This window comes from Peromyscus maniculatus, chromosome 4 (assembly GCF_049852395.1).
Source record: "Peromyscus maniculatus bairdii isolate BWxNUB_F1_BW_parent chromosome 4, HU_Pman_BW_mat_3.1, whole genome shotgun sequence".
In the NCBI taxonomy this organism is placed as follows: Eukaryota; Metazoa; Chordata; class Mammalia; order Rodentia; family Cricetidae; genus Peromyscus; species Peromyscus maniculatus.
The window spans coordinates 153342188-153485196 of NC_134855.1; the positions used below are offsets into that span (position 1 = coordinate 153342188).

At 50.3% G+C, this 143009-nt stretch overlaps 2 protein-coding genes and 1 long non-coding RNA gene across 4 annotated transcripts; 1 reads left to right on the top strand and 2 right to left on the bottom strand.

Moving 5' to 3' along the window:
• Positions 1 to 10683: 10683 nt before the first annotated feature.
• On the top strand, positions 10684 to 26810 carry LOC143273085 (uncharacterized). Its single transcript, XR_013050971.1, has 3 exons — positions 10684 to 11217; positions 25503 to 25655; positions 26733 to 26810. It is a non-coding gene; the product is annotated as an uncharacterized LOC143273085 (long non-coding RNA).
• On the bottom strand, positions 15148 to 26306 carry Zbp1 (Z-DNA binding protein 1). Of its 2 annotated transcripts, XM_076571284.1 has the most exons (8): positions 25837 to 26306; positions 23963 to 24199; positions 22794 to 22982; positions 20789 to 20956; positions 19148 to 19351; positions 18029 to 18244; positions 16751 to 16924; positions 15148 to 16189 (listed from the first exon to the last, which is right to left on the bottom strand). In XM_076571284.1, exons 1-7 carry the CDS (start codon positions 25868 to 25870, stop codon positions 16752 to 16754), a joined length of 1221 nt encoding a protein of 406 aa, XP_076427399.1. In that variant the 5' UTR covers positions 25871 to 26306; the 3' UTR covers positions 15148 to 16189; position 16751. The 2 variants fall into 2 exon arrangements, with proteins under 2 accessions (XP_076427399.1, XP_042132827.2); XM_042276893.2 differs by having other exon boundaries at positions 15148 to 16924; positions 25837 to 26305.
• An 8075-nt stretch (positions 26811 to 34885) lies between the features above and the next one.
• Pmepa1 (prostate transmembrane protein, androgen induced 1) lies at positions 34886 to 87111 on the bottom strand. The gene is made up of 4 exons (XM_076571286.1): positions 86864 to 87111; positions 43016 to 43170; positions 36559 to 36609; positions 34886 to 36339 (listed from the first exon to the last, which is right to left on the bottom strand). The coding sequence occupies exons 1-4, from the start codon at positions 86958 to 86960 to the stop codon at positions 35818 to 35820; spliced, it is 825 nt and encodes a 274-aa protein (XP_076427401.1). The 5' UTR covers positions 86961 to 87111; the 3' UTR covers positions 34886 to 35817.
• Between the last annotated feature and the right edge of the window lie 55898 nt (positions 87112 to 143009).

The window sequence follows — 143009 nt, forward strand, 5'->3', positions numbered from 1 at the left end:
GTAACAACAGCATAACAGGAATCAACAGTTAATGATCGTTGATATCTCTCAACATCAATGGTCCTAATTCCCCAATAAAAAGACACAGGCTAACAGAATAGATATGAAAACAGGATCCATCCTTCTGCTGCATACAAGAAACAAGACTCAACATCACGAGTAGACATTACCTCAGAGTAAAGGGTTGCAAAAAGATATCTGAAGCAAATTGACCCAAGAAGCATGCTGATATGGCCATTTTAATGTCTAACAAAATAGACTTCAAACAAAAAATCAAATTAAAAGAGATGGGAAGGACACCACGTACTCATCAAAGGAAAAATACACCGAGATGACATTTCGGTTCTTAACATCTATGCCCCAAACACAAGGGCACCCAAGTTTGTAAAAGAAACATTATTGCAGCTTAAATCACATACATATTGACCTTCACACTCTGATAGTGGGAGATTTCAAATAACCAATAGACTCTCACCAGTAGACAGGTCATCCAGACAAAAACTAAATCATCAACTAAATGGAGCTAACAGATATTTACAGAACATTTCACCCAAAGAACATACATTCTTCTCTGTACCTCATGAAACTTTCTCCAAAACTGACCATATACTTGAACATAAAGCAAGTCTCAAGAGATACAAGAAAATTGAAATAAGTCCTTGCATCCTATCAGACCACCATGGATTAAAGCTGGATTTCAACAGCAACAGAAATCTTACAAACTCATAGAAACCAAACAACTCTCTACTGAATGAAAAAAACTGGACAAGACAGAAATAAGAAAGAAATGAAAGACTTTCTAGAATTCAACGCAAAAGAAGCACAACATACCCAGACTTATGGCACACAATGAAAATAGTTCTAAGATGCACGTTCATAGCACTAAGTGTTTACATAAAAAACTGGAGAGATGTTAGTAAGTTAGCAGCACACCTTGAAGAGCTAGAACAAAAAGGAAAAAGAATCACACCCAAGAGGAGTAGATGGCAAGAAATAATCAACCACAGAGCTAAAATCGGTAGAACAGAAACAAAGAGAAAATACAAAGAAGCAATGAAACAAAGAGCTGGTTCTTTGAGAAAATCAGTAAGTTAGACAAACTCTTATCCAAATTAACTAAAAGGCAGGGAGAGAATATTGAAATTAACAAATCAGAAATGAAAAAAGGGACGTAATAGCAGATACTGAGGAAATCCAGAAAATCATAAGGACGTACTTTAGAAAAACTTGTACTCCACCAAATTGGAAAATCTAAAAGAAATGGATCATTTTCTCCATAGGTACAACCTACCAAAGTTAAATTAAGATCAGATAAAAAATTTAAACATATCTATAATCCCTAGAGAAATAGAAGTAGTCATTAAAAGTCTCACAACCAAAACAATTCCAGGGCCAGATTTTTGTTTTGTTTTTGTGCAGAATTCTACCAGACTTTCAATGAAGAGTTAATGCCAATACTCCTCAAATTATCCCACAAATTGGAAACAGAAGGAACATTGTCCAACTTATTTTATGAAGCCCCAGTTACCCTGAAACCCAAACCACATAAAAACCCAACAAAGAAACAGAATTACAGACCAATTTTTCGTATGAACATAGATACAAAAATACTCAGTAAACTACTTGCAAGCAGAATCTAAGAACACATCAAAAGATCATCTACCATGATCAAGTAGGCTTCATCCCAGAAATGCAGTGATGCTTCAATATGCAAAAATCAATAAATGTGATCCACCATATAAATAAATTGAAAAAAAAAAACTTCATATGATCATCTCATTAGATGCAGAAAAGGCCTTTGACAAAATGTACACCCTTTCATGACAAAAGTCCTGGAGAGACTGGGGATATAAGGGACATGCCTCAACATAATAAAGGTGATTTACAGTAAGCCAATAGCCAACATAAAATTAAATGGAAAAAAACTCAAAGCAATTCCACTAAAATCAGGAACAAGACAAAGTTGTCCATTCTCTTCATATCTATTCTAAATAGTACTTGAAGTCTAGAGCAACAAGACAACTGAAGGGGATCAAGGGGATACAAATTGGAAAGGAAGAAGTTGAAGTCTGTTTATTTGCAGATGATATGATAGTATATATAGTGTCCCTATAATTTCCACCAGGGAACTCCTAAGCTGATAAACACTTTCAGCAAAGTAGCTGGATACAAACTAACTCACAAAAATCAGTAGCCCTCCTACATACAAATGACAAATGGGAGCTGGAGAGATGTCTCAGAGGTTAAGAGCACTGGCTGCTCTCCCAGAGGTCCTGAGTTCAATTCCCAGCAACCACATGGTGGCTCACAACCATCTGTAATGAGATCTGGTGCCCTCTTCTGGTCTGTAGTCATACATGCTGTATACATAATAAATAAATAATCTTTAAAAAAATGACAAATGGACTGAGGAAAAAAATCAAGGAAACAACACATTTCACAATAGCCTTAAATAATATAAAATATCTTGGGATAACTCTAACCAAGCAAAAAACTTGTGTGACAAGAACTTCAAGTCTTTGAAGAAAGAAACTGAAGAAGAAGACATTAGAAGTTGGAAAGATCTCCATGCTCACGGATAGTAGAGTTAACATAGTAAAAATGGCCATCCTATCAAAAGCAATTTACAGATCCAATGAAATCACCATCAAGATTCCAAAACAATTCTTATCAAACTTGAAAAGACAATTCTTACCTTCATATGGAGGAAAAAACCCCCAAACAAGCCCAGGATACTTAAAACAATCCTGAGTAATAAAAGAACTGATGGAGGCCTCACCATTCCCAATTTCAAGTTGTACTACAGAGCTATAGTAATGAAAAACAGCATGATATTGTCATAAAAACAGACATGTTGATCAATGGAATTGAATTGAAGACCAAGACATAAATCCACACACCCATGGACACTTGATCTTTGATAAAGAAGCCAGAAATAGACACTGGAAAAAAGATAGCATCTTCAACAAATGGTGCTGGTCAAACTGGTTGTTTGCATGTAGAGGAATTCAAATAGGTCCATACTTATCACCCTGCACAACAACTCAACTCTAATGGATCAAAGGCCTCACAAAACCAGATATACTGAACCTGATAGAAGAGTGTCTTAGTTAAGGTTTTATTGCTGTGAAGAGACATCATGACCACAGCAACTCTTATAAAGGAAAACACATAATTGGAGCTAGCTTACAGTTCAGAGGTTTAGTCCATTGTTATCATGGCAGGAAGCGTGGTGGCATGTGACAGACATGATGCTGGAGAGGAGCTGAGAGTCCTACATCTGAATCCACAGGCAGCAAGAAGAGACAATGACATACTGGCCATGTTTGAGTGTCTGAGACTTCAAAGCCTGCCCTCAGTGACACACTCCCTCCAACAAAGCCACACCTAATCCAGCAAGGTCAAATCTCCTAATAGTGCCACTCCATGTGACCCTATGGGGCCATTTTCTTTCAAACCTCCACAAAGAGAAAGTGGGGAATAACCTTGAACTCATTGGCACACGAAAGACTTTCTGAACAGGACACCAATATTTGTAGGCACTAAGACCAACAATTAATAAATGGAAATGCATGAAACTGAAAAGCTTTTGGAAGGCAAAGGACACCACCATTTGGACAAAGCAGCAGCCTACTGAATCGTGATCATAATTAGCCTTATCAATAAAAACCCAGAGTGGGAAAGGATTGTTACCAATTCCACATCTGATAGAACACTAGTATCTAAAATACATAAAAAACCTCAAGAAATTAGATATCAAAAAACTAAATAATCCAATTAAAAATGGGGTACAGATCTAAAAATAGAAACCTAAATGACTGAGAAACACTTAAAGAAATGTTCAATATCTGTAGCCATCAGGGTAATTCAAATCAAAATTAGTTTGAGATTCCATCTTACACCTTTTAGAATGACCTAAGACCAATAACACAAATGACAGCTCTTGCTGATGGTGATGTGGGGGTAAGGGTACACTCTTCCATTGCTAATGGGTGTGTTAACTTGTATAGCCACCATGGAAATCAGTACGGCAGTTTCTCAAAAAGATAGGAATCGATCTACCTCAAGATCAGCTATAGCACTCTGGGGCATATACCCAAAAGATGCTTCATCCTACCACAAGGACACTTGCTCAACCATGTTCATTGCTGCTGTATTCATAATAGCCAGAAATAGAAGAATGGACAAAGAAAATGTGGTACATCTACACAATGGATTATTACTCAGCTGTTGAAAAACGACCTCATGAAATTTGCAGCCAAATGGATGGAACTAGAAAAAAAATCATCCTGAGTGAGGTAATCACTTATATGTAGATATTAGCCATTACATAAATGACAACCAAGTTATAAGCCATAGACCCAGAGAGGTTAGTTATAGAGGAAGGGACTATGGAGGACACATGGATTTCCATAGGAGGAAAAAATAGAATAGATTTTAGGGGTGGACTGCTGTGGGATGGTCTTTCTGTATGCTGTGAATATGTGTTGCTACCATTGATTAAAAAAGAAGCTGCTCTGGCCTATGGCAAGACAGGTTATATCCAGGTGGGAAATCCGAAGAAAGATACAGAGGGAAGAAGAGTGGAGTCAGGGCAGATGCCAGCCCGCTGCCCAAGGAGCAACATGCCAGCAGACCAGTAATGCTGGCCACGTAGCAATACATAGATTAATAGAAATGGATTAATTTAAGATTAAAGAGCTAGCTAGAAAGAAGCCTGAGCCATAGACTAAACAGTTTGTAATTAATAGGAAGCCTCTGACTGGTTATTTGGGTACTGGTGGGCGGGAAAGATTTATCCAGCTACAGTGGACTAGTGGAGTAGGAAGGGGAGGATCAGGTGGGGAGGGGGAGGGGAAATGGAGAGAGACAGCTAGAGTTGAGGGTGCAGTGGAAACTTCCTAAAATATATGAAAGGGATCCAGATGAAGTCTCCAGATAACGAGGGAGACAGAGTCCCAACTGGCCATCTCTTGTCACCAAATGAAGCTTCCAACACTGTGACAGGGTAACATCCAATTGGGTTGTTGGCCATACGAATCCCATGGAATTCCCAAATAGCTCAGGCTATTGCCAATACGATAGGTTGCTCTCCACAACTGACAGCAAGGCCCCATTGCTGAAGACAACATCCACACAACTGATTGAACATGGAGAGGCTGAGCTGGTGCCTACAAAGAACCTTTACCCCCATGTTCTAGTGTCTTTGGTATGGGAATGTAACTCTGCAGCTACCAAAAGAGAGACATAAACAGCAACCTAGGCACAAAACCTTTGACCTACAATCTGACCTACCTGAACATTGTGCTAGGGCAATGGCGGCACAACATTGTGGGGGTTACCAACCAATGTCTGATGTGACTTAAGGCCCATTCTACGAGATGGAACTCATACCCAACACTCCTTGGATGACCAAGAATCAGAGACTAGATATCCCAGAGACCTGGGGTAAAGCCAAATACTACTGATCTAAAAAAAAGGAAACCATAAAATGACTCCTAATGACATTCTGCTATGCTCACAGATGAGTGCCTGATTTAGCCATCATTAGAGAAACTTCCTCCTGCAGCAGATGGGAACAAAGAGATTACACAGTGAGAAAGATCTTGAAACACACAGCTTTAAATGGGATGTCTTCATCAAATCCCTCCCCTCAGACCCCTCAGGAGAGGTGTAAAGAATGTAAGAGCCAGAGGGGATGGAGGACACCATGGGAACAAGGCCCTCTGCATCAACTGAGCAAAGCTCACATGAACTCACAGAGACTGAGGCAGCAAGCACAGGGCCTGCATAGGTCCTCTGCCTGTGTATTATGGCTTTCAGTTTAGTATTTTTATGGGACTCCTGAGTGTGTGAATGAGTGGGTCTCTGATTCTTGTGCTTATAGTAGAATATTGTTTTAAGGTATGTTACTTTTGTTTACTTTGCATTTGTTTAACTCTGTGAAGTTGGGCTACTGTGCCTGTCTAAAACACCTGATGGTCTAATAAAGAACTGAACAGCTAATAGCAAGGCAGGAGAAAGGATAGGCAGGGCTGGCAGGCAGAGAGAATATATAGAGAAATATGGGAGGAGGAAAGAAAGAAGTCGCCAGAGAAGGAGGAGGACACTGGGGTCGGCCACTCAGCTATTCAACTAGCTATTTACAGAGGTAAGAGAATGGGAAAAGCCCAAAGGCAAAAGATAGATGGGATAATTTAAGTTAAGAAAAGTTGGCTAGAAACAAGCCAAACTAAGGGTGGGCGTTGGTAAGTAAGAATAAGCCTGTGTGTATGTGTGTGTGTGTGTGTGTGTGTGTGTGTGTGTGTGTGTGTGTGTGTGTGTGTGTGTGATTTATTTGGGAGTTGTGTGGGGCGGGCCCCACAAAAGAGCCAAAAAACAAATAACAATGTGTGCTTCTCTGGGGCTCCTTTCCTTCTGTTGGCTTGCCTCGTCCAACCTCAGTGTGGTGGTTTTTGTTTTATCTTACTGTATTTTGTTTTGTTAAAAATAAACACATACACAAAAACAACAACAAAAAATAAATCTTGGTTTCCATTTTCCTGTTGAAAAATGGAGAAAGCTTCTGCCTTAGTTGGCTTTCTGTTGTTGTGATAAAGACCATGACATCCAACAATCTAAGGCGGAACTGGTTATTTCAGTTCACAGGTAACAATCCATCACCCGGGGAAGCTGAAGCAGGAACTTAAGGCAGGAGCTGAAGCAGAGGCCATGGAGGGGTGCTGGCTGTTCCGCCATGGCTTGCTCAGCCTGCTTTCCTGTACACTGCAGGCCCACCCGCCCAGGCGAGATCCTCTCACATCAATCATCCATTAAGAGAATGACCCCCAGGCTCTCCTACAGGCCGGTCCGTGGAGGCAACTCCTCAGTGGAGGGTCACCCTTCCCAGGTGACTCTCGTTTGTGTTAAGTTGACAGAAAATGGCCCGCACAGCTTCCGTTACACATTCACCCTGTCCAGCTGCTTTTCTGTCTTCCCACATGGCCCCTTCCTTCTCTTCCAGGTTCTTCCTGGGACAGGAGCACAGGAGAACAGCCCTCAGAAAGCACCGGGACCCACTTCCATCCTAGTCTCCAGGGCGCTGCAGGAAGACAGAGAAGGAAAGTATGTGACACCATGTGTCTTTGGAGCCATCCTGTACCATTTGAATTCCAGAGCATTCCTGTGTGTGATCATTTTTGCTTCTCTAAAGTTTTTTTTTAATGATGATTTACTTTTTTATGTGTATGGGTGTTTTGCTTGCATGTGTGTCTGTGGTGATATATTGTGTACCCTAATAAAATTTGCCTGAAGATCAGAGGACAGAACAAGCCACAAGATTAAACACAGAGGCCAGGCACTGGTGGCAAACACCAATTCTAGCACTCAGGAGGCAGAGATCCGTCTAGATCTCTGTGAGTTCAAAGCCACCCTGGACTACAGGAGATTGACTCAGTCTAGGAGAGAAACAGAGCCAGGCAGTGGTGACACACACCTTTAATCCCAGTACTTGGGAAGCACACACACCATTAATGGCTGGGTGGAGAAAGGTATATAGGGCATGAGGAGACAGGAACTAAAGGCTTTTTCAGGCTGAGGAGTCCTAGAGGTAAGACATGGCACTGGCTTGTTCCTTTGTCTCTCAAATCTTTCAGCATTTACCCCAATATCTGGTTCTGGGTTTGTTTGTTTTTATTAAAACAGACCTACTAGAATTTGTACAACATATGTCTGTGCATCATGTGCATGCCTGGTGCCTGCAGAGATCAGAAGAAGTCACAGGATCCCCTGGAACTGGTGTTACAATGGTTCTTACTCGTCATGTGGGGGCTGGGTACCAGACCCCAGCTCTTCACAAACGCACCAGTGTGCTTAATCACCAAACCATCTCTCCAGCCCCCGACTCTTCCTTATCTCTGATTTTGGGGTTCCCCCAACTAGTGGCCACTGGCTCAAGAGCAGAGAGACTTCTCTAAGAGAAACACAGTTGGAAACTGTCCCACCGAGGGTCCTGATTGGTTAAGTAGGAGTCACATGCTGATCTTTGAACCAATCAGAGGGTCGAGTTTTTCCCTCTAGAGATTCATAGTTTCCTGTTTGGGGAAATAAAACAGCTTTTAAAATGTAATTCACACTTTCCACTTTTGTGCTTGAGCACTTAGAAATCCAAGTCCTTAGTGACTTCACACACGCACGCTCCCGCCCCCACCTCACCCATTGTTATCCACCTTAGAAGTAAAGCTTTACCAGCTGTCCTAGTTTCATTTCTGTTACCATGACAAAATACCCTGAAGGTAATTTAGGAGGAAAGGGGTCTTACTCAGTCTGAAATTCCAGATTACAGCCTACCATTGTGGGGAAGTCAAGGCAGGCACCAGAAGCAGCTAGCGACACCACATCCACAGTCAAGAACAGAGGGAAATGGAGGCGTGCACGTTTGCTTGGCTGCCCGTGAGGTTCCCCCACTCTTACACGGTTCAACATGCTTAGGGAATGGCACCGCCCACAGTGGGCTGCGTTTCCTCTCATCAATTAACTTATCAAGACAGTCCCCTACAGACATGCTCCCGAGCCAACCTGACCTAATTTCTCATTGGGACAGACCTTTTGTAAGCCATGTCTCCCAGTCCTTATGTCTTCCTAAAAATGTTTCCTCTTCTGCACTGTGACACGCAGGCTCTCACCCTTGTCTCCCAGGCATCCCGTGCCAGGCTGACCGCCTGTTCCAAGGTGGTACCTTCTGTTCACTGCACTCTCTGTCTCCGTCCTTCCTCTTTCTAATATCTTCTTTGCTTCTGCCCTTCACATTTCGAGCTTTTCTGAAAATGCCCTTTTAAGGAAATAGTCCAAGTGGAGTAGGGTTTTCTGCAGTTTCTCTGCACTGTGTACACCGCCCAAGGTAAAACTGCAGTTGAGTACCAGAGCGTGTGCCTAGCACGCACAAGCGCCAGCATGGAAAATAAACCCTCCCTCAAATGCCAGGTTGGTCATCACAAACCCCCAGAGTTCTGCAGAGGATACAGAGGAGGAAGTTCTGGTGTGGGACAAGGGTCAGAGACCGAGGGAGGGCCACAGTCACAGGAAGCTATTCTCTGAGCTCCTACGTCTCAGCACATGCTGTTTCTGTAAGGTCTCTGTCCCTCCCACGCAGCCAGCCTCCAGCCCTGAGCCCTGGATCCACAGGGATGCTTCAGCCGAGCCTGAATCTTTGCCGCTCCTTAGAGTGCCTCCAATTCCTCACTGCGTTCAAGTGAAGATGTTTTCCCTTTCCTTTAGCAAAGTCTTGCTGTATTCTGAGGGTTTCTAGAAGCATCCCCAGCTGTGGCGGGAATGGACCCTGGTTTCTGCCAGCCTAAAATTGCTTCCCTCTTCCCAGGAAACACTTCATAGGAAACTTCGCCTCATACACCACCAGGGAGTGAATTTGGCTCCACTGTAACCTTTCATTGTTCTGAACTCTGATTGGGTCAAGGGCAAGCATGTGACCTGTTCCCAACCAATCCGAATCCTCTGCAGGACATTTTCTTAGTATTTTTCCACTTGAAGTCTCTGCTAACTGGTGTGTGGCTCTGCTGTAGGTGGCTGGCAGCCCCGCAGAAAGCCAGATGTTGAGGACAAAGGCTGAACATATAGGTTGAGTGCCTGGATACAGCCATTCCTAAAGCCCAGTGTCCTGTGATCTCTGGGGTATTTGATTATATATTCCCCTTTTTGTTGACACCTGAGTAAATGAACATGATCCTGGTTCCCTTCCCTACGCTCAGCTTCCAGTGTTAGCTGCTGGCCTGCTGAAAACATGGATGAAGGGCCCCTTGAACAACTGGAATGCGAAGCCATTGCAGGGTGAGTGGCTCACACATCCCCCATCCTCCATCCAAAGGCCAAGTTCACTCCTCACCCTGAGGTGGGGTGGGTGGGGGAGGGCAGACGGGCTGGAGAGCTGAGGGCGGAGGACGGGCTGACTCAATCACTTCTTGCTTTTAATGGAGCCTCGTTAATTTCCTCCCCTGAGAGATGGCTTCGGCCTTCACCTCCAGCCTCCATTAGCCGAGCAGCGCTTTGTCAGCGCATTTATGACAAATTAATTGCAGAGGGGAAACCGCGCTGGGCAGCAAGGACTCTGCTTGGACAGGCTCAGGAGCTGCCGTTTCTTCCCCATCAACATCGGGCCTGCTTAACTATGGACCTCAGGTCCGGCTGTCAGCGTGGTGCAGAAGGAAGATGCCCGGGAGAGCCAGCCACCCCGGCTCTTAGCTTGCATTGACAATGGTATAGCCCAGGGCAACATGCTCTGGAGACTGCAAGACACCTCTGTGACCAAGAAGACTGTGCCATGGCACAGGATCCTGGCTGACATCAAACCCCACTGCCCAGCTGCCAGGGACCATATTTGCCCGTCAGCTAAGACTTGTGCAAACAACCTGGCCCTGACTCCTTCTCCCACCAGTTTTCCATCTCCATTTCCTTTGTTCTGGGCTTCCTTTCATCCCAAAGTGACCCTGTCATCTCTGTTGCCTTACACTAAGCTTCATGCTCTAGTCAGGCTGTGTCCCCCACAAGGCACGGTTTACATCCCAGACTTCCTTCCTCACCTGACCTCAGAGACCAGAATCTAGAGTCCTCAGCTGCAAAGCCCGGCTCTGGGGCCCAGGCGCTGCCGGCCTGTGTTCCACACTTCCGTTATCCACTGCCACGACCCCTGTGTTCCACACTTCCGTTATCCACTGCCACGACCCCTGCTGAGGTGCGCCACTGACATCCTCCTCCCCCTTGCCATGCTTCCCTCTCTGTACCCCAGGGCCAGTGCAGGCTTTAGACCAGCATGCCAAGGCCCCAAAAGACGGAGAGTGAGGAAACCAGGCCACGAGCCATGGAAGTCCCCACGCAGGTGACTGCTGCTGAGGCTCTTGCCTGCCCAGCAACTTGTTCCTCAATGCTTCAGAGAGCTGCCCTTTGCCCTTTGCCCATGCCTGCCCTCCACCCTCCCACAGCCTCAGCTTCTGTTACTGTAGTGGCTCTCTGGCTCCGGGGTAGTCTCTAACACAGTACAGAGAGAAGCAGAGTGAAGAGGGGGGAGGTTCAGTTCTCATCACCCAGAGCACCTGGATGCACATCTTCCTGAAGCGGGACCGAAGCCTGGAACACGCTACAGAAGCAGCGGCTCGTGCCTTGTTGAGCAGACGCACATGTGGCAGCTTTCTCTCATCAACAAACAAGCCAGTCTGGTTATCTATAGAGGTGAGTGGCAAGCCCAGCTGGGGAGAGTGGGCAGAATTGAGATGGAAGATAGAGGAGAGTGTGTAGGGTGGGTGGGGGCTGGAGAGAGCAGGCAGGGGGTGGGTGGGGGCTGGAAGAGAGCATGCAGGGTGGGTAGAGGCTGGGAGAGAGCATGCAGGGTGGGTGGAGGCTGGGAGAGAGCATGCAGGGTGGGTGGAGGCTGAGGGAGAGCATGCAGGGTGGGTGGAGGCTGGAAGAGAGCATGCAGGGTGGGTGGAGGCTGAGGGAGAGCATGCAGGGTGGGTGGAGGCTGGGGGAGAGCATGCAGGGGGTGGGTAGAGGCTGGGAGAGAGCATGCAGGGGGTGGGTGTGGGCTGGGGGAGAGCATGCAGGGGGTGGGTGGAGGCTGGGGGAGAGCATGCAGGGGGTGAGTGGAGGCTGGGGGAGAGCATGCAGGGGGTGGGTAGAGGCTGAAGGAGAGCATGCAGGGGGTGGGTAGAGGCTGGGAGAGAGCATGCAGGGGGTGGGTGGAGGCTGGGGGAGAGCATGCAGGGGGTGGGTGGAGGCTGGGGGAGAGCATGCAGGGGGTGGGTGGAGGCTGGGGGAGAGCATGCAGGGGGTAGGTAGAGGCTGGAGGAGAGCATGCAGGGGGTGGGTGGAGGCTGGGGGAGAGCATGCAGGGGGTGGGTAGAGGCTGGGAGAGAGCATGCAGGGGGTGGGTGTGGGCTGGGAGAGAGCATGCAGAGGGTGGGTGGGGGCTGGGGGAGAGCATGCAGGGGGTGGGTGGGGGCTGGGAGAGAGCATGCAGGGGGTGGGTGGGGGCTGGAAGAGAGCATGCAGGGTGGGTGGGGGCTGGAAGAGAGCATGCAGGGTGGGTGGGGGCTGGGGGAGAGCATGCAGGGGGTGGGTGGGGGCTGGGGGAGAGCATGCAGGGGGTGGGTGGAGGCTGGGGGAGAGCATGCAGGGGGTGGGTAGAGGCTGGGGGAGAGCATACAGGGGGTGGGTGCAGGCTGGGGGAGAGCATGCAGGGGGTGGGTGGAGGCTGGGGGAGAGCATGCAGGGGGTGGGTGGAGGCTGGAGGAGAGCATGCAGGGGGTGGGTGGGGGCTGGAGGAGAGCATGCAGGGGGTGGGTGGAGGCTGGAGGAGAGCATGCAGGGGGTGGGTGGAGGCTGGAGGAGAGCATGCAGGGGGTGGGTGCAGGCTGGGGGAGAGCATGCAGGGGGTGGGTGGGGGCTGGGGGAGAGCATGCAGGGGGTGGGTAGAGGCTGGGGGAGAGCATGCAGGGTGGGTGGGGGCTGGAGGAGAGCATGCAGGGGGTGGGTAGAGGCTGGGGGAGAGCATGCAGGGGGTGGGTAGAGGCTGGGGGAGAGCATGCAGGGGGTGGGTGGGGGCTGGGGGAGAGCATGCAGGGGGTGGGTAGAGGCTGGGGGAGAGCATGCAGGGGGTGGGTGGGGGCTGGGGGAGAGCATGCAGGGGGTGGGTAGAGGCTGGAGGAGAGCATGCAGGGGGTGGGTGGAGGCTGGGGGAGAGCATGCAGGGGGTGGGTGGGGGCTGGGGGAGAGCATGCAGGGGGTGGGTGGGGGCTGGGGGAGAGCATGCAGGGGGTGGGTGGGGGCTGGGGGAGAGCATGCAGGGGGTGGGTGCAGGCTGGGGGGAGGCATGCAGGGGGTGGGTGGAGGCTGGGGGAGAGCATGCAGGGGGTGGGTAGAGGCTGGGAGAGAGCATGCAGGGGGTGGGTGCAGGCTGGGGGAGAGCATGCAGGGTGGGTGGGGGCTGGAAGAGAGCATGCAGGGTGGGTGGGGGCTGGGGGAGAGCATGCAGGGGGTGGGTGGAGGCTGGAGGAGAGCATGCAGGGGGTGGGTAGAGGCTGGGGGAGAGCATGCAGGGGGTGGGTGGGGGCTGGGGGAGAGCATGCAGGGAAGGTGAAAGCAGGATAGTGCATGGGGTGGATGAAGGTGTCCTGGAGGCTTCACAGGCCCTGGGTGTGTCTGAGCTTAGAAGCTTCTGGTGAGCAGTAGAGGTCCTGGGTGTGTGGGAGAGACAGAGACGAGAGGACACGCTGCACGGGATGTCCCAGCGTCAGCACTAGGGGACTTGGGTTTTCTAACAGACAAGTGAAGTATCTCTGCTTCAGGAACGGGAACCAGGAACAGACACCACATCCCAGCACTCCCTGAGTGTTGTGTGGATGCAGATCTGCCTAAAGCCCTCCTGGCTGGGCTGGGGAGGACAGCAAGGCTCCCTCTGAGACCCTGTGCTGAGCTGCACCCCTCTATCCAGATAGATGTGGCCCAGGGCCAAGGCTTCTAAGTATGGCATCCTCTACCTCACAGGGGAGGCAGAGCAAAGGGCGAGAATGAGTGTGGCACTCGGCTCCTCTCTGGAGCAGCCTTCCTGGCCGGCTGACTCTTCCTCTTCGGCCTCCATCTTCAAAGCGACACTGGCTCTCCTCAGGCACTCAGAGCCCCAAGGTGGTGGAGTGTGTCCCAGGGACCGAGTTCCGTCTCCCCCCTCCCAAGCATCTGATGATCACTTCACCACAGCCATGTCTGGCACAGTGTAAGCAATCTCTGCCTGCTGACTGGCCAAGGCCAGTTGATTGACACATGGGCCAGCTAATCACTCCCACAGGGCCAAGGATGAAGGAGCAGGACCAGTTTGCTCTTAGGAAGTTCGGCTACAAGAGGGAAGGTTCTAGGAAGGTCAGATGGACTTGGTAGACCTTGAGAGAGAAGAGGGTGTGCCAACAGCCCTTCCCACTCAGGCTGTTATCACCAAACACCCTGGGCTGGATGGTTTATAATGGCAAGACAGTTGCTTGCAGTGTGTGAATCCGGGAGCGCTAAGGTCACACTGGCAGGTTTGGGGTCTAGTGAGGCACTCACCTCAAAAAGTGATGCCATAGTGGGAGGAGAGAGGGGACTGGAAAGCCCCTCAGCTTTGCCTAAGGATGTGGTTCTCAACATGTGGGTCGCGACCCTTCTGGGGGTCCCATATCAGATATTTACGTTATGGTTTGGAACACTACAACATTACAGTTTGAAATAGCAATGAAGTAATTTTATGGTTGGGGGTCACCACAGCATGAGGAACTGTATCAAATGGTGGCAGCATTAAGTAGATTGAGAACCACTGGTGTAGGGCACTAATCTGGTGTTGGGTCCTAGCCTCTCAGTGGGCTTGCCCTCTGGACTCGGTTTCAGCAGAGGCTCCGGAGGAACACAAATGTTTGGATCACAGCAAACTGCCGTGGTGGAAAACATCTCGGCTCAGGAGCCGATGAAGAGAGCTGCTGGGCTGTGGGCTGCTTGCGCACACCCCAGCTGCCCATATCCTGGAGGCACACACCAGGGGCCGGAGCCACTCTTTGTCCATTTGTCCTGGCCAGCCTGACCTCAAAGACTGGCAGTGCTGGCCACATCAGCAAATGTGTTATTCAGCTGGGTGGATGGGACAAATACCCAAGAGATTTCATACTGAAAGGAGGAAAATGGTCTGCGGGCAGTCAAGCTGGCCTGGCATGCATGAAGCCCGGTATACACGGAACATGGTAGCACATGCCTGTAATCCCACTACTGGAAGGTGAAGGCAGGAGGATCAGAAGTTCAAAGACATGCTTGGCTACGTAGGGAGTTCAAGGCCAGCCTGGGATATATAAGACCCTGTCCCAAACCAAAAACAACCAGTATGTTCCCTTTAGGTCTGGTTTAATCCAAATAAATGTTTAAAAACTTTTAAGCGAAAGGTTTATTTTCTTCTTCTTTCTCCTTCTCTTCTTTTTTGAGACATGGTCTCTCTACATAACCCTGGTTGGCCTGGAAATTGCTATGTAGACCAGGCTGGTCTTGAACTCACAGAGATGTACTTACCTCTGCCTCCCAGGTGCTGGGATTAAAGGCATGCATTATCTCCTGGTATACATACATACACACACACACATACATGAAACATGTATTTTACTTTTTATTTATGTCTCTCTCTGTGTATATGCACATACATCTAGGTGCCTGTGGAGGACAGATGAGGGCATTGGATCCCCTGGAACTGGAGTTACGGGCCATTGTGAGTCACCTGCCGTGTGTGCTAGGAACCAAACACAGGTCCTCTGCAAGAGCAGCAGGTGCTCTTAACCACTGAGCCATCTCTCCTAATTTAAAAAGAGTTTTAAATTTTTTTTTGTTGGGGTGGGAGGTTGTGGGGCACTGTGCTCCAGGCACACCTCTGGAGGTCAGAGGACAGCTGGCATACCTGTGTTTTCTCCTTCCATGGTGTGGTTCTGGGAATTCCAACCTGGGTCATGGGCTGAGCCATCTCACCTGCCCCTGGTTTAATTCTTGAACTCAGTTTTCTGAGTGACTTAGATGCTCTCTAGTCAAATGAAACACTAGCTGTGGGAGGTGCTGACTTTACGTTTTCTTTTCATCTCGGGCGTTTATGCACTGTATGTGGTGCTGGGTTTGGAGGTACACTTTTGTACATACATACAGCCCTCCCTCCCCGTTTCCTCTGTCCTCCCGTCTGTCCCTTTCATCCCCTGCTGGCTTTACCTCTACTTTGATGTCACATCCACGTGTGCGATTCTACAAATCTATGCAAAATCTGGGAGCCACAAATGAGAGAAAACATGATTTTTTTTCCTGGAATGGCTTCATTCACTTAGCATGGTGGTCTCTGGTTACACCCACTTTCCAGCACATGACACATTCTCATTTTTTTATGTGACTGTGCGCACACTCCGAATTCCCTCTATTGACAGACAGCAAGGTTGGTTTCATTTCTCAACTGCTGTGAACAGAGCATAGTCAACAGGGATGTGCAGATATCTGTGTGCTGTGTTGACTTGTCCCTTGTGGTGAACACCCAGAAGTGGTAGAGCTGGCTCACATGATTGATTGATTGATTGATTGATCGATCTTGAGGCAGGAAAGGTTGGTTTGGTTCATGGTGGCAATGGTGTCAGCCCATGGTCCCATGGCTCCATTGCTTTCTGGTCTGTGGCAAGGCAGAGGAGGGACGCTTACCTCAGGGCAGGCAGGAAGAAGAGATGGATAGAGAGACAGGAAGGGGCTTGGCCCAGGCTGTGGCTGTGGCTTCGTGGGTAGAGCACTTGTGTACATGCAAGAAATTCCATCCTTAGCTTCTCATAAACTGGATGTGGTGGTACCCACCCGTTATCCCAGTGCTCAGGAAGTGGAGGTGAGCAGATCAGAAGTTCAAGGTCACCCTTAGCTACATAGTGACTCACAGCCAGTCTGGACTACAAGAGACCCTGATGTCTTCAGGGACTCCTTTCCTTCATCCTCCTAAAGTCTCTACTCCCTCCCAGTGATGTCATCAGACAGCAAATCCTTCTAGAGACCGGTGTATGGATGATCTCAGGGCCCTCAGGATCCTGTCGCTTCATAACGATCAGTCTCAGCCTGGGACCAGGCTGTCAATACCTGTCAGTACATCACATCCAAATCACAAAAAGTCTAGTCCAAGCCCTGTGTGCGGCCACAGGAAGCCCACCAAGGCCGCTTGCCTGTGCCTTCTCCACCTGTCTTCTCTCACGTCACTCCTGAGTCTGGCAGCTCCCTGTGTCGGAGATTCCGTCTGCCCTAAGCACAGTTTCTGTGGTCTGGGGGCCACTGTCTCCCAGAGTCATAGTTCCCAGCTCAGAGGTGAGCAGCGTGGAGTTGCTGGTGTGGGAGAAGCTTCCACGCGGCATGGCTTTGGAACTTGAGTCTGGAGGGAGGGAGGAACGGACAGTGAAGGAGCAAGTGAGGGCTCAGGTCACTGTGCTGTTTAGTTCACGGGGGCTGCAGGTATCCCCAGACCCCTCCGGAGTCTGTGCCCCCCAACCACTGTGGTGGGTTTCTGCCCCCCCCCCCCCCCCGTGCTCTATGGCTTTGTTCCCAACAGTCCTCAGGGGGACTTAAGCTCCCACCACCACATACATTTATTTGTTTGTTTCTTTGGGGGGGCATCAGATGACAATGGATGGGAATTGGTTCTCTCCTTCAATCATGTGGGTCCTGGGCATCCAACTCAGGTCTTCAGACTTGGCAGTAAATGCCCTTACCCACTGAGCCATCTCGCTGGCCCAGGGAAACTTCAATACTATGTCACATGCCTCTGTTCACACTCTCCAGGACTCTCCAGTTCATTTCAGATAAGATGGAGACACTTGACACACGCCTTCAGGCTCTGAGAGGTCCGGCAGGCACCCCCCAAGGCTTTGGCTCCTGGACGTCGATCTCTCTTGTTTCTCAAACTCCTGCGCCTTGTACAGCTCTCACTTCCCACTTCAGGGCCTTGGCACCTGCCCAGTCTACACTTGCAGATCCCTCCGGGACTGTGTCTGTTGGCAGGTCCCTGTTGATTACCTGCTTCAGTTCTCTGACAAGCCCCCCTGACTGTAGGACTCAGCCTCTCCTCTCTGGGAGCAGCCATGACTTGTCCATCCTAAAGGGCTCCTTGCCTGGGCCTGGTGACTGTGACCCACAGCTATGGCCTGTTCTCGCTGCGTGAGCCATATGACGCTCCACCACCAGGATGGGGAAGACGGTCCACTTGACATCCAGACATCCTGGTCCGTTTGTGCTGATTCTAACTATCCACTCGTGGGACTGCTCATGTACGATTCTCTTACTCCAAACCCCAGAATTCTCTGCTTCTGTCCTGCCCAAAGCCCTCTGTGGCTCCTCCTTACCCTGATGTAAATACCTGCATCCTCCCTGCAGCCTGGAGTCCCAGACCACTGTGTCCTTGTTCCAGCCCATTGCCTGATGGTTGACCGCAGGATGACTGTATGAGGCGGGCACTCCCACCTTCTGTGCCCAGGCTCACCTGTGTCTTCTTTTGGCTCCTTGCTGTCTCCAGACTCCGTGACTCCACCCTCTGACGTAGTGTGGATGGTCATCTTGTTGCTGTTGCCGATGGTGGCATCCTCCAGCTGGCAGGATTTGATGTGGACTCTCTGGGCGGTGTTCCCCTCAGGGTGAGCGCCTGGCTCAGGTGTTTGCATGGTGAATGAAGTTCCTTGGTCAGCAGTGGTGGCTGAGACTGCGAGTTAACCGAAGAGAAAAGGCGGGAGAAGCGTTGTACAGGGACCTGGTCCTGACATCAAACCTGTCCGTCCCACCCTCAGGGCTGGCTCTCACCAGTGACCTTGCAGATCTGGCCCATAGCCTTTGCCCAGCCACCTCACCTCCACGTCCTGGCGAATGTCCTCGCTGGCCTGCCCCCGAGCTCACCAAAACCACTCTGGCCTCAGCATCTTCTCCTGGGTCTCTGGGGCCCTCCCTCTTGTCTGTGGCCAGATCCCAGGTAGCCGTCAAGGACGTATTATCCTGCTAGAGTTCATTCCTTTCTTCCCCCGTCTCACCTCAGCATCCACTGGACCCTGGTGTCTCCTCTTCACTTTCACTCAAAAGTCAGAAAATGTCCGCGCTCAGCTTTCCCATCGCCTACCTGTAGGCTCCCTGCACTCCCAGAAACTGCCACAGAAGGCCACCACAGAGCCCTGTTTGCTGGCCCCCTGCTGGGCCCTGCCTCACTGTTCTCTGTGGAGATGCTCCTCTCTGGTTCTGTTGGTCCTCCTGAGACCTCTGGTCATCTAAGAATCTACAGTTCCTGGCTGGCCTCTGGCCAGGTCCTCGAGTCACTGTGCCATTCCCTGATGGCCTCTTTCTCCATTTCCCCAGGCCGCTACCCAGGCTCCAGCCTGCCCCTGTGACCTTGCTTCCTCCCATTCAACCTTCACTGCAGGTGATGACTGAGACTTGCTGCACACCGGTGCCGGGAGACTGGGGACCCTGAGTGCCAGATCTAAAAGCTCAACACGCTATTCAGTGGTATCCCTCCCATGGGTCAGGGTAGAACAAATTTCCCATCATGCTTCTTTTCTCACAAAGAGTCTGGCTTCAGGTCCTTTCTGAATATGTGGGGTGGTGGAGGCCGTGATACCTGGGGGGCTGCCAGTAAAGCTATAAGCGGAGTGTTCCACTGGCTCCCTCGGGACGCTCATTTCGTTGCCGTGGCCCAGCTGCACACGTCGGAGCATGGACTTCTCCATGTGGATGTGCTGATCTCCCCAGGCACCAGGTCGGGGGTCCTGAGAAGAGGGGTCTTCTGATACAGGTAGTGGGAGAGGATGGTGGGGCCTGGGACCTGGGAAGGGCAGAGCATTAAGGATTTGCCAGAGGTGACTCCAGATTGTTCTGTCCCAAGGCTGGGGGACCCAGTGGCAGCTGGAGTTGGGCAGTCTGCAGCATTCGCAGCTAAGCCTACAGTATTGTTGGGGTACCTGCAGATCTAGGGAGCACATGCCACCTGCCTCCTGGCTCTCCTCAACCTTTGACTCCCATCAAAAGAAAGTCCCTTGTGTGGGAACAAGTCCTCCACGCCTCTTGACAAGACAGTTCGGGTCTTTGCCCTGCCTTTATTTCCTTAATGCTCATTTTCAGACTCACTTTTTTTTCCCCCCGAGACAGGGTTTCTCTGTGTAGTTTTGGTGCCTATCCTGGATCTTGCTCTGCAGACCTGGCTCTGCCTCTCAAGTGCTGGGATTAAAGGTGTGCACCACCACCGCCCGGCTTAGACTAACTTTTTATGATTTTCAAATTAAAGGAATGCTAAAACTTTCAAACTCATTTAAGTTTGAAAAAATGGTGAGCCACTTAACATCCATAAGTAAAATAGCCAGATATGATGGTTGTCAGAACTAGGAGCATCATGGTTGGGGAAACTGAGGCCTGGGGTAGAACAGATTTCTCCCAAGGGCATGGGGAGAATCTGGGTTTGGAGCTGATGCTCTTGTGCCTGGGTAACAGGGCTGGAGTGTGAGGTGGCCCCACACCCTCTAAGCTGCAATGCCTATTAGAGAGGAACCCCTCGCTGGACAGCACCAACCTTTGTCAAAACCAGGTTGCCAAGACTGGGGGATGGCTGGGAATGGGTGAGAGCATTGCCATGCAAGCATGAGGGCCTGAGTTTGGATCTAAGCACCCGCATGAAGAATCAGGCATGGCCACAGGCACCTGTACTTCTGGTGCTGGATGACACTGAGACAGGGGGATCGCTGGGGCTTACTGGCTGCAAGGCTTGCTCTAGGTTCAGTGTGACACCCTGTCTGGGGGCAATACGGTGGGAATGACAGAACAGGACACCTGACGTCCTCCTCTGGTTCTGAATGGACTTCAGCAAACACACACACACACACACACACACACACACACACACACACACACACACGGGGGGGGGAGGTGGAGAGAGAGAGGAGACTACTGAGTGATCCAAATTTTTCATGGCAACAGTTAGAGAGAGAGAAATATGTTCAGAGCAGAGAATGGAAGTTGCCCGCTCACCATGTCTCACCTGCTGAGAGAGGGGGCTGAATTGTCCTCACAGAGACGGATTGGATCTCATTGAGAAGGGAAAAATAAAGGGGGTGTAGGTGAGGTGTGATCCAGGCTTCTCATTCTGAGAAAAGCCATGCCTGTCCATGCAGATGAGGAGGTTGCTCTTTCTCCTTGAAGGACCAAGCCCCCCTCACCTTCTCCCCCCACTCAGGCACAGCAGGTGTCCCGGCCAGGCCCCTCCTCTTACCCCTTTGATCACAGTCTATCTGTCTTAGCATGGCATTCCCATGCCCGATCTGGATGGCTTCTGAATTGGCGATGGAGATGTGGTTGTTGGTTCCCTGTTGGTAGATCATGTTGATTGGATTCTGCTGGTAAATAATCGCAGTGGACTCTTGTCTCACTCCAGAATGAGCTACAGAAAAATATTCCGTTGAGTTTCTTTGTTTCAAGGACACAGGGGCTCTTGTATGAATAGCACTATACTTCCCTGGGGACTTGCCGCAGCATGAATCAGACCCCATCCTAGGGGCCCAAGAAAGAAGGTGCCAGGTAAGACTCAGGAGCTCCCTGGAGCTGGCCACAGCCTGCCTTCCCTGTGTCTCATGGATACCATGGTACCTCAGATGGAGCCGCTCCTGAAATCCCTGCAGCAGGTGCCTTACCTGTGTGTCTGCTGCCAGAGCCTTCCAGAGCCTTCCATGCTGAGCCCCAGGCTCCTCTCACTCCAGCAATGGCCAGAAGAGGCCACACGTTTTGTTGGGCCCTATTGACATTATTAAAGACTTAGCTATGTCCCCATGTTTAAAATCTGGCTGCCGTCCATACTGTCACTCTTCTTCAATAGCTGAGGGGGGTGGGCAGGCCGGCCCACACCAGCCGAGCCCAGCTACCTGCTCTGTGTGCTCCACAGGCCTGCTCAGGTTGGAGGACTGTGAGCCTCTGTGAATTCCTTTCTCCACAAATGAAAGTCGCTGAGCATGGTGACAGACACCTGTAACCCCAGTGCTCGGGAGGTGGAAGCAGGAAGATCAGGAGTTCAGGGGCATCTCAGCTACACGAAATTGTCTCATAAAAGAAAGAAAAAAATTAAACCATATCTTCTGCCCATGTTTGTGTAGAGACAAGCACACTCGGGCTGGGGCATTCTAGACATGCATTCATAAAATGTACATTTCTTTATCTGACTTTAAAAGACACTGCCAGGTGTAGTGGTACATGCCTTTAATCCCAAAATCTCTGTGAGTCTGAGTTCAGCTTAGTTTACGTGGTGAGTTCCAGGATAGTTCTACTATGCAAGCCCAGCCCAACACTCACTTTAAAACAACTTTATCCACTTATTTATCAATTTAGGTTTTATATGATTTTTTTTTTTAGTTCAGACTAGCCTTGAACTTGTAACTCTCTTCCCTCTGCCTCCTGAGTGCTGGGCTAAGAGCTCGGCATCATCATGCTTGGACAAAGTGCCCACAGAGAGTCGTTACCAAATTCAGGTTGGCCCCTGTGTCTAGGCTGGGTAAGTCCAGTGTGTCCCTCCCTCCAGACTCTGCACCTGCTACCTTCAGAGCCCTGCAGAGCCCGCTCCACTGAGCCCCAGGCTCCTGGTCCCTCAGCAGTGACTAGAAGAAGCCTCATATCGTTTGTTGGGTCCCACTGACTTTATTAACGATTTGGATGTGTCCCTGGGTTTAAAATCTGGCCGCCATCCTCATTATCAGGCTACCTCCAATAGCCAGAAACCCTATGGCACCATGAGTGAGGCCAAGGCCAGCAGCTAGGTGGCCCTCCCTCTTTAAGCCTGCCCACATCCCTCCCTGCTGGAACCCCTCTCAAAAGAGGATCAGTAAAACATGATCCTAAGGCTGGAGAGGTTGCTAAGTGGTTAGAGCATTGGCTGCTCTTCCAGAGAGCGTAGCACTCAGTAGGCACATGGCAGCTCACAGCCATCTGTTACTCCATTTCCAGCCAGGAGACCCAATTCCCTCTTCTGGCCTCTGCAGGCACCGCATGCCTGTGGTGCATATACATACATGAAGGCAAACACATAAAATAAAATACATAAATCACAAAACAAAGCAAAAGAATCTGACCCTGGACCATCCAATCCTTACCCTTGACTTTTTCAGCCTGACCCTAGATGACACAATCCTGATCCTTGACCTTCCTAACCTGAACTTTGAATTTCCCAACCTGACCCTAGACCATCCACCTCTGACCCCCAACCTCCCCAAACTGACTTTGACCTCTCATACCTAGTTCTTGACTTTTCTGACTTGGGCCATAAATCATCCATGTCTGCCCATCATAGCTCAGAAGGTGTCTATCTCTCATCTTGTACAGGTGTGGGTTCACTTCTTTGGCCGTCTTCATTCCCAGAGCCTTGGCGATATGCAAGGCCTTTTGAGGCCCATTGTCCTTGAGGAAACTGAAGACTCTTTCATCTGCAAGGGGAGGGGCAGGTGCTTAGTAGAAAGAGGGCCCTGTGTTTGCTGTGTCCACCACACCAGCTATAGCCTGGGATACTTATGGAGTCCAGGGGCATGGTCCTGTTCTGTGAGAGGCACATGGTCATACTGAGTGCAGTGGTCATCTGGAGACCAGATGTGTGAATGAGGCTCTCACTCTAGAGGCTGGCTCAGGCTGGCACAGGTGTGTCAGCATCTGGAAGATAAACCACTTCTTGGCTGTTTAGAGCCTTTGGCTTCTAATGGTGAGTCTGGCCTCTGAGACTCTTGCAGAGCCTCAGTGGGAGACATGATCCCAAACACCCACTCCCCTTGTGCCCCTGAGAACGGTTTGGGGAGGCCTATGGTGTGCACTGAACTGAAGGCCGGGGCTCTTTGCAGCTGTGCCTGTATCTTGTTAGGGTCTTGGGGCTGGAGGAAAAAAGATGTACCCGTTGGAGACAGGAGACGCTCCGCTCCACGGAGCACAGGGAACACTTCCACAGGAAGGCTAGGAGATAGGACATTAGGCTGGGATCCTAGGGTTTCCCATGTGCTTGGGTCACAGCTGCTGGCTGCCAAAGGGTGGGGTCTTGAGCCTGCTTCCTTTCCTGTCTCCAGCTATGGGAGTGAGTCAAGCCAAGGTGGCCTTGGGTACAGCAACAGTGCTTGGAACTGTGGGCCCTCTCTGCTCAACGGTTATCAAAGTCACCTGAGGGCTCTGAGGGCATCCTTGCCATCAGCACTCACAGTCACTGTGACAGCTGCCTGGACTCTGTCTTTGCTATTGCCAGTGTCTATTACATACTTACCATGCACAAGCCCTAGGCTCTACATTAGCTCCTTTGGCAAGAAGCAATCAAGAGACCAAGAGAGGACGGCAGAGCTCAGATTTGAAGCCAAGCCTGAACCTGGACTTGCCCATTGCCAAGACAGCTCTTGAAAGGAGTCTGCTGTGGCCCTAAATGACAGATTACCGAGGCTAGGATGGGCAGTGAGGTCCTTGGGGACTGCAGGAACCTCATCTCCAGGAGCATCCCCGCCTAAGCACCATGTTGCAGGACCTTCTAAGGATACTTTGCCCTCCTCCTTCAGGTGGTAAAGGATTTTGTTGAGTGTTTTCTTGGGCACGTGGTACTTCTTTACCAGCTGGGCAATCTTCACAGGGCTCCCGGCTTCACTCAGCACCTGAAGGATCTTTTGCTCTAGATTTTCTTGGGCGGGGGACAAAGAGAAGAGCTGAGTCAAGCCATGTCCCCATGGGAGGCTAGCATCCAAGCTCCAGAGACAAGAGAGATCTGAGAGCCCAGAGCAGAGGAGGCACCCATGACCCAGGCCAAGCAGACAGCATTGAGGGCATCACTCAGAGGCAAGAGTGTCAGTTAGAGTGGACCCCGGCCCCACAGCTGGATGGTTATATGGCAGAGGGGTGCATAGGCTGTCCTGTGTACTGGTGTGGAACCCTAGACAGGTAGGAACCCTCAGCTCTCAGATGATGGAGCAGGAGGGAGAGCAAGCCTGGACCAGAAGCCCCTCCATGGTGCCTGATGCCTCTCCCAGCCTGCCTAGGGAGTTCCTTTCTCTCCAGCTCGGCACCCACGTGGATAGCATGGGTATTCCCAGGTCAGGAGCCCAATGGACATGGGTCTCCCTTCCTGCCTGGTGGATTACACTTCTGAAAACCCAGCTTAGATATTTCCCACTTCTTTTTCTCCCCTACCCTGCCTCAGTGCCATCTTCCTGATGACACTACTCATCTCCCAGGTGACCACCAACTCCAGAAGGGTTCCCTCCAGCACTCTCTACCTAGAGGTCAGATGGACCTCTGCTGTCTACCCAGACTCCTTTGTGCCTGACCCCAGGGATCACCCAAGTTCCACCTCATGCTCCGTTTGGCTCCTTCTGTCTGCCTGCTCATCCATGTGCCTGTTTTTACCTCCCTTTTTTCCTCATGAGACAAAGTCTCACCACATAGCTCAGGCTGGCCAGAAACTCACAGCAATCCTCCTGCCTCAGCAATGCCCCCTGGGATTATAGGAATGAGCTTTCATTCCTGGCTTGGCTTTGCCTTGTCTTGCAAAACCTTTTCTCTGCTGGGGTGTGTGTCCTGCAGTGGGCTCTCCTGCCCTCCCTTCCCCCACTGGCCCCTAAGGGCACATGGGCAGAGCTTTCTCCAAAGGGTGAGCTTGAAGGGCTGGATGGAGGTGACTGGATGGCAAGGGTACTATTCGGAAGCCACAGGGGCCAGGTGAGGGTTAGTTCCTGGTCTTCTCTGCCTGGCCCTGAACCTGCCACCTGGCCTGGCCCCTCCCTGAAACCTTTTGAGCAACAACCTCTAGCATGGTGTGAGGATTGAAAGAAGTGATTTTGGGGGCTGGAGAGATGACTCGGGAGGTTAAGAGCACGGACTGGCGTGCAGGCACACATGCAGGCAGAACACTGTATACGTAATAAATTAACAATTTTTTTAAGTTTCAAAACAAGGAAGAAAAGCAGTAAAGTAAATCCTGCCCACAGGTGCCCAGCCCCACAGCCTCGCCCAGCACAGCTCGGCACCCGGGAGAAGAGCATGAACACAGAATCGGAGCCAAACTTCTTGTCAAAACAAAGTCACCTCTCAGAGTTCAGCGCCCGAAGCCTGTCACAGGCCTTAGTGCCCTCTTCTATGAGGTGAGAGCTACCACTTCTGCCTGAGGGCTGTTATGAACCAGGTCAGGGGTCAAAGCATGATGTGAGGGATCTAGGGCACAGGATCCTTGAAGCAAGCTGGCTTCCTGGGATGCCCTCTTCCTGAGCTCAGATGTCCCCAGAGTGCCAACGCTGCTCAGGGGAGGGAAGAGGCCCAGCTTACCTCCTGTACTCAGGTCAGCAGCAGCTTCCGCCATGCTCAGAGCAACCTCAGGGCACCTTTGAGGCTGGGGGTGCCAGGTTCCTACACTGTGGCCAGGCCTGAGGCGGAGTCCACAGGAACAGAATGGCTTCTGGGACCTGCAGACACCATCTGTTTCTACCCCGGAAACAAGCACCTGTCTGGGTCCATCCTCCCAGCTTTCTGGGGAAATCGAAAATGAAACTTTGGTGTGGTTCTCGAAAGAAATATTGAAATCAGGGTAGAAGAGCAAGTTGGAGCTGAATTATGTGACATGGAAGAGAGGAGTGTTGGCCTCTGGGGGAGGAGTCTTGGACTTCCACTCAGAGAGCAAGACCTTGAAGAGAGTCCCATGAGAGCCCCCGTAAGGGTGAAGACAGTGACCTAGGAAAAGGCGACTGTGAGTCCCCTACTTGCCCACAGGGCAGAGCTAGTACTGTCTACCCACACACCTTCTAGAAAAAGAGTCCCCCACTTTCATAAATTCTCAGAAGAACTGTTCCTTGAACAGTTCAGACACTACTCTGTTCCAATTACAGGTGAAGGGATCGAGCTCACAGAGATGGTCTTGTGTCCACAACTCAAACTACAATATCCCTGAATCTGGGTCCCAGCCGCAGGAGGGAGGCGGGATGCAGCGGGCAGAACCTTGGCACCCCTGTGCACAGGGCAGGACAGGAACAGTAAACAGAGACCAGAAGGAGGCATGGACGTGCCTGCAAAATGTCTGCAAAGCAAGCAGTAGGCGGCAGGTCCCCAGCCAGCCTCACCTTACAGAATCACTGGACAGGCCATGACCAGGCCAGTTCCACAGCCAATTTCAGGGGCCTGTGCATGGGGAAACTTTAAAATTTCCAAGTGATTTTTATGACTTCCAGGGGGCAAACCAGAGCCTGAAGAAGCAGCCAAGGAAAACAGCAAACTGCACTGCCCGTTGCGGCCCCAAATAAATAAGGTCATCTTTTAAATGCTCTCAGATGGGCCTGTTGAGAGACATCACTTAGACTCCCTGGAGGGGCTATTTGGATACCGACCACCAGGTGGCGTCTGCTCATCAACCAGCCCTTGCCCGTGTGTGTGTGTGTGTGTGTGTGGGGGGGGGGGGGTCTTGCTCGGTCCCTGGCCAGGGCGGCCCTGGCCTTAGAGCACTGGGTTTTAGGACATGCCTGCCCTCCTGGTCTCTTTCGTCAGCATCCTTTATTTCCCTGTGTTAGCTGTCCTAAAGGGCAGAACCTAGGCCAGTGGCTCTCAACCTTCCTAATGCTGCGACCTTTACTACAGTTCCTCATGCTGTGTGACCCCCAACCATAAAATTATTTTCGTTGCTACTTCATAGCTGTAATTTTGCTACTTTTATGAACTGTAATGTAAATATCTGTGTTTTCTGCTGGTCTTAGGCCACCCTGTGAAATGGTTGATTGACCCCAAGGGGTTGCAACCCGCATGTTGAGAAACGCTGCCCTAGGTGGGTTTTTCTGTTTGTTTTTGTTTTTGTCCAGTCCTAGGAGTCAGCTCCCCACTGGGCCTCGTTCCCTCAGCTCTGCCCCTGCTTGGTGAGGGTCTCTGCTGACACTTCTGGTATGCAGCAGACTTGGCAGGGACTTAGGGTTACCTGTTTTGTCCAGGACTCATACATGCTGACAATGTGTGGATGGCCCCTCCCTTCCTGTCTCTGAGGTCCTCATCATGAAGTCACACCATGCCTCATTGTGCTTCTCAGAGGATCCATAGTGGGGTGGGGTGGGAAGCCCAGGAAAAGGGATGAGCCAGGACCTGCCCCTCGGTTGCTCTGGGCATCTGAGCCTCGGTTCCTTTAACTAGAAACACAGAGATAACAAGCAAGAAAAGGCATGCTAACCCACGCCATGCATGTGCTCACAAAATTTGCATGAGCAAAAAATAGATTTGGTGCCTCTCCACAGCCGGACTGCAGGCTCCAGACAAAGGCGAATGCTCTTGCACAGGGAACAGGAGAGGGAATGAAGCCTAGGTCCTTGGGCGCTCCAGCCTTCCTGGCATTCCACCAAGGCAGAACCTGACACTGGAGCTCCGTCACAAACACCTCAGCATTCACTAATCTTTTTTCTCTTTAATTGCTGAGACAGAGTTCCACTCCGTAGCCAAGCCTGACTTCGGATTCTCGATCCTCCTACAGTCACCTCTAGAGTGCCAAGACTGCATCATAATGCCTACTGGAAGTCACTTCTTCCTCTTCTTCCTACTTCTCCTCCTCTTCTTCTTCTTTTAGTCCCCCCACCTCCCTGAGACAGGATTTCTCTGTGTAGCCCTGGCTGTCCTGGAACTCACTCTGCAGAACAGGCTGGCTTCAGACTCACAGAGATCCACCTGCCTCCGCCTCCTGATTGCTGGGATTAAAGGCATGTGCAGCTGTCGCCTGGCCAGAATTCTTACTTCTAAAGATTTGGATTATCTTGTATTCTTTTTCTTTGTTTAAGAAAAAATTTAAGTTAATTTCCCACACTTGGATGACCCCTAGCCTCCACAGCAGCAGACTAGGCAGATGCACCTTTCTTTTTTGTGTATGCAACAGGTGGCAGGCACCCCAGGTTTGGTGCAGTCACCCAGCTTCTTTTTAAACTGTGGCTCTGCCACCTGGAACTTCTGTGCTTGGGTTTGTCTTAAGTCTTAGAAGGGCTGCTGGAGTCCACCTATCACATGTGCACTCCTTCGCACAGGAAAGAGTCAAGGGCAGGTGTCCTAGGCAGCTTCAGCTGTCAACTGAATGCAGTTACCTGAGGGAGTGTCAGCTGGGGGTCTGCCCAGTTCTGATTGGCTGTGGACATGTCTGTGAGAAAGCATCATGACTGATGATTGATGGGAGAGGACCCAGACCACTGTGGGCGGCATCATACCTAGGCTGGTTGTCCTGGGCGGTGTATAAAAAGCTGGTTGAGCATGTGTCAAGAAACAGCGCCTTCTGTGGTCTCTGCTTCAGGTTCTACTCTCACTTCTCTCTGGGAGGGCTGTGAAGTGTGAGCCCAAACAAACCTCTCCTCTCTGTTGTTTGTTTGTATTGTTTTTGTCAGAATGTTTACCACAGTAGCAGAACTAAACAAATACAGCAGACACCCTCTTTAAAGAACACATCTTGCAGGCCCCACACACATTCCACTTATATCCTAACAGACAGCACTTAGTCATATGGTCCTGACGTCCACAGAATGCTGGGAAAGGTGGTCTGTATTCTGGATCACCGTGTGTCCAGATAAAACTGGGGTCACGCTGCTTCAGATTACAACAATGTCTATACAACAGATATTGGCAGAGGCCTAGGTGTCCTTGCCAATTCAAGGTTCTTCCTCAAAGTCAGGGCAAGGACATGTCCCTTTATGTCTGCATCAAGGCCATCCTCTGCCACACCAGGCAGTTCCCAGCCTCTTTCTCTAGCGGATGCTACACTGAGTGATGAAGCTGCATTCACAGCTCTGCATTCTCAGAGCCTCTGGTGGGGTTCAAGGCCAATGGGAGAGGGAGGAAGGGAGGGAGGGAGGGAGGGAGGGAGGGAGGGAGGGAGGGAGGGAGGGAGGGAGGGAGGGAGGTGCTTCCTCCTCCAGGCTAGGAAGGGCTCAGAGATGGAAGATGACATGCTAAGCTGGTCTCTTTTTTATCCTGGAGAGCACACTCCTTCCAAATGGCTTGTGTTTTTCTAGAAACTATTAGAAATCCCCGCCCAAAGCAGGGGATAATTACATGCTACCGATCTCAAGTCTTCAGGTTTTGTGATCTCTCTTTTAAAAGAGATATATTTTTACCACATATTGTATTGGCAAAACCCATCTCGTTCCCTCCCCATAACCAGACTCTGGTAAAGAAGGAAGGCTATGAGCTAGGTTTGATCAGAGACCAGATGTGGCTGGTGACTGCAAGGGGATCACCAGCTGTCTCTGGTCCTTGCCTAGAGCAAAGTAAAAAGATCTTCTATGGCAGGTGTGTTGGGGTGACAAGCCCCTCTTCAAGTCCCTGGGGTGTGGGTCCTATAAGAGAGCAATCAGTGGGCCTCAGTGTCTCCCTCCATCCACTGGAGTTGGGCAGCCTTGGGCATCTCCACTTCTTGGCCCTGGGCCTTGAACAAAACCCCCCTCTTTATGGGTCTGTTTTCCCTTTGACAGTGGGATCCCACAGTTCTTAACCTGGACTGGCTGCATCAGAGGTCCCTTCCGAGAGCTAAGGATGTCATGCAGACCTTCTTGTCACTGTTCTCAGCTGTCTCTCTGTGTTGACAAAGACATATTTGTCTGGTTATTTACCAGTTTAGACCATAAACTGGTCATTTACCAGTTTAGACAGCTGGTTTGTGTCAGTGGTGTGTGACGCCCTGGGGTTGGAGACCAGGCTCCCACTCAGGCTCTCAGAGAAACAATTTCCCTGGGAGTCACACAAGGGCTGGAGAAGGCCTCTTCCTTGTGAGCTAGGAACAGGGAAAGGTGGCCTAGCTTGACTGTAGGGATAGCCCATCTGAAGGAGGCGGGCCAGAGGACAGGGAAGGTGGCCATGGGCCAGCCGTAGTGTCTGGGGGAGGCTTTATCCCCTCCCTCCCACTGATCAGCGTTTTAGGTTCCCTTCTCCACATTTCCCACACCCAAACAACTAACTGCCCTGGGCTCGATTCACACCTGACTTTGAATTTTATAGTTGCAACATTATGCTTTACTTATTTTTATTTTTTGTTTTGTTTTGAGACTAGGTCTCTCTCTTCTCCGGTCTGGCCTCAGCTTTGCAGCAAATCTTCTGCCAGAGCCTCCAGAGCACTGGGATTACAGGCCAGGCTGGACCTTCTGGTGGTGTGTGTGCACCGAGTGCCAGGTGTCCTCCTCTAGAATTCTCCACCTTATTTTTGAGACATGGTCTGTCACCGACTTCGGCACTCACTGATTTGGCCAGGCTGGCTGGCCAGCAAGCTCCAGGATCTCCAGATTCTGCCGGCCCCAGCGCTGGAGTACTGGAGCTGCCAATATGAGTCGCCACACCTGGCTTTCGTGTGGGTTCTGGGGATTTGCACTCAGGACCTTATGCTTGTATGGCAGGCACTTTACTGTTGAGCCATCTCCCCAGGCCCTAATAGACTTAAACAGACAAAAAAATTATTTTCCAGATTATATGCCCACAAGAAATTCACTTAGTCAAAGCTGGCCACAGTCTTCTCGCCAAGTATCACGCTTGGGAATGCTTACTGGGTGAGACTATTTCACTATAAATTCTCTTCAACTTTAGTGAAGTATCATGAAATTTTCATGACAACTAAATGGAACGATTAATGAATTTGACATGATGCTCGGGTTTCCAGACAGTTAATTAAACATTTACTATGGTATTTTTTTCCTCGCCATAGTTTGAGGCCCAAACTCCTCCCTCTCTTTCCCACTACCAGACTCTCACCTGTGGGTGCTGTGGGTACTCCATGCTAAGTTGCTAACTTGGGCACTTAGTAGGCACACAGCCAGTACTGACTGCCCTTGGCTAGGTCCCGGCCCTGCCTTAGTGTTTGCGGCTCTCTCTATGAATGATCCAGAGGCTCAAGGGGCACCTGGTTCCGAGGTACTGATCGGGGTGGCCGATGTGGGGGGGGGGACATGTGGGGTGCCGTGAGTGGTGGGGGAGCACACTCTTTAGGCTCCTTCCTAGGTTCTGTAGAATGCTCGAGTACCACTGCCAGGAAGCTTGCATTGACAGTGGGTGGCCCAGTGCCCCTGGTCCAGCAGGTGGCCATGGCAGTTCCCAAAGAACTGAAATGTTCACACAAGCTTAGGTAACCCTAAGTTAGGTAACTGCAGTCACCCCTAGGGCTCCCAGCTCCATATTAACTGATGGTTTTAAAAACCCTGGACCTTAACATTTGTGTACTATGTAGTGTGTGTGTGTGTGTGTGTGTGTGTGTGTGTGTGTATGTGTACGTGCGTGTGTGCGTGTGTGTGTGTGTGTGTGTGTGTGTGTGTGTGTGTGTGTGTGTGTGTGTGATAAAACCACCTTGGAGCTCTTTTAGGGAGCCTGTGTGCCCACCCACCAGCATCCAACAGCCTATGTTGAGCCTAGCACCCAGAGGTGAGGCGCCCATGTGCCGCTGGGACCCTTCTCTGCTCCACGTTTGGGCACTGAGGGCCAGGAGGGCTTGGGGTCCAGCACTCCTGGGTATAGCTTACCCCACCGGCCACATTGCGATCAGCCCGAGGTTGGGCTTCCCCTGCAAACAGCTTGCAATTCCCTTCCGAGGTCAGGGGTGATAGTCCACCTCTCGCACACAGCCTGTGTCTCAGAATTCACAGACCTTACCTGAGCTCTCCTCAGGTAATGAGTGATTGTTTCCCAAGAAGGTAGAAACATTAATATTCAGGGCAACTCTTTAACCCCACCAGCCCCCCTTTTATTGGGCCACTTCTGGGAACAAGGGTTTCCTCTGACATGTCCCCCACCCCACCCCCACCTCATCTGAAACAGAGGCTGAACAAACTGTTTAAGGGTCCCCAGCAGCTACAGTAGCCTCTGTCTTCACTCCATGGGTCCTGGGTTTTGCAGAGAAAGGGGGTGGGCGGGGAGAGCTACACAGCACCCCCTGCCCTCCAAAAAGGGAGAAAATTCACTCTCCAAAGAACTGTAAAATTTATTTCGTATTGCGGCTTTTTAGAACGCCATCATTGGCACCAGAGATATAGATACACAAAGAACAGCTTCTCAGGCCTGGGTACAGTCTCCCACAGTGGTGAGTGCCAGGCATGGAGGAGAAATCCCAGGTGTTGACCAGGAACAGAAGGGGGCGCAGGGGGGTGGGTGGGGGAGTATGGCTGCAAAGGAGGGCATCCCAAAGCCAAGCGGCCGTGCAGCAGGACAGTGTGCGTGTGTGTGTGTGTGTGTGTGTGTGTGTGTGTGTGTGTGTGTGTGTGTGTGTGTGACACAGGTGGTGTGGGCCGCTGGACTGCGGTGCAGTGGCATTTCCGGCTCTGAAGTCCAGAGCGCAAATCAGCACACTTCTCTCACTCTTACAATAGTCTACGGCTCTGGGAACCGAGGGGCACATGGAAGTGTCACGAAGGTCACAGGAATGACCAAGAACGGAGAAGGGGTCTGGTTTCTGCCCGGCCCTGATTCCTGTTACAGGTTGGGTATGGAGTCGTGTCTTAAGTTTTTGCTAAAACAACAGGCTTCTGAAAAGGCAGCAGGCAAAGTCATGCAGATCCAAGCTCTGCCATGCTGTCCCACAGCCCTGGGCTCTGCAGGGGAAATGATTTCTCTGGAGTAAGTGCTTGAGACAGGAATGTGGGGCAGAGGGAGTCAAGGGCTGTCACTTTCTCAGAGCCTCGTGGAGCAGCAGACCCCCTTCTCCCAAGCCAACCAGGTCGGTCCCTCTCTAGCCAGCCACTTTCTGGGACCCGCCTAACTTCCCACGGGAAGACCAGCATCTAGAGAGCGCCCAGGGCCCAGCGCCCAGGCTTCCGCAGCCAGCAGCCTGCATGCTTGCTGCTTTTGCATGAGTTTGCATGTGTCCTAACTTTGACAAGCTCCTCTTCAAGCTCCTACAACCCACATCCAAGGGACCCCATTTTTCAGTTCGGGGTTGTTATCAAAGGGGGGTGGGCCTGCCCTTAAGCCAGATGGGCCCAGCAAGCTTCTGCAACAACCTATACCAAGAAGCAGGCCAGTCAGTTTTGCTCTAGAGGACAGTGGGCACATTTCAGCCTGGCTTTCAGCTGAAGCCACATACGCGAATGAGGCTCACATGTGTAGATGTCCCACGCGGACGAAACCGCATGCAGTATTCCACAAGAAGGCTGCAGGAACAGTACGGGGCCTCACCAAGCAGGGCACATCCACCGTGCGGAAGGGGAGGGGAGGGAAGGATGAGGCCAGTTGGGCTCCGCCAGTAGACCTTGATGGCCCTGTGAATGAGACACCGTACAGGAGTGCCCCCACCCTGAGCCCAGAGGGAGATGCTTCCTCTGTAAGGCATCAGACATTATGCACACAGGGCAACATGGGAACTTGGTGACAACAGAATTTCATATCTCTATGTGACATTTCAAAGAATCCTCTTTGAGAGAAGAGCCAGTTTTAGGTCAATCCCTCCTGGAGAAGCTGGTCTCAACACTGACAGGTATGGGGTTTTTCTGCCAGGCAGGTCTGCAGAGCTTTGGGTTCAGCGTTCAGCAAGGCATGGTGGGGGTACCCTATATTTTAAAAATGTGTATAAACAGGTGTGGTAGCCTGAACTCCAAAAGATTTTCAAGTAATAAAAAGTGTGGTATATAAATTATTGCCTCTCATCTCTTGTTTACACCTCTGTGAACGGGAAGGGTGTAGGATGGGAAGGAATGAATTCCTGCAGCGCCTCCTGAGGAGGGATGCCTCTGCCCCTGCTCAACCCTAGGGGACCTCACTACACACACACACACACACACACACACACGCACGCACGCACGCACGCACGCACGCGCACACACACACACACACATTTTCTCTTGCACTCACATAAGACAGAAGAGTAATCCTCCTAGAGTTCCCATCACACCCCATGTACTAATTAAACTATTGGAAATGAGATCCTAAGCTCCTCAGAGTGACGAAAACAGACAAACGCTCACATCAAAAACAACCATTTCTGGGTAGAAGGGAACGGTGCCAATGAGAGAAGGGCAAGTTGTTCTAGAGCCTGAGGTAAGGGCTGGTGGTGGTGGCAATCTCTCCTAACCCTTCTGGGCTTCCTGGGAGGGGACACTTGGGCAACTGTCCCTTTCCATCTTGGGTTGACTACTAATTGGCTTCTTGAAGTGAAAATCAATATAGAGTGGAAACAGATTGTCTGAGGTCAAGTAGCTAACACCCCGGGTCTTTCCTACATGCCAGCGTAGAACTGCATACGTCCCAACCTCGGAACGCTGGTGTCCAAGCCCCTTCTGCGGGAAGCGAGCCGCTGGATCCCCTGGAACCAAATGCAGGGAGCAGCTTTGGCTTTTGGGGCACACCTTGCCCCCTCCACTGAACCTTCAGTTTCTGTGTTTTAAAGAGGAAGAAAAAACTAAGATTCCTTCGGTAACAGTTTATTTTCATATTGGGAAAGGCATCTGGAATCAGGTGCCTCTGTGGGGGCAGTCCTGACTCAGCTGTAACCCAGAGGGACAACACGGGTCCCCTTCGGCAGGGAATGTGTAACTGTTCACAGCCTATCTGGACAGAAGCATCCGTTGGCTTGCAGGTGCATGGCCCCGGGGAGCCCACCATTCTTACACGGGGGTGGGGGGGCCCTCTGAGACACGGAGGGACATCCCCACTGCTCTGTTCAGGCTGAGCTCAACATTTCTCCTTCAAGTCTCAACACACTCTCTAGAAGTTTCCATCAAACAAGCACTGATATATTATATTAAAAAATAGTGCAAAATCTCAACATTTATATAAATAGCTCTAAACCCCTGCTTTGTAGGATTTTTTTTCTTTACAAGGTAATACACACTTTCGGAGTTGGCACTCAAAAAATTGCCATTTTTTTCTCTTCTAGTTCAGAAAACAACTTTTTTTTTTTTAATAGGCCTCTTCTAGTACAAAAATACTCCTGCTCTCCCACATACAGTGTCTCTTATTTTATATATATTTATATATATAATATTGCAGATCTTAAACAAAGGTTTTGTGCAAATATGTCTTTAAAGTTAAGTGAAACCATCATAAACAAAAGAAATTAAGCATTCACACATGGAGCTCAACTAAGAACAATGAGAAAAGACTAGTGGAGGATTTTCTCTTTTGCCTTCAAGACACGGCTCAACAAAGAAACGTGATATTTTTTTTTTTGCAAGCTTTCTGAGCTTCTGCATTCAGACCACACAGAACATGTAAATATTTATACACAGAGGAGAGCGGGCACACGCCACGGGCCTGTGTCCCCTGCCTTCCACTCTCTTCTCTCTTAAGTGCGGAGTGTTTTTGCTGTTTTGCCTACAGGTGCCCCGGCCCCCACTCTTAGAGGGGGTGACCTTTCTGCTTCTCCTTCTCCTTGTTCTCCAGGGGGGCAATGTGAGGGTGATGGAGCCGGGTCCCCTCTAGCAGGGAGGGCGGCCCGTTACTCTGCTGGTGCTGGAAGGAGGACCCTGGGTAGTGACCGATGACCTCACTGTAGGTGGGGGGCGGCCCCTCCATGCGCCCCCCACTACTGTAACAGGTGGCGCTGATGCCCGAGTTACTGCTGGGAGGGCAGGGGCCTCCCAGCATGGCACTGTCCATAAGGTCGCTGTCAAAGATGGTCCGGTTGGGGGGTGCACGCACAGACTCTCGGTTCAGCTCCAGCTGTTGCTCAGGGTCCCGTAGCTGGAGGGTGCAGGGACCCTGGTAGGGTGGGGGCTCCTCCCCATCAGACAGTGAGATGGTAGGTGGCAGGGCAATCTCCTGCTGCAGGTAGGGGTAGGTGGGCTGGAAACGGCTCCGCTGGACGAAGGGGGGCACAGCCAGGCGGTCAGTGGGTCGAGGCGGGGCATAGACCTGTGACTGGAGGGGGCAGAGCAGGGTCAGGGAGGGAGGCAGACTCAGGTTGGGTCCCCAGATCCAGAGACTGAGCTGTGGGCTCGGGAGGGGCTGCCCCAGGTGAACCCCCGGGAACTCCTAGAAACAGGGCCAGCTGCAGATGCTGCGGGTGGCGCCCCTGGAGTTGGAGGCTCTGAGAGCAAGGGTACTTACTACAGGAGGGGAGGTGGGGCGTGTCCTTACCTCTGGCATTCCGGCTGACACCGTACTCTCGGAGGGCCAGAGGCATCCTTCCTGTAGAGTGGAAAGGGGTACAGGGTCAACAGTGGACAGAGCTGTTGACACAGGGTTCCACCCATCCTAGACACAAACTTTTCATCCTGAAGTCTTGGGCCCATCCAGTTCTCATCCTCCACCCTCCCCACATCTGTGTGGTCAAGGACAAGATCACATCGGCCTTCTTGGCTTCTCCTGCAGCTTCCGCTACTGTCCTGTCAGGCTTTCAAAGCACACACGTCATCTGTGAGAGACACCCTCCCCCAAAGCCTACAGGCAGCTCCCCTGGGCATTAGAGCGAATCTGTAACTGGCTGATAAGGAAGCCCAACATGGCCTTCCCGCCTGCCTTCTCTTCCAGAACTGCTTGCTCCCTACATGATCTTACCCAAAATGCTTAACTTTGACCTGGCAGGTTCAGCATCTGAACATGTGGATACATACACTTGGCTGGAGACATTAGTGAACTCCATGTTGAATGTCACAATCACCTGACCCTCAGGATACATGAGAAAGTGACAGGTGCCACCACTGCCCCCACCCCCAGACTGACAGAAACCAGGTATGACATGTCTCAGCATGCTAAGCATGTGCCACAGGGCGTGTGGATTGACTGCTGTACTGTGGGGCCAGTTTCCTGTTGATGTTGAGTGTCCAAGTCTCTACAGAACAGTGGCTTTCACCCTGTGTGTGGCAGCCCTCTTGGGGGTTGCATATCAGATATCCTGCACATTGGAGATTAACATTACGGTTCATAACAGTATCAAAATGACAGTTATGAAGTAGCAATAAAAATAATTTTATGGTTGGGGGGGGTCACCACAACATGAGGAACTGTATTAAAGGGTCGCAGCGTTAGGAAGGTTGAGAATCATTGCTCTAGAGTCTCAAACGTCTTTATTAATAAACAGACACGGAGTCATTTGTGTGAGGACTGTCACTCCCGAAGCTCATGTCCTCTGCTGTGGCATCCCAGGAGGGAACTGAGCTGCCCTGAGTGGCTAGGTGTAACTTCCAGCCTGGGGAGAGGATGCCTTAATTCCGGCTTCACTGAGATGTACCTACAGAAGTAATGCACTCGAACATTCAAAGCCTACAATCCGGTCAAATACGGACATCCCACCACCGCAATCCAGACGAACACATCCTTCTATCAAACTGGTCTGGGCTGCTACTTCCCTGAGTTTTGGGAAGAAAGTCCCTGCCCAAGCTGCAGAGGCTGGCAGTTCACCCAGTGGCCACTAGGCGGTTCTGGGACCGCACCTGCACGTGGAGACTGTCTCCCATACAGTGAATGGCCCAGCTGCCTTTAAGATGTACAAGCCAGACCCACGGGTGTCTCCTGCCAGCTCCTCCTGCTGTCCTCACCCCACCCACTGGAGTCTCCCTCAGCTCTCCCTCCCCGACACAGCCACCCAGTCCACATGCCTGGGCACCTCTGCCTGCTGGATAGTGAAGGCCTGAGCTGGTCTCCCAGCCAGCAGGGCTTGCAAGGAGGTTTCCACAGGCTTCATAGGCTGCACCCCAGGGTCCTGCCTCTGCTCTGCCTATGCCCCGCCCACTGGGCCCAGTCCTTCCTACCCACACCCTCCCACCAATCTGCTGAGATTCTTTTGCATTTCCTTCAGCCTTCAGGAGGAGCAGCCAGGCCCACCCTGCCAGCAAAGCCCTCCCAAGTGTTTCCTGGCCTATAGCATGTACAATGTACACCTCCCCTGCCTCCGATCCCTCCGATCCCAGCTGTCCCGGCTAATTTTTATTGTCAGTTTGACATGACCTCGAGCCACACAGAAGAAGGAATCTCAACTGAAAACTGGCCTGAATCAGCTTGGCCTATTGCCAGCTGGTGAGATACTGTCTTGATTGATGATTGACGAGGAGGGCCCAGCCCACTGTGGGTGACACCATCCTTGGGCAAGCTGGCCTGAGCTAGCTGAGCAATGGCTGGAGAGAGAGACAGCAAGCAACGCTCCTCCATGGTTTCTGCTTCAGGTCCCTCCCTGCCTGAGTTCCTGTCCTGACTTCCCTCAATGGTGAACTGTGACCTGGAAGTGTAAGCTGAAGTAACCCCTTCCTCATCTAAGCTGCCTTTGGTCACAACGTTTTATCACAGCAACAGAAAAGCAGACTGGAACACTAGCCCTTCCCTCCTGCACACGACCTCATCTTCTCTGTCCGTGACCTGTCTACATGCCTGTCTCCTACACACGACCTCATCTTCTCTGTCCGTGACTTGTCTACATGCCTCACTGTCTCCTGCACACAACCTCATCTTCTCTGTCCGTGACCTGTCTACATGCCTCACTCTCTCCTACACACAACCTCATCTTCTCTGTCCGTGACCTGTCTACATGCCTCACTGTCTCCTGCACACAACCTCATCTTCTCTGTCCGTGACCTGTCCACATGCCTCACTCTCTGAAAAGCTGCAGTCTTACCGGGAGGGCTACCATACTACCCCCCCATGATTATTGTCTAGTGTGGTTCACAGCACACACTTAAGGTGTGGCCCTCGGCCACCACTCAGCCGTCACTTAGTACTCCCCAACCCTAGGGCTTCAGGCAGCTGCTGGGGGGAGGTGGAGGACAGCCCCTCCCTCTTCTAGAACTTTGTGTTCCTTGGCCTATGATAGCTCCGGGACTCCTTCTTGCTCCTGACACTGGCTGGGGTGCTGGCTTCTGTTCTGCGATGACTTCTCAATTGGGTTGCCCAAGTTCACCACGGCTTCTCCATAGCCTCTCCCTGGACTTCCCCAAAGCAGGAATCTGCCAGCCATTTCCACAAAGGGTCAGAATAACATTTCTGTACGCATGAACTCTCCAAGAATAACCAAAAACATGATACCAGAAAAAACTAAAACTCCAAACAGTTTCTGCTTTGTTAAACCCTAATAGTTCACAGACACTAACAGGCATGGTTGTGCACCAATAAAACTTTATTCACAAACCCAGGCATACAGCCTTTGGGCCAGGCCAGTTTGTTGATGATGTCCACCTAACTCCAACTCCAGATCAAGAGCTACTACCTGCCTAGAAAGTCCCTTCAGGCTGCTTCCAGGCAGGGGTCTGACTGTCCCCTCAGCTCCACGGTGACAAAAGTCCCACCCTGTGGGCAATGAGTCACCATCAAATTCTGCAAAGCAAACCTCTGGCAGGTGGAAAGAAAGCTGGGACCCACCCCGACACAGGCTGAGAAAAGCCTGAATCTCTTTGAAGCTGGGTATAGATGTAGGCCTTGGCTCCCACTCTGGCTGACCCCTGTATCTGGTCTTACTATAGTTTTGCCTTTGGCCCCAGAACATGAACTCTTGGCAGGCTGGGCTCCATGGCAAGCAGGAGGCCTAGGCCAAGGGTCATGAGAAGATAAAGCATGGCTTCAACCTAGGCCCTAGGCGAGCTCCTGTTCTGCAGTGACCTTGTTGACACACCACACTCCACAGGGAGCCTCTGACGAAGTGGTGCATCCAGCCAAGTCCAATGGGAGCAGGCGCAGGCTGTGAGGGGCAGACAGGAAGGCAAGGCAGGGACCAACGGTCTCAATGGACACATGAAGACAGCGGGTGGGTGCTTGGGGGTGGGCATGTGTGTCCCCCCCCGACCCTCCTGCTCCTGCCTTCTTCCTGTTTATCACATGGGAAAAGCCCCCCAGAGAGCAACCTGGCCAGTGTGGCACAGCAAGAGAAGACTGAGACCGTCAGCCAGGCGGTTTCTCACCTGCTGTTCTGGGTCTAGGGAGAGGTGACCAGCGCATAAGGCAGGTGTGCTGAGACGAAACTGTAGCCTACTCACACCCAACTCCTAGGCTTCCTTCAAAAGTAGCCATTGCCAGAGAGATCCAAGGGCCAAGGCCTGGATGGGCAGGAGAGCCTAGCGTGACACACTGAGCCCAGGCAGACAATTGTATCTAGGTCTCTCTGGGAGGTCACAAAGCTGACATCTGAGACGTAGGAAAGAGAGGGAGTCCCAGGGGAACTGTCACCTTCTGCTCCAGGCCTCCCCTGGGCTCCCTGTTTATCCAGCCAGGTGGCCCTGGGGAGGAGGGCCATAGTCTTGTCTCTCTCAGCCGCTGAGTTCAGGTGTCCATGCAGAACAAGCTCCTCCCCCTCCACCATCTGCACCCAGAGCCTCTCTGTTTTCTCATTCCACACCCCTGGCTGACCACACCCCACAGCGGGCTGTGGGATCTTCACATAACCCTGCCGTGAAAGCTGTTTGACCTCAGGTAAGTGCTCCACCTCTCTGAGCTCCAGTTTCTCCTCTAAGGAATGGAGCCCTGGACGTAGCTCAGGGCTGGTGCTGTGTGAAGAACACTTGCCAGGCAGATGGCGGTGCCCGTTGCTAGGTAACAGAGATAACAAATGAGCCAGGTGAGCCAGGGCATGGCAGGCAGGATTCCGACACAGCAGGTGCCGGCTTTGCCCTCAGGATGTGTCTTGGGCTTCCGTCAGGAGTGCCTGTGTCTCTGCCACAGTTCTTGCCCAGATGAACTCGTGACGCCCTGAAACTGGGCCTGACGCAAGCGGAGATGCCCAAAGCTGCCAGGGACAGCCCTGCTGTCTCAGGCAACGGGCAGTTCTGTCTTGGCTTAACTCTTAGACTCTAGGTGCCTCTGCCAGCCTGGGACATCCCCCAAAACCGGGGCACTCTGCCCAGCATGGCCCATCTCATGCCATCCTCCAAGCACCTGCTGAGCCATCCTGGAGCCGGACTGCCCCTTGGGGCTGCACACGCGCTAGCTCTCCCCTGCCACTGCCTGCCTGCCCCACAGCCACGTCCTGTCCGGCACTGTGAGCCACAAAGAGACGACAGCTCCCTCCATGCCACTGTCAGTGATGGTGAACACCTGAGGGGCCCCATGTCACAGTCAAGAAGACAAGTGCCACCCACGGGCAGTGATTCTGGAGTCCGGTGGGGACGCTGTTGAGTCCCAGGAAGTCCCTGATGCTCACAGTGCTGATGCATCAAAACACAAGCTTATGTCAGCCAGGGTCCCCTCAGGCTCAGTATGACTGTTCCTCAGTACCACAGAGGGCAGTTTTAGGATCCCCAGAGGTACCAAGACCAGCTTTGCTGAAGCCCTTCGTGTGTGTGTGTGTGTGTGTGTGTGTGTGTGTGTGTGTGTGTGTGTACGTACACTTGCTTGCTTGCATAGAGATCAAGCGGCTCCTCTGGGTGCATTAAGGTTACCACTAGGTGAATGACCCTGGTAGGATGTAAATAAATGACCTGTGACTAGTTACACAGTGTCACTCAGGCTAACAAGGGGCCCAGCACACATAGGAATGCTTGCTTTCTGGGCTCCGAGGATGGCTGAGCCCCTGAACTCTTATCCAAGGCTAGACTGATTTGGTCCTCCCTCCCTCAGGAGCATCCTGTCTCCGGCCATAAAGCTGGACCTCAGAGCTGCTCACCAGCAGCTCTCACCCACAGCTTCCCCCAAGCCGGAAGCTCCTTATGTGGAGCCCCTGCCTCTGTATGATTTCCTGCCACCCACAGTCCTGGGACGGGCCTGGCTGTCTCCTGTGCCAGGGGAGCTTGGGCACACAGGGAGCCCTCAGCCGGGAGCTGGCGGGTGAGACATCACGTGGATGAGGCAGCCTTCCAGCCAGAGATGGCTAGCTTACTATGTCGAGCCTGAATTACCCAGGAGGTGCCTTTGCTGGCTCATCATACCTGAGGAGCCAGATGAGATTCAGGCCCAGGGAGAGGCTCTTGCGGGTCCACTTGCTTCCATGGCCTCCCAAGGCACTCGGACTACAGGGCCCAAGTGCTGGTGGCATGTTGGCGAGAGGACAGGACTGCCACCTCCTTCTCTCTAGGTCACGGCCACAGGACTGGGGGCACCCGGTCGAGCACCAGCTGCTGTCTCTCTGCTCCATGTCATCTAGCTTCTCCGTGGCCTTGGGAGGCCTGACCTGCCACCACACACCCTAGCTGTCTCCCCTTGGCTGTCTCCTGTCTCCCTGCTCCCCCCAACCCTGTTCCCACTCAGTCTGTAACAGCGGCGGTTAAGATGAATTCTAGTCCTGCCTTGCACAGTGGGGCTCCTCAGAGGGGCTCTGGAAGCCCACAACAATCATACCTGACACCTCCTCCCTGCTCTGGGAAGGCAGCAGAAGCCTCTCTGCTCTAGCTGCCCCAGGGTTGTGCTGGGGACTCAGGCTCAGGCACATGTCACGTCTGCCTCGAAGGTGCGCATTCCTCCAGCCCAAACCTTCAGTCACCCCTGGGCCTCCCGCCCGCCCGCACCTCAGAGCAGGCTGAGCCAGACCCACGAGGCGTTCCTGTTCTGCTGACTGCGGGAAGTCAGGGGTTTCTGGGCCCATATCCTGGTTCCTGAGGCACTCAGGTAGGGTGATGCGGTTGTTCAGTCAGAGTGCTATGCGCAGCCGGAAACCCAGGCGGCAGCCCCAGCAGCCACTTACCGAGGACAGCCCGTCGTCTCTCCTCCTGGCCTGGCTGTGCCGGCTGATGAAGGAGCGGGCTGAGAGCTTGTAGTGGCTCAGCAGGCATGTGATCATCACCACCATCACCATCATCACTACCACGATGACCACTATCTGCACGAACTCCAACTCCGCTGTGGGGCAGAGAGACAGACACATGAGACTTTAGGGCCAGCCTCCAAAGGCTCCATCTACATAAGGCTGAGAACTCAGGCAAGGGGAGGAGGCAGCTCAGAGAGCCTGCCCAGAACATGGCCTGGCTCCAAACACGACATGCATGGAGACACAGTCTCTGTCCTCAGAGATGCTAGGCATGGCCTGGCTCTCAGAAAGGGACTTGTGTTTTAGACCCCTTGTGGCTGGAGTCCCTTCACTTATGGGGCCTGGGGAACACTGTGGGGAAGAGAGGGCTCATGGGGGCCGAGGGAATGCTGGAGTAGGCTGTGAACAGAAGCAGAGGCAATACATGCACACAAGACCAGCCCAGTGCAGGGGTCCCCAGTATACTAAGTCACATACCCCAGCAAGCAACGCGTCAACCTTCCTACCCACAGAACAACAGCCCAACGCTCTCACACACCCCAGCCCTCCCCGCCACCAACATTCCAATCCGCCTGTGTATCTCAAAATAACATCCCAATACTCCCACACACCCCAACTCCCCACCAACTTCCCAACCCCCCCACACCCAACAGCCCAATATTCCAACCCTCCAGCACTTCTTCACTCCCCAAACAGCAGCCCCAAGTTTCTATGTCAACATTCTGACATACACCCAAACCCTCCTAAACACCCCAAAATAACAGTCCCGTACCCCATGCTCTTCTTCATCTCAACCTTCCAACCCTCCTACACTCCCCAAAACAACAGCCTAAAGTATGTTCGTCCTGTACACCCTGACACTTCATGGAGTGACATCTCAATTCAAACACCCCAGACCTTCCACACCCCTTAAACAGCCCACTGCTCCACACTTTAACACTCCCATATGCATCCCCCAAACCACACCTCAATATTCTGACGCTCCAGAAAATACCTCAGTAAGCAATGGGCCAACCCTGCTTCACACCTCAGACACCCCAGGAAACACAAGACAACTCATACACACACCACACAGCTACATAGATAACCCGTAAGCACACACACACCACACAGCCACAGATAACCCATAAGCACACACACCACACAGCCAAACAGATAACCCATATACCACACAACCACACAGATAACCCATAGACACACACACACCACACAGATAACCCATAGACACACACACACCACACAGACACCACACAGATAACCCATATACCACACAACCACACAGATAACCCATAGACACACACACACCACACAGATAAGCCATAGACACACACACACCACACAGATAACCCATATACCACACAACCACACAGCCACACACAGATAGCCCACACACCACACAATCACACAGATAGCCCATAAGCCCACACACCACACAGATAACCCATAGACATACACACACACACCACACAGATCACCCATATACCACACAACCACACAGCCCACACACCACACAGTCACACAGATAGCCCACACACCACACAACCACACAGATAACCCATAAGCCCACACACCACACAACCACACAGATAACCCATAGACACACACACACACACCACACAGATAACCCATAGACACACACACACCACACAGATAACCCATATACCACACACCACACAACCACACAGATAACCCATAAGCCCACACACCACACAACCACACAGATAGCCCGTAAGCACACACACCACACAGTCACACCAGGTACTGCACATACTGGGATCCTTATGTTTTTCTCTTCCTGTTTTTGGTTTTGGCTTATTTCTCCCCTAGAGAGAGGAAGGGCCTTCCAGCGCTGGGAAGGGAAGAAGCTATTTTGACGCTGTTTAGGCGGGTGGTTCTGCCGAGTCCAGTGGGCTGAGGCTCAGCAGCTGGCCACAGCTGGTGCCAGCAGAGCCCCCAGCAACAGGCAGGATTCCAGGAGCCTTCCAGGGCACTGGATTCGGCAGACAACTGTCAACCCCAAAGGCCCTGATGGAGGTGGAGGCACTGTGATGAGTCTTGGAGGGAAGACCTAGGGGGAGCACTCCCTAATGCAAAAGAGGGAAGGGACCCCAAGGCAACAAGTTCAGTTGCAAGAGTAAGTCAGCTCTGCGCTAACCAGGGGCAGGAACTGAGGAGGAGCGGCTGAAAGACACCAAGGCCCAAACCTCAAACCCTAGCAGGATCAACTCTCTTCCATGGTTTCCTCATCGCCTTGAGCAGGGCCAACAGTACACTCAAGGCGGGCACCGTACTGTGAATGGGTAGACGCCCACAGGGCCTCCCACTGTCCCAGGTTAGCCCCTCAGCCCCAGCCATGTGAATGGGTAGACGCCCACAGGGCCTCCCACTGTCCCAGGTTAGCCCCTCAGCCACAGCCATGTGAATGGGTAGACGCCCACAGGGCCTCCCACTGTCCCAGGTTAGCCCCTCAGCCCCAGCCATGTGAATGGGTAGACGCCCACAGGGCCTCCCACTGTCCCAGGTTAGCCCCTCAGCCACAGCCATGTGAATGGGTAGACGCCCACAGGGCCTCCCACTGTCCCAGGTTAGCCCCTCAGCCCCAGCCATGTGAATGGGTAGACGCCCACAGGGCCTCCCACTGTCCCAGGTTAGCCCCTCAGCCCCAGCTATGTGAATGGGTAGATGCCCACAGGGCCTCCCACTGTCCCAGGTTAGCCCCTCAGCCCCAGCCAGTCTCTACAATACTGGCTTCCCTTTCTGTTGCCGACACCCCCACAGCTGCTCACCAGACCCACTGGTCCGTCACACCACTGGTCACTGCATGTGCTATGAAAATCATTTAGGCAGGACCCACCCTGCTACTGAAGATCTGTGAGGCTGAGATTGCCCTTCCCCTGACGTAAGGGCTTTCTCAGGCCCCATCGGAGGGCAGTCCTCAAGCTGAAACAGAACCGTGAAGGAGAGGCTCATAAACTCCAAGCTCTCACAGCTGGGACTCCAACCCAAGCCTGGGCTGCAGCTGGAGTTCCTGAACTAGGCTCAGCCTCACTTCACCCTGGAGGAGCCGGGCGGGGGTACGGTGGAGAAGGTCAGCTAAGGGGTTCTGTTGGGATTCACCTATGCTTCAAATAGGTACCCCTTTTAGTGGGGTACAGAGCCTGAGCAGAGCAATGGTGAGGGCACCAGGTCACTGCAGCCACACAAATGTCTCCCCAGGAGAGGTGGGGCTGGGGCTGGGCGGCTTGGCTTGAACGTGCTGGGTACTCCAGTCTGGCTGTCGGAACCCAGGATAAAGTGCAGCATTCAAGGGACACAGGGCGCGCTTTGTGCAATAACACCCACACTCCCCCAAAGGGCCCTCAACCCCTCCCCTCCACTCTGTGCACTCCTCACCCTGTCCTGAGACACCCCCTCTGGCTGTTTCCAGGGCTTCTGCCCACATCAGGCCTAGAGGGAACAGGGAGGTGTAGACAGCCTTTGTTCCTGGTCTCTGGCTGCCTGAGGGACTGGAGAGGCGGCTACACTCCTCGTGGGGTGGTCTGGGGCCCCGGGAAGACTGGGGAGACAGCCGAGGCAGCAGGACTGGCAGGAGCAGCCAGGATGTGGGGACAACGGACAAGGCCCCTGCAGGGCCAGCTGGAGTTGACAAGTCTGGGTTCCTGTGTCCAGAAAGCAGGAGAATTGCTCCCCAAAGAGAGGGGAGGACTCTGTACACAAAAATGTGATTGCTTGGTTCCAGGACTACCCACTTTAAGCAAGACACAGACCCAGAAAATTCATAAACCAGGAGGAGGAAACATGGATCCAAAACATGAAACCAAATCCATGGAGATGTCGAGCAATGGCTTGTGCTGAATGTGGCTGGCCACTGAGCAGGGCAGGAGATGCCCGCGCAAGGCTCTCACACTGCACAGGGTGCCCAACACCCACTGAAGCAACATAGGAGAATACAAGAGTCCTGGTACTTCCAAGGCAGGCTACAGATGGACACACCTGGTGTATGGACAGCCTCCTCAGCAATTCATGGAGGCCAGGTTCAGCTGGACCCATCCCCGGCAAGGCTGGACAGACGAAGCAAAACCATGCCACAAGGTCCAGGCCACATTGCCCGCAGCAAGGCTGAGAACATGGAGTAAAGCCAGGCATAGTAGCTCATGTCTGTTGTCCCAGTACTTGGGAGGGTGAGGCAGGAGGATTGATGCCAGGTCAAGAGCAGCCTGGTCCACAGGGTGAGTGAGACCTTGTCAATAAATAATAAAAGGAAGCCAATGACATCCTAGCACAGTTATCAAACTTTTAGGCAGGAGTGAGAAGGGAGCCATTCTGTGTGGCAAGAAGGGAGACCTCCACAGCTGGTCCCTGGTGCTGACAAGGCTAGCCTTGGCTACATGAGAACCTGTCTCAGAACAAACCAAACTGGGTGTAGTGGTGCACACCTTTAATCGAAGCATGGGCAGAGTTTGCCTTCGTCCCAGGGAAGTGGCTCTTCAGTTCCGGCTGGTTAAAGTCAAGGTAGCATCCTTTCTGTCAACATCTTTGGTGCCTACTCTAGATGCCAGAGCTATACTACATGGAGAAAGAACCGGGTTTGAATCCTAGCCGACAGCTCCTTCCCAATGCAAACTGGGGGTGGGGAGCAAATGGGTCCAACCACCTGGTATCAGGGTAGATGTGCTTCCAGTTAAGGGTGGATCGCAGTGGGGGCTGGAGAGCCGGGCAGATCCACCTGGCTCCCACTAGCCTTAGTAGGTTTTCCTAGACCAGATGCTCTCCGCAAGCCTTCCCCTGGGTCTACCTCAGGGGAGGGTAGCGGCCTCCTTCCTAGTTAACAAGCAGCCCGCACCCGGCCCTGTCTGGCCTCCTGGCCGCACACGGAGGAATTAGGAATCTGCACCGTCTGAAATTTATGAAAATCTAATCTCGTTAGGCCCGCCTGGTGGAGACCCGGCGGGCGGCCTCATTGTCATTCCGAGGAGCCCCAGTCGCTGGGGTTCCGGCCACTCCATCAACATCCCTCCCCCACTGGCTGTTGTATTTGAATATGAACTGGCTCCCCCATGCCCTTGAATTCAAGTAAAATTAGACCAGACGTCAAAGGAATCGCTTTGCCATCTCTCGGGTGCCGATTCAAACACCCCGAAGGCGCATTTATTTCTTAGTGTAAGAACTTTCGTGATTTTTTTAATTGCTTTTCCTCTGAAGGATTGGGGAGCAGGCAGCAGGTTGTGCTGTCTTTTCTGGTTTTCAGGACAGATTTCCAGGCTCTGCCAGGTACCTAGCTCTGGCCAGGTGACCTTGAATGGCAAAGTGACACCCCCACCCTGCGACTTCAGTCACTGCTACCTTAAAAGCAAGAGGAAAAGACACAGCTCGAGGTCAGGTCAGGAAGGGCCTCCACTCCTGGTTGCCTTTTCTGGGTTTTGGTCATTGTTTTGTTTTGTTTTTCCCCCTGCTAAGACAGGGTCTCATTCTGTAGCTCAGGTTGTCCTGGAACTTACTATGTAGACCAGGCTGTCCTCAAAACTCATGAGATCCACTTGCCTCTGCTTCCCAAGTGCTGGGGTTAAGGGCCTGCACCACCACTACACCTGGCTTGTTTTGTTTTGAGACAGGTTCTTATGTAGCCAAGACTAGCCTCAAACTCGATATACAGTCAAGGATATTTCTGACCTTCTGACTCCTGCCTCTCCCTCTCACTGAGATTACAGACACCAAGCCAGACATAGGAATGAGGTCAACACTCCAAGATCCTGGGTTCCAATCCTAGCCTGGGTTAGCAATCCTAATAGATGATGTTCAAACTCATTCTTTGCTATCCACTTGTCAAGTCCATTTCTCCTGATAGCCCACTATGGAACTCTCTCCTCTGACACAGGTCTTCTGTTGCTAGGCAGCAGCCACCGTGTGCCCCCATCAGGACCCTTGCTGCTTCTAGGAATGATGTTTTTTTTTAAACACTCACATGCTTGTTCCCATGAGTACTTTCTGGTCTTTGCCCCAACACCAGCAGCTCAGGGAGGTGTCCCCCAGGGCACACTATCTAAAACAGTTCTTTGCACCCAAACTTGAGGACCCCAACCCTTCGGTTTGTTTTTCTATGTGGCACTCATCTAGAATTCTCTATATGACCCACAGTTCTTGCCTTGCTCTCTAGAACATTGGTCTGAGCTTATTTACTCTCTGTGGTGGCCCCAATATTCAGAAGAGTGCGTGTAATACACCTGTTCAATCAATGCACGTGTTCTCTCTTGTGAAAGAGTTAGTGTGCCTCTGCGGGTCTGCACAAAAAGTGGAAACCAACTGGGATCCAGATAACAGCCAAGGCAGCATGAGAAGCATGCCATGGGGCCAGGAAACACTGACATGAGGTCACCAAACAGGATGGGCCCACTTAGCTTTAAAAGCTAAGGGCTGGGAGACGGCTCATTGGTCAAGTGCTCAACCTGTGAAAAGCTGGACCGGACAGCACACATCTGCAGTCCCAGCACTGATCCCTAGGGCCCATCGGCCAGCTGGCCTCTCGTAACCAAAGAGCCTGCCTCAAAAAAACCCTGAGACACAACACCAGAAGTTGACCTTTGGCCTCTATGCCTGGGCCTGCACACCCGCGGGCATACACGAATGTATTCCGTTAAAAATCAAGGTAGACTTTCTAACACAGATTCTGCTTTTGGGAGAGGGGGGCACAGAGATCAGGAGGTACACACAAAATGACCATTATGGGAACCCAGATGTCCCCTCCATGGATGCACTTCTGCATATGACAGTTATGAACATATACATTTATATGAATTAACATGAACATTTATAGTACAAGACAGAGGGGACAATTAAGGAACACGTCCATTTCCAAAGTAACCTAACCTAATCTCTCTGCTGAAACCTTCACCCCTGTGTGGTAAGGACTGCTGAGGGGTGATGTCTGGGACTGAAGGTGAGAACAGGTTAGCTGCTGTACTTCGTATACCCTCAGCAAGACAGGAAGGGGCACTGGGCATCCCCAGGATCCCATGGGTGCACCGAGACAGATCATCATTTCCCTTACCTCCCCTCTTTATCTGGCCACATCCACATCGCCACGCTATGAGAGCCAATGGCCCATGGCCTAGCCTCAATGCAGAGAAGATTCCAGAGACAGAGGTACCTTTCCGAGACTTCACATTCTACACATCATGAGCATGAGAAGGCTCTGAGAGCGTTGCTGCTCCATCATGTTTTACAGAGTGGTCGGGACCCATCTGGCTTCCCATATCTCAGTATTTTTTCCTTGATATATCTTCCATCTACCACCCACCCATCTATTATCCGCCCATCCTCATCCACCTACTCACCCATTCAACCATGTTTACATCTGTCTGTCCATCATCCAACCATCCATCTATCCAGGCTCTCATCCACTCTCCATCTTCTTTTCCTTGCTAGAATCAAGACTGGCATTTTGGGCCCTAAGAAGCTCTGCTCTCGGACCATGATACCTGCACATCCCTGTACCTCCTTTCCAGGCTCAGTCCATTCCTCAAACTCCTGGAGTGACTGGGGAGCCCTGGGCTTACCCCTCCTCTGGGCAGAAAACTTAAAATGGCCAGGCATACCTCAGCTCCACAATCCCTTCAGCCAGAGCCCAGCAGGGTGTGGAGAGCAAAGGGATCTGCCCACTGGAGGAGGAAACACCAACAGGCACTTAGAAACCACAGAGGGGAGACAGGGTCAGCTCTACACTACCAGCCTGGTCTTGCTTGCTTCGCTCCTGGCTTACAAAAGACTGTTAGGTAGAGGTGGGTTGCCTTCTCCCTCAGTGGCAGAGTGCAGGCCAGGTTCCCCACTTACTGCAGAGAAACACAGACCTCCATGCTAAGCCGCTGAAGCATGCAGGAGTTGGCCACTCGGGAGGCCAGCATTGAGCGCTGAGACTTTATGTGCATGCAAGGAACAGGCCTGTGAAATAAGGAGTCCCAGGAAGGTGACAGGCCTGTCTAATCACTTGAGAGCCTTGTGATTAAATGCTGCCTCAATAAGGGAAGGCAAAGCCGCGCCTTTTATCTTTCTTGCTATTACCCAAATGGAAAGAACTAATGGGCTTTTTTTTTCCTATTGTCACCGGCATTGAACATCTTTAAACACCCGCTGTCAGCACGGCGTCAATCCTGTTCATGAGTTATTGACAGGGCAGAGAAATTCACGGTGAGAGAGTGCCTCCATCCATGTGACTGGGGCTGTACCCCAAAGATAGTTAAAATAAGCCAGATGGACACAGTTCATTGAGCAAAGGCGGTAGGAGGGCTCGGGACAGGAGCCTGGTGGCAGTGTGGACAGCCACGGCTTCGGAAGGGCACCCTGGCCCTCACTGCTAAAGTCAAGCATGCTCATACCCTTCCAACCCTGCAATTCTAACTTCCAAAGCGGCACCTGACAGAATTAACAGAAGAGTCCTCTGCTGATAGCATACGTGGATGTGGGGGTGGGTGGGGGTGGGTGTCACACCACATGGAGTATTTCTGAAGTGGACAGCTAGATGTCATCTCAATGTCACCCAACAAACCTGGCGCACACCATTACAACACCAGTCAAAAGATGATGTCTGTCTGTCTGAGGGCCACTCAGTCTCAGTGTGAGATGTCTGGGGCTAGACAGTCCCCGCCGTGGGGGCTGTTCTGTATATTTAGGGGTGCCCAGCAGCGTTCCTGGACTTGGTCCACCCACTAGATGCAAGAGGCCCCATCACCTCCCTGGTGACATCTACATGTGGTTCTAGATGCTTCCAGATGTGCCCTGGGCACAAGTCACTCCAGATGAGAGCTGCTGGCTCACAAGGCTGCCAAGGGAAGGAAGCAGCTATGGTCACACAGGAAGAAAGGGACACATGACAGAAACCCATTTTACAGAAAAAAAATGTAAAAAATTGAATTAAGAATGGTGCCTTGTGAAACAGCAAGACTGTGTTCCTGTCTTTTGTATTTCTCCATTTTTTGCATTAGTGCCTGTGTATGTGTGCACATGAGTGCAGGTAACCTTGAAATCTAGAGGCGTTGGGTCCCTCTGGAGCTAGAGTTATAACAGGCAGTTGTGAGCCACCCGACCAACACAGGTACTAGGAATCAACTGAGTCCTTTGAAAGACCAGAGCACACTTTTAACAACAAAGCCATCTTCAAGCGTTTTTATGTTTGACTTTTTTATGTGGGCTTTGGGGTCTAAACTCAGGTCTCATACTTGCCTTCCGAGGCATCTCTTAAGGCTCATTGTTGGCCTCTTGAAGAGAAGCATTCATCATTTATTTATTTTCTCTTTTGAGACAGGGTCTCCCTATAGAGATCGGGCTGGCCTCAAACTTACAGAGATCCACCTGTCTCCCAAGTGCTGGAGCTGAAGGCCCATGCACCATGCCTGTTTATATTCACCATTTTAAGAAATCTTAATGACATATTCAAAAGACCCCTGTACGTAACCCATGTCTGTTTGTGGATGTGAGTTTCTGAGTGTTGGCCAACAACAGGACCCATGATGCCCTGGCCCGGTGACTGCGTTCCCTGGAAACCAACATGTATTTTCAATTACTGATCTTCAAGGGCCTAGTATTTCCCGACATAAGTCGGGACTTCAGTACCCAGGAGAAGGGAAGTGAACCGGAGTTCTGTTTCCAAGGCTTTGGGACAAAAGGCTCGGCTGAGCCCGGGCACAATGCAGTGTGTATTGAACCTCTTCTCAATGGCTCCTCATTCAGCCCCAGGGGCCTCATTGAGGCCTGCCGCGTGCAGAGGAGCCAAGGGTCAGCTGGGAGGAGTCTTAGCACTCACCCGGGGGTGGCCCTGCCTTTCAGGATCAGGGAGGGGCAGCTATTCTTGGTCCTGCCTGGGACAGAGGTGGGGAGGTGAACTGACCGAAGTTAGACATCCAGGAGGCTAGAGGGGGCGTGGTGAAGGCCTGCTTCTGTCCCAACTCGAGATCTCTCCTGGTGGCCAAGTGCATGATATTGCAGTTTATAGGCTCCTTCTCTGTAACAAGGCTCCCCAAGCACCCTCTGCACAAGGCTGCAGTGATAATGGTGCCAACAGTATATAAAGTGCGGTGCTGCCATTCTTGAGGGGTTCCAAGTTCAGGTCCCAGCACCCACAACTACCTATAACTCCAGCTCCAGGGGGACCGGATACTCTCTTCTGACCTCCTATGGTACTAACACATACATACACAGACGGATACACACATACACAGAAAAATAGATAAACTTTTTTAAGTGCAAGGAATGGAGCTCTACATGGCGCTGTAGGTGACAGGATCAGCTACTCAATGAGGGACACCAGGAAGGCAGGCCTAACACACCTGCCCAGTGTCTGCCCAATGAAGGCAAGCCGCTGAGGGCCACCACTTATCACTTGTGGCCTCTTGACGGCTTCGCACCTCTCCTGCAGCCTGGGCCACCCTCTCCCTGCTGACCGGCTCACCCTGTACAGGCACCCACTTCTTTGTTTTTTGTTTTTGTTTCCTGGCAACTTTAAACTCCTCCATGAAGGGCTTAGTTTTGTGAGCACCACCTGTTCCATCTGCTGGGACTTCTAAGAAAATGGTTAAGCCAGGAGTGACAGCCTCTGGGCCTGTCTGGTGGCCTCTGTTAGTGGTGCCAGTCGGCATGTAATCTGGTCCAGCAGGCACCCACAACTGGCATGAGCCTGGCAAGCCTGAAACATGCTAACTAACAGAACTTCCCATCACCCCTCAAGGCCCATCAGTGGCTGCCCGAGAGCCACTTCCTATGATCGCTATGGCGCGAAACCTGACCACTGCAAAGAGACTCTGCGAGTCCTCTTTGCCAGTCTCTCCTCGGTGCTGGGGGTCACAGTGCTCAGGAGAGCAGCAGCGGCCGCCTATCCACACACGGTCAGCCAAGCAGCAAGGACCTGCCACTTCTGAGCACGGCAGGACTCACGGACTACACCTGTGTCCTATCTTCAGGCTGCTGTTCACTCTGTGATCCCGAGGACCTCACCTTCAAGGGCTTTGACCTTTCCACCTTTGACCCCTTTTTAAGAGAAAAGTTTACTACATTCGTTTTATTTAGTGGGGGTGGCATGGTGCATACGGGGAGGTCAGAGGACAACTCGCAGGAGCTGCTTTCTCTCCCCCCACCTTGTGGGTCCCAGGGATTGAACTCAGTTCTCATCAGGCTTGGTAGCAAGTGCCTGTACCTACTGAACCATCTCACTAACCCCGGAATCTTCCTCTGTACAACAGAGAAGATTGTGTAACTCTGGGCATATAGGTATATAAAACAAGTATACAAATCAAGCATTTATTGATAATAAATTGCAAAGAAATTTTTTTTTTTTTTTTTTTTTTTTTTTTTTTTTTTGGTTTTTCGAGACAGGGTTTCTTTGTGTAGCTTTGCGCCTTTCCTGGAACTCACTTGGTAGACCAGGCTGGCCTCGAACTCACAGAGATTCGCCTGCCTCTGCCTCCCGAGTGCTGGGATTAAAGGCGTGCGCCACCACCGCCCGGCTGCAAAGAAATTTATTTAAAAGTAATTCTTTGGCATATGTACAACTTTGCTATCTATCAAGTATGAAAGCAATTTGCATACTAATGGGCATGCTTATTTATTTTACATAAAGAATTAAATCCTGGATGTATATCGGGTCCTGGAGGATGGAACATCTTAAATGCTTTCTGGAGTTGACTGATATTTTCATTTTATAATAGTAAACACTGAGAAGGCAGATTTGCATGAATATATACTTCAAATGGTAGGCAGAATTGGGGGCCATTTCTGAAATTAGTGGAAATGCTGTCCTAATCCTGAATCAGAATTCATTTAATGACTTTTTTTCTTTTTGGAGAAACTTGGGGGCTGGAAAGTGGGCTCCATGGTTAAGAACACTGCTGCTCTTCCAGAGGACCGAGGTTCGGCTCCCAGCACCCATCAGGTGACTCAAAACGGTCTATAACTCTAATCCCAGAGGATGTGACATTCTCTTCTGGTCTCCACACACACACTGCACACAAATAGAACACATACATACACACAGACGAAACACTCATACACATAAAATAAAAATAAATATTTTAAATCTTAATACAATCCAAAGATATACTAATTTGATACATGCTGAGGAATGATGGTAAGGAAATATTAAAAGTCTTTGTTTTACATAATTAAGCTATCATGTTTCAATCAGAGCAGAAAACAGTATGTTCAGTAAAACACTGTAATCCGTGACATACGATAGTCTTGGATCTGAACCGAGGCGTTTTCAGGCAGTGTCCACTGGTGACGCATGGTACGAGGGGATGCCCAGTGTGAGCCAAGGCCACAGTGAGACCCAGGGAGGCGACACGGGTGAGCACTGGTGAGCACTGGTGACCCTTGAGATTCATGACACTCTGACTGAGTTAATTTTGGTTTCGGTGTATTCAGAAACCCGTTCCTGTTGCCAGATTTTTCACAACCCCCAAACCCAGTTATGCAGCCCCATATGGGGTGATGACCCACAGTTTATGAAGCTGTGACTTCCCCACCTCCAGACCCCACGACCAAATGGTGCTCCCCTCATGCAGTAGGCGTGAGAATCCCACAGGAAAACGGATTGCATGCTGCCGGGCTCACAAGAAACTTCACAGAGCTTACTGCTGGAAGAGGAGACCACATATCATCATGCGGCCCTGTCTCCCCACATTTGTACACTGGGGTCCAACACCCCCCCCCAGGTGTACTTGAAGGTGGGGCTACAATGTTCCTAAGGCTACAATGTCCCTGATCCAACAGGCTTAGTGCCTTCTTAGAGATAGATCCCAGGGATCCCTGCCTCCCTTCACCGGTGACAAGCCAGAAATCAGTCCTCGCTGGGACCCAAATGTGCCAGTGCCCCAGTTGTAAAGCGCCTCTGTTCTCAATACCTCAAGGAGAGTCTAGTCTGTTGTCTGAGTCACACAGTCCCCAATGTATCAGTCTGGTGGCCCGAGGTGACCGGTGCACTGTGCAGACAGAAGGGTGACCATCGGCTGGGCTGTGGATGTAGGAGCCCCTGCAGAGGCAGACCGACATAGGCCAGGGGCACCTTTTGGGGACAGGGCATGTCAACAACCTGCTTCAGCTTGCATGCATGGATGCAGAGAGCTATCTTTCATGAAAGACTTCTTCCCGTTGGCAGGTCTGTCCTCGGGGCCCTGGCCGTGATACCCACTCACCTGAGTAGCACTGACCTGCTGCCGGGAGTAAACCCCAGAGCACAGTGACTCAAAGTGTCGCCCCCCAGCATCCCAGCTGGGCTCACTTCTGGTCAGATTCATTTGGATATACAGTCAGTGGTCTAGAATCTTCTACAGCTATTGACAACATTAAGAGTGTAACAGGAAGGTGGAGGGTCACCGTCATTTCACATGACTGTCCCTTCAGTACCTCAGGATCTGCCTTTGTCTCCTTGTTACTTCATTTTAGGGATAAAAAGTCTGAGACTTAGAGAGGCTTGTCCCAGGTCACACGGTTTAAAGGGGACACAGGGACCTGGTGGTGCAGTCACATGCTCTTTAAGGGAGCATGTGATGGGTAAGACAAGGCATATTGCCGACTGCCCCACAGTGATCACTTCCAAGCCAGCCTCATCCCCAGCTTTCCCGTCTTCGGTCTCCAGAAGCCGCAGCAGGAGGGCAGTGGCCCCAGTCTCCAGATGATTACTGCCCTGAAAGGCCAGGACACGGTGACACATGTCCTCAGGATAAGCTGCCGACCCAGGCTGCACCTGGCTCATACGTGGGACTCAGAACCCGAGGAAGTGCCTGGGGCAAAGGTTAGCCTTTTGTCTGTTTAACAGGTTTGTTGGGGGGGGGGGTGTCCCTTGGAAACAGTATAGGCTATACTCTGGTTAGCCATCAAGGGGAACTGGTGCCTGCAGGAAGAGGTGTGGCTAGGCTGGTGGGCCCACCATCAAGAGACTCAGAGATGCCAGCCACAAAGCAATGGGAGTGTTTCCAGAGTCTGTGGGTCCCTCCCTCCCAGAGCTGCTCTGTCTGTCTGGGAGATAAACCTGTGGAGCCCTCCGCCACACCTCCAGCTGTCTGTGTCCCTTCCTGTTCCTTTCCAATCAACTTGCGAGCCAACCCCAAGAAGGAAGTGGTCTCCCAGCTGCCCGTAACTCAGGGCCTCTCACAGCCGCTCTCAGAGTCCCAGCTGCAGCTTCCTTTCCACAGAACTCCATAAGCAGGAGGTCCCCATCCAAGGAAGGGCAAGGCTCTCTGCCTAGTGTCTCCAAGGAAAGTGGGAAGCTGCAGAGATGCCTTGCTCTGCGGTGGGGTGGGGGCAGTGAACAGTGCAGGCAGGTAGCACAGCTCTGAGTTCACATGCAGACACAGGTATCCCCCCCCACCCCCACCCCCCAGGACTGTGAGCAGCCCTCCGCCCCACTGCCCTAGGACGTTCATAGAAAGCGACTGTATCAACCTCATGAATGGCCTGTGGAGTATCCAAGCTAGGAGAGATGTCCCGGCCATCCCAACACCAGATGATACACAGTAGGTGCATAATAGATGCATTAGGTCAGCTTGACTGACCGAGAGGAGATAAGAGTGACAGGATGTCAGCTACATGTTTACTAATGACCTGTGGTGGCTGGTACAGGACAGGCAAGTTCACAGGATAATGGCTGGTAAGGACAGTGAGGAAGAAACTGACAGAAACCAAGAACTAAAACATTCCATCTCAGGACAAACCCACTTGGGCTCAACGATGGTGGAGGTAACATTTCCTGATCTCAGGACTCAGGAGCTGTGGATCCAACCACAAGGAGACTCCACCCTACACCCCCCCCCCCCCCCCCCCCCCCCGCATGGCTTAAGGGCCCGGTCAGGGCCCAGGCAATGGAGACCTTGCGGATCACCCCTCAAGAGCAAAGACTTTATCTCTAAGTCTGTCATCCTCCTTTCTCTGTTGACGATCCCCACTTCCCTCCTGCTCCCTCCCCCAACAACTACTGGGATTTTTAATAGCCATGGGTGGCACTGTTGGCGACTCCTCATGGCACATGGAAACCCTGGAAGAAGTCCCTCTCCCCACCCATGGCTGCACTCCTCAGGTCCCTTACCGCTCACACCTTCCAGCCCTGCTGGCCTGGTTGTTGCCCCCAGGACCTCTGCATGTGGTTGTGCCTGCTAAGAGCATCCTCTTTGGGTCTCCCATCCCAGCTACACTCTTAACCCTCACCCCTGAGTCAACGGGAGGTCTGTTTTGATTAGGAGGGACTCCACAATGTCTGCTCTGGAGTGTCTTCATATCTGACTGCCCCGCTTCCTGGTCCTCTTGGCTTGCTAGAGGACTGCTAAATAGCCAGACAGTAGCCAGCACTGAGGGAGCTTCACAGGCAACAGCTCACCGGACAGTCGGAACTATCTTTATCCCTCTGTCTGCCTGGTTACTGGGCCTGCCAGGAGGTGCTTTGAGAGGACCCCCGTCTGTCTCACATGCACCGTACCCACAAAGCTGAGCATCAGAGGCTTTACAGAGCAAATCTGACATTAAGGGCTCCACCTCCAAAGTCCCTGCACCAGGAGCCCAGAAGGGTACAGTGGGGAGGGAGGCACGGGGGAGGGGTGTTAGCGAGAAGCTAAAGCAAACCCTGAAGCTCATACTCCTGGGCACTGATCCCCAAAACATAGGCTTCCATTCACCCCAAACCCCACAGATGCTTATCTGCAGCCAACAGCCGGACACGGGCTAGATCCCATTCAACAGTGAAGGGTCAGCTAGGCACCCTACAGTCACACCCTGGAATACTACTCAGCAATTAAAAGGAACCAGCTGCGGCTCTGCCTGGCAACCTGGGTAAACCTTCAGGGAATTACACGGAGTGAGAAAAGCAATCTCCGAGAGCTATACACCGTATGATCCCATTTATGTAACATCCTTGGAATGACAAAATTATAGAGATGAGGAGCAGATTAGACGTTGTCAGGAGAGGAGGAGGCGTGTGTGGCTATAAAGGGAAGGACGCAGTCTCTGGGATGGGACAGTCGGGGGCTCAACGGTGGCGGTCACACAAATCTACATGAGATTAAAGGACTCAGAAGAAACACACACACCTCAAAGGTCAGCTGCCCAGTGTGCAGCTGGAAGGGTGGACCCTGGCCTTGGTGTTACAGCCACAGAAGGTGCTGGAAGCTGGGTGATGTGGCCACTGCCATCTCAAATGAAGATTTTTGGGTTCCCCTCCCCCAAGTGAATCATCTGGAAAGGCACCATCCCTTTAGGTCACCAGGACCACCCTGCAGAGGGTATCCCCAGCAACCATCCCTGGGGCACAACCCAGGCAACCCCAGGGTGGCTGTGTGCTGTACAATGTGTGCTGTGTAAGAACAAATGCCAAACAGAACGCCTTCCCCTCTCTGTCCCAGCCTCGCCACCTCCACCTCAGCCTTCCCCTTCCTCCTTCCCAGCCTCTCCCTCTCTTGCCATCCCAGTCTCCCCATCTCAGCCCCCCTTCCCACCCTAGCCTCCCCTCCCAGCACCTGCCATCTGGCTACTGCAGGCAACCACATGGAAACAGCCCTCGGCTGTCATCCTTCAACTTGAAGTCTGGCTCCCAGGTTTGAAGATTTAATTCTAAACACACCATTTAAATTTTAGAAATGAAGAGAGAAAATTCCAAGTCACCTGGAGGTGGTGGCTCCTGAGGTCTCTCCAATGAGAAAAGGACCCTTCAACCTCATTCCTAAAGGTGAACAAGAGACTGAGGGCTTCTCTCAGCCACGCACCCTAGATGCAAACAAGTATTCCGAGTGCCCAAGCAAGCTCAAGGTGTCAGCCACGAAAGCACTTGGGGTGTGTCCCGTGTGCATGCACTCTAAGTTGCAACAGTTCCAGACAGCACCGTGTAGCAAAATGCACCAAGTGACCCTAAAAATCTGTCAGTGTAACCCCAGCACAAGTCAAGCTCCCTAAGTGACTCAAAGCACCCTGGCACCCTCCAGGGACAGATCTCCCCCCCCCCCACCGCCACTTCCAAGTCATCTCTCAGGGCAAGCTCTGACTGTGAGCACTGGGGAGAAAGGCTGAGCCAGCGGTGGTGACCAGCAATGGCCTCTCTGAGCCAATGGGGAAGAGAACAAACTCAGATCTGGGAGTGCCAACACCGTGAGGTGGGGACTCTGGGACAAGGAGACTGCTGGGGGCCCGGCAGGTGGCATCAGGCTTCCTGGCGGGCAGTGGTGGTCCTGTGTGGTCACCGCGCAGGCAGCACAGAGAGCTGTGGGGATTCGGACAGGACTCTGCAATGAATGTGAGCTTGAGTCTAGTTTACAGCTCAGCACTGCTAGAAGTCTCGCGTCCAAGGCCAAACCCAACCCTCAAGCGTCTGCTGCAGCCTGCCTGGACCCCACCGGGCTCCTCTCCTCTAGCTCAAATGTAAGGGGACATGCTGCGGCCAGCTGACATCGGGCAGTGCTGGAAGTCCTTCAGTGATCCCAGGGGAAAACATGTCACCTCTGTGCCGGGGGCTTCTGGGGGTCGGAGGAATCAGAAGAGACCAGAGAAGGGAAAGGAGTTGCTCAGAGCAGTCAAGAGCTCAGCAGGCAGAGCTGGTGCCTGGATACGGGATGCCCACGCTGGCATCCGCACTCGCACACAGCACAGAGCCTGGCTCATAGCAGGGAACCCAGGTGGGGCTTCTGCTCACACGCACCAGTGCAAGACGCTGCACCCAGCAGGTTCTCCAGACAACGCCTCCTTCCGACCTGTGTTGGACCAGGTGGGCAGGTGTGCTGAGCACTCCACCTGCACCCAGGGACTGCCTCAGACAAACCCCAAATGTGTGTGTCTTTAAGATACTCTGTGCTTTATAAAGGAGGGTCCTGGAAGCTGATCAGTTCCTCTCTAGGGTGACACAGTCAGCTGAGTCTTGGACACAGTCACCACAAGAGTATTAAGAAACCCCCTTCCTTTTGACATCTCACTCTATGGGAGATGTTCTTCCCACTCCAGATGCTACCCCCACATTGCCTCCTCAGCCCCTACCCACAGCTACCCCACATGATGATATGCCCTCCAACATTAGGATGCCCGAGACTTCTCTGCCTTCCCTTTACCTCCGGGTCTCAGCAGTCCAGGGACAAGGGCTCCTTCATCACAGGCCCACCTCCAGCCCCTTCGGCAGCACACAGGGGTTCATTTATTTGACAAGGAAATGTGTGATGGCCCAGTCCCCCAACACCACCCCGTTTCCCTTCCTGGGCACTCAGACTCACATGGCTAGCCTGAAGCAGAGACTCCAGTGTTTAAAAGGTGATGCTTGGCATGGGATCTGAACACTCGGGCAGGAGGCCAGCTCAGCCATCAGACCACCGTGGGACCTCAGGCAGGCCACCCTGGCTGTTCTCACATGAAGTGGGAAGTGCCAGCTGAGGTCCCTTCCCAACCTCAACGCTGCACATCTCTGTGGACTAGAGGAGTTCCGACCTGCATCCTTCCAGATGCCGGGGGCCTGGTGCTTGCTAAGTCATTTCCCCAAGTTCAGCTTTCAGCTGATAGATACCCCACACACACACACACACCCAGAAAACAAAAGGATGGACAGATGATGTGTGCCCATGCTCTGATTTCTGAGATGTCCCTGAAGCAGCCTTCACCCCCCATCCAGAGTCCAGGCCCCCACACCAGCAGAAAGCAGCCCATCCCGGAGGAAGGAAAGTTCAATGGAGCTATAAATACTTCTGCTAAAGGCTGCTGGGGAGCCGGGCTTTCTGCATGAGCAGGCCCCACTGAAAAGGAAGGCGGCTCGCCAGATTTGTTCCAAATTATGAAAATAGATGTTGTCTCCCCGCCACATCTGTTTTGCCTGACACATGAGCAGCAATTCGCCTCCTAAATACGGCAGTGCCTGGAGCCAGCTTCCAACCCAGCTTCTCAACTACAGCGAGGAAGGGGAGAGGGGGAAAAGGGAGGGGAAGCCCAGTCACCCCGGACTTGGTCCAACTCCTCTTCTGGGATGTCTCTGTGCCGGGGTGGCCTTCAGCTCTCCTTGAGACTGCTCAAGTTAGAGGGAGCAGGGGTCCCTGGCCACTTAGAAAGAGGTCATTAGGCGTGATTATTAAAAAGTGAAACAAACAAAAGAGTCCCTCTGACCTCCCAACTCCACCTGGGTGCACACAGTCTTTAATTATTTATTTTTACATTTTATTTACTTTATCGATCGGTGACGAGGGAGTTGCCGTGGCACTCAGGCAAGCAGAGGTCAGAGGGCAACTTGTAGGAATCGGCTTCTCTTCTTTCATCTTCTAACTTGGGTCATCTGTCTTGGCTGCTGAACCATCTTGCCTGCCTGAGGGTACATTTTTGATGCGGTGAGCAAAGCTGATTTAGGGAGAGGAACAGCCATACTATCCCACGTTGGCTGGGTGACTGGTCACTGACATCCTGCTCCACTCATGACTCCAGGGTAGACAATTATGGCACAGTCATGGCTGCCAACAGAGGACCCAGAACTCTGGGTTGCCTAGCCTCCTAAGGCGCTTGCCCAAGGGGGTCCTGGGGACAGGGGCAGAAGTGTGGGCACACATATGCCTTACAGACTAGCAGGTGCTGTCTGTCTGTCCTGGGCCTTGTTCCCTAAGTCTCTTCCCCTCAAAATACCTCCTTTTGGCGTTTTCACCTTAGAGATATTACAATTACGGGGACCAGAAGAAAAGCTTCAGGGACATCTCGGCTTAATTACAGCAAACTGGTCACCCATCCTCTGTGCTACCCAGGAATCTACTGGCCTCTGGGCTAGGGGCTGGGGGGTGGGGGGGGATCAGGAAGAAGAGAAGAGGAGGAAGGGGCTCAGCCTGGGAGCACACTGATGTGACAAGCTGGCTGGAGCTGGCCCACTGCCCTAAGGCACACCCATAGCTGGGTACCTCCTGCCCGAGGTCCTGGGTGTTAGGGTGCATGTACAGGGATCAGGCCCAGGAGTCCCTGAAACCCCTTATTCCCCCCACCTTTGTTATCCCCAACCATGTAAAGAACAGAGGGGAGATCCACGATGCAGGAGGAGGGTAGGAATTTATGCTTCACCCGCACTGAGGACAGTTTGGGGCGGGGGTGAAGGTCTGGCTGGAGCTGGACAGGAAAAGGCAGGTCTCTATCCTCACTCCAGAAGAGGCTTGCGGGGCCAGCTGCAACCCCGGCCCTGGGCCCAGACAGACAGCAGGGCCTCAGCTCCACTGGGCTCCCAAGTCCACGGCTGCGGCTGTCTCGCAGGGAGGGGAGGGATTGGAAGGTTCTCCTATATACAAAGAATTGGGGAGAAGGGCACGAGGCAGGTGCACCCGGCTGCTGTGGCACTGGGGGACTTGACTGGTGCCTGGGTTCTTGTGGGAATGGGTGGCTGAGGGAACCCAGAGCCTCTCCACCAAAGTACTCACCCCTTTTTATCCCTGGCAACAATGACCCAGTCGCTATGGCAATGAAGCTAATTAATGACTTTATTTGTCAGAACAAAGCCTCGGGCCCATTTAAGTAACCCCAATATTTACTTCCTTCTGAAGCTGCTTTCAGGTATCTGTGCAAAGGAGAGAAAAGAGAAAGAGAACAGAAGACAGGCAAAACGAATTACGGAGACAAGTTGCAGAAGGGAGTGTGGCCTCTGCTCACTCTCAGAAAGGAGAACACTTAGAATGTCCTAGCATGCCCCCCATGCCCCTGCCCCCGGTATAAAATTGGCACAGGTCGAGTAAATGTGTTATAAACACAAAGACCCTGCCAGGAGGCAAAGTGCTTTAATTTAAGGGGGTAAGAAGAGAACATTCCGGGGAGGGGCAGCCAGTCCACCGGGAAGCGTGGCTTCTGCAACCTTCCACTTAGTGTGGGCAGAGGGAAAAGCCATTTCCCCCGAGAACACGCATCTGCGGGACGTCTAGACAGTCATAAAGAGGACAATTACACAAGAAAGACGCTGTGCAGCGTGGTCCCTCGGCCCTTGCCAGGGCACCGCTGCACCCGTTGCTAACTGAAAAAAAAAAAACCGACAGAAACAAGAAAGGCTGGTGTGGGCTGGCAGAGGCCAAGCCCACGATGCTTTATGAGCCAGTGTTCTGAAATCCCACTTGAAATAAGCCGGTAAGTGAACCCAACCAGGTCTCTCCCCTCACACAGACCAAATATTCCGCCGGCGTGCAGTCTAGACACACAACAAAAGACTTTTTACAGCTCGCAGAGACGCGCTGACAAAGTAGCCATTTACAGACCCCGGGTTGCTTTCTCTGGCTACAATTTGTCAGATGGACTTAAATGAAAATGCTAACTTATGGGTCTGGTTGGGTCTGCTGATGGGTGGGGAGGGGGAGTGGGCAGGAGGGAAATAGAAAAAAAAAAAAGTCACCTGACTGCTGTTTTCTGGACTGTTCTCCTGGCAAGGCTCTGACTAATCCAGCTGTGCTGACAGGGCTCTTCCACCTAGAAGCCACAACGTCGGAGGTGGTGGTGTTCACTTAGAAGGGGGTATTAGGCGAAGGGTTCTGCTGGAATGCATAGGAGAGCACCTATCTGACTTTCGGTGTGCACCTTCCAGTCTGCATTTTTGCAGACGGGGTCCTTTCCTGTTCTATTGTCTACAGTCCCTAGAAAGAGTTGTCCTTTGTTCCCAGTAAGAGGGATGGACCCGGTGTGTCCTTGGGGCAGACTTATGGTGACACTAAGCCCCTCTACTTGCTCAGACTAGGTTCAAAGTGAGCTGGAACTACACCCTTGAGGAACTGGGCTCCAGCACAGGCCACAGCCACACACCACCACCACTTCCTACATAACCACCTGGCAGCCACCAGGGACAGGGTCCCCCAATGGGGACCTCTAATTTCTTCCCCTTGGGGTTGTGGCTCTCTGAGCAAGACTTGTGCCTGCCAGGTGCCCAGAGAGGGTCATTCCCTGCTGCAGCCTCTTCGACCTCCTTTGCCATGCGCCAGCCACATGGCAGTCTACAGGCAGTGGCCTCTGGGCCTTGTGTGTTCTCCTTCCTCTCCCTCCCAAATGTTGGCATGCTGACATGGGACAGATGCACAGATCACAGCCCTCTCCACCACTCACAGGCTGTGGTCCAAGTTCAGTTACCTCTGAGCCTCAATTTCCCCAAAGGGAGGCTCAGATCTACCCGCCAGACTGTTGTCACAACTGCTGCCCTCTTACTGCCAGCCCCACATCAAACAACCCTCCTTTTAGAACCAGGCACATAGCCCTTTGGGGTCACATGTAAGGTAGGTGACATGAAGTACCTGTGCCTCAGTCCCCTGAAGAGGAGGCAGGAACACAGGGACCAGGGCAACCCAGTGTGGTGAGTGTAGTGCTGGCCTTGATGAGTGCTTCGAGAAGTTCCCAACCCTCAGGCACAGGATCCCCAAAAGAGGCTACGCCAAGCCACTGGTAAGGAGGTCATGCCAGTCCTAGGGACCCTCAGGGAACCACTTCTGGGCAGGGCCCGCCAAGGAGAGCCACAGCCTCCGTGTTCTAGGATAGAGTCTCAAGTGCCTTTCTGGGTTTTGTTTGGGTTTCCATGTGTCTCTGTCTCTCTCTGTCTGTCTCTCTGTCTGTCTCTCTCTTTCGAGACATGGTTTCTCTGTGTAGCCCTGGCTATCCTGGAACTCACTTTGTAGACCAGGCTGGCCTCACACTCAGAGATCTGCTTGCTTCTTTCTGCCTCCAGAGTGCTGGGATTAAGAGTGTGTGTCACCTTCGCCCGGCTACCACCCTCTCATTTTTAATGACTGTTCCTCACATGTTCTTCCTGCATCCATGGCTCTGCTGTCTGGGGAAACCACCCAGGCTTATCTAGACAGATATGCAGGTCCCTAGGGCATCCACAGACGGGACCTGGAACAGCATGCTCTGTTGTTCAGGGACTGAGCAGGAGTGGATTTCTTCTTCTCCTGGTTGGACTTGCTCCAAGCTCTTCAGGATGCAGAAATCAGCTACAACGCCTGCTACTCAGCAATTGGACCCCAAAGCCAGAGCAATGAGGACTTGCCCATGGTGCCCCAGGAACGATGATAGAGAACTCACTTACCTTGTGCATCTGTGAACCCCACCACACACACACACACACACACACACACACACACACACACACACACACACACACACCTTGTCTAGTCACCGGGGCAGACAAGACTAATCAATTACCACACCTTTCTCAAACAGCCCAGCCCTGGCTTCAGAAGTTTCCCCTCACCAATGCCCTGGAAAGCTCTTGGCCAATCAGGCAAATAAAACCTGTCTGGCAGGGTTATCCTCCAACACAGGGTCTCTGGCCTGAAGGGAAATGATAAATTATTCAGAGGACATAGGAAAAACCCAGAGGGACGAGTTCAGGGTTCACTTCAGAAGCAAATGAAGCAGTGGGTTCCAGGAGCCGCCCCCAAACCCCACAGCACCCTTGTCAAGCAGGATCTCATTGGTCCACGTCTCCAGGGACCACCTCACATCCACCCGGGCTCCAGGTCTCATCCGCGAACACTAGGGATATTACCCTGGGGGGCCCAGCTCTGTCTCTGGGGCCTCTGCCTTCACCACCAGCCCTGGTTCCCTTGAACCGGGCCCAGTGGTCCATCCCCAGTGCCCGGGAGCTCGGCAGATGTGACCCCTCTTTGCCCCTCACTGACTCCTGTCAACCAGCAGCTGCTGCCCTCTGCTCTGAACCCACAAAATTCTCCAGTACCTAAGGCACCCCAAGGCCTACTGGGACACTGTAGGGTCAGTCCCATCCCCGAAGTCCTGCTCCTCCTTGTCCCCCAAGGGTTTGGGAGCTCCCGGAGGCCAAGACAAACTTCCACCCCAGTGTTAATGGCTCCTACAGCACCGGCTTAGATGGTGATGAGCCCCATAACTCTCCAGCCCGAGGGGCTTCTCCTGCACACAGAAGAGCTCCAAAGGGATAGGTGTCTTGAGAAGACAGATGACTAAGGACCTCATACAGCAGGTAGCCACAGCTCAGCTGATCCCACTAGCTTCTCCCCACCCTCTGCCCCCAGGTCGCCCCTTCGCTTTTGAGAGCTGCTCTTAGGGCAGCTGGCCATGGCACTGTGGCCTCAGAACCTATTTGAGGGCTTTGGGTCTTCTTCATCCACTTTCCAGCCCGGCTCAGACCAATTAGTTTCATGTCTGTCCTCTTTTAATTATGACGGCATCACGCTGGGTCTCCGTGCCCGGACTACATTAAACCCCAATTCCTAGGATGACTGTCCTTAGGAAGAGACCGTGTGTGTGTGTGTGTGTGTGTGTGTGTGTGTGTGGCAGTGATGACGGCAGAGGGTGTGGAGCGGTGTCCTGTGTACTGTGGGAAGTTCAGCTGAGCCCCGGGTCAGCCCCACAGAGTGCCACTAACACCCCCTGCACAGGCTCCTACTTTTGAAAAACAAGTCTGTGGATGTTGCCAGAGTGCCATGTTCCGCCATGTTCCTCGTGAGGCAGCCGAGGCTCAAAGCCGTGGGGACCCTGCTGATGGAGAACTAGAGCCGTGAGTCTGCCTTTCCCTGGCCAGCTGTGGCTCTCACGTGGTACACGCGAGACCTTCTTGTCACCAATGGGCCCCGTGACTCGGCAGAGTCGCAGTTCCTGTCTCACTAGTGACTTTTTCCACTTGCCCTCTCTTGCCAAGGCCTCGGACATCCTGGCCTCCCCTGCCTGGGGCTCCTCTGGCACAGCTCTGGCCCGCCACTGCCTCTGGGCCTTTGTCTCCACTGGCAGCTTGCCCCAGACTTATTGGCACAGGGTTTTATTTGGCCAGTGTCAGCTAAGTGGTGCTGGGCACACAAACCCCGTGGGTGTCAGCTGGACTGGGCTGCAGGGGGCGTCTCTGTGGGGAGTGGCCTGGCTGCACGCTGGACTACCCCCTCCTTGGAAGCCAGCCTCTCTGGCCCACTACCCATCCCTTTCCTGTCTCAGCCCAAATCCCACTTGGGCTCCCCCCCCCCCAACCCTGACCCTGCAGAGCTAAAGGAAGCAAAGATGTCTAGACTGCCAGTCTCAATGTGAAACAAGGCTTTGTGTGGTGGGAACAGGGCCTGGTCTCCCCAGGGAGAAATGTTGGGTGGGGAGCTTGGTATTATGGGAGATGATTGGACCACTTCTGGGACACCACACACAGCCTTAATCCAGCATAGGGACTCAGACCTGGGTCTTTGTGAACTCGGAAGCTTGGGACCCTCTGTCTGCCTCCAGTCAGTCCTCAGAACAGTATCCATGCTCTCTCAAATGGCCAGACTAATCCCAGTCAGTTAAGTGCAGCCAGACCAGGCCAGGGGTCTCCCTCAGGGAAGAAGCCACATGATGGCCTCTACTGACCCTCTCTGGGCCTTGGGAATCCCGACCTGTAGAGTCAGGCTAGCATTGTATGGTGTTTCACTTGCTCTACAAGCCTTCTGTTTAGGATGAAGGCCTACCCAGATGGCCTGGCCCGGGGGCAGGAGGGGCTCCTCTAAATGGTGGCCACACTGCCCAGCATCAGCTGAGGTCTCCCCAGCTGCTCGACACTTGAGACTCACCCCTTCCTCAGCAACCCAAGTCTGGACACTTCTACTAACTACCCCACGTGCCAGAGAAGGAAGCTGAGGCCCAGGCCAGCCTTCTAGGACTGCCAAGGCCTCATCCACCCTGCTTCCAAGCTAGGGGCCCCCATACCAGACACAGCGGAGAGTGGATCCATGGAAGTCCCTGGAGAACCTCCAACCACACACATCCAAGGGAGCAGTGGTGTCTGGGACACTGACAGCTTGGTGGGGCCATGTTTTACCCCACTAAGAAATGGCCAGAGAAGGCTGGAGAGATGGCTCAGTGGTTAAGGGCATTGGCTGCTCTTCCAGAGGTTCTCAGTTCAATTCCCAGCATCCACATGGTGGCTCACAGCCATCTATAATGGGATCTGATGCTCTCTTCGATCATGCAGGCATACATGCAGATAGAGCACTCATATACATAAAATATATAAACAAATGGCCACAGGGAGAGGTAGGTCTGTGCCCATTCCCTGTGCCTACCCCACTTCCCATGGTCACTTAAACGCTGTGGCAGCTCATTCATTCCCTGTGGTGACTCAAGGGGGCAGCCTATTTCCTCATGGCTGCCCATGTGACTGCTCCCTTCCTAAGGTCACTCGCTCCCTGAGGCAGCTCACATGGAAGCCAATTTCCCTGTGGCCAACCATTCTCCATGGTGCCTCATGTGGCTCCAATAAGGGTCAAGTGACAGTCTGGTTCCCCATGGCCACCTCCTCCCCACGGTCACTCACTCCCATGGCTATCTACTACTCCCATGGCAACTCGAGTACAGCGCACACCCCATGGTCCCCTCACTCTCACGGCCACTGCCAAGCTCAATCCACACGGCCTGCCCTCCCCAGCCCTTGGGCAGCCACACCTGTGTGCAGAACAGCCCGGCTCCACTTGACAAACAACAGGGACACTGAGTTTTGTCCTTGTCATTCATCAAATTCTTTGAATTTGGAGTCAAATAAGGAGCTCTCTGTTGTCTTTACAGTCGTAAGAATCGGGCTATTGTCACTAGGGATGGAGAAACACATGAGCCAGCTCTGTCTGGAGTCTGTCCTTTGAACGGCCACTTGGACACACTGTGCCCATGTTCACAGCGTAACGCTTTGGGTTCTTTTACAGCACACACTTGAGCAGGGAGACGGGTTGGAGGGGGTCGGGAGTAGAACGCAAGCTAAGATCCAGGGTACTCAAACTCTAGCCCCAGCACAGATATAGCCCGAGGCAGTGAGTGCTGTGTGTATCTCTGATCTCCTGTTCGGGGACAATGACCAGGAGGAGTCTTACAGTCACCAATACACACATTTTCAAATATTTTCCATCTGCGTGGACACCAGGGGCCAACTGAGCATCAGACATATGTGCAGCTGGGGAGTCCCCTGCTCTGTCCCATCCTAGGGCACCCTCAGAGATGGGGCACAGATCTGGCTTTGAGCTCATTAGTTCTGAGACACCAGCTGACTCTGGCCTTGCTGCCTGAGGAGTGTGTCTGCAGCCCTGTGGCTCCTCCCTCCCTCGAACTTGTAACCTAAGAGAAGGGGGGTTAAAGTAAAAGTTCCAGAGTGCCCCATCTCACTGCCACATGTGAGCTAAGGACCACTGTGTTACCCGAACGGTGGCACATTCCCAAGATCTGGACTCCGGCTTACAACACTCACGGAAAGTGGGGGGCTTGAGTCCCTTCAGAGCCAGCATCCTTGTCTGTAAAATGGGGCAATTCTTGTCAGAGTCCTGGGAGGATTAGATGAAGGGAATGTGTGGCCTGGTGCTGGGCCCCCTGTGGCTCAAGAGATGAGTCTGTTTTGTTAAGCTGGGGATTGGACTGAAGGAGAAATGGAGAATGTTGGAGAGGTCTCTAACTTCGGGGGCAGGGGGGAGATACTAGAAAGGGTTCAGTTTCACTCACGGAAAGAGACAGACCTAGAGTCCAGGCCTTCCCTGACCGACTCTGAGAGCTGGGAAGGCACTCACAAGTCTCCTCATTGGCTTCCTGACTGTCACACTGTGTGGGAACCTCAAGGTGTAGTGCACAGTAGGGGTTCAGTAATTAGAACACAGTTCAAGCACAAAGCGGTACAGGATGGGAAAGTGACTGGGCATAGCCACAGTTGGCACAGATCCCTCCCCTCCTGGGGACCCTCCCCAGCTCATCTGGAGAGTTCCTTCCACAGCAGGAGTGGAGACCTCAGGGGGACTCTGTGGGACTCAGACTCAGGGACAGAGCTAAGATGCGAGGATCTCAGGTTGAAGCTCCTGGGATGAGCCAGGCAGCCAGCCCAGGGCAGTTCCGAAGAGCTGTCTGCTGCCTCCTCATGGGCCCTTCCCTTGCTGATGCAAGCTCCTCCCCCTGGGGGCAGGGTAGGGTTGGGATGTTCCTCAAAGGTGGTCTCTACCCTTCGTGGGAAACTGAACAAGTGCTCCTGCTATGCCCTCTGCCCCCAGTGGAGAAAAAAAAACAAAACTACCCACCATCATGAAGGCAGGGGCCAGCCATGCTACCTCCCTAACCCCAGAGCTTGGGTGCCAGCATCACCCCCCTCACATGGTCTTGAACAAATGGGGACAAAGGAATCCTAACATGACTGGGAAGGGTGTAGGCCTGCAACCTCACAAAACCTGTTTTTCCCTAGGAAGAACTCCTATTCACACCTCTGAACCCTTTCTAGTATCCCCCTCCCCCCGCCCCCGAAGTTAGAGACCTCTCCAACATTCTCCATTTCTCCTTCAGTCCAATCCCCAGCTTAACAAAACAGACTCATCTCTTGAGCCACAGGGGGCCCAGCACCAGGCCACACATTCCCTTCATCTAATTCTCCCAGGACTCTGACAAGAATTGCCCCATTTTACAGACAAGGATGCTGGCTCTGAAGGGACTCAAGCCCTTTAGCTCCAACAGTGACCCAATGGCACCTCTATCTTAGGTCTCAATTGCTCCCCAGGGGCTCAGTGGGCATGCCCTTGCCTGATCAGGACCTCAGCAGGCAGGGCCTGGCTCTGTTAGAGCAGCGGGTCCTTGTGAAATCACGGAGCTGTGGAGTTCACCGGCGCCTGGGACCCTATACCTGGCCTTGTTCAGACGGCCCAGGTGTCCCTTCAAAGGGATCAGACCACACAAGGCCTGTGGCAGGGGATGGACTCTTAGGTGGAGAAGAAAAGAAAGGCCTGTTCTGAAACACTGGCTCAGCACCTCTGGCCAGCAGCAGGTTCTAGGACAGGGAGGTTCTGGAGCCTGAGTTTCTGTCAGCACTCCTGGCGAGAGAGTCATCTTCTCCAAGATGTCCAGACCAACACTGACGGTCAAGGTCAACTCAAGCTGGGACTGTCCACTGACCAAGCACATAGCCCACTCTTGCAAAAACAAGAGGGTGATGGGGTCGGGCTGTGGGGACCCTGCCACCCACCAGGCACGGGGGTCTAACAGAAGAACCTCCCAAGCGCCATCAGCATCCTCACTGGTAGGAGGGAACCCCTGACACTGAGTCCTATCAGAAATGCAGGGGCCAGGCACCCCTGCATACATGATGCTAAGTTGTGTCTCAAGAACCCGAGGGGCTGCCTAACGGCAGGTGTTGGACCTCAAAGCTGACTGTGGTCAGCTATTCAGCACGGCCTCCAAGATCACCATTCTCCTGTATGTGGTTAAACAAACTGAAATCAGAATCCACAAGCCAAAAATCAAAGCACAAAGCAGTGTCACAATACCCAGACAAGCCCTGAGCAGCACACCCAGGATGCCCCGACTGGGCCTGGGAGCAAGCCAGGGGCCCTTAGCCAACATCTGCCTATCCAAAGTCAGCCCCACGCCTGCCAGATCCCGGCGTGCTAGCATTCCAGTCAGCCAGCCTCAGTGCCCCCGTGGGCTGCAATAAAAATTCCTAGACAGGTAGTCAGGGCAGAGGCCAGCGCAGGATGAGCAGGGAGGTGAGGAAGTGTGGGAACTCCCACAAGGGCCGGGGTGCCTGTGGCCTGCCTGGGTGCTCTTCTGGGTCTGGACTGGAGTGCAGGATCTGACACTTAGCTGGGGAAAACCTGCACAACCTGAGTCTAGGCTGGCTGATGCTGTCCCCACAGAAAGGGGATCTGAAGATCAGGTTCAAAGTAACGGTGGGGAGCCCAGGGCCATGCAGACCTCTGCTTCACTTCTTCCTAATGGGCCTCCCTTGATCAAGGAGGCCAGCTAGCAAGTCACATTTGCCAACCACGAAGCCACTCAGATCCCAGCACAATGAACCTAAGACTTTTTTTCTACTCCAGAGAAAGGAACACTTGGGATTTTGCACAGCCCTGTTCTGGGGGTTATTATGGTGAGGCCACATGGTAGGATCCATGGACCCTGAGCATGCAGTGACAAGCCTGCTGGGTATCCTGAGATTTAAGATGACCCCAAGCATCTGTAGAAAGCCTGTGCTTTCCCTGTCCCTCTGCAGGTGAGGGAAGTCCCACACCATCCACATCTGCATGGGTGGCCTGGGCCACTAAACTCCCTCCTTCATGAAGCACAGACACAAACCACAACCATTGCCCGGGATCCGACCTGGTGACCTTGATGTTTCTCATGGCTGAGTGACCTGACCATAGAAGACCAAGTAGCAGAACTTCCTTTTAAAGGGGAGCCCTGCTTCTGCCAAGTTCTGTGCTTTCAGACAGGGTCTCCTAGGTAGCCCCAGTTGGCCTTGAACCACAGAGAACTGCCTGCCTCTGCCTCCCACGTGCTGGGCTTATGTAGGTGCTTCTAAAACACCAGGAAGGGCTTGGCATCCTGGACATGGTTCCCATCTGTCACTCACAGCCTTCACACTGTTTGCCATTTCCAAATACCCTGTGAAAGGAATTAAAATCGCCTAATATTTCCCAACTGGAAAAAACAACTCGAGTTTACTTGGTAGTTTTTTGTCTTGTTTTGTTTTGCTTTGAGACAGGGTCTCGTGTAGCCCAAGCTACCCTCAAAGCTTCCTATGTAGCAGAGGATGACTTTGAACTTCTGGTCCTCCTGCCCATCGTGTGCTAGGATATGAGGTACAACACTACGCCACACCCAGTTTACCCAGGGCTTCGAGCATGCTAGGCAAGCACTCTTATCTGAGCTACAGTCCCTGCCCACAATTAGATTCTTTTTCTCAGCGCTGGGAACTGAACTCAGGACCTTATACTAGGCAAGTGCTCTACCAACCGAGCCTCACGCCCAGCTCTCCACTCCTTTTAACCCTTTAGCCTTTCCTTAAACACAGAGCCTCGTGAAGTCAGTACAGTGTGGACCGTGTTTTCCCTGCCCACACCTAACAAGAATCCCCCCCACACACACCAGCACAGGCCTGTTAAGCGTAGACAACATTGCCCGAAAGCTTCTCCAGGGGACTAGACTGTCACATCTCTGAGGGCCTCTGGGGACTTTCTTGGTTGGGTAGATACCTGAAAGCTTCTGGAGCCTGCCCAGCCAATCAGCAGCCACTTGTTCTCCCCGAGCCTCAGTCTCTCTATCTGTAAAATGGATTTAGGGGCCCCTGAAGGGTAGCATGTAACAGTGTGCCTCGCATCCACCAGGCACAAGTTGCATGCTGTCTACACAGCCCTATAGACGGTGGGACAAGCCAACACGTCCATTTCCCAGGTGATAAGTTGAGGTCTGAGAGCCACACATCTGAAGCCACGTACCCTGACTTTGAGGCCACTGTGTCACTGTCTTTCCCTCCACAGAGAACGCTGGAGTAGAATGTTGGAAGGGGATCTCAGTCTGTCAGAACCACTCCTCTCAAGTTCCTTGGACTATCTGCTTGGACAGCCACGCCCCAGACCAACCCCCCCACCCCCCCACCCCCCCCCCACAAGACAGGCAGCTCCATCCTGTGGTCTAGGCTGTCTGGGAGCGCAGTAGCTTCTGAGTTCACCACCTCTGAGTAACCGCTTCCTCAAGACATGACTCACACCTGTCTGGGGTCACCCACATCCTCATTCCCTGCAGAGGCATGCAGGCCAGGTGAGGCGGGCACAGACAGAGGTGCTCCGGGCTGCGACCTGTGACTTTTGGAGTCACGTGGTCCCAGAAGTGCCAAACCCACCACGACCACGAGGGCTCTGCCCTGTGAGTCCCCCAGGTTGAGCTGGAGATGGAGACCTTGGCCTCAGGCATGGGGCTCAGATGCAGGCTGTAAAGTGTCTCTCATCTCATTCTACTGAGCTCATTCCCTGGGGCACGCGCAGCCTGGCTCTCGAAGCCCTTGGGTCACCCACACTGCAGCATCAGGGTCTCAGAGTCGCAAGGCTGTGTGCGAGAGCTGACAAGGGTGGTGAGTGTGTGGCCGTGGGACCCACAGCCACACAGCCTCTGGAGACAGGTGCAGAGCAAGAGGGATAGGGGCCTTGAGAGAGACAAACCTGGCCAACCAAACATTCTGGTATCTCTACTTCCCGCCCTGATGAGTATCACAGCAGGGGCTCAGGCTGGAGTCTGCCCACCCCCCTCCTCCAAGGAGTTTAGTCTGCAGAGGCGGCTAGAGCCTCCACACACTATGACAGAGAAGGAAGCTAAGGAGGGGGAGAAGATGGGGGGGAGGGGAGGGGGAGGGGAAAGCCTGGACTCTGGGTCCTGCTTCTCCACAGCTCTGAACTTTCAGGATAGACTTGCAGGCACCTTGCACCCTGTGGGTCACAGTGACCCCTTTTCCTCCAGCTGCAACCCAATACCGGACAGTTCCTGTTCTCTCCTGCTTCGAGCCACAGGGATCACTGCCCGCTGGCTCAGTGACCCTTCCAAGGGAGGGTGTGGCGGACGGGGACGCTTTCCCCAGCCAGCCAAAAGGGACATGGAGGGAGACACAGCTGGAAAAGTCAGAGAGGGCGAAGGAAGAGAGAGGCCCCAAATCAGCCACACCCCTGACACCGTGACAGGTGGCTCTGAAGCTTGGCTCTGCCTGGGCAAGCGAAGCCCAGCCTTGGGAACCCTCAGCCCAGGTTCAAATCTGCCTTGCAACTCTGTGCTGAGTGATCTTTGGCAAGTGACTTGGCTCCGCCTCCTCGTGTGCACTGGGGTTGCCATGAGGATTAATGAGGCGGGGCGTGCCAAGTGCTGTGAGCATCTGCCACTGCTAGGGTTTAAAAAGCCACCACTCGCTGTGGAGGGAGTGCCTAGAACCTCCGAGCAGACAGCGGTGAGATGTCAGGGTTGTTCTCCCAGGGTCTCCCCTTTCTCGCTCTCACTTCTGACGCTCTCCACCCGCCTCACCCCAGCCCAGGCATCTGAGTCTATTCCAGAGCAAAGCCCTCAAGCGTCTCTCTCTAGACTGTAAAGGGTAGAACTCGACATCTGTGGGAGAAGCAGGCAAGATGAAACAGAAACCTCTGCGGACTCAGGCGTGGGACGCTGGTTTAAAGAAAGGCAAAGTGTTATCAGGGGATCGTTTCACCTGATGGTATCTTACTCCAGGTTTCTAATATATATCAGGGGTCTGGAAGACCTAAGAGCTGGAAGTAGGGCTATGTCACCTGCAGGGAGGGACTCAGCAAAGGGCAGCCTGTGAGTTGCTAAGTGGCACAGGAGACTCCATTGACAAGGGGAGGTCGGTTGAAGGACCTGGTGGCTTCTAGAGGGAGCAATCCCTTGTCCTGCCAGGACTCTGCAGCCTCCACAGCTCAGCAACACCCTGGAGTGCCAGTGACATCACTGCTTAAACCCACTCAAGAGCACATCAGGAGCACCACTTGGGTAAGGATCTGAGCCCAGCAAGAAAATGCTACAATTGATTAGCAATGTCTGCCAGGAGCAGCAAGTGGAGTACTTAATCGAATGGGAGGTACTAGACAGTCCTGATCTATACTTTGAAAGTCACAAAGCAGGTCAATAAAGTCACCAGCAAGTCTCACGCTACCAGGCCAATAACTGGACAGACACTGCTGATGTGCTCCGTGCCTGGTCTGGCCTAGGAGCTGTGGACTTGAGAATACCCAAGCCAGGAATATACACTGCACAGAGTGGGTGACCCAGCGAGAAGCTGTGCGGATTAGAATTCATGAGAGGAGATCAGCCAGCAAAGAAATCACATAGGGAGAGAGAGAAATGCTCAGGTAATTATCAACCCTTGGATCCGAACTTATACTTGGAGCCTCGATTCAGGGCATCATCGGAAGCTGGCTGTATAATTATACCTCTGGGCCACGTGGCAAACAGCTCTAATTATCTCCTAGATGGGACCAAAGTGACCATTTTAATCCAGTGCCCAAAGCAACTCGTAAAATTAGACAGCAATAGCACCGTACGCAGGTTCACACGCCTGACAGCTGTGCGAGGACCCCACCACGGCAGACGTCTAATGATTACCGTCAGAGAAGCGGTGAGGGGGGGTGGGGGGGGGCAGGGATGGTGACTTCTTTCACAGACTGCACAGAGCGCCAGATCCACACTTAAGAACACGTTTAGTGAGTGTCCACCACCCTCGCTAAGACAACAGCACCGTTCAAAGCTGGGTTCCGACATCCCTCATCTCCTACCCATCCCATAAATAGGTTAGAGAAACAGTTCTCTCCTATGGCCGTGACCCCAGGGCCACTGAGCTTGGCCTCGCATGAATCACCGGTGGCTGACCATGACTGCATTCCCAAGTGACTGAACGATAAGGAGGAGGCACAGACACCAATAAATGAATCACGCCTTCCACAAGACCAAACCTTTGGCTTTGGCAGACACCAATTACAAAGTAGAAAGAAAAGAACAAAGAAATTACTCAGGGTGTTTGCGCAAAGTTGATTCATAGGTTCACAGAATTATTACCGACTAAATTGTTTGTGGAAAGGCAATTAGAGTCATGACCAGATGAAGTTCACCAACCAGGGAGCTAGGGACTTGCAAAACGGGAATGCATGTGCACATTCCGGAGGGTTTCCAGGTTTGGGGAGTCCTCTTCCTTTTCACCAGCTAACCTTTAAGTTCTGTGGGTGAGCAGGCAGCCACCTGGAGTGTGGGGGAACTCAGAACTTCGCTCTAAAGTCTGAGCAAGTATTGACAGACTGGCAAAACCCAGAGAATGCCTTTCTCTGGTCGGAAGGCTAAGCACCCAACCACCAAATTCTAACGTGCCGTCTCAGTCCCCACCCACAGGAGGAGGTTTAGATCAAAGAATCATTACCTATTGTATAGCCTGTCCGTTAGAAAAGGGGTCTCCAGAGAGTCAGCCCATGGGCTGGGATTAGAATCTCACGAAAAAGCTTTTGCAGTCCATGCATTTGCAGTCCCTGCGACAGGGGCGGCCCACCCTGGTGGGGGCCTGGTTTGGGAGAAGTAATTTTATCTTCCACCTGTCTCCTGCTCCCAGGCCGAGTCCCACCTGGCAGGGGCGCTGTCACCCCCACGCCATTCACTAAGCACTTCTTGTTGAAGAACTAACGATGACTTCTCTGATCACTTCAGCACAGGAACTGGGCGGCTCTCACAACAGCAGAAGCCACAGCGAGGCAAGAGTGGTCCCTCAAAGGCCCTGGGGCTGGAGACTGTGGAGAGCTCTGTCCTGTGGGGCTCATGGCCTGGATGGTGCTCTGAGGGAATTGGGGCAAGTGGGTTCCTGGCGCCTCTCTCGGAGTCTAGTCTCGGTGGGTGGGTAGTGGGTGACAGGGTAGCCACGACCGCTGGGACTGAAAGACCTCTCAGGGGAAGGACAGATTGTTTTGCCCAAATTTGCTGAAAAATGGAGGTGGCTTTTCACCGCCCTTCTGCCTAGGACAGCCTGGAAGCTGACTTTACCGGCCAAAGCTTAAGGCAGTTTGAGCTGAAGGAAGGCTCAGGCCTGGCGGGAACCAAGCAAGGGATTCCACAGAACCCCCTGGTGGGGGGATTCATACACTTTGAGTGATATGCATATGTTTGCATATATACATTATAATGCTTTTAGGACTACTTTACACACAGGAAGATGTGTGCGTGAGGGCCAGTCAGATGGCTCAGCAGCTAAAGGGACTCCTGGCCACCAAGCTTTAAAGCCCTGACTTCAATCTCCTGGGACCACAGGGTATAAGGTGAGAACAGCTTTCTCCAAGTTTGTCCTTGTGATTCTGTACTGTGCATCTGTACTGTGTTTAACCTAGATGCCCACACAAACCCATCTCCGGGTCCGTCACTTCTACCGTGCCCTCCCAAAGCCAAGGAGGAACACCTTACCCTAGATCCTTTTCGAACCAACAGAACTCTCGCAGCCCTGCTAGATGAATGAGAATCTGTGTAGCAGGACAGGTGACAGCGGTCACAGGCAGACCCTGGCATGTCCCTTTACAGAACTCTGCCCCCATACTCCCGGAGGCCATGGGGAAACTGGTGGCCAGCACAAACCCACACACTTTCCTGCTGGTTATCTGTCTGTTGTCCGGCTCTGTACCAGTATCAATCACGGGTCCTACCTGCTCAGTTGGGGCTAAGCACAGCCTACTGCCACCACAAATACGCGTACTGGGGACGGGCAAGATTCGGCAGTTTCTCTAAACGTGAGCCATGTGACTTTCCAGATCTGGGCTGTGCCTGTCCATCCCTGGGAGAATCCAGAGTTACTACCAAGGGGAAGAGGGGAGGCAGATGTGACGTTCCCCGAGTGACAGAGGAACCAGAAGGTTCTTGTTCCTGCATCTGTGAGAACCAAATACCTAGGAGAAAGCTAATCCTGATGGCACAGGACTATCACCCTAGTTCCTCAGGAGGCTAAGGCAGAGAGATCACAAGTTCAAAGCAGGTCTAGGCTACAAGGCCGCCTTGGGCAACTCAGTGAGATCCTGTCTCAAAAACAGACTTTTTTTTTTTAAAGGGTTGGTGAACACTCAGTGGCAGGGTTTGGGGTCACCACTTAACCCCGTGAGTAAGTCACAACGGCCCAAAACTTTCCTCCAACTCACAGAGATCCAATGTCCTCTGCCTCCTGAGTGCTGGGATTAATGGTGGGAGCCACCAGGCCCGGCTCTAAAACTTTGGTCCAGCCACACTGGGCAGGAACCAACTCAACCCGCACTGCCCTAGCAGGTCAGCGGCTCTCCTCTCCCAGGGTCTTCATGCAGGAGAGGTATCTTTTTTTTTTTTTTTTTTTTTTTTTTTTGTTAGTCTGAAACCTTTAGTGGGATGCAGCGACGGTGGCTGGTTAGCCCCAGGTTGGGAGCCGTCTGGGTTGTAGTGGGAAGGCAGGGTGCTGATTTCAGCTCCTGCGCTTGACTCAGCTTTGACATCTGAGCCGGTGGGGAGGAGGCGAGGGTACAGCTTCCTGCCCCAAAGACTAGGAACTTCTGAGCATTAGAAATAATTGGTGCCGGGGAGTGCATGGCTCAGGAACTGTCTTCACAACCCCACAGAGTGGGCGTCCTGCCTCCCTCCATCTTACAGAGGGGTAAGAGGGGACACAGGAGGGGTCTCAAGTTTGCCTCAAAACTGAAGGTCTTCAAAGCCTGTACCTTGACGACATCCTGATCTGCCTGGAATATTCTAGAAGCCTGCTTTTTCAAACAGGCAGGAATAAACACCTCAGCTCCTAGAAACTCCAGGGGCCAACACAGACTCTCCTGACCCTGAGTAACAGGAATCAGTGACTATTTGGGATGACGGGTATCATGAGCAGACCCCAGCATCTGCCACTCTTCAGAGTATCACTCTATATGCCCTCCCACCCTGCCTAGCCAATGTTCCCCGCCCGGCCGTGGGGGGGGGGCATTACAACGAGCAGACACGGGCCACAGCCCCTCTGAGATGGGCAACCAGCAAGACAGACACCAACATCGAGTGGCCACCAGGTCAGGTGTGAAGGTTCAAAGAGAGGGGACCTGCAGCCCAGTCAGGGCTGTCCTGATCTCCTCAGCCCCAGGGCTGGCTCACGCCTTCCCGAGGGCTCTTCAATGGAACATTCAGCAGCTACTGAACCATTCCCAACTGTCACATCACCTGAATGGCACAGGGCACAAGCGTGGGACAAATGCTATTAAATGCCAGAAGGCGTTCTGTGTCCTGTGATGTCCCCAATAATGTCTGGATTTGGTCCCTCTGGGGACATTTGTCAGTCCTGTGTCAAACTCAGCGGTAACACATGCTGGTGCTGGTATCCCAGCAAAGACTCTGGCTCCCATACAGCCCAGCGGGCAAACACACTTCCAGGGATGTTGAGGCCTGGCCAAGTGGAATGGCCCTAGCAGCTTGCTGCGGCAGCTGACTGCCTAGCACTCTTGACCATCAAATAATACAACAGAGGCTTGCAATCTTAGGGCTACGAACCTTTGCAGAGAGCACAGGGTGTGGTGTGGGAGGTAGAAAATGCCTAAGTGTGAGCACCAGGGACTTGGGTTGGAGTCTCGGCTGAGCGTGAGGTCCTGGCTGTGTGACCTGGGACAAATGGCTTCTCCTCTCAGATGCCATTTTTCTCTCTGCAGAGTGGCAGAAGCAATCTCATAAGGTTGTTTGTAAGACTGAGGGGGAAATGTTCGTCACTACTACCTGGCACACAAAAATCTCTTCCAGATCCAAGCAGTAAAAGGAAAGGAAGTAAACATCTACCAGTCACCCTGGGAACAGAGGGAAGGCACTCTGCAGCTCCCAGAAAGCTGACACCCCAAAATTCGCAGGATCCAACTCCCCCCTCTCTCCGCCCGTGGGGCTGAAACCATGCTATGAGCAAGTTGCCCTGGGGATTTTCCTCAGCCTGGTGACAGTGGTTTCTGCCAGTGACTAACAAGCCCCTGGTGAGACCCCCACCCTTCCCCCACCCAAGGTGTCAGGGTTTAGCTTTGTAGTGTCACCAGATGGGAAAACGAGGCTGTCAGTGCTCTGGGTTGCCATGGCTTCCTGAAGGGGTGCAGCCCACTTTGGGAAGAAGGCAGGGAGAAATAAACCAGAGGCTCCATATCACCAGCAGGGCACTGAAGGCCAGGCCTTTGTACTGACCCTGACTTCCCAAACTGTGGGCCTCTTATCTGCCCCTAGGCACCAGTCTTACGAACTGGACCCAGTGAGTATCTGGATGTCACAGGGTAGCATTCATTTCATGGCTCAAGTTTGTGCCTCTCCACTGCCTCTGCCCCAGCATCTGGGCCCCAAAGCTGCCCAGATTAAGAGACCCCTGCTGGCAAGCCCTAAGACACTGTCTGGGCCTCCTGCGCCAGGGCAGCCATGCTGGGGTTTCCGCCAGCTCCGTCTGCGGTGGGCCTGGCAAAGACAGGATTATGACACCAGTATTCAATGACCCACATTCAAGGTCAGCCTCCCAGGTGGGCCTGTGGATTCCAACATTCCCAGCTGGTCTGAGGATGGGGAAACCTGCCCTTGGCAAACGCTTTCTAATCAGGCAGAGTGCCAGGGTGGGACCAGCAGAGTGCAGGACAAAATAGTCACAGCTAATCTGAGCCCACCACCGCCCTTAGCCCCGAAGAGGCCACTGTACCAATGACCTCCAGATCCTTGCCCCGTTCCAGTACAAGGGGGTGCTGCGACACCAGCGTTCTGAGAGGTCACATGACAGGAAGCAAGACAGCAACAACTCTGGGCTTCTGTCCCTCTGGTCCTTGGCCACTCAGCAGGACAGGTCCCTCAATGGTAGACTAGGTCTGTGGGTGAGTTTTGTAGGTTTTCTTGGTGAGAGAAGGAAAAATAAGATAAAAACTGGCGGCAGTTAGAACCCAGGAGCGGCAGAGGCTGTGGTTTGGTAGTAGGGTCACTGCCTGGCAAGGTCGTGGGTTCCACTCTCAGCCTAGAGAAGAATCAGCCCGTCAATCAATCTAGGGCTCGACACCCACATTTCACCACCCAGGCCCTCTGTAATTGAAAGGTCTGGTCTGCATGGACATGCACATGTGGTAACTTAGGGAGGCTTTGGGGAAGGGGGAAGCCTTCCTCTTCATTATGTGTTTATTTTGTAGTGCTGGAGACAGCAGGCCAGTGCTCTACCACTGAGCTATGCTTCCAACTCACGGTGGCCCAAGGGAGTGCATCACAGCTGAGTGCACCACGGGGTGACAGTGATTGCCCTCAACCCTGTTACACCAGCCTCAGATAGCCCCTCAGGGATGGTTGGCAGCATGGTAGCTTCTTCAGGGTTCCCTAGGACACACAGAGAGCAGACACACAGACACGCAGCTCCACGTGTGTGGGCCACACCTGTGTTATGCTATGACTTTCAGGAAGCAAACAGGAGGCTGTGACCTCCTGCCCTCACTCTGGGCATCTTCAAAGAAGTGATGGTAGGGGGTAGAGGGACTCAGCCCCCCAGACCTGCCCGTGGACGATGACACCCCAAGAGAGAAGGCACACCACGTGGCACCCCGCTTTGACTTCCACCAGCACCCACATCCAGGACATTTCCTTACTCTTAAAAACTAACCAGTTGCCTGGGCCACCTAGCCAGGGCTCTGGGTCTGCCAGCCTCAGTCCCTCCCTCCCGGAAAGCCCCTGGCTGCTGACAACGTCTCTTTCTGGGTTTACCACCCGAATCTGCTCCCCCCCCCCCATGACACCACCTTGCTTTCCTCTTTACAAGGACAGCAAAAAAAATGTGTCCAACTTGTAGGACGAGGAGACTTCCCTGTTCTCCCCCTAACTCAGAGGGGAGGCGGCAAGGGACAGTAGCTGTGCGTGCAAGCTCGTGCCCACATGTGTGAGACCATCCCTACGAGTGCAGGAACAAATAGTTACTCTGCACCTTGACAGACACTACAGGCCCGTCTGGTCCAAGGCCACAGTCACAACACACAGCTCCCTTGCTGCCTGATGACCTAAAACCCAGACAGCCGGAGACCTGTGGGTTAAAAGTCCCGGTGCAGAAGCCCACGAGGAAGCAGATGCTGTCCAATGTGCACCATTCACCCTGGACCCAGAAACACCCTCCTGACTTGAAGCCAGAACCTTGACCCAACACACTCAGGCTGAAAAGCATCTCCACGGGAGACATCATCTTCCTCCCCCTGTGGTACACAATAATGTGCGCTCAATAAAGCTAAGTGGATGAGTGGCAGGTGTCAACTTCAAGGACAAACGGCTGACTTCCGAAAGGTCCCCCCCCCCCCAGCACCCAAGTGTCTTCGCTGAAGCCAAAAGTGGTTCCCAGCAGGGCATCTGGAGACAGTCTGTGTGTCATAACTAGAAGAGAGAGAGGTACCATCATCTGGTGGGTAGAGGCCACCTGCATGGGCCAGTCTTCTTCCTCCCAATAGAGAATGATCTGGCCCAGTCTGGAGGCCGAGTCACCCCGGATTCAAACAGCGTTAAACACAAATGGTGTGCACCAGGCAAACCAACAGAGGCAAAGCTGGATGTCCTATGAGTGGTCGAGGGCTCAGAAAGGTGTGTGCGTGGGGGGTGGAGGTGAGTGCATGTTGATGTGGGTACGTGTAGGTACACAGGCTTACACTCCAGGCGGAGAACAACCAGGAGTGTTGGTCCTCCAGTGCTGTTCACCTCACTTAAAAGTGTTTTTAAACATTTAGGCATTTATTTAGAATGTGAGTGTGCCTGTGCATATGTGTGCAAAATGAAAGCCAACCAGTCAGGACTAGGGGACCCCGGCACCCAGTCAGTCCAGAAAGTACTCTGGGTGTGCATCGGTCTGCTCTGCAAGCCACAAGGAGAGCAGGAATAGAAAGTCAGGGGTTCCACTCTGAGATATAGATTTGGAAAGAGGTGGAAAGTACCAAGAAAAATGTGTATGTGGAACAAGGGGTGGGTTCCTCAAAGCTGTGCACTCAGGTCTTTTAGGCTCTAAGCTTAAGGTGGGTCTGCTTTGGCACGCAAGTTTCAAATTCAAGGAGTAGGACATGGGGTCCAAGGGAAACACCTCCGACCAAGGACTAGAATGGGCTGCGTCCTACCTTCATTTCTCTCATGTCTACTGAAACACAAGAGCTCCAAGCTCACTCAGCCCCTCCCAGGTCTGAAACATAGGACATCTGAAGAATACAAAGGGGGATGGACCAGGGGTCCGGGGAGGAGTCACCAGTACTGCAGCCTCGGCTGGATCACAGGGGTAGAATCAAAGACTGAAGCTTAGGATTCAGTGGCAGGGTGTGCTCTTCCAGTGAGGAACTGTGGCCCAGGAAGGCTTAAAAGTCCCTTCTAGACGAGTGTCCTGAAGAGAAGCCCCCGGGAGAATGCCCTTGCAGGTATGAACTTCCATTCCGTTAGGTAAAAAAAAAAAAAAACAACAAACAACCAGCCTTATTGTTCTCTCCTAGCAGGGGCTTCCAGGAAACACCGGGCCTTAGGGCTTCCTAACAAAGTAACAAACTGTTACATTGTTAAAGTGAGCCCTCCCAGTTCTACCCTCTCTTTTAGTAAATAGACTATGCAGATATGATGTGGGAAAAATTCTGAACTAAACCGGGTGGGTGATGGGGGATTCCAGACACTAACCCTGTCAGTCGGGGATAACATGGGGTACCACCAAGAGTTTCAAGCCATTTTGGTCTCAACCAAGACATTATTAGGGCAATTATGAGTCCATTCTCTCCTTTCAGCATGTGGGTTCCCGGGACTGAACACCGTTGTCAGGCTTGGCAGCATGCTACCGGCACTAAGGGACAAAATTAAGAATGATTTGTTTTGTTGTTTTTCAAAGTCTATAAAGCAGAGAAAAGACAAGACCACAAAGTCCTACTGTGCCTAAGCTTTGGAATGTGGTGTCACATGAAGTGGGTCCCTCTTTTCTGTAAGGCGACGTGAGGAGGGAAACCAGGCAAATCCACAGAGCTGCGGTCAGCCTCTCCCCAGACATGTGTGGACTTATTTTAATAACATCCCGGTGAATTCCATGAACCTCCCCAGATCACACAGGGGCTCCTGGGAAGCAGTAGGGTTTGACGCCAAGGGAAGACCACAAGCGCTGGCTCCTGGCAGGCTCTCTTGACACCTCCCGGCTGGCTCTGGGCAGCCCAGGAAGCTGGGGAGCAGTGGGACACAGAGAGTTCAGGGCTTCAAATCCCAGACTGGGAGACAGAGAGTCAAGGTGGGCACGGGGACCCACCCCCCACGCCTGCCTCCAGGGCCCAGGTGGGGCTGGTCCTAGGTTATTTTTACCCCTTCTGCTTTACTGTACATACTGCGGGTTGGAGGTGGGGGTGCACAAACTGTAGCAGCTGCCTGTGAAACCAGCCCATGAGTCACCTAGCGACTACCCTGTTCTGTGGCAGTTGCCCCTGGGCTCCGCTAGAGGAAGGATGTCTGGGTTAGGGAAAGGCTGGGTGCCCTTTTGCCTGGAATGCTTGGGGGTAAGATGGGGAAACTAAAAAACAAAAAAGCGAGTTAGGGGAAGGGTGCAGATTAGAAGGCAGATGGCTGGGAGTGAGGTTTCAATTCTTCAACCAACTCAACAGCCACCTGGGTGGGCCACAGAAGGAAGTAGATGCTTCCTGATCTCAACTTCTGGTGGTTCAGATGTTGACAACGGAGGAGGCTCAAGCACGGCATTCATCACCCTGAGTCTCCCACTTCCCAGGAGGTCCCAACACACACAGCCCCAAAACTTCGACTCATTTGTAACCACCATCCCAGCCAGAGTGAGCCAAGCAGTCCAGACAGAGGCTATTTATAGGAGTCCGGGACAGACATTCACAATGACACACACTGGGGATCCGCGGTGGGCTTGACGCACCAGCGCTGAGCCTTGGATTCAGACACCTGGACACAAACGGTCCGCAGATCTGGCTGGATTCACACCATAGCGACTACACGCACACACCAAATCAGACACCCAGTGGTGCAGGGACACACACACACACACACACACACACACACACACACACACACACACACACACACAGCCGGCACAGACCGCGACTCAAATTCACAGACATTCAGAGACGCGCCGAGACTCAGACAGACAGACCAGCACACTCCATAGACGCACAGAAACCCGGGACGCATCCCCACGGCCACTCCAGACACATGCCAGGAGTCCCAGACACCTCCCGGGCCAGACAGTGTCTTCCCCCGCCCGCTCCCCCCTGGCCCAAAGTTGATAAAGAGCCTAATTGCTCCATCGCCTCGGCCCCTGGGGAAAACGGAATGGAAACTTCCCGGGCCCGGCCCGCCTGGCCCTCCTGCGCGGCGCGACGTCCCCGCCGAGACCCGGGTCCGAGTCGGGCCGGGCGGGGCGAGCGCGGCGGGGACCGTGCCAGGCTCGCAGCGCCGCGGGACAAAGCCGGGCCGGCCGCCAGCTGCCGCGAGCCTCCGGGAGGGCGCGCCCCGGGCGCGGCGGGCGCAGCCGGGGAGCCTGGGCGAGGCAGGCGCGCGCCCCCCCGAATCCCCACGCGATCGCGACGTCCCGGGCTGGGGATCCCACGGAGCTGTCCCGGGGGGAAAGGGCTCACTCACTGATCTCCATGCTGGGGAACAAAGAGCGCTGGCAGTTGCACGCGCAGGAGACATTGGGCTGCCCGGCGGCGGCGGCGGCGGTGCCGTTGACCCCCATCAAGCGGTCACGGGCGGCGCGGGGCGCTAGGCGCGGGGCGCGGGGGCGGCTCCGGCCGGCGCGCGGGGCTCGGGCCCCGCATACAGCGAGCGGCGCGGCGCGGGCTCGGGGCGCCGCCGAGGTCCCCGGGGCGAGCTGGGTCCCCCGGCCGCCGAGCGGGAACCCCGGGGCGGCGGGCCGTGGCCGCGGGTGGCGTGCGGGGCACGGGCGGGCGGCCGGGGCGCGGGGCCGCCGGGCTCAGCCTGCGCGCCGGCCGATCCGCAGCCGAGCGCCGCCGCCCGCTCCTCATTCAAGTCCAAGGAGATCGGGTTGCGCCGCGCGCCCGCGGTCGGAGGCAGGCAGACGGTCTGACGTCAGCGCTAGACGGGGCTGCCGGTTCCCACCGCGCGGGGGCCGCGGAGGGGGCGCGCGCTGCGCCAATCCCCGCCGACGGCCCCCGCACCCTCCTCGGCCCGGGGGGCGGGCCCGCCGCGCACGGGGCGGGCTCTTAAAGGGCCCGAGCCCCGTGCCCGCGTAGACCCGGCGCCCTCGGGAGTCCCCAGGTCAGGTCCCCGGGGGTTCCCAGTTCTGTGGCAGCCACAACCCAGAACGAGACTCAAAGCGAGAAGTTAAGGTGTTCTTCCCCAAAATCCTGCCCCTGGGTACTCCACCCAGGCTTCTGGGGCGCCTTGAGGTGTTCAATACATGGAAATCAGAGCATGATGAACCCCGGGGTAAAGACCCACCCGTGGCCAGATTTCTCAGGAGACTCTCCATTTTCCATTTTGCAGCCACACGAGGCTCCAGCCACCCCCACCCCCACGCCCCGAACCCCCGGCATTTTAGCTGGGTTTTGGATAGACTGAGACTCCTGTAGACACGCCCTGGATTGCTCCTAGAAGCGCCCTCGGGCCCTCGTAAATTAGTGCCCATGACTTGGGGGGGGTCACTGTCATGGGGCACCTCAGCAGTTACACACCCTCTATCGGCTGCCCCAAGGCCCACCTCACCGGCTGGAGTGTGTGGCTCAGAGTGCAAAAGGGGGTCACAGGAGTGTGCTTTTTGTTCATTAAGTTTTAATTAATTACTCGAGAGCCCCGGGAACCCATGCTCTGTGTACAAAGATATTAAACTATTACGTAAGAGGCGCAACTCTAGCCTCCAATGTAAAGTGCGCCTCTGACCCCTTCCTGAACTCCCACACTACCTCGTGTGGTGTGCCTACTGTGTGCCAGAAACGCGCAGATAGTAATGCCACCCCAAAATGTTATTTGATTTAGCTCCATTTTACAGCCAGGGAAAGTGGTCAGCGAAGCTCAGGTTGAGGAGGGCACAGGAAGTGGGAACCTGAGTTCTGCCCAAGCCGGGGTTAGGGGGTACCTGTTCCCACACATGACCCTTCTTCTGTAAGTCTCTACAGGCCTGCCCCCTTGTCTTTAGGGAGGGGGGAAGCTTTTACAGGTTATTGTTAATTCATTTTTAATAGACTGGATGGAGGAGGAAAAGGCGGAACTGAGAACAGTCTAGAGTTTGCAGAGCAGCCCAGGAAGTGGGTTCCTCTGCCCCTACCTTCGGGGACTTTCCTGGAGGATCCACCCTGGAGCCCAGTCCCGCCAGAGGGAAATTCCAAGATGCTCCTGTACATTTGTTTGAAATAGCAGCTCAATCTTGATATTTATATATGTATGAATTTTTGCCTGTGTGTATGTCTGTCTGTCTGCCCGCAATAGACAGAAGAAGGCCACGGATTGATCCCCTGGAACTGAAGTTACAGATGGTTGTGAGCCAACATGTGAGTGCTGGAAACTGAACTCGGGTCCTCTGGAAGAACAGTCAAGTACTCTTAAGGGCTGAGCCGTATCTCCAGCTACAATCAGCCACAATCAGTTCAGGGCAGGGGCCATGGCCTCACCATGGGAAAGGCTGCTCTGCCTGAGCACTAGTAATATCCACCCACTCATCCATCCCACCCCACTCCACCCCCTCCCACCTCCCGCCCCCTGCAATCATTGGCATGGGAAAGTCTGGCTGAGATCCAAATGGAAGGGAAACTAACCTTGTCTGGGGGGTACTGAGAAGCTGGGCTGGGTGGTAAGGTCACCCCAGGCCTGCTCACCTCAGCTGTCGGGACTGACTAACCTCTGAGTTTCACCAAGAAACAAATTGGAAGTAACTCCCAAGGCACTTTCCCCCCCCCAAAAAAAAATCATTGGGCCTTGTCCCAGACTGGGCAGGGTGTTCACTTAGTTCTTATTCTAACACAGGCGGTAACTGGGTCGTTTCCCTATGGGCGGGGGTCTAACCTCATAGTCTTTCAAGATTGACTACTTTTAGGAGAATCATGGCAAAGGAAAGGAAGGGGGATCAGCTGCTCCAGGGCCATAGAGTTCTGGGAAGGTGTGTGTGTGTGTGCGTGTGTGTGTGTGTGTGTGTGTGTGTGTGTGTGTGTGTGTGTGTGTTGTGGAATATTGGCCATTGGCAGGCTACCTTTTATAGGATAAAAAAAAGCATTCTTTCTGAGGTCAATGGAGACTGCTAGCTACACCCTCCTTTCAGTAATCATTCAGTCCACAAGCTCCCCTGGGGCTTGGGACCTCGGCCCAGGACTTTAGGAGTGTACCTGTCTTGCGGAGGACTTCTTGTGGGGAATCTGGCTTGTCCGTCCATGGGCAATGTCTTGACCTTGGTTATATTGGAAATAAGGCCTTTTTAAATTTAATGTGTGTGTGTGTGTGTGTGTGTGTGTGTGTGTGTGTGCGCGCGCGCGCGCGCGCAACACACGTGGAGGTCAGAGGTCAGAGAATGACTTGCAGGAGTTCATTATCTGTCCATATGGGTCCTGGGAATGGAACCCAGGTCCTCAGACTTGGCAGCCAGAGTTCCTTTACCAACTGAACCATCTCACTGGCCTTTTATGTGTATATGCCAAGTGTCTGCAGGTACCTGGGGAGTCCAGCGGGGCACCTCAGATCTTCTGCAGCTGGAGTTGCGGGTAGTTGTAAGCTGTTTGATGGGTGCTGGTTACTGAACTCAGGTCTTCCAGATGAGCAGTGCTCTAAACTGAGCCATCTCTCCAGTCCACGCCGTAGCTTTTACACGTGGAGGTTGAATGGCAGCAGGTAAAACTAGCCAGTTAATTCAGTAAAGTGAAAAGAACCACACTTCCCACTGCTCTCACCACCCATTGATCTGGCCACCATTTATTGGGTGCTACAGTGTGACCCTACTATGTCGATCCATTACTTGAGACTGGATGGCTTCACAGTGTCTGGCCCTACTTGGAAGACGTAAAACTGAGTGTCCAGCATGATGGTTGGAACAGACGCTCAAAGACTGAGTGGGCATGGCTGTGTGACCTCAGCTGAGTGTCTTCACCTCTCTGGCTTTAGTTTCCTCCTCCGCAAGATGGGGCACCTGATGGCACCAACACGTGGCAAGATCATAATGGGAGAGGAGTTCAGGGCCTTGGGAGTGGGTGGGTAGGCGGGCAGGGGCATGGCAATTATTACTCCTGAATCCTCTGGGCACCCCTGGGGGAGAGAGGAGACTGCTGTCATTAAAGTCCATTTTACAGGCCAGCAGACTGATGGCCTGCTTATAGACAGGCCCCTGGCTAAGGCAGACAGCAGAGGAGGGCAGAACTGGAGGGCACATTGGCTGTACCACCAGCATTCATGGTAGCCTTTGGGTGTCAGGGCTGCCAGAGAAAACCCAGGGCAGGCGATTAAGTGTGTTTATCAGGTAAAGCATGTGCGGCATGATATATTCCACAAAGTATTTGGCACAGATCTACACTAAAGTGTGTGTCTCAGCTGAAGTTCGAAGTTACCTGGGTGGCTGGGTGGTTTTTATTTGCTGACCTTGGCATCCCTGAATGTGCTGAGAATTTGTCTGTGAGAGGCAGGGCGTACTGTCAAGATGGGCACATTCTGCCCAGAGGGAGTGGTGCAGGGTCAAGGTGGTGCTCAGTGGAGGTGGGGGCACTCTTTCTGCCAGGAGTGGTGTGCTCCTCACTACCAAGCTGAGGGAGCCCCCTCCCTCCCTCCCTCCCTCCCTCCCTCCCTCCTTCCCTTCAGCTCTGGCTCCTTCCTTTCCCTTTGTTGGGTACCTGGGGTTGATTCTAGAGCCTTTCCATGCTAGGCAGGTCTGACATCTGAGCTACATCCATACCCTTCTTTTAATTTTACCTATCTATCTGTCTGTCTGTCTGTCTGCTTGCTTATTTTAAGACATGGTCTAAGTTGTCCTGGCTGGCATTGAACTTGCAATCCTCCTGCCCCAGACTCCTGAGTAACTGTGCCATCATGGCTGGCTTGTTTATTTGTTCTTCAGACAAATAACTGCCCTCCTACTCTATGCTGGGCTGTGTGGTCCACTGGCTTAGGGCTGAAAAACTGGACAAGCTGGGACCTCAGACACAGGAGCTAAGCTGAAGCCAAAGCCTAGAGGAGTTCATATGTGGAGGGCTCCTCTCCCTCTGAAGGCCAGGTGGAAACCAGCCTGTCCTGGGACCTGGCCCTCCTGAGGTGAATATTCTTGGAGGTGACAGACCAGGCTGCACCTGTGTGAACGTGAATCTGGTGCTAACTCAGAGAGACACGCCAGAAGATCAGACAGAAGAAAGGACTGTGGCCGGGAAGTTGGGGCGGCCTTTCTGGGGGGTGGGAGCTGGGGCATGAGTGACAGGGAGGGCCGCAAGTGCCAAGGCTAACGCCGAGGGTGGTATGGGAGCTGAGGGCTCTCTTGGTCTCAGAAAGTCTGGAGTTTGGGATCTATTTCCCAACTCCAGCTTTGGTCACAGGGTTGTGAAATGGGTCTGTGTCCCCAGGCAACTGCTGGGACAGGCCTTTCAGGGACTCCAGACAGCATGGCCCTGTGCCCTACCCCTGGGCTGGATCTGTTCCAGAGGGACATTCAGAGAGAAGAGGGCTTGTCCTGCCTGTGCGGGGACTTTGCTTTGCTCTCAGCCGCAGTGGGAAGCTGGCTGGGGTGCAGGGTCCTCCCCTAAGCTCTACAGGCACACTCTCCCTGGACGCCAGGCTCACCCCAAAGGCCTCAGGCTCAGTTCCCTGCTCTGCCCTTCAGCGTTGTCTCAAACTCTATGATCATTAATAATTTTTGAGCAAGGGCCCTCAAAACTCCTGTGGCCAGCCTTGTGCAGATGCCAGGTCCAAGCTGGCTGCCAGATGAGGATGGGTAGGAGACAGCACGGGTTTTGGCTGGAGTTGGTGGAGGTTGGCAATCTCTTCATGGTGCCCCCTGGCTGCCTATGGTTGGGCACTGTGGAAAGTCGGAGCTCCATCAACAGAGAGCCTGCTTTGAGAAAACTCCCTGGGGCTAGCCCTCCCCCACACTCCGGCCACCACTCCCTTCCTGGGGTCCAAGCTGCCTTCAGAGAGGTCTGATGACACACACCAAGAGCCCTCAGTGGTCTGGTGACACACCTACCCACCTCTTCTCCTGGCTTATGACCTTTGAAAGTCCTTCTAGCTGAGGCATTTTCCCCAGGTCATTCCCAGCATGCATCTAGCCCTGCTTAGCCTCTCCGGACTTCATGCAGTCTTGATTTACTTAATGTTTATTGGGGCCTTGAGCTGGGTCTGCCTGACCCTCACATGCTTCCTTGTAATCTCATAAATATTCCTCAGGGTCTCACACTGTGTCCCCCAAAACCTGAAGTCCAAAGTATTATTGTTCCCGTTTGGCAGGAGGGTTACTGAGGTTTGAGGTATGAGTGAGTTTGGGAAGAGGTGTTAAGACAGGGACTTGGGTCCGTAACCACAAGGGGAGGGGTGCGCCTGACCTCAGTGGTGCTGGACATCTCAGGCCACCCCAGCCCCTGGACCCCAAGATCTACATTCACCCTTCTACATTGTTCATACAAGCTTGTCTAAGGGGCAGAATGTCTGTGTCTACAGAAGTGAAATTTGTCAGAGCAGCTGGTGAGCTGAGAGACAGACACTTCTGGATCCCCTGTGGGTGACCTCACCCAGTGACCTCACGTAGCCGAACCCGGGTGGTGGTGGGACAGAATTTCACAATGAGGATGAAGAATAGTGGCCGTAGTAGCAGCCTGTGCATGCGTGTGAGGTCATGATTGCTGTCACATATTGGTGAAATTATTAAGGCCACTCCACGTAGTTAAAAGGGAGGTTTATTTAGTGGCATAACTTAAAAATGAAGGGATAGGTAGGTTGCAGGGTCTGGGAAAGACGCAGCGCAGTCCGGTGGTGTTCTCTGGAGAACTCTGCTCAGTCTACCTCCAGCGTCCAGGGTCCGGGAACCAAGAGAACTGGCGCATCCGGATCTCGGGTCTTCAGGGTCCTCTCTTGGCCCCGCCTTGTAGGTGTGACAGTTACTGAAGCCTCATTGGAGGTTGGAACTTCCAGATCAAAGCTGGAATGGCTACCCACTACAGTCACATGATTGCTGTCCCTTGCCTGGACACTCCAGGAAGACAAGCCCTTGTGGCTTGTTCCCTGCTGGTTCCCATGGCCTTGACTGAGCTCTGTGGAGCACTGGGGTTCTGTCCTTCTCTGTGGAGAAGCCTGAGGATCACATAAGCAGTGCTGACCGTACTGGGAGCCAGCTTCATTCCTTGCTAGCCAGTCTTCCTTCCCTGCTTACTCATCTCCGTTTCCCAGTGACTGCTCACCAAGTACCCAGAAGCTTGCTCAGCACCTACCAAGAAAAAGTACTTGCCTGGAGCTAGATCCAGAGTTCTGGTCCGTGGAGTGGCATGGAGTGTCTGTGTGCATGTGTATTCGTGTGTAGCTGTGTATCTGCAAATTCAGTAGCCAGGTTTCTTGGTTGTGTATTATGTGTTAGGTGTGAACACAAGAACTTACGGGTTGAGTGCATGTCACTGTGGTTGAAGGTCCCAACAGTGAGCCAGATAGACTCGGTTCAATGGCTATAATGTCCATGCCCAAGAGTGTCACCTGTCTGTCCCTGTCCTTCACAGTGTATCCACTCCAGGGGAGAGCTGATTCAGTGAGAAGGCAGGATTTTGAACCCCATCAGGAGGACAGGAAGTAGAAAGAGGGAGGATCAGAGGGGAACCTTCCAGCCAATCCTGTCGTGAGTAAACTGAGGCCCAGAAGGGACAACAGGTCAGTTGTTTATGAAAACCAGAGCCGAGCCCTGGCTTTCTCCTGACTCTAGACCCAGACCCTCAGGCTCCTTAGTGGCCAGGAGTAGCCTAATGTCTATACCTTTATAGCACAGGGTGAGCCTGAGGCCAGCTGGAAGGGTCCAGATATTCAACCTGCATCTAAATCACTCTCCAAAAGAACTGTCTTCAAGCTGCTTTCATGAGTCAGAGGTACCTGCCAAAACATCTGTGTCCATTGTCAAGGAAAACACTGTGAATGGCTTTGTTCCTCCCTCCCTGCCTCCCTGCCTCCCTCCTTCCCTCCCTCCCTCCTTCCATCCTTCCCTCCCTCCCTCCTTCCCTCCCTGCCTCCCTCCCTCCTTCCCTCCCTCCCTCCCTCCCTCCCTCCTTCCCTGCCTCCCTCCTTCCCTGCCTCCCTGCCTCCCTGCCTCCCTGCCTCCCTGCCTCCTCCCTCCTTCCCTCCCTGCCTCCCTCCCTGCCTCCTTCTCTTCCTTGCTTTGAGACAGCATCCATCTCCAGGCTGATCCTCCTGCCTCAGTTTCACAAATGCTAGGATCACGGGCATGCAGGGTGCAAGGCCATGGCTGGGGCTTGGCCCCCTGTGGAAGGTGTTGAAGGAAGTTGGTGGAAAGGGCTTGAGTGTGCCCAGTGGCAGTCAGCCACAAAGCATAAGGTGGGGCTGTCCTTTATACCAGGCCCTGCCCGGGGAGAGTTCACCCTTGGAGGGGCTCACATGCTCATGAACTGGTTTCTCAGACCCTGATTCTGGGTTTCCAGAGCTGTGAGGTTACATAAGTATCTGTTACTAACAGTTTGTCCTTATTTGGGGACATTGGGCCTCAGTTTCCGCTCTTAAATGAGCTCTGAAATGTACCTACTTGGCAGGGCCACTGTTAGTATCCAGTGGGGAACTGACATAGGATGGCCGGCCTGGCTGGGAGAAGCTCTGGAGAAAGGTCTCTCTGACACTCACAGCCCCGGACAAGCCGCACTGAGCACCCATGTTCCCCTAGTCCCTTGGGAGACTCTCTCCCGCATTTGTCACATGCTTTGTTATGTGTCTTTACTCCCAGCTGGCTGTCCCTGCCTGTCCTTAGTGTCTGGTCCCAGGAATAGCTGCTTAAATGTTCCCAAGGCCTCCAGAATGCCAGAGGAATCTGGCACACCAGCACCCCACAACCCCTTCCTCCCGAGTGTGTGGTGCCAGGTCAGCATGCCAGGCCCTGCAGCTGCAGCTCTGAGCCAGGCTGGAGGGACCTGTCAGTCCTCCAATCTGCAGCAGGAGCCTCCTGCAAAGGGACAGTGCCCTCGGTCACCGGGAAGGAATGTTCAGACTTTTGTCTCGCAAAGAAACGGGTGCTGCATTATGAAATAGAGGCGGGCAGCTTCTGCTTTGGCCTCACTGCCTCCAAGGATCCCCACAGTGCCTAGCACAGGGCAGCACTCACTAAGTAACAGCTCACTGAACGGATGGAAAGAAGCACCATGCGGCCAGGCCTGCCGAACATGCCAGCAATCCATGTTCTTGGGAGGTGGAGGCAGGAAGATTGTAACAAACCTGAGGTATGTCTGGGCTACAGAGAGCTCTAGGCCAACCTGGGCTACCATGTGAGTCCCTGTTTCAAACCACCTCCCTCCTCCAGAAAAAAGCAATGTAGACAAGGCCCTGACTACAGCTTCGTTTCTACCTCAAAAGACAAGAATGTTGATTTTATTCATTTGTAAAAGAAAAAAAATGCAAAAAATGGGGTGGGGTAGGCAATAGTTGAATAAAGAAACTCAAAGATAAAGCCACTGGCTGGCTATGGTGGTGCACACTTGTCCAGTACTTGAGAGGCGGGGCAGGGGGGTCAGGAGTTCAAGGCCAGCCTCCATCCACTACACAGCGTTCCATGCCAGCCTGGGTTACACAAGACCCTGTCACAGCAAAATAAAATTTGAAAAAAAAATAGAATGATTAGAATTAAGTCTCTCAAATGTTGTGTTTGTTCTGTTTCCTACTACAAACAATTTTAAAAGTGGTAGAGGAGCCGGGTGGTGGCGGTGGCAGTGGCTGCGGCGGCAGCACACGCCTTTAATCTCAGCACTCAGGAGGCAGAAGCAGGTGGATAAGTTCGAGGCCAAACTGGTCTACGAAGCAAGTTCCAGGACAGCCAGAGCTGAAACACAGAGAAATCCTGTCTCAAAACACCGCCCCACCCCCCAAAAAAGTGGTAGCGGGTAGGTCAGTTGTGGTGGTCCCTGTCTCTAGTGCTCTAGATGCAGAGGCAGGAGGATCTCTGTGAGTTAGGCCCAGCTTGGTCTACACAGCAAGTTTCAGGCCAGTCAGGGCTACATAATAAGACATTGTCTTTATAAATACAAATAAATTAATAAACAAATGTGGTAGAGTGCTTGCATGCACAGAGCCCCATGTCTAATCCCCAGTGACACATAAAAGTGGCATGGTGGTGCCTGCCTGGGATTTTAACACACGGAGGATGGAACGGGGAGAGGGACCAGGAATCCCAGGACATGGCAAACAAAAACTTCAAGGCTTCTTAACTAAGCTGAAGCACAGCCTCTTCCTCCTGAGGCTCCTTTCACGAGGCTGGGGTGTCAGACACCGATGACATCACAGGCTGGCCATAAAGACCTGGGAAGGACCAACCCCAAGTTCGGATTCCCTTCCCGAGTGTGGGTGCGTGCCATCCCCCCACCCCCATGGCTTAGGATCCGAGCCAGGTGACTCAGCCTGGCTGAGCCTGTTTCTATCAGCAAGGGTTTCTGAGGACCCAGAAATGGCTTTTGGCCCTCACAGAGCACCTTCTTGTGTGTAGTTCCAGCCAGCCTTGAACATGTGACCCTCCTGCATCAGCCTCATGTGTCCCAGGACGACAAGCTTGTGCCCTTGATCGTAATCATGGCATTGCTCTACATTTTTTGGAGCCCTAGAAAAAGTCCTAAGAAACCAACCCGAGCTGCTAGGACTCGGGAAAGCAGCTGCTTGGATCTGCCTGGTTCTGCTGGGTGATGATGGTCAGGGAAGTGTGAACAGCCTGGCTGGCCCTGGGTCATTCCTCCCACAGTCAGGCCTTCCACAGGGCCAGGCCTGTGCTGGGCCAGAGTGGACACATAGCTGGCACACAGCCTGTCCCTCCCCACCAGGGGATTGGCAGTGTCAATCGGCAGTCACCAGCTGGTGACTGGGGACAGCCTGCACAAGTGCTTTGCATTTGGCCTGAATGATTTTACAAAATCTTTTTCTAGGCTGGGTGTGGTGACACACGCCTTTGATCCCAGGATTTAGGAGGCAGAGGCAGGTGGATCTCAGTGAGTTGGAGGCCAGCCTGGTTTACATAGTGAGTCCCAGGCTAACCAGGTCTACATAATGAGACTGTTAAAAAAAATTTAAAAAAAAAAAAAAAAAAAAAAACTTTTTCCAAGAAGCTGCCACTGCCCGACCCTTCCTGTTACACCTGTCCATCTCCATTAATTGGTCTTGAGTGCCTCTGCGTGTGTCTGTCCCTTCAGTACCTAGGAAAAGCCTGCAGGGTCCCGGAACCTCTGCCGCTGCAGGCGGTGACTGCCTGAGTTTGTCACTTTGTCCTCTGTGGAGACCTGGAATTCCAGAATGTCCACTGAGCTCTGGAGTCCCAAGCCTCCCGTTAACTTTCCACTGGGCCCTGATGTCACATGGGCTCCGGCTTAAATACGTAAGAACTGTAACTGGCACCAGACACTTCATCAGCCATCCGGCTGGGGGATGTTGGTCAGGGTAACAGGGTCCGCTGAGTGAAAAGTTTCTGCACCCCATAAGCCTCTCCGCTGATGCAGCAATCCAAATCAAACCAAATCAAACGGAATTAGAAAAAGCCCAGGTTTAATGAGTAAAATGTTCCAGATGATTTTCCGGCCTCCCAGAAAGGAGATGGGGAAGAGAGACCAGAAAACGACGTGTCTATTTGGGGGGGGGGGGAAGACAGTTTAAATACCCTATGGGGGTGGTCTTGAACTTCTCTGGGGGAGGAGCCATGTTTGGAGCGCTATCTGAGAGGAGGTAGGGTTTGGAGAGAGGTGGGGGAGGGGGCTGAGGTGGATGGAGCTTCTTCTGCAAAATGAGTGTCTTGGTTTTGTCCTCAAGGGCTTATTGGGAGGAGAGAGGTGGTGTGGCCCTGTGCCGGCACACAGCAGGTATTCCACGATGGCTGCCTGTCTTTCTTCTGGAGGCAGCAGGTACCAAGGTTTTCCTTAGCTGGCGTGGCTAGGCCTGCTTTGTAGCTTCTGTAACTTTGAACTCCTAGAGACACAAGTGTCTCATTCTTCCACAGAATAGTCCGGAAACTGAGGGGCTAGCTCACAACCACATTTGTGGAGCTGCATAAGTGGAAAACAGCGTGGGCTCTGTTCAGAAACCAAAGGGACACGAGCCTAGGCTGTGGCTTTGTTGGGAGTGTTCACCAAGCATGTAGGAAGTCACAGGTTCCATCCCCAGCACCACATAACGGGCATGGTGGCTCACGCCTGTAATCCCAGTGCTCAGGAGGTGGCGAGAGAACGATCAGGAATTCCAGGTCGTTCTCTGCTACACAGTGCATTTGATGGCAGCCTGGGAGACACGAGACCCCATCCAGGAAGGAAGGAAGGACTTCAGACGGTGATGGCAGTGATCTGAGGACAGAGCCCTGTGCGGTGGCAGAGGCCACGCAGCCCCCGTCCTTGGGCAACATCTTTCAGAACAATAGACTGAATGGGGCCAGCAGTATGTCAGGGTGAGGGCCGTCTCCCACGGGCTCAGAGAGGCCACCAGAACACAATGCCTCAGTGTGGTGATATTTTATTTGTACTGAAATGTTATTTTAATTTTATGTTAATAAATAAAGTTGCCCTGGGGTCAGAGCTATTAGAGCCATAGTAAGAGCGTGGTGGTTAGAAGAGCTAGGTAGATTTCTGTGTGTTCAGGGATACAGCCAGTATTGGAGACATACGCCTTTAAGACCTGGAGGGCGGTACTTACAGGCAGTGATGAGGCAGTCATGTGGTTGGGTTTACAACCAATGAGAAGGCAGAACAGAAAGATTATTTAAACAGGGACACAGGAAGTACCTCCCTCTCTCGGGGAAGCTAGGAGCACTGGAGGAGGTAAGATTTTATCTCTGAGCTCTGACCTCTCGGCTTTTCTCTTTTACCTTGGCTCTGTGTTTCTTATTTTAATAATACGATTGGTTACATCTACATCTGGCGCCCAACGTGACAAGAATCCATTAAAAACTGCTTGGGGCTGGCTCCCTAGCCGGAGCAGTCGGCTCCCTAGCCCCGGCCCAGGTCTGGGCTCAGGCTGGACTGTGAGCTGCTTGCTTAAAGCCAGTGCTACAAGCAGCTCAGGCCTGCCCTGCTAAACAGGGCCCCTGGCTGTAAAGCCAAGCCTTGACTCGGCTCAAGAGGGAACAAGTGGCTGGCTTTAAGCTTTAGCCGGCTACCCCTTCGCTTTCACTTTCACTTTCGCTTTCGCTTTCGCTTTTGCTTTCTCTCTTGCTTTCTCTCTGTCTCTCTGTTTCTCTCTCTCTCTCTCTCTCTCTCTCTCTCTCTCTCTCTCTCTCTCTGGATTTACACCTAGGACTCTAGGTGGCTGTTTTGAAATTCGCTCGGATTTCTACTGTTCTACGCAGATTTGGTAAGTCATAAAGGAAACTATTTGAAAGACAAATTTTTTCCACATTAAAAAAAATGGGTTTCCTGTGTACATTGGAAGAAAATTGGGTTTTGTTTGAAATTTTAGGCAGTCTGACAATGGAACAACTATATGAAAAGATTAGTATTATGGGAATTATGCAGTTAATCACCATGCTTATTCTCATTTTACTATTTAAAAAGATAGTCGATTTAAGTGCCAGGATAACAGCTTTAGAAAAACCTGTTAATTTTAACAGTGAAGTTGGTTCAAGTTTGGATCATAAGGTTACAGAAAGAAAGCCTGTTTTCACACAGTCATCCTTAATTTATCCTGTAACCGTACAGCAGATGCCTGATCAAATGGCTACACAAAATATCTGGGCTCCAATTGAACTGATGGATTTTAAAAGGTTTAAGGAGGCAATAGTATCTTATGGCATGCATTCCCCATATGTAAAGCAAATGTTAAACTCTTGGTCAACATATAATAGGATTATACCACAGGACTGGCGGGACCTTGCACAAGCTGTTCTGGAACCCAGCCAGAGAATTCAATTTCTGACTTGGTTTAAGGAGGAAGCTAGAAACGTAGAAACACAATGGAGGGATAAAGGAATACAAGTTTGTCAGGATCAGCTTATTGGAGAAGGCCAATATGCTTCAATACAAACACAATGTTTATATGATGTTCAAACCGTAATTTTATGTCGAATGGCAGCCTTGAATGCATGGGACAGAGTTGATGAACCAGGAAAAAAACCTGAGTCATTCACAAAGGTTATGCAAGGCCCAAAAGAATCTTTCACAGATTTTTTAGAAAGACTGGCTTCAGCAGTAAACAGAATGGTCTCAGGATCAGAAGCTAGTAAGGCAATAATTGAAGCTTTGGCATTTGAGAATGCGAATGCAGCATGCAAAAGAATAATCAGGCCGTTAAGGGCAAGATCTGCACCTTTGGAAGATTGGATTAGAGAAACAATTAATGTTGAGGTTGATGAGCATGATACGTGGGTAGGAGAAGTAATTTCAAAAGGTTTGAGGAGTGTTAGATGTTTTGGGTGTGGAAAGCAAGGACATTTTAAAAGGGACTGTAAACAGGTCATTCCTAGAAGCAATGTTTCTTCAAGGAACAATGGCAACAGAAGGCCCCTTCCTTCTGGAGTATGCAGAAGGTGTGGTAAGGGAAAACACTGGACCAACGAATGTAGATCAACAAAGGACAGACAGGGTAATCCTTTGCCTCAGTTTTCGGGAAACTCCCGGAGGGGCCTCATGCAGGCCCCCATAGCAAAACCAGTTCAAACCTTTCCTGCAGCTGTAGAGGAAATCCCTGCTCTGGAGAGCGATTAAATAACCAAATGCCTATTGGAATAAATCATGTTGGTCAGGATGATGAAACAGAGAGAATAGAAAATTCAGGAGAAAACATAAAGAAAATTTTTTGGCAAACTTCTATTAATGAACAGAGACCAAAATTAACGATAAAAATAAATGGTGTTTTGTTGTCTGGTCTGGTAGACACAGGTGCGGACATTACCATAATTGCACCAGAATTTTGGCATCCAGCTTGGCCTCTTCAAGAGGTAAACGTTCAACTGTTAGGAATTGGGACATTATCTGGAGTGAAACAGAGTGCAAGATGGCTCGAATGTATAGGTCCAGAAGGACAGAGAGGAAAATTAAAACCATATGTGGCTAACATAGCTATGAACCTGTGGGGTCGAGACTTGTTGCAACAATGGAATACTCAGATTAAAATCCCTCCAATCTCAGAAACAAATCATAAACTAGCACATGTTTCTGAGAGAAATATTAGAAGGCATTATTTTGAGTGGTCACCAGCCATCCATATTATACAAGAACAGGGCACAACAACTGATAATCCTCCAAAAATACCAACAGCTCTACCTTTAAAATGGTTAACAGACAAGCCTGTATGGGTTCAGCAATGGCCTTTAACAACAGAGAAACTCCAGGCTTTAGAAGAGCTGGTAGAAGAACAGTTAAATGCTCAGCATATTGAACAGTCAACCAGCCCTTGGAATTCTCCTGTATTTGTTATTAAAAAGAAATCTGGTAAATGGAGAATGGTAACAGACCTTAGAGCAATTAACAAAGTAATTCAGCCAATGGGCTCTCTACAATCTGGAATTCCTTTGCCTACTCTGTTACCAAAAGGATGGCCTCTCATAGTTATTGATTTAAAAGACTGTTTCTTTTCAATACCCTTACAAGAAAAAGACAAAGAAAGATTTGCTTTCACAGTGCCTACTTATAATAATTCTCAACCGGTTAAAAGATTTCAATGGAGGGTCCTCCCACAGGGAATGTTAAATAGCCCAACTCTGTGCCAATATTTTGTACAACAGCCATTGGAAGTGATACGTAAAAAATTTCCTAAATCTATAATTTATCATTATATGGATGATATTTTACTAGCTGACTCAAATGCAGATACTTTAGAAAGAATGTTTGAAGAAGTAAAGAAAATTTTGCCTTGCTGGGGATTACAAATTGCTCCTGAAAAAATACAAAGAGGAGATTCTATTAATTATTTAGGATATAAAATAGAGCTACAAAAAATTAGACCCCAAGGGGGCTGGAGAGGTGGCTCAGAGGTTAAGAGCACTGCTTGCTTTTCCAGAGGTCCTGAGTTCAATTCCCAGCAACCACATGGTGGCTCACAAACATCTATAATGAGATCTGGTGCCCTCTTCTGGCCTGCAAAGATACGTGCAGACAGAACACTGTACACATAATAAATAAATAAATTAAAAAAAAAATTAGACCCCAAAAGGTGCAAATTCGGAGAGATAGACTACAGACTCTTAATGACTTTCAAAGATTATTTGGAGATATTTCTCATCTATGAACTATTGTTGGGGTAAAAAATGATGAACTGACTAATTTGTTCAAAACCTTAGAAGGTGACAAGGACTTAAATAGTCCAAGAGAATTATCACCTGAAGCTGAGAAAGAATTGGCCTTGGTAGAAAAGAAAGTACATGAAGGGCACGTGGATCGTATTGATCCAAAGCTGGATTGCATTTTGGTTATTTTACCTTCTAGGCATTCCCCTACTGGAATATTAATGCAGAGGGAAGATATTATATTGGAATGGATATTTTTACCAAATAAACCAAATAAAAAATTAAAAACTTATGGGGAAAAAATCTCTGACTTGATTTACAAAGGAAAATTGAGACTTCGTCAATTAGCAGGAATAGACCCAGCAGAAATTGTCGTACCTTTAACTAAGGAGGACATTGAAAAATTATGGACAGAAAGTGAACCTTGGCAAAGAGCTTGCAGTAATTTTTTGGGAGAAATTAACAGCAAATATCCCAAAAGCAACAGAATTGATTTTATAAAGAGAGCTGAATGGATCTTGCCTCGAATTGTACGGCAAAAACCCATATCTGGAGTTTGTACATTTTATACAGATGCCAACAAACAAGGAAAGGCAGGTTACAAATCAGAAAATTTAAGTAAAGTGGTACAAAGTCCTTATAATTCAGTGCAGAAATCAGAATTGTATGCTATTCTGTTGGTATTAATGGATTTTTCAGAACCTCTCAACATAGTAACTGACTCTCAGTATGCTGAAAGAGTGGTATTACATATTGAGACTGCAGAATTTATCCCTGATGCTTCAGAATTAACTTCACTATTTATTCAATTACAAGATACAATCAGGAAAAGGAGTCATCCTTTATATATAACTCACATCCGATCTCATACTGGTTTGCCAGGCCCTCTAGCACAAGGCAATGATGAGATTGATAAATTATTGATAGGAAATGTGTTGGAGGCCTCAGACTTTCATAAAAAACATCACGTCAATAGTAAAGGTTTAAAAAAGGATTTTTCCATAACCTGGCAACAAGCCAAGGAAATAGTAAAGAAATGTCCTACTTGTTCCTTCTATAATCAAACACCATTACCAGCAGGATGTAACCCAAAGGGTACTCAGAGGAATGAAATCTGGCAGATGGACGTGTTTCACTTTGCAGAATTTGGAAAACTGAAATATGTACACCACACTATTGATACTTATTCAGGATTTCAATGGGCAACTGCTCTGAGTTCTGAAAAAGCTGATTCTGTAATCACTCATTTGCTAGAAGTTATGGCCATTATGGGTATACCTGCACAAATCAAAACTGACAATGCTCCATCATATGTCTCTGTTAAAATGAAACAGTTTTTTGCTTATTACAATATAAAGCATATTACAGGCATACCACATAATCCTACAGGTCAAGCAGTTATAGAAAGGTCAAACAGAACTCTAAAGGATATGCTAAATAAACAGAAAGGAGTAACAAAAACCCCCAGAAATAGACTGCATAATGCTCTATTAACTTTGAATTTTCTGAATGCCAATGAGAAAGGAACAACAGCTGCAGAGAGACATTGGGTAATAGAAAAAACTACAGAATTAAATCAGCCTATATACTTTAAGGATGTGCTGACCTCAGAATGGAAGCCAGGGTATGTATTACGTTGGGGACGAGGTTTTGCTTTTGTTTCTACAGGAGAAGATAAGCTGTGGATACCATCAAAATTGATAAAGGTTCGATTTGAACAAGAAAAACCTCTTAATTAGAGGAGGTGATAGTTCATCAACCAGCATGAAGATCCAATTTAAACTAACTTGTACAGTAACACATGCCTTTTCATTTAATCAGATAATAACTTGCCAAAAGGGAACATCCCCAAAGTTAGTCTTGGGGAAAGGTTTTTGTTTTTGTCTTTTAGGAGGATGAAGGTTAAGGAATCTGAAGAACACAGGACAAATGAGACAACTGAAGAAAAGGGACAAATCATCTGTCCCAGGAAACAGAGTGAAACGGCGTATGGGTATATATTATCTAAAAAATTTTATGTCTTCTTAAATGTTTGTTTCTGCTTTTCTCTAAAGATTTAACACTATTGGTTTTCTAATAGTCCCAGTTCAATTAAAATTTAAAGCTGACTTTGGAGTTGGAGAATGGCTCTCTCCTTCTTTAAATTCAAGCATGTTGTTAAAATGAAAATACAAACTCCCTGTATCATGACAGAATAAAAGAGCCATTTTCTGCTATGGGACAGGACAAAAGCCAAATTAATTAAGGGACTATTCTATTACTAATCTCAACTCTTTGATTCTATTCTGATTCTTTAAACTTTTCTTAAAGTATAAATTTTATATCAAAATTTACAAGATTAATAGATACATATACATTTTAAACTTTGTTAAGATATGAATGGTCATATAGAGTACTAACTAATTCTAGAAAAAAGGCTTCAGTTAGCTGCATATATATGTCTTTGTGTTCGAGTCTCTTATCAGTTTTCTGCAGGAAATCACGGCCAGGCCTAATATCAACTGAAGTCTCCGGAAAGAAGATGGGGCCCCACAACAACAACAACAACAACAACAACAATTCCACGTGGACAATAATAATATCACTAAACTGACAAACATCATCTACAGATCAGCTTTGAACTACAAGGTGCTCAGAGCAATTTTGAGATGACTAGCTGAGATGATCCAGTCTCAAAGACTACTTGAATAAGGACTTGAGATAAACCCTGAACTTTGGCTTTATACATAGACTGGATAATAATGAAGGATATAGTTATCTTTCCTAGAATTTGACAATCAACCTAAAAAAATTTTCTTTCAGGATAAAGATAACTTCGCCCATACCCAGCAGGAAGCAATTTTAAGAATATGACACCCACATTGCCAAAGAAGTGGTGTGGGGCGGGTGGTTTTTTGGTTCTTTTAATGGGTTTTGGGTCTGGGATAATTTTCATTATTTAGGGGGGTAGGTTACAAGTTGTCAAGGGTTAGGAAAAAGGCTAAGCAAAGGAGATTAGATTTAAGGTTCTTGTTTTAAAAAAGAAAGAAAGAAAGAAAGAAAGAAAGAAAGAAAGAAAGAAAGAAAGAAAGAAAGAAAGAAAGAAAGAAAGAAAGAAAGAAAAGTAAAGAAAAAGACAATTACTAGTTTTAAATACTTTACATTATTACCAACTATTAGGATATAAAGAAATGGAAGTTAGTAGTTAGACATTACAATAGAAATTGTAATCATATTAGATATGTTTTAAAAATTGAGCAGATGTATTTTAGACAGGTCATCTTCAAACCCTTCAGAGATCTACAGAATATGGCATTTAAAATGTTTTAATAACTTAGAAATTTTTCTTTTTTGAGACATGTCGGCTCCTGGCAGTACCAATCTACTTCAGAGAAAATATGGGCATTGAAGAAACTGCATATGGAGTTAATTTTCATTGTGGCAAAAGTTAGCCACTGGACAACAAAGTATCCTCAAATCAACAGAAAAAATGGACAGACAGAACACGAAACAAAGGACTACCAATTCCTGCCAAAACAAGTGTGGTTATGGCTTTATCAGACGGCATCTTCTGAGGCCAGGACAATATGGCCCCATCCCTGAAGTGGCCTTCACAATCTGGAAAAGGTACAGTGCCCTTTTCTTTGAAGGCAGCTGAACAGGCAGTGGGCCGATGGCTTCTGTTGTGCAATGGAACAGCAACTGAAAGCTCACGCCTCTCAATAGTAGACTGGCATTTAATAGAGGGATGTGGAGAAGGGCATGCTTAGATGAAGCCATATATACATAGCCAAGAAGAATGGACAGCTGAATTCAAAAAACCATCAACAATTTCCAGAATTTAAAATCCTGAATCATGACATGACACTAGTGGAATTCAGGTGTTTCTGGTATATGGACTGCTCTCACCCAATGTGAGGTTGAACTGTTGACCTTGTGTACAACCTATTTCACAAATGAGTCTGTCGGATACGATAGGCCTATAGGCTGAAGATGATGCCCCAACACTGTGGAGAAACCTCAGGTGACTGTCCAGGCAGCTGGCTGTTTCTGTCAACTCACAAAATTTTTGGAAGTTGCTTTTGTGCACTTCTTGTTTTTATTTTTGTTAGCTAATATTATTTCCTTCTTGGGTCTCTGAGGGAGTTGAAGATTAGTTAGTTATAGTTGAAGATTAATTAGGATAGAAAGTGAATTAGATACATTTTGGACTTACTAAAATAGGATAGATAAGGGAATTATTTTCTCTGATTTGTCAAATACAAATGGACTAGACATCGTTTAGGTATTTGTTACTTGTATATATTGTATATAGTTATTGTACTTTTGTATATAGTTTTTCTTTTGTTAGTTATAACCTTTTGCCTTTTTTCTTTTTATTAAAATAGAAAAGGGGAAATGTGGTGATATTTTATTTGTACTGAAATGTTATTTTAATTTTATGTTAATAAATAAAGTTGCCCTGGGGTCAGAGCTATTAGAGCCATAGTAAGAGCGTGGTGGTTAGAAGAGCTAGGTAGATTTCTGTGTGTTCAGGGATACAGCCAGTATTGGAGACATACGCCTTTAAGACCTGGAGGGCGGTACTTACAGGCAGTGATGAGGCAGTCATGTGGTTGGGTTTACAACCAATGAGAAGGCAGAACAGAAAGATTATTTAAACAGGGACACAGGAAGTACCTCCCTCTCTCGGGGAAGCTAGGAGCACTGGAGGAGGTAAGATTTTATCTCTGAGCTCTGACCTCTCGGCTTTTCTCTTTTACCTTGGCTCTGTGTTTCTTATTTTAATAATACGATTGGTTACATCTACACCTCAGTTCCTGTGGCTTTATGTTAGGAGGGAATCCTGCTTCACAGGACCGTCACCCCAATGCTATCTACGTCTGTGGTCGGTTCCTTCCGCACTTCAGCCTTTGCTGTGACGGGACAGTGAAGTGTAGAGTGTGCAGCGCAACGCCACCTGAAGTCAGATCAAAGCACAGGACGTGTCCACTTGTCTGGAAAGTTCCAGTGACTCCTACCTGGATGCTGAGGCAGTACTAACCAGGATTCTGAATTCTTCCCCTGTGGATAGTTCTCCTGCCCGTAAACTCCACAGACAGCTCGCTGGTGTTCTTTCAGGTCCACTTCCTGTAAGGCCCAAGTGAGGGTCATGTGGCTGGACCAGTGTCTAGGGCCTCCCTGCTGCTCAGGAGTATTCATTCCTTCGTGTGGCTGTCCTGCCCTCCTCCCCATCTCCCACTCACGCCCTTGACTGGCTGCTTCAGCTGAGCTTCTGTGAACATTTTTTGATTCTTCAATGTCCAGGCCCCCAGGTCACCAGATTGTGAGAGGAATAGCCATAAATTAATTATGAGGTTTTATGTCTCCAGATCAGAAGGGACTTCACTTCTGAGTGCACACATACACACAAACACACACTCATACATGAAGATACACAGAGACACACAAACATACACTCACACACACGTACACGCGCACACACGTACACACAGCCTTTATCCTTCTGAGAAAAGAGAATAGAGATTGTCAAGAAAATAGACAAAATTAAAACTGCCTGCTCCAGGCTCAATTGAAAATGCTCCCCTTCTTTCTCCTCACCGACTCAATTAAAAAATGTTCCCCCTCTTTCTCCTCACCCCATATCTGACTAAGCAGCTAGCAACTCCATTACCTCTCGACCACAGACAAGAAGGGCCACCTTTCCCCCACTGAGGAACAAATCAGGCTTGACCGTCGTCATCTGGGAGGCACACAAGCCTCCTTTCAGCAAAACACCCCCAGGTGACCCAAAGAGAGCCAGGTTTCAGAGCTGTGGGCCCTGTCCTCTGCCCCCAGGGTTTGAGTGATGTCCCTACCCCATGCCCGGGGCTCAGGGTGCAGGACCCAGACACCACCTAGACACCCTGATTTCCTCCCCCTTCCCTCTTAAGTAATGATGACGGCTGTGTGGCCTTACACACGGCCAGCTTCCTCCCACTCCTAGGCCTTTGCTTCTGCCCTGGAGAGTGTGCCTGGAATGTTCTTATTCAAGCAGCTGCTCATGTGTCGCTGGCTTGGGATCCCCTTACCTTTCTTTCCTCTTGGGGTGCTAGAAGAACCTGTATTTGTTCACACCTGACTGACCCCCCTATGGAGACAAGAGCCTGTCTGGCTCACTTGTCACCCCAACTTCCAACCCAGTGCAGAGAAGGCTCCGTGGGGGTGCTGTGGTGTGGGATGAACAGAAGCCCAGGCCTCCAAGGAGGAAGCCGGCCCCTCAGGAGGCCACCTCCACTTGCAGTCCTTTCTCAGAGGGTAGGCCTTCATACCCCACATTTACAGCACCGTTTGTCAGCCCCCTCTGGTGAGGTCCCAGGTTCAAAGTGACCAGGGCAGCCTGTGTGGGGAGATGAGAGACAGCTGTTCAAGGCTGGCAGGGTGGCAAGTGTCTCTCTCTAGGAAACAGCCTCTTTCTTTAGAAGTGAGGTATCGAGTCTGGGCTGGTAGCATAGGCCTGTGATTGCAGCTACAATGGAGGCAAGGCAGAAGGATCCAAAGTTCAAGGCCCACCTGAGCCATTTAGTGAGATCCAGTCTCAAAAAAATGTAAAGAAAAAACAGAAATAGAAGGAGGGCTGGGCTGGGGATGTGGCTCAGTGTCTGAGCACTTGCCTAGAGTGCTTGACATCTTGGTTCCATCTCCAGTATCAAAAAATTATAACAGGAAGGCAACAGCACCTAGTGTCCAGCCAACAGCAATGCTTTCTTGGTTCATTTGCGGGGAGGAGTTCCCAGTATTGCAGGCACAGGTGGTCAGGGCCCCCTTTGTGGCATGAGGTGTGCTGGATTTTTTTCTAAGAAGTTCTCCATCAGTCCATCTAGAAGCTACATTGCATCAATCCACATAGCCATGCCACCTCTCCATGTTCATGGCCAAGGACAGCTCAAGCTCCCGAAGTCACTCAGTCCTCAGACTTGGAAAGGACAATGACTTCCACAGAGACTGTGTGTGACACATGGAAGAGCCCAGGTCTGCATCATGTGTGGGCCCGTGATAGCAGCAACAACCACACAAAGGCAGTGGAAACTCAGCCTCTGTCGGCACTGTGTGCAGCGTGCAGTAGGAGCAGACCTTCCCCTGCACTGTCATCTAGACCTTCCCAGATCCCTGTAAAGTGGGTCTGATGACTGGCCCAGGGAGGGTAAGAACCGAACTCAAGCGGCTGAATTAAAATATGGAGGGAGCTGGGGCGGGGCTTCAGTGGTAGCATGCTTGGCTGGCAAGCACAGAGTTATGAATTAAGCACTACAAAAATATTAAATATACAAATAAACACTTTCAGTAGATGTGGACGCCCTTATCTGTTAATAGAAGAATGCAGATTTGGAAGCAGAACACCAGCAGTAATGATGATGACGACAGCAGTCATCGGTGGAGGGCAGCCCAGCCTGGGCAGCAGCCGGACCCTAGAATTGAAATGCCACTCTGCTGGCTGGCCTGCTCTGCCGTCTCCCACCCTCCAGCAGCATCTCATGGCCTGGGCAGCTCTGGGAGGTGAGTCCACTCCACCCAGCTACCCATGGTCCCTGGAACCTGAGTCCACAGGCAGATGGCCATTCAGCAACGTCACATATAAACCGAGAACAGCGTGTGAGCTGCCCCATCCTTCCTGGTCTCGGTAGGAACCCTGGCTACAGACAGTCAACAAAATAGCCAGCTCAGTGCAGCAAAACCTCATTACAGAATGAGACACAGAACAGATGCCACATGCCCCAAAATGTTCTTCATTGGACTCTTAGCTGAAACTGTGAGCCAGCCCCAGTTAAATGTTTTCTTTTATAAGAGTTGCTGTGGTCATGGTGTCTCTTCACAGCAATAGAAATCCTAACTAAGACACTCTCTCATAGACATGTACAGATTTTTGTTTTTATGGTGTGCTGGCTAGTTTTTGAGTCAACTTGACAAGCTAGAGTCATTTGGGAAGGGGGAATCTCACTTGAAAAAATACCTCCACGACATTGGCCTGTGGGCAAGTCTGTGAGGGCATTTTCATAGCTGATGATTGATGTGGGAGGGCCCAGTCTACTGTGGGAATGCCACCCGTTGGTGCCCCTGGGTGCTATAAGGAAGTGGGCTGAAACTGATGGGAGCCGATGCAGAGACCCACAGCCATACATTAGGTAGAGCTCAGGGAATCCTGCAGAAGAGAGGGAGGAAGGATTGTCGGAGCCAGAGGGGTCAAGGACACCACAAAAACCAGCCCACGGGATCAGTTAATCAGGGCTCATAGGGGCTCACAGAGACTGAACTGACAACTTGGGAGCTGTATCAGTCTAACCTAGGTCCTCTGCATACATGTTGTGGCTGTTCTTGTGAGAACAGTGTAGCCAAACCTTGTGTAGCTTGGTGTTCTTGTGAGACACCTAACAGGAGGCGGGGGGGGGGGGGTGCTGTCTCTGACTCTTTTCCTTGATTTTGGGACCCTTTTCCTCCTACTGGGTTGCCTTGTCCAGCCTTAATATGAGGAGAAATTGCTAGTCTTATTGCAACATATGCTGTGTTTTGTTGATATCCCTGGGAGGCTTGTCCTTTCCTGAAGGGAAATGGAGGAGGAATGGATCTGGGGGAGAGGAGAGGTGGGAGAAGGGACTGGGAGGGGAGGAGGGGGGAGGTGGTTGGGATATAATATATGTGAGAAGAATAAAGAGAGAGAGAGGAAGGGAGGGAAGGAGGGAGGGAGGAAGAAAGGAAGGAAGGAAGGAAGGAAAAAAAGAAAAGAAGAAAGTCGGCTAAGCGAGCCAGTAAGCTGGGTTCCTCCAGATTTCTGCCCCAAAGTCCAGTAGTGATGGACTACAAGTTGTAGGAGGAAATTAACCCTTTCTTCCCAAGGAGAGGGTTTTGGTCATGGTGGTCATCACAGCAACAGAGCCCCTGAGACGTGTGGTGATTCTACATCCCACCAAGTTGACAAAATTAACCAGGACAGCATTGTAATTCCAGGGTCCCACAGGGGGTGTGGCTAGGTATTATCACAGTGTGCTAGTTTTTTCTTTCTTTCTTTCTTTCTTTCTTTCTTTCTTTCTTTCTTTCTTTCTTTCTTTCTTTCTTTCTTCCTTCCTTCCTTCCTTCCTTCCTTCCTTCCTCCCTCCCTCCCTCCCTCCCTCCCTCCCTCCCTCCCTTCCCCCTCCCTCCCTCCTTCCTTTCTTTCTCTCTTAATCATTTATTTTTATTTTATGCACATTGCTGCTTTGCCTATATGTGTGTCTGTTGGATCTCCTGGAACTGAAGTTACAGACAGCTGGAGTTACAGACAGCTGTGAGCTACCATGTGGGTTCTGGGAATTGAACCTGGGCCCTTTGGAAGAATAGCCAGTGCTCTTAACCTCTGAGCCAACTCTCCAACCCTAGTTACCTTTTTATTGCCATGACAAAACACCATGACCAAGGAAACTTATGAAAGAAAGCATTTAATTTGGGACTAACAGTCCCAGAGGGATGGAATTAGAGAGAGAGAGGGGATGTGTGGGGCCTTTGAACCCTACCCTCAGTGACACTTATTCTCCTACAAGGCTATACCCCCTAATTCTTTCCAAAAGGTTCTACCAACTGAGGACCAAGTATTCAGATACACATGTCTATGGGGACTCTTCTCATTTAAACCACCATACAGGGAGGGTATACAGTGAGATCCACATCACCTCTGTTTACAGTCACTCCATCATATGCTGAAAACTGCCAACCCAACACTGGGTCCAAATAAGAAGTTAGGTAATTGTCATGCCAAATTCCCCTTCCCTTCAAGAAGGTCCCCACCGTTGCCACTGCCGGCCTTGTGCAGGGCACTGTGATGTTACAGAAGGAACCTGGATCTGGCATCAGAGTCCTGCCCTGCTCCGAGGTCTCTCTCCCCCAAATCCCTCTTCAGGGTTCCTTCTATGTCAGAGAGGAACCATTCGAGTCCAGAGGTGATACAATGAGGAGCAGGACCTCAGTTGAGTGGGAGCAATCCTAGGAAACCAGCCCCACTGTGGGAGCTGAGACCATCTACTTTTACAAGCGGTGCTGGAATTGGGGGCCCCTCCAGACAGCCACGCCTGAGTCCCCCACCATCCGAGCTGGGCTCTGCGTCTTTGAGAGCCACTGGCTCCCTTGGCCAGGCCTGCATGTTCTTTTCCCAGAGCCAGTCACAGAGTGTCCTTGTATCATTATTTCAGCCGTGGGACGCCACCCCCCACCCCCCCCCACCCCCACCCCCCGCTGTCAGTGTGTGATTGAACACGCACAGATTCTAAGGCTCTGTCGTTATTCCTACTTCCGTGTTCACATCATGGCCACCACAGGTCTGCTTTACACAGACACACATCTCCCCACCTCTCCGCAGCACCCTGCCCCCACCCCAGAGATACCCAGCTTGCTGGGACCCAGGGTTGACACTGCTCTGAATCTCTGTCTTCCCTACTCCAGCTTTAGCATCACGGTGGTGGAGAGCAGTAACGCCATAAAGACATCTCAACCCACAGAGCTTAAAGCATTTTTATTCTCTGGCCCTTTATGGAAAGCTTACCCCTTCTCTGCCTAGGCCCATAGGTCATATGTGGCTACACACAGGAGTCACCACACCTGGTGTCCGTGGTCTGTTCGCAGAGATTCTTACTTCGTTGATTAAGAGTGCAGCCTGGACATGGAATGTAAAGAGCTTCCGGAAGACTCTAGTGGATGCTGCTCCGGAAACTGCTGGCAGCTATGGCTCTTCTCTGCCATGGGTGCAGTGAAAGTGCATGTAGGGCATCCATGTCCCAACGAGTCCTGCGCCAGGGTGACAGGCGCCTGAGCTGTGGAGTTACTGAAAAAAAAAAAAAAAAACAACAGACGCAGGTGTGGTGGGCAGGAGGGTGGGCACGGGCTTTCTCAGGCCTCCCATCTCCTCAGCATTCCCACAGCCAGCATGAGGGCAGGGAGGTGTCTCCATGTGGGCCTGCAGCCACTGCATACACACCATGGTCAAAGCTCCTGCATCCTGGACGCTTGCTCTGTGCCCACCTCCAGTGTCCTTCAGCTGGTTGAGTTTCCCCTTTGCAAAGCACAGAAAGTGACTGCCTGAGACCTGAGGTGGCTCAGTAACCTGCTGCTCCCTGCCACCAGCCACCTCAGGCAGAATCCTCACCCAGGATTTCTGCAACCCCGGGCTGGGTCATGTATTCATGTCTCTCAGTGCACACAAGGGCTCCTCATGCCTGTACTTGGTGCCCAGAGAAGAGACCCTAGTCTGCTTTGCAAATGGCAAGTGTTGTAGCAGTGGCCGCAGCAACGTCCTGTGGCTTTTCTCTCACACAAATCTTTTATTTTTGGCCCCAGACAGCTAACGTGTGGCCAATGTCTCCAAGGAAACCAGGACGCTCAGAGCGAGCTGTACCCAATCTCCATGCTAAAACCATCCCATAGCTAATCCTGGCCTTGCTGGTTATTTATTTAATTGTTTTTAGACCCTGAGTATCATTTTACACACTTTCCTGACAAATGCCACTACCAGACGCACGAGCGCAGACCTGCAGTCTTGTGCCTGTTTCTGCACGTGTGGTGTGTGATGTGTTTCTCCTGTTTTATATGCACACAAGCATTGTGTGCATGTGCTTTTGGATATAGATGTATATGTTGCATGTGTCTCTGTTTGTAGTGTGTGTGGTATGTGTGTATGCTATGTCTGTCACTGTATGTATATATGTGGCTATGTAATGTGCTATATGCTTTCATGCTGTATGCTGTGTGTCTGTGTACACGTAGCATGCCTTTTTGTAGGTATATATGTTTTGTATGTATATGTATTGCATATGTATGTATTGTTGGCATCGTGTGTGTTATATGTATGGTATGTATGTGGATTTTGAATACTGTGTGTGGTATGTCATATGTGTGGTGTATGTATTGCATGTATGCTTTCTTAGAGTTTCTATTGTGAAGAGACATCATGACTATGGCAACACTTTAATTAATTAATTTGTTGTTGTTCGGGACAGGGTTTCTCTGTGTAGCTTTGGAGCCTGTCCTGAACTCACTCTGTAGCCCAGGCTGGCCTCGAACTCACAGAGATCCACCTGCCTCTGCCTCCCGAGTACTGGGATTAAAGGCATGTGCCACCACCGCCCAGCAACCATGGCAACTTTTATAAAGGAAAACATTTAATCAGGGTTGGTTTGTAGTTTCAGAGGTTTAGTCCATTGTCATCATGGCAGGGAGCATGGCAGTGTCCAGGCAGACATGGCACTGGAGAGGAAGCTGAGGGTTCTACATCTTGATCCACAGGCAGCAGGGAGAGACTATGTACCACACTGGGTGTAGCTTGAGCATATGAGACCTCAAAGCCTGTCCACAGTGACACACTTCCTCCAACAAGGCACACCTCCTAATAGTGCCACTCCCTATGGGCCAAGCATGCAAACACATGAGTCTATGGGGCCATAGATGACATCTCCAGCACATGTCTGCCTGTGTGCTGCTGCCATGCTTCCTGCCATGATGACAATGGACTAACTCTGAAACCGTAAGCCAACCCCAATTAAATGCTTTCTTTTGTAAGAGTTGCCATGGTCATGTGTCTCTTTTCAGCATTAGGACAATGGCTAAGAAGTCTCTTTTCCCTAGCGCCTGGATCCACAGGTCCAGGTCCTCCTGACATTTCCCTCCTTTCCCCTCTGTCTTAAGCAGCGTTTCTGAGGCACTGTTTACCTCTACCTTGTACAGTGTGGTAAGTTCTGATCTCGGCAAACGCTCATGAACTCATCATTGCTGAATGAGCCCACGCACTGACGTCACCTCCAGTAGGCTGTGTCCTCGATGGCCCTGCTCTCCTGCGACCTGACGGCAGCTAGCATTTGGCTCTTGTGCAGCTGTAGCTGAGTTCAGTCCCTGGGACTCAGCGAAGGGGGCTTGTTCAGTCTGCTCAGCTTGGGGTCTGGTTTCTCTCCTCTCTGTAACTGTTTTGAGCTTTGCTCATGCTGGTGTGTGCATTTGTTACTTTTATTTCGCAGTAGCTTCCTGTTGTGAGGGTACACCACAGCCACCTGCTGATTTATCCTGCAATTTTCTATCAGTCTAATATCCACACAGGACAGTGTACAGCACACACACACACACACACACACACACACACACACACACACACACACACACAGAGCCAGGTGAGCAGATTTTCTTCAAGTGAACATTGTTTCTAGGTAACTGATGCTGAGAGAAAGAGACAACACAAGAGGTGGGGGAGTCTCAGCAGGGAGGGTGCTCTGTGTGCAAGCGCGAGAACCCGAGGAGAGAGATCAGGGAGGGTGCTCTGTGTGCAAGCCCGAGAACCCGAGGAGAGAGAGATCAGGGAGAGTGCTCTGTGTGCAAGCTCTAGAACCTGAGAGAGATCAGGGAGGGTGCTCTGTGTGCAAGCCCGAGAATCTGAGGAGAGAGATCAGGGAGGGTGCTCTGTGTGCAAGCCAGAGAACCCGAGGAGAGATCTCCACACCCACATCAGACGCTGGGAGCATCTGCACGAGCCTGAAACACCAAGGTTGGGTGGAAGGTGGAAACAAAATCACTGGGGCTTGCTGGCCACAAGCCTAACTCCAGATTTAGTGAGAGAGCCTGTTTCAAGGAGGAAAGGCAGAGGGCAGGGAGAGAGGACAGGTGATGTCCTGTTTTAACCTCTGCATGCACATGCATGCACATGCACCTCCGCCATGTGTACACACATGCACACCACACGCACATTAAAAAAAAAAAAAAAAAAGAACTGGACCAGCAAGATGGGTTAAGTGGGAAAGGTGCTTGCTGCCAAGCTTGATGACTTGAGGTCCCAAGACCCACATGACAGAAGAACAGACTTCTGAAAGTTGTCCTCTGGTTTGACCATCACACAAATGTGGTATGCACACACAGGAACACACACACACACACACACACACACACACACACTACAAATATTTTAAAAATAGAATCAACATGACCAGTGCCCTGATGCCCATTCCAGTTTCCACCTCCCACTCCAAGGTAACGCTCATATGCTCACTTTGAATTTTAATACCCGGGGGGGGGGGGGGGGGGGGGTTAGTATGCACACAGCACATGGTATCAGTATTGCTTCAAAGTCCAGATTGGATACAACCTCATCAACTTGGTCACCCAAGGCCACTGGACCCAGGCAAAGAGCAGAGCCCAGCTGCCACCCCTTGACGTCAGGGTCCAGCTTCATTACTTATCACATCTTCACCAAATGTCAGCTGGGATGAGGCATGACAGGATTGAGAAAACTGTGACTTTGAGAAGCCGGGGTCCTCGGGCTGCCGGAAGTGAACACAGAGAGTGTGGCGAAAAAGAATGCACACATGAGTTAGGCAAGGTCTGTTTCTCATCACAGACAGGTGTCAACAGCAAAGGGCAGCCTAGCATCCAGGTGAATCACCCCTCACAACTCAGGAATGCAGCCCCAGGGGCACATGGGGTCAGGCCTGTGTGTGTCACCATGGGCTGAGGGACTCTGAAAATACCCTGCCGGCTTTCTGTCCCAGGCATCACCTGATTTACTGTGCAAAGTGTTATAGAACATATTAGCCCACCAGAGAGGAGGACACAGGCAGGCTTGTTCTAGAATGTTCCTCCTGATCTTAGACTGCATTCTGAGCATATTCTGCATTACTTTGAGAACCACGTGGGGACAGCAGAGCGGAAAGAGCTGGTTCTGTGGAGACTGTCTGAGGACCTAGCAGGACAACAAAAGATAAAGCTGTCTTGACACACTCCCTAGGTCCAAAAGGAAGTTTCTTTTTCAATGGCCGAGGCTGGGATGCACTGGATTGGACTGACGCACACACCCACCCCTGACCCACTCACTAGCTGTGGGGCTGGCCAATTGTTAAGTCACACCCATTTCCAAAGGAGGGATGGTGAGCAAGACCCAGCTCAACCTCAAGGGCTGATTGAGCACACCGATGGAAGTGGCTGGGGTCCCAAGAAAAATGAAGTGCTCTTAGCAACATGGATACTGACAGGCATCAATGACCTCATCTTATATGTGGATGGATGACTCCCCCAAACTATCCTGTACCCCAAATCCACATTTGCATCTCAGACCCACAGTCCCAACTCTGCCTGGCAAAGTGTTTAGACATCCCACAATGTCCCCTAACAGCACTGCCCCTGTCTCCTACCCACAGGGAATTGCTGTGGTTGTGTGTCCCCACACACAACCTGGCTGGCCTGGAAGCTCACAGAGATCCCCCTGCCTCTGGAGATCTGGGATTGAAGGCATGCACCACCACACCCTGCATTTTTCTGGGTCTTAAACCTTGTAGAGTTGCGAACTAGGCCACAGGTGCAGTGAAGACGCCTGTCGGTGTCCTGATACTGCCCTTGGTACCAACTGCAGCAGGAATCTTAAAAGGTCTTATTAATAAAAACAAACCTGGAGCCAGGTATTGGAGTGAACGCTGGAAGATCAGAGAAGCAGAACAAGCCACAGCTTCCTCACCTCACCAGTTCCTCAACTGATCCTGTCCTCAGACTAGAAGCTTCTGAGTCCTCATCCAGAATAAATCTCAGCTGAACTGTTGCTCAAAAGCCTAAAAGCTTAACCACCTAGCTCCTGGTTTTCACGCCTTATATACCTTTCTGCCCTCACTTCCTGGGATTAAAGGTGTGAGTCACCATGCCTGGCTGTTTCCAATGTGGCCTTGAACTCACAGAGATCCAGAGGGATTTCTGCCTCTGGAATGCTAGGATTAAAGGCATGAGTGCCACCATTTTCTAGCCTCTGTATCTAGTGACTGTTCTGTCTCTGACCCCAGATAAGTTTATTAGGGTCACACAATATTTTGGGGAGCACAATACCACCACAACCAACCCCAGCCAGCAAGTGTCCAGGCTCAGCCTGTGGGCTTGAGTCCTCAGTGCTTGTGTGGCTTGGGGTCTTGTTGAAAGGCTCTTGCCCTCAGTGGTCCATTCTACTGGCTCACCCATTGGCAGCGATGTGCAGTGTCTAGCCCAGAGGCACCATGGGTATCTGCAGAGGCCTCTGGTGTACCGTCTGCACTCCCTTTCTCTTCTCCAAGTGAACATAACCCAACAGCATCCGTTCTTCTAAACCTTGCGGTTCAGCAAGGTCTAAGAGCTAGAAGAATGGGATCTTTGGGTATATTGCTATGTTCTGCTAAGTAAGAAGACATCCCTTCTCCCATTCCTTCTCCAGGAAGTGTCTGCTCATCTCTTAGCCTGGATGTGTGCAGTTCCCATGATGCCCTGAGAGAAGCAGAAGGGTTTGTTGGCCCTCCTTCTCCTTCCCCTTCTCCTTCTGTCCTTCCCCCTTCTGTTCTTTTCTTTTCTTCTCTTCCTGCCCCTCCTCTGCTGAGCCGTTTGCCTGTGAAGGTAATTGTATCTTATTCAACCAGAGCTGGAGCTGTGGGCCTCTAGAAGGTATGTGGCTGTGGTCAGCTTATTCCCAGAGGACAGAAGAGGGCTGTGTGGGCAGCCCTCTGCTGGGAGTCCCAGAAATCCAAAGTGTAGGTAATTATCCGCATAAAGATATAGCCATGGTGCACTTTCCCAAAGCGGCCTGTACCATTGCCTTTAGGGTTGCTTGCAGTATCCACAAGAGTGCATGGGCAGAGATGGCTCTCTAACCTCTTGGGGGTCTTTATCAAGAGGTCTAGTGGTGGAGGGATTAAATACCAGACACCAAGTTAAATTTGACTTTTGGATAAGCAATGAGTAATTTATTTGTATAAGTATGTGCCAAATAGCACCCAGGGAGTGTTTATACTGAAAACAGCTCCTTGTTAACCGAAACCCATAGCTAACTGGACATCGATAGTTTTGATTGGCTGGCTCTGGCGGCCCCACACAGCAAAGAGAAGTCAAACCTTCAAGTATACAGTGGTATCAGCTACCTCCTGCTGTGTAACAAATTACCATGAACTTTACAGCTTATAGAACATGATCTTGTGGTCTTAGAGCTCCCGAAGTGAGGGGTCAGGGGTCAGGGATCAGGCCGATGAGGCTCCTTCTACCAAGCAGAGTGAGATGGTGCCTGGGGCTGTGGGCTTCCCTGACACTGAACTGTAGGACTGGGAAGAATCAACCTCTAGCTTCCCTGGGTTCTTGGCAAGATGCTGTCCCTGTGGCTGTTGGCTCATCCAAGGCCACCGAGGGACGAGAGATGCTGGGCATGTGTGCTGCAGACAGGATCTTACAGACATGCAGTGTACATCCATCCCATTGCATTGCAGAATTCAGTGGCTGAGTAGCAAACCTCAGGTCACTTGACCACAGGGGGCAGGAATCTGACCAGTAGGAGACAGGACCTTCGTTTCTGTCCTGCCCAGAACCATGTCCCACCTTTTCCCCTTTGCCTGCTCAGTCACTCTGGCCAGAGTCTCATTTTCCTTTCTCTGAAGCTCAGTTACCCTCTCCATGCAGCTGCTGAAAGAGCAACATCTGCTTCTGTCTCACCCACTCTCTTCTCTCACCATTTTCATGGCTGAGGAACTTCTGGGCCACAGGGTCATGTTGTTGGTCATTTGCAGGAATGCTAGGCTTCAGGAGGCCATTCCCCTTTAGACCATGTGGTAGTCCATCTTCACGGTCAACTCCATTGCATTTGGAGTCACCTAGGAGACACAGCTCTGGGGATGTCTGTGAGGATGTGTCCAGAGGTGCTTCCCTGATGGGGATGACTCGTTCTGAATGTGGGTAGCACTGTACTGTGATCTGGGGTCCTGGTCTGAAGGCAACTGAGCCAAACGCCAGTATTTCCTGCTCACTGCTTTCCAGTGTGTACAGACAGAGGAGTGCTAGCTTCACTTTCCTGATGCTGTGAATCTGCCCTGCCTTTCACACCATGGAGGACTGCACACTTGAACACTGGGGAGGACTGCACTCTTGAACAATGGGGAGGACTGCATGCTTGAACACTGGGGAGGACTGCATGCTTGAACACTGGGGAGGACTGCATGCTTGAACACTGGGGAGGACTGCACATTTGAACACTGGGGAGAACTGCATGCTTGAACACTGGGGAGGACTGCATGCTTGAACACTGGGGAGGACTGCATGCTTGAACACTGGGGAGGACTGCACACTTGAACACTGGGGAGGACTGCACACTTGAACACTGGGGAGGACTACTCATGTGGTGACATATTGTGCACCCTAATAAAACTTGCCTGAAGATCAGAGAACAGAACAAACCACCAGATTAAACATAAAGGCCAGGCAGTGGTGGCACACACCTTTAATCCTAGCACTCAGAGGGCAGAGAACTGTCTGAATCTCTATGAGTTCAAAGCCACCCTGGACTACATGAGATTGACTCAGTCTAGGAGAAAAACAGAGCCAGGCAGTGGTGGCACACACTTTTAATCCCAGTACTGGGAAGCACTTTAATTCCGGGAAGTGATGGCTGGGCAGAGGTGTATAAGGCTGAGGAGACAGGAACTAAAGGCTTTTGGCAGGAGCCTCCCTTTCAGCTAGAGGCTTTTTTGGCTGGAGCCTTTTCAGGCTAAGGAGTTGGTGTGGTTAGAGGTGGTGGCTGTAGCTTGCGCTGTTTCTGATCTTTCAACTTTCACCCCAATATCAGGCTCTGGGTTTTTTATTGAAAGACCTATTAGAATTCATGTTACATGCACACCTGAACTCCTGAGCCAAGACAAAATCCTTCCTGTAAGCGGTTTTTATTAGGTATCTGGTCACCGTGAGGAGAAAAGTAACTAACACAGGAAGTTGCTACCAGGAGTGGGGTTGTCGCTGCAGCTCATCTGACCAATGGTTCACAGGCCTTCGGAGCGGGCTTCCAGGAGGCACGCAGAGGAGTCTGGAGCGCTGGGCCGGAGAGGCTTTAAACAAGTAGGTCTTTGCGGCTGTTCTGGTGGGAGTCTGGAAGACAGGATGTCAAGAGAAAGGAGGGCAGAGGAGGTGGTGTTTGGGAGGAGAACAAGGAGATCTGAGACGAAGGCCACTCACTTCTGTTCTGGCGAAGACCATGACTGTGTTCCACACATATCCTGAAAATCTGGTTGAGGCTGAGCTCAAAGTAAAGAGGGTTTAGACAGAGGAAGTTTAGAGGCTGCAGTGTGCATGGCTACTACTCACGGGGTTTATGGAGCTTACAGTGACAAATCAAAGCATGCAGTTTGGTGAGCAAGGGAGCAGGGGTGATATTAAATCAAGTCTTTGACAGAGCAGGCAGACTGCGTGCAGATGGAACAGATATAGTTGTTAAAAACCAAACAAACAAACGAAAAAACTCAAATGCCACTAAGGGGAAATCTTGTACTCTGCATAGAAATAATGAAGGTAAATCTACCCAAAGAGGGTTCCAGCTTGTGAAAATGTAGGTTCACTTGAAAAGAGAGATCCTGAAATGAGAATAATATCATAGAATTCTCTGCTCCCAAACAGCAGCCCATGGGAGTGTTTTCCTTGGTTTGGTGGTGAAGGCACTCATGGGTTTTTGCAGCTATCATCCAAGGGGCCCAGGCTTCATCTCAAGCAGCAAATAGTCTCGCTTTCTGCGGGGTGTCGGCTTCACAGACATACAAAGATACCCCAGACTTCTAGGGTCACAGAAACTTGCATCAAGGTTCTAGAAAGTGTTTCAGGCCAGGACATCCGTGACGGGGCTGGAATCCCTACGGGAGGTCCTAGAAGTTGCTGTGTGAGGCTGTGAAGGTAAAGTCCAAGTGGCGGTGGGAACCCTGAGATGCTGGAGATGCCAGGACCCTGTGATATCCACCGAGGAAAGCTACAAGCATGGAAGAGAGGCGGCTCAAGGTGAAGACCACGTGTGCTAGAGCTGTGATGGCACTGAGGGGCGTGGGGGGGGGCGGGCATCACTGACCAAGCCTGCTGGTACCCAGATGGTGCCTCTACAGTCCTCAGGATGCTGGCATGGAGTTACAGGGTGTCTTGCTTGCACTGCTGAGGTTTGCTTTGGTCTGAACTTTCTTTGCTCTGTCTGTCCCCATTCCTCTCTTTTGCAAAGGAAATACTTATCCTGTGCCATTGTGTACTGGAAGGACATAACCTACTTTTTGATTCTACAAGGGCTCACAGTTAAAAGACTGCCTTGGGTCTTTCAAGAGACTTTGAACTTTGGTGCAGTCTCCAGAGAGCTTCAGCCCATCTGCCACCTGGTATGGAGCGTCAGAAGAAGCTCTGAGCAAGGAACATGTAGCCTGACACCACCCTGAGTTCCCAGACACAGAAACCTTGAGAACAAATGGCTGCCGGTTGAAACAGCTGTTTCAGGGTGTACTGCCCGAGTTCTAGTGTTCATCCTTTAAGAGAATGGCTTCAATGGGAGACTCAGGCTGCCGTTAGACTGCTCAAGACAGTGGCTCCCCTGTCCCAGCAATCTTGAGTGATCTGCTGGACTCGTAGAGATTGTGGGCTACTGTGGATGGGCGGAAACCACGAGACTGAGCCTCCTGCTTGGGCCTTGCTTGGCACATTCGGCCCCACAGTCAGGCCTACGCCTCCCACCTGCCCATCTGCTCCCTCCCTGCCCACTCCTCGCCCCCAATCACCCTCTTGCCTCTTTAGATGGGGGAGCATCTCACAGCTCCTACCCTTCCCCCACAATTCTGTCCATCAGTTGCATAAATAAGGGTACCACCATGCTGCAGAAGGCAGAACAGCGAAGATGGGGGAGGTCTTGCCTGCGCCCTGTGGTTCTAGAGAGGCCATGATTTGTCCTAAGTACAGAAAGTGAATTGCACATTTCTGAAAATGAAAATAGCTGCTTTAAAAAAAAAAAAATCTCCACCCGCCCCCAAATATAAAAGCAGTACATGCTCGTGGCAAAAAATAGACAAAACAGAAAATTATAAGGAGAAAGAGAGTGGAAAGAATCCAGAATCTCACTGCCCAGAGACGCTGCTTTTAACATTTCGTTGCATTTCTTTTCTCCAGGCTCATTTCTATGCAGCTTTGCACACACGGGTATCTCTCTCTCTGTGTTTAAATATATATTGAAGCAAAAATAGAACCGTACTACGAACGCTGGTTAGTGGATTGCTTTTTTCCCACTTAACTATCACAGCTTTCCACGCCAGTGAACACAGGTAGATAGTCATCTTTCAGGGCAGGAGCATGCGCATTTGGCAGCAGGGGTCCTTAGGGCAGCCACCCACTGCGGCCAGAATGTCCTGGTATTGGGCTGTCTGCATCAGGGCCTGACTGGGATTGCTGCTTCAAAGGACATGCTCAGATCGTGTGAACAGGCCCTCTAAGTATTCTGAGGTTCTGGAGCCCAGGCCGTGGAGTGGGTCTGGGCTGGTCTCATCAACTGTCTTGTCTGAGGCAGGTTTCTCCTGTGATCCAAGCCTCGGTTCTCCTTATCTATCCAGGGCGTGGGTCGGAGTAGGGAAGACAGCCCCGTGGTTAAAGCATTTGCAGGGCAAATGTGAGTACCGGAGTTCAGATCCTCCTAAGTACAGGGTGGGTGTAGTGTCCCACTTGTAATTCCAGCCTTGGAAGGTGAAGATAGGGGATCACCAGAGCAAGCTGATCAGCCGCATCAGCAAGCTGTAGATTTGATTCAGAGACCCTGCCTCAGTGAATAAGGTGGAAGATTAATCAAGTAAAATTCCCAACATCAACCTCATGCTCCCACACTCCCGTGAACACACACACACACACACACACACACACACACGGGGCACGCACACCACACATACACACCCATGAAAATGGAAAAATAAAATAAAATAAATGGGTGGGTTGATTGAGTTGCACCACGGAGTCCATAAATGGGGATGCACTTAGGATGTTAAGAACTAGAGTCAGCCAGCGACTTGAAGACTCAGAGGTCCCAACTGGCTTTCCTGTTCAGAAGGAAACCTTGTACCTGCTAGGAAGGAGATGGAGAATTGCAAAAGCATACTGGTGACTAGTGTGTCACATGGTGTTGTTTGGGACTCGGCGCTGGTACTCGATTCCTGTTCATACACTTCTTGCCTGAGCCCAGGAGATGGGCCTCACGGTGGACATTCAGATGAGGGAGAGAGAATGCAGAGCCACAGGTGGGTGTCAGGTCTGCTGGAACAGAACTGTGGGCCATGCCCAGGGTTGTGGCTGTTCAGTTTCATCTCCACCACAGTGAGAGAAAAGACTTGACGGGCCAGAGGGACACAGGGTCAGATCCTGACAGCCTCCTCAGACACTGCTGTGGAGTCAAGTGAGCGTGCAGAGACATGGAACGAACAACACCTGAGTAAAGAGAAATTCGCTGTGAGTTATGGTCCAGTTGGGGCAGTCTGGGGGAGCAGCTAGAAGGGGAGGGTCACACTTTGTGTTGGCAGGTCTGGGAGGGTCTCCCTGAGGTCAAGACCTCTCTGCTGAGACCAAAGCCTCAGACAGTGTCTCCTTGGGGAATCAGCTGGAGTCAGGGGCACGCCCTGGTATGTACAAAGGCCGTGCTGGTGAGGCCTCGGTGAGGAAGCTGCCCCGGGGGAGGAAGTACGAGATCTCAGCATCTTCATGTTACTACAGAAAAACTGAGTCACGGCACTCTGTCCATGAGCACGGGCTGGTTAGCACAGCAGGACTTCCAGGGCAGGCCTTACTGGTTGAGCCTGAGCTCTTCACAGGGATGTGAGCCGCACTTCTCAGCCTTCTGGATATGCAAAAGAAAGCAGAATCCTGATTTATATGTGAAATGTCCTGATATTTCAATCTTGGCAACCAGTTTAAAGTAAGTTAAAATAAATCAAGTGTGGAGAGCCAGCTCTGTGGGCCAGATGCAGCCCCGGTCTGTGATTCGGCGAGTTCAGTGGGACCTTCTTGTTCTCCACCTCTGTGGGGATGCAGCCAGGTGTGGTTAATTAAGACAGGGTACAGGAGAAGGACTGGACCCTCCTCCCCTCCCCTCAGGGAGCATGGTCCTTTGTTAATTACTTTGCTGTTGCTGTGACAATAAATACTGATGGCAACATCTTAGGGAGCACAGGTTTTTTTATTCCCGCTCACAGTCCATCATGGTGGGGAAGTTGAGGCCATAGGAACTTGGAGCAACATCACATCCACAGTCAGAAAGCAGAGATCAATGAACACATGCTGCTACCCAGTCCCCTTTCAGTCCAGGATCCCATCAAGGGAATGGCATCACCCACAGTGGGCAGGCCTTCCCAGATCAATTAATACGATCATAATAATCTCCCCTAGGCATGCCCAGAGGCTTATCTCTCAGGTGATTATAGGTTCTATGAAGTTGGTCGTTAACACTAATTATTATAGCTGGTTTCCTCCCTACACATCACATCTTGAGGGGACCTTGAGAAGGCCAAGTTTCTGCAATAACCTTTGCTTTGTTCAAGCAGATGGGTCAGTGGATGTCTTTCTGTCCCTTTTACCCTCTGTTTTATGCATCTGCCTCCATGCCACCAACCATAACCCATGATGACACTGGTGTCCTACCCATTGCCTAGCACCCAAGTGGGAGGAGTACATCCACCTGGCACAGGCGTCCAGACACCCGGACCAGTGTTCTAGAAAAACATTTGAAAATTCAGGCTTGGAAAACAACTTAAATGTCCACCACTAGGGTATAGGCATGGTTAAGTGGCAATATGAGGGAATGGTGGACACTAGAATCTGTCTACAAGAGCAGGACTAGAGTTGACCCCATAGCTGTGGCTCTCAGCTCTGTCTTCCCTTCCTACTTTTGTCGATAAAGTTTTATTGGCACACAGCTAAGCATAACGGTTCACATAGAATTTCAATAACTTCTAGTCCATGCAGTGACAAGTGTCTATAGGAAAAGTAACATGGGCGCTGGAGTAATGGCCAGAGGGCCCCAGTTCAGTTCCCAACACCCATGTCAGGGGGCTCACAACCCCTGTAACTCTACCTCCAGGGGTCTGAAGCCTGTCTCTGGCCTCCAAGGGTACTTGCATTCACATGCACATACCCACATGCACACCCACACGCGCACACACACACACACACACACACAAACACATACACACACACACACACACACACACACACGTCTACACATAATTTAAAATTATTTTTAAGAGAAAGGTAACATGGCTGCAGAGGCTAAATATTTACTCTCTGTCCCTTCTAGGAAAAATTTTACTGACCTATAAATAACACCAATTATTACCAAGATGGAAGGTGCCACAAGACCTGCTGTTACTTGGGAGAAAAACCAAAAGAAGAGGATGGAGGGAAAGGAGCTAGGAAGGAAGAAAGGAAGGAAGGAGGGAAGGAGGGAAGGAAGAGAGAAGGAGGGAGGGAAGGAAGGAAAGGAGGGAGGGAGGGCAGTAGGGAAGGCAGAAGGAAGGAAAGAAAGAAAGATGGCGGGAAGAACGCAAAGACTCGGGCATTGTGAGCAGAGAAGGGCAAAGAGTACAGCTCTGCGTGCTGCTGTTTTGACAGAGATCTCAAGGCACTGCAAACCTTGTTGGACTTCCCTGAACTTTGAGACACTGTGAACACACAGATTCTCTTAAAGTCACCAGATGAAGGTCTTTTCATGGAAGGCCTGAAGAGGCAAAGTCATTAACCTGAGCTCACACAGCTTTTAAGTATGGAGCTGGAATTCCAATCCAGGCCTCTTAGGGAGAGCGAAATGTGTTTTCGTTTACAAATATCCGTGTGTTTGGTAAGTATGAAAGCTACAGGCTGGCTACACACAAGTCTGACGGCAGCACTCTCTGCCACCCCAAGCCACTTCCTCCAGGTTATCTCTACCCAGCAAGCTCAGCCGCAATCTTCAGGAAAGTCTCCCTTTGGCTTGGGGTCTGCCAACCTGAGCTGGCACACTGGGGTGGTGAGTATTTTCTGAGACACTGTATTTTACGAGTTCTCAACATGCTGATATTTCACAGTACCAAGTCTCACGGTGGCTGCTAATGCAACTCTAATGGCTAAGGTGATTAGGCGCGACAGGCTTTTAGACAACGTGCGCATGAAAGGTGTTAAGAACGTCTTAAGCGCCTTAATAATATTCCCACCCATCACAGACTGCTCCCAGTTAGGCTGCTTCACTTTGCATTGCCCAAGAAAAGAATGAGGAATCTACTAGAAGGTGGATAGAGTGTTCTAGAACATACAAGGAGCTGTTGTCAGTTTGGGCAAATTAAAAGGCAAGGAAAAGTGTGCACACACCCTGCAGAAAGCCCTCTTCTCAGAGAGAGGACCCTGGTCTCCAAGCAGGAGACGGTGGGGAAGGGGTGGGGCCTGGCTCTAGCCCCTCTGGGGATGCAGGATGCATTTTGTGTTCCAGCACATGTCAGATCACAGCCAACAGCTAGACATGGGCATAGGAACTATGCAAAGTGCCACTGTGGTGATCACTGTTGGAAAGTTGCTGTGGATATCACTCTATATAAATAAAACACTGATGGCCAGTGACCAGGCAGGAAGTATAGGCGGGACAAGGAGAGGAGAATTGAGGAAACAGGAAGAAGGGAGGAGAGACACTGCAGCCACCGCCAGGACAAGCAGCATGTAAAGACGCCGGTAAGCCACCAGCCACATGGTAAGGTATAGATTTATAAAAATGGGTTAATTTAAGATATAAGAACAGTTAGCAAGAAGCCTGCCATGGCCATACAGTTTATAAGTATTATAAGCGTCTGAGTGATTATTTTATACGTGGATTGTGGGTCTGTGGGGCTTGGGGAACCTGGAGAGAAGCCCTCCAGCAACAGATGGCGCCCAACTGCTTGAGTTTCCACCTTAAACCTGAGAATGTTTAATAACCAATTCTAAACAGAGCCAAAACCAGGTTCCTGCTTCTTGTCTCATATGAGCAGCTAGACGCCGCAAAACGCGGGCTTGAACACTGGCGGGTTCCTGGCGTGTGTTTGACCAGCAGTATGGCGGGAATGAGGTGTCTGCCAGCAGCACATTGTGCTCTGTGGTAGATTTAGTCTTTACTAGTATTAAAAAAAAAAAGAGGTTTCTGGGCTACATGCTGCTTTGATAAAAGCTTAGACCCACTATTTCTGAGACTTGATGACTCCCAGAGCTGGAAAAAACATACCACCGCCATGTTGAAAAAGCTGAAGGGGGCGGAGCCAGCAGCCACAGTGCCATTTCAGGCTTAAAAGGCTACAGTCAATAAGACTGATTCAGATAAAATAGTTTATAATACATGTAAAAATGTATGTAGGCTTAAAAGACAAAAAAAAAATACCATTATATAAACAAATAGTATCTAAAAATAAATTGTTTTTTAAAGAAAACACTGAAGGTAATAAGCCACGTAAAGATGGCTATCACACACAAAATCTGGATTATGTTGTCTTTGATATTCGTAACTAAACAAAAACATTTGATTGTAAAAGCTGTTCAGTTATGCCAAAATATAAATTTTAAAGGTACCTTGACTTCAAAATTTGGATATAAGGATATGTTACTTTGGAAAAGAGGTTCTGCTTTTGTTTCCACAGAAAGCCAGAGGCTATGGATTTGTTCCAGATTAAGATACATCAGGTTTGACCAGCCAAGACCCCCTGAAAGATCTCTGATGACACCATGGCCCAGATGATCCAACATCCAGAATGGTTTCAAGGCAACTGGTTCATACAATACAGCCTCAAGGACTACCCCATAGGCCTAAAATTTTCTTTGTGTCCCCCTCCAGCAGGAAGTAGTAAGAGATGCTATGCCCAAATTCCCAAATATACCAAGCTGGCTTTAGAGGTGGAATTGGCTCACTCCCCCTCTAAACCCAGACATATTGCTTAAAAAAAATGGTTAAGAGATTCTTGTGTCCCAAATCAGAAGAGCCCTCTGGTGTGGGATAGAGAAAAACCAATATTTTTATTTAAAACAGATTGATTATAAATGTGATCTCTTTCTAAAAAAGAAAAGGGGATATGATATAAATATATAAGAGGATATGGAGATGATAAGATAAAAGGGTAGATTAATGAACCTACTTTTAAAGAACAACTTGTTTAAAAGGTTTTACATTGGTATAGATTTTAGTTTATGTTTTAAATGTTTTACATTGGTATAAATTTTAGTTTATTGATACAAACTTGAAGTTAATTTTGTTATTTTATATATATATAATTACATATATATAATATATATATGTTAATATATATATATTTCTATTCTTGTTTGAGGTATTATGTTTATGTAACTCATTTAAAATTGTAATGGATAATTAAAAATAGATTAATAATTAGTCATCTATGATAATCATATTTGTAGCCATGTTAGTTAAGTATTCTAGGTATACATAGATATATTTCAGATAGAAAGGTATTCTTCAAACACTTCATAGACCTAGAGAATATGGCATTTAAATAACTTAGAATTCTGTTAACATGAGACACAATTGCTCCTGGCTGCACCAATTTGATCCCGAGAGAATGTTGGGCTTCTAAGACATTTCCATTTGGAAGTTTGTCTTCTTGGCACAAAATAACCTACTGGGCAAAGAACTGCCCTTGCCTTGATGGCTGACAGTATGAATGCAATGCTGTCCTTCCTGGACAAGTGGGACACAAGGAAAGCGACCACTGTACTCTGCCAAGACAGGGTAAGATGGTCTTTCAGAATTCCTGCTTCTGAAAATGGTCTTTCAGATACTCTAGGCCTGTAGCCAATTTGAATGCACCAACAATGCTGAGAAACATTAGGTGACTGTCCAGGCTGCCAGCTGTCTTGGTCTACTCTTGCAAGATTCCCGAAAGTTGCTTGCATCCATCTACCATTTCTCAGGTACCATTATGTTTCTTCTCAGGTCTTTGATGTGGTTGAAGACTAGATAGTTGTAATTTACTCAGTTATAATAAAAGATAAGTTAGATATAAAACCTTAAACTCACAAATATAAGATAGATAGGACATCTTCTTTAATATTGTAACTGTAATTCTTGCTTGATAATTGTTTTGTTATATGTAATTTTACTATGTTAAAGTTAAAACCTTCCTTTTTAAAAAAAGAAGAAAAGGGGAAGTGCTGTGGATATCACTCTATATAAATAAAACACTGAGGGCATTGCTGAGCTTGGGCCCTGTGTGACTGTATGGGTCACATGTTCCCAGAGATGCCTCCTGTCCTGGTCCACTCTCTTAGTGTCCTTGTCTATAAAATGGCCCTAGACACATTTGCATTTAAGCATTTCCAGTGGCCTTGTTAAAAAAAAAGTCATGCAGGTGGAATTCATTTTAATAATGCTTTTTAAACTTATACTTTAGTAGGCAAAAAACCAACCAACCAACCAAACAAACAAACAAACAAAAACCCCCAAACAAACACACAAACAAAAACAGTACTAGCTCCAAGTAACCCCCTTTCAAGTTGTTGGTCAGGCTAGCCCAAGAAACTCCCCAAAGCACATAGGCTATTGCAGTTGCTCCTGGCTGCCTCCCTGAGGTAGAAGCTAAGTTCCTATTGCTGAAGACACCATGCATTTCAGACTCTGAGGAAGAAACCAGCTGGGTCTGACCTGAAAGCCTCCTCCGTGAGGACTAGCTTTTGTAGTGCTATGAAGCTTTCAGCCCTACCCAGTAATGTCCAGCATTAAAGGTGAAGTAGTGGCCCTCATATCTCAGTGGTAACCAACAACTCTTAATTAGACTAAGACTCATCTAACATGAAGGAAACCACGCATGGTACTGGAAACTTAGGCAGCTACCATGGGTTAGTGAGGTCATGGATCTTAGAGGAGAGTCTACTGCTGACATGTTAATAAACCAGCATTATTTCTAACACATTCTAAAACTTATCCCTACCGCACACAGATAAGTGTAGCTCTCACCCCTAAGCAAAGAAACTTCTCTTTGTAGCAGAGACCATTACGGAAAGCTGTAACTGTTAGAAATGCAAGCAATCAATTGATTGTTATGTGACCAGCCCCAGAGGATACATCTACAATGTAACTGTACCTAAGGCTCAGAGACTGTTGTGGAAGACAGGGCAGAAAGACTGTGAGAGCTAGACGACCAGGAAGTCTGATGTGAGATTGTGTCTCCTAGAAATGACAGGGAGGTGACACACAAGATACCTCAACAATATGGCTGCCCAAACAAGACCCACAGCACACAACACCAAAAGACTTACACAGAAGGAAATCTCAATCGGTTCCACCCCCTACACAAAGAACTGTAGGCAACTAATGAGAACTTTGAGTCCCTAATTGCTTATCCAGTACCAAGTGGTCAGTCATGTATACATATGAGCCACACTAACCTAACACAAGTTGTATTTATATATTTAATCGTGTGTGTGTGTGTGTGTGTGTGTGTGTGTGTGTGTAAAACAATAATAATAAAAGAGAAAAGGCCAACAATTATCTGAGAAGGAGGGGTTGGAGGGAGGAACAGGAAGTGGGAAGTGATATGATTGTATTTCAATAAATTTTATTTATTTTGTGTCCTGAATGCAGTTTCCCCTCCCTCTCCCAGCCCCCCCAACTCCCTTATGCCCCCCATCTACTCCTCCCCTGTAGCTAGAGTTTTCTCCAGTCCCGCTAGGGCCCGCAGCCACTCAGACCCAACTAAGTAAACACACAGAGACTTATATTACTTATAAACTGTATGGCTGTGGCAGGCTTCTTGCTAGCTAGTTCTTATATCTTAAATTAACCCATTTCTATTAATCTATAAGTTGCCATGTGGCTTGTGGCTTACCGATACTTTATATCTTGTTTTCATGGCAGCGGCGAGAGCGTCTCCTGACCAGCCCTCCCTTCCCAGAATTCTCCTCTCCTTGTCCTGCCTATACTATACTTCCTGCCTGGCTAATGGCCAATCAGCGTTTTGTTTATCAGTCAATCAGAGCAACACATTCACAGCATACAGAAAGATATCCCTGGCACTCCTCCATTTCTATTCAGAAAAGGACAGGCCTCCCATGGATATCAACCAAACATGGCATATCAAGTTGCAGTAAGACTAAGCACCTTTCCATGTATTAAGGCTGGGCAAAGAAACCCAGTATGAGGAATAGGGTCCAAAAAGTCAGCAAAAGAGTCAGACACAGGCCCTGCCCCCACTGTTAGGAGTCCCACAAGAAGATCAAGCTACACAACTGTCAGATGTATGTAGAGGGCCTAGGTCAGTCCCATGCAGGCTCCCTGGCTGTTGGTTCAGTCTCTGTGAGGCCCTGTGAGCCCAGGTTAGCTGATTCTGTGGGTTTTCTTGTGGTGTCCTGACCCCTCTGGCTCCTACAATCCTTTCTCCCTTTCTTCTTCAGGATTCCTTGAGCTCAGCCTAATGTTTGGCTGTGGATCTGTATCTGTTTCCATCAGTTGCTGAATGAAGCCTCTCTGATAACAATTGGGTTAGGCACCAATCTATGAGTATAACCGAATATCATAAGGAATCATTACATTGACTCTTTTTTGTGGGGGTAGGGGTGACATTCCTGTTTGGTTCTATCCTAGGTCTCTAGACCATCCAGCCTCTGGGTCCTGTCGCTCCAGGCAGTGTCGGGGGTGAGTTCACTCTCATGAAAATGGTCTCAGGCTGAACCAATCATTGGCTGGCCACTCCCACAATCTCTGTGCCATCTTTACCCCAGCACATCTTGTAGGCAGGACGGACTGTAGGCCAAAGGTTATGTGGCTAGGTTGGTGTCCGAATTCCTCCACTGGGAGTCTTGCCTGGCCACAGGAAATAGTCAGTTCAGGCTACATATCCACTATTGTTAGGACTCTTAGCCAGGGTCATCCTTGTATATTCCTGGGAGTTTCCCTTGTACCAGGTTTCTGCCTGACCCCAGAATGTCCCCCTTTCCAGCCATCTCTTTCAGTACTTTCCCCCTACCCCCACCTGATCCCTCATGTTCCCATCCCCATCTACCCCCAGTTTACCCAGGAGATCTCTTCTATTTCCTATAGAACCTCCCTTCATTCAACCTCCCTTTGAGCCCTCCTTGTTACTTAGCTTCTTTGGGTCTGTGGATTGTAGCATGTTTATCCTTTATTTTACAGCTAATATCCACTTATGAGTGAGTACATACCATGTTTGTCCTTCTGGGTCTAGGTTACTTCACTCAGGATGATTTTTTTCTAGTTTCATCCATTTGCCTGCAAATTTCATGATGTCATTGCTTTTACAGCTGAGTAATACTCCATTGTGTAAATGTACCACATTTTCTTTATCCATTCTTTGGTTGAGGGATATCTAGGTTGTTTCTAGGTTCTGGCTATTATGAATAAAGCTGCTATGAACATAGCTGAGCAAGTGCCTTTGTAGTGTGATTGAACATTCTTTGGGTATATGAACAAGAGCTGTATAGCTGGGTCTTAAGGTAGATCAACTGCCAATTTTCTGAGAAACTGCCATATTGATTTCCAAAGTGTCTGTACAAGTTTTTTCAGCAATGGAGGAGTGTTCCCCTTGCTCCACATCCTCTCCAGCAAGAGCTGTCACTTGTGGTTTTTGATCTTAGCCATTCTGATAGGTATAAGATGGAATCTCAGAGTCATTTTGATTTGCATTTCCTGATGGCTAAGGATGTTGAACATTTCTTTAAGTATTTCTTGCCCATTTGAAATTCTTTTGTTGAGAATTGTTTAGATCTGCACCCATTTTTTATTGGATAATTTGGGGTTTTTGATGTCTAGTTTCTTGAATTCTTTATATATTTTGGAAATTAGTCCTCTGTCAGATATGGGGTTGGTAAAGATCTTTTCCCACTCTGTAGGCTTCTATTTTTGTCCTATTGATGGTGTCCTTTACCTTACAGAAGCTTTTCAGTTTTGTGAGGTCCCATTTATTAATTGTTGATCTTGGTGCCTGTGCTATTGGTGTTCTATTCAGGAAGTTGTCTTATGTGCCAATGCATGTGGTGATATATTATGTACCCCAAATAGCTTGCCTGGGGTTCAGAGGACAAAGCCAGTCACTATATTAAACATAGAGGTCAGGCAGTGGTAGCACATGCCTTTAATCCTAACATTTGGGAGGCAGAGGTCCATCTGGATCTCTGTGAGTTCAAGGCCACACTGAAAACAGAGCCAGGCATGGTGGCACAGATCTTTAATGCCAGCACTAGGAAGGAAGTAAGATGGAAGGGCACAGAAAGGTATATAAGGTGTGAGTAAACAGGAGGTCTCTCTCTTGAGGCTGAGGCTTCATAGAGGTAAGAACATGGCTGGCTTGTTCTTTTTCTCTGATCTTTCATCCCAATATCTGGCTCTGTATTTTTTTCTTATTAATAAGACCGTTTAGCAATTTGTGTTACAAATGCATTCAAGACTAGTACACACTTTCTCTTCTATCAGGTTCAATGTATCTGGATTTATGTTGAGGTCTTTGATCGACTTGGACTTGAGTTTTGTGCAGGGTGATAGATATGGGTCTATTTGCATTCTTCTACATTTACATTCTGACATCCAGTTAGACCAGCATTCTTTGTTGAAGATGCTTTCTTTTTTTCCATTCTATAATTTTGGCTTGTCAAAAATCAGATGTCCATAGGTGTGTATGTGTGCGTTTATGTCTGGGTCTTGATTTCATTGATCCACCTGTCTGTTTTTATGCCAATACCATGTGGTTGTTATTACTATAGCTCTATAGTAGAGCTTGAAATCAAGAATGGTAATACCTGTGGAAGTCCCTTTATTGTACAGGATTGTTTTAGCTATCCTGGATTTTTTGTTTCTCCATATGAAGTTGAATACTGTTCTTTCAAGGTTTATAAAGAATTGTGTTGGGATTTTAATGGGGATTATTTTAATTCTGTAGATTCATTTTGGTAGGATGGCCATTTTTACTATGTCAGTCCTATTGATCCATGAGCATGGGAGATCTTTCCATCTTCTGATGTTTTCTCCAAATTTTTTCTTCAAAGACTTGAAGCTTTTGTCACACAGGTCTTTCATTTGCTTGTTTAGAACTATACCAAGATATTTAAATTATTTGTGACTACTATGAAGGATGTTGTTTCCCTGATTTCTTTCTCAGCCTGTTTCTTGTTTGTATGTAGGAGGGCTACTGATTTTTTTTTAGTTAATCTTGTATCCTGCCACTTTGCTGAAGATATGTATCAGCTGTAGGAGTTCCCTGGTAGAATTTTTGGGGTCACTTATGTATACTATCATATCATTTGCAAACAGTGTAAGTTTGACTTCTCCCTTTCCAATTTGTATCCCCTTGATCTCCTTTAGTTGTCTTATTGCTCTAGCTAGAACTTCAAATACTATATTGAATAGGTATGGAGAGAGTGGACAGCCTTGTCTTGTTCCTGATTTTAGTGGAATTGCTTTGAGTTTCTCTTAATTTAATTGACTTTTGGCTTGCTGTCTATTGCCTTTATTATGTTTAGGTATATCCCTTGTATCCCTGATTTCTCCAAGACTTTTTATCATGAAGGGGTATTGGATTTTGTTAAAGGCTTTTTCAGCATCTAATGAGATGATCATGTGAGTTTTTTTCAGTTTATTTATATGGTGGATTACATTGGCAGATTTTTGTATGTTGAACCATCCCTGCATTTCTAGGATGAAGCCTTCTTGATCATGGTGCATGATCTTTTTGATGTGTTCTTGAATTTGGTTTGCAAATATTTTACTGATTATTTTTGCATCAATGTCTGTGAGGGATATTGGTCTGTAATTCTTTCTTAGTTGAGTCTTTGTGCAATTTGGGTATCAGGATGACTGTGGCCTCATAAAATGAATTTGGTAATGTTCTGTTCCTATTTTGTGGAATAATTTGAGGAATATTGGTATTAGCTCTTCTTTGAAAGCCTGGTAGAATTCTGCACTAAAACCATCTGGTCCTGGGTTTTTTGGTCTCTACAAGTGACAAATAAACAAATAAAAAATTAAATTTTTGCTTAGGAGCTGGGTTGATGGTCCACATCTATAATGACTGTTTCTATTTCCTTAGGAGTTATATGTCTATTTAAATTGTTTATCTGGTATTATTTAACTTTGGTAGGTGATATCTATCAAGAAATTTGTCCATTTCTTTCAGATTTTCACATTTTGTGGAGTACAGGTTTTTGAGTATGACCTGATGATTCTCTGGATTTCTTCATTGTCTGTTGCTGTGTCCCTCTTTTCATTTCCGATTTTGTTAATTTGGATGTTCTCTCTCTGCCTTACAGTTAGTTTGGATAAGGGCTTGTCTATCTGTTGGTTTTCTCACAGAACCAACTCTTAGTTTCCCTGATTCTTTGTGTTGTTCTCTTTGTTTCTATTTTATTGCTGTCAGCCCTCAGTTTATTATTTCCGGGCATCGACTCCCCTTAGGTGTGTTTGCTTCCCTTTGTTCTAGATCTTTCAGGTGTGCTGTTAAGTCACTGGTATGAGAATTCTCTAATTTCTCTATGAAGGCACTTAGTGCTGTGAACTTTCCTCTTAGCACTGCTTTTACTGTGTCCCATAAGTTTGGGTTTTTGTGTATTCATTTTCATTGAATTCTAGGAAGTTTTTAATTTCTTCCTTCCTTTATTTATTTATTGATATAGTAGTCATTAAGTATAGAGTTGTTCAGTTTCCATGAGTTTGTGGGCTTTCCATTATTTCTGTTATTGTTGAAATCCAGCTTTAACCCATGGTGGTCTGATAGGATAAAGGAGGTTATTTCAGTTTTCTTGCATCTGCTGAGACTTGCTTTGTGACGGAGTATGTGGTCAATTTTGGAGAATGTCCCATGAGGTACTAAGAAGAAAGTATATTCTTTTGTGCTTGGATGAAATGTGCTGTAGATATTTGTTAGATCCATTGGTTCACAACGTCTGTCAACTCCAGTATTTCTCTATTTAGTTTGTGTCTGGATGGCCTGTCCAATGGTGAGAGTGGGGTATTGAAGGCTCCCACTATCAATGTGTGAGGGGCAATTTAAGCTTTAGTGTTTCCTTTACAAACATGGGTACCCTTGTGTTTGGGGTATAGGTGTTGAGGATTAAAATATCATCTTGGTGAATTTTTTCTTTGGTGAGTATCAAGTGTCCTTCCCTGACTCTTTTGATTAATTTTGGTTGGAAGTCTATTTTGTTAGATGTTAGAACAGTTGCACCAGCTTGCTTCTTGGGTCCATTCACTTGGAAAATCTTTTTTCAACCTTTTACTATGAGGCAATGTCTGTCTTTGATGTTGAGGTGTGTTTCTTGTATTCAGCAGAAGGATGGATCCTGTTTTTCCATCCATTCTGTTAGCCTGTGTTATGGGATTGAGTCCATTGATATTGAGAGATATTAATGACCAATGATTGTTAATTCCTATTATTTTGTTGTTATTTTTATTGGTCGTGTGTGTGTGTGTGTGTGTGTGTGTGTGTGTGTGTCCCTTATTTTGATTTTGTTGGTGTGAGATTACTAATTATCTGTTTTCATGAGTATAGTTCACCTCCTCAGGTGGGAGTTTTCCTTCTAGCCCCTTCTGTAGGACTGGATTTGTGGAAAGATACTGTTTAAATTTGACTTTATCTTGGGATGCCTTATTTTCTCCATCTACGGTGATTGAAAGTTTTGCTGAATGTAGTAGTCTGGGCTGGCATCTGTGGTTTCTTAGAGTCTGCAAGACATCTGTCCAGGCCTTCTGGCTTTTAGAATCTCCTTGAGAAGTTAGATGTAATTCTAATAGGTCTACCTTTATATGTTACTTGGCCTTTTTCCCATGTAGTTTTTAATATTCTTTCTGTGTTCTGTAAGTTTAGTGTTTTGATTGTTATGTGACAGGGGACTTTCTTTACTGGTCCAATCTGTTTGGTGTTCTGTTAGCTTCTTGTGCCTTAATAGGCATGTCCTTCTGTAGGTTAGGGAAATTTTCTTCTGTGATTTTGTTTAAGATACTTTCTGGGCCTTTAGACTGGACTTCTCTGTTTTCTATTCCTATTAATCTTAGGTTTGGTCTTTTCATAGTGTCTCAGATTTCCTGGGTGTTTTGTCAGGAACTTTGTAGATTAGCATTTTCTTTGACCTCTGCATCAATTTCTTCTATTGTATCTTCTATGCCTGAGATTCTCTCTTCTGACTCTTGTGTGTAGCATGAATCTTAGAGAGTCTTATTAATAAAATCAAACCTGAGGCCAGTTATTGGGGTGAGTGCTGGTAGATCAGATGCAGAACAAGCCACAGCTAGCTCACCTCGCCAGATCTTCAGCTGGTCTTGTTTCCTCAGACTGGAGGCCTCTGAGTCCTCATTCAGAATGGGTCTCAGCTGAACTGCTGCTCAAAAGCCTGAATGCTTAACCAGGCCAAATGCTTAACCAGGCCAAATGCTTCCAGTTCCTGGTCCTCATGTCTTATATATCTTTCTGTCTTCTGCCATCGCTCCCTGGGATTAAAGACTCACTCCCTGGGATTAAAGGCGTGAGTCACCATGCCTGTCTGTATCCTTGAACACATGGATTTCTGCCTCTGGAATGCTAGGATTAAAGGTGTGTGCTACCACTGCCTAACCTCTATGTTTAATATTGTGGCTGTTCTGTCTCTGACCCCAGATAAGTTTATTAGCATGCACAATATTTGGGGGAACACAATACCACACTTGTGTTCTGCTGGTTATACGTGTGTCTGCAGTTCCTGTTTATTTATCTATATTTTCCATCTTTAGAATTCCCTCAGTTTGTGTTTTCTTTATTGCTTCTATTTCCATTTTTCAGGTCTTGGATAATTTTATTCATTTCCTTCACCTGTTTGTTGATGTTTCCTGAATTTCTTTAAGGGATTTGTTCATTTGCTCCTTAAAAGCCTCTGTCATCATCCCAAGATGGGATTTAAGGCCATTTTCCTGTGCTTCCACTGGGTTGGAATACCCAGGGCTTGCTGTAGTAGGACAGCTGGACTCTGGTGGTGCCACCTTGCCCTGGGTGTTGTTGTGTTCTTATACTGGCCTCTAGTTACCTGGGTTTGGGGTTATTATCAGTTTGGGTGTTGGTTTCTATCATTTTTGGGTGTTCCTCCCCCTTGCTTTCTGTTTCCTCTCTGGACTTCCTGACTGGGTGGCCTGTGGTTCTGGCGGCCAGTGAGTCTTCAGGTCCAGTAGTGTATCTCTGCTGGGTTTGGTGGCCTGCTTGGCCTCTGGGGTTTTGGGTGCTCACTTTGTTTCTGAGGTTCTGTGGTTCTAGGAGCTGGTATAGCCTCTGGGTTTCTGGATACCTGTGTGGTCTCTGGAGTTCTAGCTACTTGGAGCTCCTGGGGTCCCTAATACCAGCATGACCTGCAGTAGAATGAGTGTCTTCTGGGGTTCCTGGTACCTGTGGCCCCCAGTAGAACGGGGGTCATATGCTGTGTTGTAGGTTGGGATATGGGAGCCCAGGGAAAGGGTGATGTTCTAATTTTTGTTGTTGTTGGTTTCTCTTGAGACAGGGTTTCTCTGTGGTTTTGGTTTCTATCCCGGATCTCACTCTGTAGACTAGGCTGGCTTTGAACTCACAGAGATTCACCTGCCTCTGCTTCCCGAGTGCTGGGATCAAAGGCTTGCGCCACCACTGCCTGACTCTATAATATATTTTTTTTAAGAAGAAAAAAGAGAATACAGAAGATGGTATCTACAAGTGACAAATAAACAAGTAAAAAATTAAATTTATGCTTTGGAGCTGGGTGTGATGGTCCACATCTATAATCCCAGTACTGGGGAGACTGAGGCAGGGAGGTAGCAACACTGAGGCCACCTGTGTTGTTTACTGGGACCTTGTCTGCATTAAAAAAAAGCAAGGGTTATATTTAGCTTAATATATCCAAAACATCTTTATTTCAACATGCAGGCAATAAGAGCTTGTGAATAGATATTTTACAAGGGCTGGAAGATGGCTCAATGGTTAAAGTTCAAATCCCCAGCACCCACATAAAAAGCCGGCCATGGCTGTGGGTGCCTGGAACTCCAGTGCGGGTGGAAGACCAGCCGATGCAGTCAGATCACTCGCTTGAGGTTCTCTGAATGAGGGTCACCCTCCTGGGCACTGGAGGCCTGAGGCCTCCCTCCAGAGGGATGGACTAGCAGGCTGGCCTGTGAAGGACTCCAGCTGTGGACCTGTTTATTCCTCATGTCTTTGGAACTCTAGGTGGGAGACATTTGGGCAGGACTGCTCTTTGATGTCCCCCAAAGAGGATAGAAAGGCCAGGATTCCCATCTTGCCCTGCCCTTGGAGTCCTGAAGGGTTGACAGCAGGCAGACCTGAGCCTGGCAGTATGCTGAGGAGGAACAGGCAGCCCCCTCCTCTGCTCCCAGGAAGGATCCTGACCTGCTGTTGCTTTGCCAGCCTAGTCCATGCCCCAACTTGTCATTTGCATTTTACATAAGCTGTCACAGCCACGGTCCCTTGTGGGACTCCTCACCAACCTTTGCTTTAGGACAACTTTTAAACATGTTTGTATCACACTAGGAAAGGATTTTAGGAGTGCTGGAATGAAACCAGTGATAGAGTGCTTGCTTATCTGACACATGCAAGGCCCTGGGGTCCACCCCCGACACCCCCAGGGTTATTACAAAACAAGGCACACATACAGAAAGTATGTATATATCGTATAATATAAAGTACGGAGCTGGTGACACACATGTGCGCATTATAGCAATGCAGAATAAGTCATGTGGAAATTAGACCTCTGCTTATTTTATGAATTATTAACTTCTCAGCCTTTCCTCCTGTGGCTGCCTCACTTCCTCTGCACCTCACTCACTTGCCATTCCAGATTATTCCAAAGCAAATCCTGGACATGATATGGCTCTATTCACAAGTGTTTCCTTGAGCTTAAGGATGTAAAAATGGAATTCTGTTGCTGCGGGCCGCAGGAATATCATAAGAACTCAGCTGGTTATGGCAAAGTCACTACCTGGAGGAATCAGGGAATTCCTCCAGAGGAAGCCAAATCCCAAGGAGTTTTTGGTGTTACTTGGCTTGTTATATATCAGCTGTATTCTGTTATGAAAATCATGTGTGCCTTCATAGTTTTTCCAATTGACTTTCCCCTAAGAAGGACTAACAGTGTAGACTGATCACTCTCTGGACATACACATTCCATGTATTTGGAGAACAGCCTCAGGAAAGGCTTTCTCTGGAATCAGATTATCTCCCTTAGCCACTTTCAAGGACTACAGGAAACACCACCCAGATAGCCGCCCATTGTTAGTCCCAGGTGGACTAACAATGTTAACAGCCCACATGCAAGTCTCCTGACTACGGTAAATTCCACAAGGAGACACCACCTAGGAGAGGTGGACATTAAGTAATAGCTTTACCCAATTTAGCTCGGACCCTCCCTTTATATACCAGGACTTCCAGGGCACAGGGGAGAAGAGAAAAGAGAATGGAAGAACGAGATGGGTAAGAACTTGAGAGGAACGAACTGAGATGGGGAAGAACTAGATTGAAGGACTAGAAGAGAGGACTAGAGGAACGAGATGGAAGATGAGGAAGAGCCAGATGGGGAAGAACAAGATGAGGAAGACCCAGATGAAAGAGGAGATGGGAGAAGAGCTGATAGGGGAAAGAACTAGATAGATGAGGACCTAGAAGGGACAGATGAAGGAATTAAGATAGAACCTAGAGGGGACAGTAGATAAATATAGAGAGAAATCAGGCAAGGAAGGAGCTAAACATGAGAGCAGAATAGAAGCTGTGTAGAGAGAGAATTATCACAGAATAATAGAGTGTATGAACTAAGGAGTTTCATGTACATAGATTCATTTCTTCTCATCAAAGAGTGATTATCAGCTGGTTGTAGATTCTTCCCGGACCCTGGGAGGGGACTATCGAGGGGCTGGACCCCCATAGTCCCTGATACTCTGTATTACTACATTAAAGGGAAAGCTGCATACTGGAAAATGAAAAGACCCAGAGAACATCGCAAAGGCAGTGCTGCCCAGGTGGGCTAGCATTGGACTCCAGACTCCTGGAGGATTTGGAGTGAGATAATGGAGGTGCCATCCAGAGATGCTCTCTGGGCAGTTGTGGGAGAGAGAGAGTGGGAAGTTTTTGTCTGTGTTGTGGGCAATGGCTTGGTGCCACACCTGAGTATCCCATGGGGTTCACACCAGCTTGTCCTTTGTCCGGTGTGCAGGCAAAGACACTGAGGAGTGAGGCTTTGAACTACTCAGGTTGCTCTAAAGGAACGGAACTGATAGAATGGATATATATCTATATATATATATTACACACACACACACACACACACACACACACACACACACACACACACGGAATTGTAGCTAGAGTTTTCCTGCCTTGCCCACAGTCAGGACAAATCTCTGTCACCCGCCAGTCCCACAGCCGCTCAGACCCAACCAAGTAAACATAGAGACTTATATTGCATACAAACTGTATGGCCGTGGCAGGCTTCTTGCTAACTGTTCTTATAGCTTAAATTAATCCATTTCCATAAATCTGTACCTTGCCACGTGGCTCGTGGCTTACTGGCATCTTCACATGCTGTTTGTCATGGCAGCTGGCAGTGACTCCTTCTGCCTTCCTGTTCTTTCTTTTCTCCTCTCTGTTAGTCCCACCTATACTTCCTGCCTAGCCACTGGCCAATCAGTGTTTTATTTACTGACCAATCAGAGCAGCAAATTTGACATAC

Excerpts from the sequence above, each read along its gene's own strand:
- Zbp1 (XM_076571284.1), bottom strand. The coding sequence starts at position 25,870 with ATGGCGGAAGCTGCTGCTGACCTGAGTACAGGAG. Across the intron at positions 24,200-25,836 it reads TGCTGACCTGAGTACAGGAG|AAAATCTAGAGCAAAAGATC; the intron begins GTAAGCTGGGCC and ends CCCCCGCCCAAG. Across the intron at positions 19,352-20,788 it reads GATAGACTGTGATCAAAGGG|GTCCCAGGCCCCACCATCCT; the intron begins GTAAGAGGAGGG and ends TGCCCTTCCCAG.
- Pmepa1 (XM_076571286.1), bottom strand. The coding sequence starts at position 86,960 with ATGGGGGTCAACGGCACCGCCGCCGCCGCCGCCGGGCAGCCCAATGTC. Across the intron at positions 36,610-43,015 it reads GAGACGACGGGCTGTCCTCG|GAAGGATGCCTCTGGCCCTC; the intron begins GTAAGTGGCTGC and ends TCCACTCTACAG. Across the intron at positions 36,340-36,558 it reads TGTCAGCCGGAATGCCAGAG|TCACAGGTCTATGCCCCGCC; the intron begins GTAAGGACACGC and ends TGCCCCCTCCAG.